Source organism: Mercenaria mercenaria, chromosome 2, assembly GCF_021730395.1.
Source record: "Mercenaria mercenaria strain notata chromosome 2, MADL_Memer_1, whole genome shotgun sequence".
Classification (NCBI taxonomy): Eukaryota; Metazoa; Mollusca; class Bivalvia; order Venerida; family Veneridae; genus Mercenaria; species Mercenaria mercenaria.
The window spans coordinates 30,632,291-30,776,469 of NC_069362.1; the positions used below are offsets into that span (position 1 = coordinate 30,632,291).

At 34.2% G+C, this 144,179-nt stretch overlaps 2 protein-coding genes across 7 annotated transcripts; one reads left to right on the forward strand and one right to left on the reverse strand.

Annotated features, from left to right (window-relative positions):
• The first annotated feature begins 2,947 nt into the window (after positions 1 to 2,947).
• LOC123563619 (voltage-dependent calcium channel gamma-5 subunit-like) lies at positions 2,948 to 74,180 on the forward strand. 5 transcript variants are annotated; one of them, XM_053533782.1, is made up of 7 exons: positions 2,948 to 3,117; positions 12,709 to 12,952; positions 23,444 to 23,702; positions 61,523 to 61,552; positions 64,283 to 64,372; positions 68,451 to 68,585; positions 72,292 to 74,180. In XM_053533782.1, exons 3-7 carry the CDS (start codon positions 23,510 to 23,512, stop codon positions 72,591 to 72,593), a joined length of 750 nt encoding a protein of 249 aa, XP_053389757.1. In that variant the 5' UTR covers positions 2,948 to 3,117; positions 12,709 to 12,952; positions 23,444 to 23,509; the 3' UTR covers positions 72,594 to 74,180. The 5 variants fall into 5 exon arrangements, with proteins under 5 accessions (XP_053389757.1, XP_045212439.2, XP_053389769.1 ...); XM_045356504.2 differs by lacking the exon at positions 12,709 to 12,952; XM_053533794.1 differs by lacking the exons at positions 2,948 to 3,117; positions 12,709 to 12,952 and adding an exon at positions 21,439 to 22,300 and having other exon boundaries at positions 23,447 to 23,702.
• LOC123563617 (uncharacterized) lies at positions 4,653 to 17,115 on the reverse strand. 2 transcript variants are annotated; one of them, XM_045356503.2, is made up of 5 exons: positions 16,704 to 17,115; positions 14,741 to 15,942; positions 12,275 to 12,439; positions 10,216 to 10,791; positions 4,653 to 9,789 (listed from the first exon to the last, which is right to left on the reverse strand). In XM_045356503.2, the coding sequence occupies exons 2-5, from the start codon at positions 15,891 to 15,893 to the stop codon at positions 9,605 to 9,607; spliced, it is 2,079 nt and encodes a 692-aa protein (XP_045212438.2). In that variant the 5' UTR covers positions 15,894 to 15,942; positions 16,704 to 17,115; the 3' UTR covers positions 4,653 to 9,604. The 2 variants fall into 2 exon arrangements, with proteins under 2 accessions (XP_045212438.2, XP_045212436.2); XM_045356501.2 differs by having other exon boundaries at positions 14,741 to 15,958.
• Positions 74,181 to 144,179: the final 69,999 nt, after the last annotated feature.

Consider the following 144,179-nt stretch of genomic DNA (forward strand, 5'->3'; position numbering starts at 1 on the left):
TGGTCGAGGCGATGAGGAAAATTCTATATTTGAAATTTAGAGGCCCCACCAACTCTGCGGTTGAACAAAGTACATTCATCTTAGTGCGTCAGCTAGTTCGATTACACATTCAGCTCTTGTAAAGGACGCATTTCATTGTTGAAGATATAACTGTTAACATAATGAATGTTCATTAAAGTAAAAACGTATGATATTCATAAATGTCAATGTAAAGGATTGTGGTATAACAAGCATGCTGATGGTTCGCAGACGATAATAAATACAGTAAATGACACTTACAATATGTATATTAATTAACGGTGGTATCAAAATGTCAATCATTTACTGGATCTAGCGTGCATTAAAGGACCGGTACAAAATTTCTAGATGAATTTTGTTGAGTTCAAACTTTTTGTACCTAACTTCAAAAGTAATTATTCTTTTACGGTGTATTTTTAAATTGTGGGGAAATTATATCTTAAAAGTAAATATGACACAACGAAATTATCATAAAGTTTGTGCCTTTGTCTACATGTATGTTAAATGAGTTACCTTGACAAAATCAACATGTCATTCTTTTACACATTTACTATAATTGACTGTATTCTTAAATAAACGCTTGTCTTTATTTACCCTTAAAGTTTAGAACACGTACATAGTTTTGTTTACACATCTGTGTCAGACCACTTAATATGTATACGGATTGATACGTGATTTATATGTATTAAGAATAATTATGCAGGATATAATAGAGTTTACAATCCTCTGTAACGTCTTTTATTTCATAATACCTTTTTATTTCACGTATACTATATCGTAGATGAAGGTATTATATCTAAAAGTGGTCATTTATTTGTTTTACAATATTAGCATTGTCAATTTCGACACTACTTAAGAGCAAACTGCATTTCCCCTAGTAAACGGTTCAAATCATGATTCACAGAACACAAATGCCCATTTTGTCCTCGCAGGGGAATGATGAATGTTCAGTTTTCACGAACTGCATAACAGGAATGCAAAAGCAAAACTACTACATCAATAAATGAATGACTAGACTGTAGATATTAAAGATGATTTTACTTAAGGAATTTTTTATGCATTTAGACTAGTATAAATACCCCGGGGATTTCCTGCAAATCCGTAAATAGCACTTTAATCGCACAAGCCAATCTTGGGTGATTTCCCTGGAGTCCCAGTGAGACTTTTTTTTTCGTCTATACACCCTTTATATAAGTTATACCTATATATTTTACAGGATCGGAAGTTTAACGTAAGTGTCAGATTATCGATCTTTACAACATCTGGATAGAACAGCAAAAATCAAACTCAAACACGTTGAATTATTCGCTTTCTGATAAAAATACATTTCCTGATTATTCTGCCGTGACGTTTCAAGTTTGATATCCACCGGTAAAACTAAATGAACTACAGCATAATGTTTATTTTAAAAAATGTCGATTTTAAAAGATTAGATTCGACCACGCATTTTTCATAAATGACGTCAGATCGCGAGAAGTGGTACACTTGACATTATTGCACTAATGCTGTTTATAAGACAAAAAAAAAAACAAACAACGTTTTATTAATCTATACAAAACACAAACAGAACGTAAATATTGATTTATAAAGGCATAAAACGTCTAGCTGTCGCACAAAGGCAAGGTCACAAACGTACTGATTTAGATAAGATTCAGCCGTTGTTATACAAGGGACGTTTTAAAGTTATAGGTACGTGATTATACAGAGCCCCAAGTATTAAGTTTTGAGGTTGACATTTTCAACAAAGAAAGCTAGACATAGAAGAAGAAGAATAATAATTGGTTAATTCACAAATTAAGGACTTGTGCCATTATGGTTCCTAGTCCACAAATCTGTTATAGTGTAACTGACATAATTGCACGTACCTTAACGTGATGCCACAGAACTGTCTACTACACACCTCACAAGAACTGACATTTTCATATCTTTTGCATACTATTATACATATACAGTTAACTGGCGTAGTGGTAAGGTGTCCGACTTCTACGCACGTTACCACGGGTTCGAAATCACCTTAATCATTTTTAATGTAATGTAATGTTATCGATACCTGTTTTATCTTTACATTATTTTTATGTATCATATTTCATGAATTTTAATTGTTTCCTCTTGTAGTATATATTTTCTGGAAACGCTGGTGACAAGTAAATTGTCTTTTTATCTAAGACACTTAAAACAGTTTTTACTACGGGTAAGTATGATAACTTCTTAAAAAGTTAGAAGTGGGAAGTTTGCATATAAAGTTTGGCGGGGTGGGGGTGTGGATATGGCTAGATGTAAGACTCGAACACACAGCCCTGATATTAGCTGCTAAACGCTTTGTCCAGATGCAACAGTATATCAATTAAGAACTATACATGTAATAGTTATATCGTTATTTATGTTCGGACACCGGAAATTAATATACGGAATATTCACGAGTGCCAGGTCAATACTTACGGACAATACATACAATAGAACATCCACTGTACGACACAACAAAATCAAGGGCTACGAGTTATATCAACATTTATATATAGTTCTTTCCATATCACCAAGAAGTTGTGGCTACTTGAGCTCGTTCGGCACGCTTTGCTATAAGCTACTTGGTCACTTGAAATGGTACATCAGACAAAAGTTTCACCTTAATGTGTGTAGCTTTGTAATATTTTCTGTAAATAGTGGATGCGATGTAGGTCAAATTTGTACACCACTCTGAACCGAAGAAATAAATTATATAAGTTTTATTTTTCTATTTCATAATTAAATACATTAAGCATCTTTGCGTGTCTAATGTTGTCCTCGTATTTGATTAGCAATATAGCTTGTTATACAACCAGCTCGAACCTATTGATACCATTTATGGTAATGTTATCGTTATTTATATCCGGATTAGCATTATTGTTTTGTAAAGTGTGCTTGTCAATTAGGCGTGTAGATGCTACTGCGTTGTTGATTGTATTGTTTTAGAAGATCAAAACGTTTTGAATATCATTGATGGAGTTCTTGGTTTCAATTGTGGACCCACGGATTCTAGTTTTTAAAAAAAATGCTGTAGTGTCTTTTTTATAAAACCCACTTTTTCTCCATCTATTGGATATATCAAGTACTTGGAACACGGTAGGAAATTTCTTGCTGAACTACAGTAGGTATTTAACTTCACACAAAAGTAACTGATTTTGCTGCTTGCGCTAAAACTATTTTATTAAAGAAATGTTAACTAACATTTACTTAAGTCATATTGGTGCTTGACTTGCATTCAACCGCCTGTATTGCTTTTTTTTCAAAAAAGCAAAACATTGGTTTTAAGTGCTTGGGGCGTGAACGGCGTTGCACATTTTTAATCCCCCGCCGTGGCGGAGGGATTATAGGAATGGTCTGCGTCCGTCCTTCCGTCCGTCCTTCCGTCTTTCCGTCCTTCCGTCCGTAACAAAATCGTGTCCGGTCCATATCTCCTAAACCCCTTGAAGGATTTTCATGAAACTTGGGTCAAATGATCACCTCATCAAGACAATGTGCAGAACCCATGAGTCAGCCTTGTTGGTTCAAGGTCAAGGTCACAACTCAAGGTCAAAGGTTTGAGCCTGCCATTTTGTGTCCGCTCTATATCTCCTAAACCCCTTGAAGGAATTTTATAAAACTTGAGTCAAATGATCACTTCATCAAGACAATGTGCAAAATCTATGAGTCAACCATGCCGGCTCAAGGTCAAGGTCACAACTCAAGGTCAAAGGTTTGAGCCTTCCATTTTGTGTCTGCTCTATATCTCTTAAAGACCTTGAAGGAATTTTATAAAACTTGGGTCAAATGATCACCTCATCAAGACGATGTGCAGAACTCATGAGTCAGTCATGCCGGCTCAAGGTCAAGGTCACAACTTAGGGTCAAAGGTTTGAACCTTCCATTTTGTGTCCGCTCTATATCTCCTAAACCCCTTGAAGGATTTTCATCAAACTTGGGTCAAACGATCACCTCATCAAGGCGATGTGCAGAACTTATGAGTCAGCCATGTCGGCTCAAGGTCAAGGTCACAACTGAAGGTCAATGGTTTGAGCCTTCCATTTCGTGTCCGCTCTATATCTCCTAAACCCCTTGAAGGAATTTTATAAAACTTGGGTCAAATGATTACCTCATCAAAACGATGTGCAGAAATTATGAGTCAACCATGCCAGCTCAAGGTCAAGATCACAACTAAGGGTCGAAGGTTTGAGCCTTCCATTTGGTGTCCACTCTGTATCTCCTTAACCCCTTGAAGGATTTTCATCAAACTTGGGTCAAATGATCACCTCGTCAAGAACTCATGAGTCAGCCATGTCAACTCAAGGTCAAGTCACAACTGAAGGTCAAAGGTTTCAGCTCTGTATCTCCTAAACCCCTTGAAGGATTTTCATGAAACTTTGGCCAAATGATCACCTCATCAAGACGTTGTGCAGAATTCATGAGTCAGCCATGTCATTTCAAGGTCAAGGTCACAGCTAAAATCATAGGTTTTACCCTTTCACTATCCATAGCAGTGGCGGGGGATTTAGCTGTCTTTCAGACTGCCTTGTATTAACTGTCATGGACAAGTTCGATCAATTTGTGTCTGTTGCTAATTTGATTGGTTGTGTTTTGTGCTTCTAAAGGATCGTCTTATAAGGAACACAAAATGCATGTATGATTACTTCAGTTTTATTTTCAGACAAGTATATTAAAGTCTGTACTGCATTAATACTGATAAAGATATTGTTTCTTTTAGGAATATAGAATACAAAATTCTAAAATAAACTGCCGTTCCATACAAACATTAAAAATGAATTGGAACGGTATTAGTTTTCCGCACTGTAATAATTATTAAGTTAAATGCCGGTTGCGTCAATTCACCCGTCAACCAAAGAAAAATGTCCAGATCAAAGTAGGATAAACAACAGCAACAATATATAAAAAGAATACAAATGCACTTCAAACTCCACAACTATATATCAAAGACTGGATGTAAAAGGAAAGACAGACAAAAGTTAGGTGCACGTTAGTAACAAAAATCATGAAATTAAGGTTTAACAGAGTCTACCTACCATCAAACGTGGTCAAACTGACATTCGATCAGCTTTTATTATATATAATAATTAGATTCGGCCTTTATGTCAGTAGGAAGGCGTTTATTTCTATTTTTGATGTGATACAGATGCCGAAATATACAATCTACTTTTTTGCGTTTAGCATCTAAGCTTTATCATTTGGAAAATAAACATGGCGAAAATTTGATGTTGACGTTTTATGAGCACGTTATCAAGTATTGCTGAGAGTCTTCCATTTCTCATTATATTGTGTGACTAACTAAGAATAAATATGTTGAACATAACACTGACACTGTAAGGGTAATTTATCAAACTATATCAACTACATTTTACTACACCAACAAGTAGACATATCTGAATCGCTTTGGCAACGGTTAATAATTATGTCTAATTACATTTCGAATATTGGGAGATTTTTAAACTGCATTCTACCATAATAGCCTTTCTTCCAAATAGAACCTCTGGCGCAGTTTTATTTGCAATGCGGCGTTCCATCGAGAAACTCTTTAACCAATTAAATCTACCTTAAAAAGTTAAATTCGAAATCAATACACCAAATGTTCACAAAAAATGTAAAGATGCGAGAGTAAAAAAATAAAATTATATCTCCAGTCATAACTATTTTTTGTATTAAACAACATAATATAAATTAATACCTTTACAAAACTAGAAGATGTTTTTGTAGAAAAGCGCACGTCTCCCCAAATGCATAGTATAATAGGCAAGAAGTCAATAGGGAACAGGAGCAAATGTCCAAAGAGACATTGATGGTTGTCTGCAATACAAATCATCTACTCGGCATGTCCAATCATCCATAAAGGTTTCAACATACTGGGCCTAGTGGTTCTCAAGTTATTGATCGGAAAGAATCTTCCATGTTCAGGCCCCTGTGACATTGATCTTTGTTCAAGTGACCCCGAAATTAATAGTGGCCTTCTATACTGTACGTTCTATCATGTTATGGCGTTTGAAGATCCGGGTCAAATGATTCTCAAGTTATTGATTAGAACTGTTTCCATTTTCTGATCAGAAACGGTCCACCATGTTCGGGCCCCTGTGACCTTGACCTTTGATCGTGTTACCTAAAAATAATTGGGTCATCTACATTGTAAGCCCTATCACCAAATGAAGGTTAAAGGTTCTAGGTCAAATGTTTCTCCAATTAGTGACCAGAAATAAAGTATGACAGGCAGATAGCCCCTATGACATTGACCTTTGATGGAGTGACCCCAAAAATAGGGGCCATTTGCTCTGTAAGTCCTATCACCCTATTAAGTTTGAAGGTTCTGGGTCAAATGGTTTTCATGTTATTGATCAGAAATGGATGTCCATTTTTTGGTCCCTGTGACCTTAACCTTTAATAGAGTGACCCCAAAATCATTAGAGGGCATTTACTCTGCAAGTCCAATCATCCTATGAATTTCAACCATCTGGGTCAAGTGGTTCTCAAGTTATTGATTGCAAATGGTTCTCCTAATTCATGCCCTTGTGACTATGACCTTTAATAGAGTGACCCCAAAATCAATAGGGATCATCTACTTTATGAGCCCTACCATCCTATGAGGTTTGAATGTTCTAGGTCAAATGGTTCACTAGTTGGACGGACGGACGGACTGACAGACTGTTTCGACGGGTGGACAAACGGACAGGGCAAAAGCAATATTTCTCCCAAGTGGTGGGGGGAGACATAAATATTTCTTCTAGTTGCTACGTTTTTTACTGTCGGCAAAACTTATATCAGCTATTAGTCCTGTGTCCAGTAATAAACGATGCATAAGTATGCTTTTTATTTACTACCACTTTGTATTGCTCTGTTTGTTGTAACTAGATAACAACAAACCTATTCTTAGAAGGTAAACTGTACGTGCGTCCGGTTCTAATCACACTTAATCAATATTATTTGACATTTTGAACTTTTCATATATTATGTTGGAGATTTATATAATGAACTAAACACGTACACACGCACGCACGAACGCACACTCGCACGAACGCAAGCGCGCATTCACAGAGAGTGAACAAACAGACAAGCAGTAAAAACACACACACACAGGGGCACCTCCCAGGGACGGCCGGCGGCCAAAAATATGGTGGGCACCTAGCCTCACTGACAGTAGAGTGGACGTAAATGCAAGGGGCGATGGATTTCGCAGTCAGGACAGGAATATCCCTCCAGTGAAAATTATACATTGTTTAAGCGCTACTTGAAAATAAATAACAAGTGTAAATCTTTGGACGTTAATGTTTCAGACAAATACAATAATTGATTTAAATCAACACCTTTGAAATGAGTTTATCGGTAAAATAAAGGCAAAATTGGATACAAATTCATAAAACTATTTGGAAGATGAACACCTGTAGCAGCGTGCTTCCCAGGAATAAAGTTTTTCTTTCTTCTAGAGTTTTGATACTAATTATTCACAGCCCCGAATTTGTTTCGTAGAAAGCAAAGACAATTGTGACAATAAAATTCAACGAAGTTACTGTTTATACGCCCCAATTATAAGCACCATCGCGATACGCGCCATAGTGGCACTCTGAATACGAATACGACACAAAACTGACGTCGTCAAGGAGTGTAACTGTCTTCAATATCGTGTTAAAATCATACTAACATATTTCAAAAGGTTACAGTAATTTTCTCTTTAATGAAACAATCCTTTGTCGTACAGTTGTGCCCTTGTAATATAATTTCTTCGCCTATGAATCCCAAACAATGATTTTTGTTCAAAGACAAATCACTATTCAACATATATTACTTCTCGAATAATCAGGGGTCCTGTTAAAGATACATTTATCATCACATTTTGTTTGTCTGCTCCGAGTGGCAATGAACATTTTAATTACTTTAATTGTTGCATTACGTTTTGTTTGGTTTACATTACAGTGACTGAAATTTCGTGATTTAATATACGGTAGCATAAACGTAAAACATTAATAATATACTCGTCATGGTAACGGCTTTATAATTTATTTCAAAAGATATTATAAAAAAAAGTAATCATGATAACCTGAAATATTTTCTTGTTGAACTGACGGTGTTTGTTATTATAATAAATCATACTTGCTTTTTTGTTTTGTGATTTTGGTTTGGCTTAGGGGAATTGAAAGTTTGATAGATGTTAAGCTTATAAATGTTGCTTATATTAATTAATACGTTTTGAATATAACTATTGATAGCCTTTCATTAGAGTACTATTTCATTGATTCTTTATTGTTAACACTCTTAGTTGAAATTTTCCGATCATTAACTGTTACCACTGTTTTGTTTTGACTATCTGTATTGTAACATTAAACGTTGTTCCTTATTTTGATCGGCATACCGGCGAAGTTGTGTGTTATTTTAATGTCGCTAGGTGAGATATAATTAACGTGTTCATGGCGTTATATTCCAGTGAAGCAGTACTGTAAAGTCATTGTTATAAGTAGACACATGCACACACACGCGCGCACACACACACGCACACACTCACACACACACTAATTACGATAAGATAGTGCTACGTTTTAATTCTAATTAAGTAATTTCTTTACATGCAGATAATTACATTGGAAATTATACAATGATTAATAATACTGATTTATATATATGGGTAATTTTCATGCTGATTTACAGTTATATAAAGGATATTTGTTTGTTTTAGTGTAAGATCGAAATATATTTCACCGAGTGAACACTATACTGCAATGCAATATTTTCACGAGTGGCGCAGCAACGAGTGAAAATGTAAATTATGGTGTTCACGAGTGAAATATATTTCAATCTTACACTGAAACAAACACATTTTCTATTTATTTTATACATTTTTAATGGTTTTAACAAAATTATATCCAGTTTGTCTGTTCGCGCAACGTCACGTGCATCGCATCGTGACGTCATAATATCGTGACGTCAGAATATCTTTGTAGGAAAAATGTAAATAGTTCTATTATGTTTCATGATTTCTTTTACATTTATTTATAACAGAATGTAAATCTTTATGATCCTGTTATTTTTTTTTACATTTATACCTTTACTGAAGAATTTTTGCAAAGAATTTTCTTTCATCTATAATCCATATTATTTCGCATTCAAGTGTAATTCCGTACCAGTGAAAAATAAAAATGATATTTTCACTGTTTGAAACAGTGAAAATATCAATTTTATTACACCGATAAATTTCAGTATTTCACTGAGGAGCATAACATAAATGTCTACTTTATACATAGATAAATTTTGAACATAATAACTAATGAGCATATGGGTATTAATATGATAATGTTGTCAGTATGATACATCTTGTAAGTAAACTTTACAACTGACATAAAAAAAAATGTTTGCAAGGTTTGATAAGAAGTAAACAATTACATCTCTCACAGTAATAATAAGAACATGATTAACTGATATTGTGTAGGCAAATCTAATAACAAATTGAAACAATATCCCTATAAGTATATAATTTTTCAATACTGAGGTAATAAGCATATTGTTATTTGGTAAATAATAAATCAATCACATGCACAGTTTTTGTGACATTTTCAGAGCAATTAGCGATGATGTCTTAATGTTATCACTGACTCAATATACTGTTGATCATTGCGCATGTGTTGCAACATGATGTTAGTGGATACCTATTGCAAAAATATAATGGATCTTCATTTATTCTGTGTATGTTGTCTTTGACAAGATAATCACACGGAACACTCCTAGAACCAATCCAGATTCCAATGTCGACACATCGTCTTCTAACGACTCCTGAAACAGTAGAAAACTATGATAAGCAAAGGCATACATTCAATAGGTACATGCAAGTTTGACAATCAAACAGGAAAACGTGTTCAAATTTTGTGAAGGTGGTATGAGTACCAAGCATGCAGCAGACTTTAATGTAGACATGTTATAGCCTCTTAAAATGAAACATTATTTAACTTTACCTATGGCATGATCGAGAATCTTTGTGAACAATATCCCAATAAAAATCAAGTTTAGATTAACTTGTCACAGACATTTCATTTAAGAATGTGTTTCAGGACCTAAAAGGTTTCATTAAAATTAGGAAAGAATAATAATCTGTAAAGTCTTGTATTCATATTCAAGAAAAACACGCAGAAAAGTTAACCAGAGCGTTTTAATGACAAATACAATTGAATTTATTCTTGACGAAAGCAGTTATTGACTTGCCTTTTTGTCTCGTTGTCGTTTGTTTCATTGTCGGTTTAGTCGTTGATGGCTGTGATGTGTCCGGCGGCATTGGCGTTGTTTTTCCAGTTGTTGAAACAAGTTTATATGCTTCTGCTGACAGTTCTGGCTCCATTGATGCTGAATTATTATTTGCAATTTGTTCTGTGACGAGATGAGTATTTGCGTTCTCTGCTGGTGTTTTATCTGGGTGAATGGTAGCGAATGTACCAACGCTCTGGTAGGTTTTTTGCCGGGGGTGAATTTCTTGTGTAAGGTTTGGCAGTATATGTATCTGCGCTGTCAAGGTCGGCTCAGTTTGAATATGTTTACTTTGCTTTAGCATGTAATCGTTGTAAGGCAATTGTGTTGTTTGTGTTCCGCTGACTGGTGTCTCTGTTGTTTGGAACTGATTTTTTGTAAGAGAATCTTGAACAGCTGAGGACGTTGTAATAACAATTCGTTCTTTAGTAACTTTATCCTCTCCCGTAGTACGTATATCAATTGCCGATAAGGGTTTTTCTGCTGTGGTTGGTTTTTGGACTTCTCTGATCACTGTCAAGATGGGATAGCTGAGCACTGGCAAAAACATAAAAGTCATGATTTAGACGTTGAAAAGAAAGAAACAAATATGAATCTTCGTTTTTATTTTATGAAAAGTAAAATGTGTGTTACTTTACTGTAGGAAAAGATAAACTTTAATCAAGAGAACAGAATATTTACTTAAAACATATATTCGAAAATATTGTTTACTGAGGACTATACTTTTTGTTTTGATATTTTAAAAGACATTAAATTGTAAACTGAAGGCAATTTTGTCAAGATAAAATATTATTATATCTGTCACAAAAATATAAAGTTTCAATATTAAATATCCTACCAAGATGCAATACAATTTTGCAAGTATTATTGTTAAATGCTGGGTATAGCATAAACGTTACAAATTTGTTTAACTATTTCAGTAATCTACATGTTAGTAATGAAACGGTTATTTCTGAACTTTTTTCAGTAAAAGTTTAAGCAAGTAAATGTAAGATTTTATAATCATGGTTAGTAAGAATGTATATGAAATGTATAAGAATTGGCCACCTGTCGATGACATTTAAATACAATTTTTGGATAATAATTTGTCATTTTTTACTTTTTCATACTCACTTTATATCACCATTTATTGACCCGATTGATCTGTTCCCGTCAGTCCTTGACATTGGCATAGTAACTACTGTTTGATCCACCTATATTCCGTAACACGCTTTTTATTTCTCTTTCAATATTCACACTATAAGACAATACTACTCATCCTATCATTACTCAAAAGAACCACAAGGGTGATAATAGTACCTTTTTAATTTTCGTGTTTGTGTCTGTTGTCAAAAAATAAGAATAAAAGTTATTTTCCATTCTAATTTTCAGTCAATTTGGAAAAGAAAGATGTTTAAGTAAGAATATACACAACATATAATATTAAGTTTGAAAAATACAAGTTTTCATAGGCCAAGATTATACATAAGGGAAAAGACTGTTGTTACCATACAACTGACCTTATTAAAGCATATTTAAAATTATATCTGTAGCTTACTAGCGTTTATTTACGGAAAAAGCCTGTTACGGATTTTTTAATCAAACAATAATTAGCTAGGTGGTTGTAATTTTACACGATAAACGCTAAGGGCAATAAAAAAAGTAAGTAACATACTTTGTGTTTTGTGTATAACTATTAATGACACTTTACATGGTCAGACTAAGCCGTGTTTTAAATGTAATACTGCGACACACTCTTTAGTTGCGGGAGGTTTTGCCGAAAATAAACAATTAAGACTTTCACGACGTCTAATAATGTCAAAAAACCCTTTTATGGCTTTTAAATTGGATTTAATGTCTTTTCTGGAATCTGAAACAATAATGGGAGACAATTTCTTCCTGATCGAGCAAAGCACTACACAACTACTTGAGGTACTGGTGTTAGTAGGCATATGATACAAAAAGCCTGTTCACATAGTATTTTGTGACAGTTATAATATGTAAATTAATTAGATATGATGTCCAAATGTCAATCATTTACCGGATCCACGGTTAATTCCCTCGCACGTCTCACAACACGATGTAAGTGGATATCTATTGCAAAAAAATAACTGATTTTTGTTCAGTCCGTATTTATTATCTGTCACCAGATAATCACATGGTACGCTTGTATTAACGACCCAAATTCCAACGTCGATGCATATTTCTGAAATACAAAAAAAAAAAGAAACTAAAGAGGAAACGTTCGACAATTATCAGAAAGGAAATGGGATGATTATTTTACTGTAGGCAGTTAGTTCATTGCTTGGTAATATAGTAAAACCGGATAAGCAAACAAATACAGGTCTACGTCGGCATGCCTATTATACTCCAAACATATAAAGGATCAAATGAATCCTTTTTAATGTTGAAAAGTTCATGCTAGAGTTGGTAAGAAATAAATAACGTTTGTTTTATTTTTTCTCTTTTGTATAGCGTAACACCGACATAATTTATATCGTATGGCGAATTTTAAAGAATAGAAGCCCGTATTTGCCTCTCCGGGCATAACTGTGCGTCTCTGTAGGACCACCTAACTTCTGTAAGCAATCTGGATGGCTTCCTCAAGAGAAGAATTCTACGCTCCAATGGAATTTTCAAACTCACACCGGTGAAGGGCAAGTAATCTGTAGTCATAGACTTTATATCAAGGTTTGAGGACGATAACATCATAACTATTGTAAGTATTGCCGACAGCCTTACATAATATTAGTAAATATTAATGTAAATCCAGATTCTATTACCCTTAAAAATATTCAACAAGCAAAATAGCTTAATAGACAAACTGGATATTGTTCTTTTAGAAATTAGCGTGAACCCTCAAAAAGTAATGACAAATTTAACCAAATGTAGCGTTAGGCCAAACAAACGCTTACAAAATATACCGTAAAACAGATACAATTAAAATGTGTGTTACAATCATAATACAATGGAATTTGTCAAACAATTACCATGAATTTAGTGCAAATTTATAAATCAATTTACAAGTTAAAGTGTACACAAAGGAATATTATTCCAAATATAATGTTACACTTCCTATGTATACATTAACTTTAATTGCAATGTTATTAAATTCTACACACTTATCTATTTGTTAAGCATTCTCGAACAATTGTTCTATCCTATACAGGTTTCGTTTATACTATCTGTTTCTTAACAGGAAATAATGAACATAACTGTCAGAATACCCGTTATGTGTTATTCCCAAATAAAACGTAGACAGGGTAATGTAACTTTTCCATCGATATAGCGACTGTTCAATTTCAACGACAGAACGGGTTGCCAGGTGTTTAAGGATGAACATATGGACTCTAAAATGAAACATATTTCACAAGAAGGTAGATGAGCTAACTGACAATACAGGGCACAGTAATGTCTACATATGCCAATGATACCGACACACAGCATAACTTCCTGCTTCAATTTGCAATCATTGGATCTGCATTAATATACAATCAATGACAAGAATTCAACCTTATGTCACAATAAAGATATTTTATTACTGAAACATATTAAAGCAGATTTATATAAGCGCCCTTTTCATGACAACACGTTCAACGGCGCTTTATACAACGCAGCTACTCGGGACATAATAAGCAGTTCCTAGTTCAATAAGTTACAGCATTATAAAGCGAAACTGGAAGATACTTAAAATGGAGATCTAAAACGACTTACAGATATAAAATGTGTCGTGTTCATCTTAATTTAGTGCAGTAAAGTAGGCGATAGATAAACTGCACAAGTCTTATGCCATACATTGACGTTTTATGTCTTATTTTGCATAAAACTTGACAGATGTTACATCTTCCAATGAATATGTAGAGTCACATTATCTTTGTAATATTGATCATCATTAATATAAGAAAATGTAAAAAAATATGTATGTTTAGGGGCGTTAGTAATTGGTTATTTCAAAACGACCGTTACGTCATAAATGGATACAGTGCGAGATAAAATATTGTAGCAATATGGAATGAAACTTTGAAATATCTACCAATAACAAAAAAATGGTGATTAGGAATCATTTTGTGCACTTTGCAAACAAATGTGAGCCTTTGATTTTCCCTGCAGAAAACGCAATTTTCTAGTAATCTTTGCCGTAGCAGGGTCTTTCTTTTCAAAGAAGATTAATTGACTTTTTAATTGGCATGCCTTTATATATCGATATATGAACATGCACAAATATGTTGGTGACTGCAAAACATGCGAAATGAACACGAAGTGGCCTTGAACTGTGGGGAAAGGCGTAAAATCTTATCTACCTAATAGTAACTGACATAGGGAATTATGCGTGCATGCCAATAAACAAGGTCATAATCTAAACTTTGAATTGTTGTTTGATGCCGAGCTATCAGTACGTACACTGTATGTCATTATTTTCTATTAGTATGAAACTAGCACAAACGAATGACGTAATGCCATATAAAACAAATTTCTGTTTAAGTGTTGTTGATTATAATGTACTTGCCTTTTGTTGTTTGAGTTTGCGGTGTAGTTGTAGTTTGTTTGTATGTCCCTGGTGACACTGTTGTATTTGTTATTGGTTTTGTTGTTACTGATGCTGCTGCTTCTGTTGCAATCGTTTCGTGATTTGTTGTTGATTTTGTTGCTATTTCAGCTGCTGCTTGTGCTGCAATCGTTTGAGTTTGCGTTGTAGTTGGTTTGTATGTTCCTGGTAACACTGTTGTATTTGTTATTGTTTTTGTCGCTACTGCTGCTGCTGCTTCCCCTGCGATTGTTTCGTGAGGTGAAGACATATTTAAATTTACTAGTAGTGGTGCTGGTTCCACCGAGGGTATGTTTTCATATGGGATGTGTTCATTTATTACATATGTTGTTGCAGAGTGCTTAGCAGATACTGCAGCTGACTTTGTTTTGTTTGTCCGTGAGACATTTGGAGGAATAGTAAAGAACTGTTCCACAGTCTGGCCGGTATTTGGACGAGGTTGAACTGTTCGTGTGATATTTGAAAGTAACCGCGTTTTCGTTGTCGACAGTGGAAAATCTTGACTATGTACCGCTCCGGAGTCTAGGCCATGCAGCAATGGTATTGTAGGAGTGGTCAATGGTTTGTCCGTTGTACTCATTTGCTTCTTAAATAACGAATATGGAACTGTGAAGAATGTGATGACAGCGGTTTTTTTTCGAGTGGCTTCATATACTCCATTGGTAAGATTGTCTGCCGTATGTGATGGTATATCTGTTGTTGTTGTTTTGTAAACATCATTCTTTACTTTATAGTTGAAACTTTCTACAGCTACTGGTATTTCCGTTGTCGTGACTGTGTGGAAGTTATTGGATACCTTGTAGTCGTTGCTTTCGACAGACGGTTGAACAGCACTCTTTGATTCTTTGTAGACGATATTGAAATTTTTGTAGCGCGTTTCTGCTGAAATTGCTGGAATACTGGTCGTAGTAGCCTTGTAAATGTCATTAAATACTCCGTAGTTGAATAGTTCTGTAGTTGCTGGTAAACTGGCCGTCGTGACTTTATACACACCGTTGATGACTCTGTATTTGTGTCTCTCCAGAACTGTACATGTTATGCAGCATCTTGTTGCTGAGTATTCTGTGCAGTAAAATTTTGGATTAAGATGCAGGCCGTGTCTGCTTGGATACATAAGGTAATCACAACTGATACTGTCACCGTTAATCCAGATATACACATCTCTACAACCAAAGAAACCTAGAAATAAAATCAAAACACTACTGTCTTCGTTTTCTGTTCTAATCATGTATGATTTAGTATCATTTTGTTGGAAGTGTTTACAATACATATGTATTTTATCTAATGGATTAGAGGGATCGGTATACAAAGTAAGAAAGACCTCTGGTAACAGGTTCATTTTAACATGGTGTAAACATTGTTAACACCTCCTCTTAATTGTACAAATGTGTCATATGATTTCAGAAAGATATTTATATGAACGAAATGAAAATAGTCCAGAATCCAAAATAGAGAAGACTCCAGGTCTACAATATTCCCCGCCATTTTGCTATATATCACATTAAACTACGACTTTTCCATCAATAGCAGTATTGTGTTATATCTAAATTATGAGTAAACATTTTGTTCTGTAACATGCACTTACATTGTCAAACTAAACGATTCGTGCACTAAAGCAGAACGAATAATTAGCATATGTACAAATAATATGTCTTATGATAAAAATAATAAACTAATGCGGTTTCTTATATTTTGCCAAAAAACTTATGAACCATTTGCAATTATAAACAAAACTTGCCAGCGGCAATGTCATGGTCACCTAAAACTCTTAACAGAAGAGTACTTATGGACAAAAGGTACATTTTGTGAAAAGATGACAATACTAAATTGACTCCCAGTCTTCTTATCGTAAAATCATTTAACCCGTTTACTTTTTGCTTTATTAATTTTGTTTGTCATGCAGATCTTCTAATATCTTACGCACCAGAAAATGGATAGCAGTTATATTCCTTGTGCATGTTAAATAACACGAGCAACAAATAACATAGCCATTTAAATGCCATCTCCATAATTATCCGCTTCTTCTTGTCGTTTATTTAATCGAATTCTTTGATCGCATTAATCCGTATTTCCTTGTGTTTCATATAGCCGAATTATTTAAACACGTTAGTCCCCTCGCATGAATTATATACAAATGAAATTGATTTAACAATACATCATTTCTGCCAATATAATATATTCCTTCTTTCATTTAAATCAATTGGTAATCTATACAATATTAATTATGCAAATATCCATAATTAAGTCATAGTTTTATGTTATTTCAAGCCACAAATGGTGTCGACTAGAACAGTTATGTTTATAATGTCGTGATGTGTATGTAAGACATACAAATGACGGAGATAGAAATATCCTCGGGCATGATCTATTTGACAACTGTTTTTTGCGGAACACTATTTTCATCTTCGTTTAATATCATATTGAGCTGATTGTTACAGAATTCACTGAAATTAAAGATTCATGAAAATGTATACATTTAACATAATTAAAACCTGAAGAATGAAATAATATCATAATTATGTTAACAAATGTTACAGTTCAACCTAGGCAGTCACGAACACTCTCGATTTACATTGCGGACCCAGACACAAGACTTTATTTTCTTAAATTATCCAAAAAAATGTTTATTATCTGGTTGCATTATCAGATGCAGCTATTTAGGTCTTTAAAATAATATCGTTAGTATATACACAAATAGGGAATCGACCACCACCATCCCCATTGAGCGAGGCTTGAACAAAGTTTAGAAAGTTAAAAGTTGAAGTTTTGTATCTATTTCATATAGAGTGCAACTGTGTCGTGAAACACATTCCTTTCTTAGTGCCTTTGTTTATAAATGATATTAAAGCGCCTTTGAACATATCTCGTAACATGAATTATATATGATACCAGGAGTAAAGTACGGAGATGTAAATGACGAAAAAAGTGCATTTTAGCGGTGGATAGGGATAATAATTTCCGTCTAAATAAATTGCTACATTACGTCTGTAAAATTTATTAGCTGTGTTTTCTCTAATTTTTTAATTCCACAGGTCTATGGAGTATTAAGTTTAGAAGAACATAAAACATCTTTCTCTAGTTGTAGATGCAGTTCTGTGGTAACTGTTTTTGGAGGTAATGAGGCACTGCTTAGTTACCGGCAAACAATTACCTGAGAGCCGAATATTCACGTCTGCATTCATAATCATTGGTAGATTAGCTTTCTTGCATACCATATTTCGCAAAATCCAGAGTAGATAAAAGAAAAAGAAATACTTCCTATGTAAAACTCTTTCTTATAAAAGCGTATTGAAATAGAACGCAGGAAATTTACGTCAGTAAACAGAAATGACGTCACCCCGTTTCAAAGTCGCACAACAACGAAGGTCTAGATTAGTTTTATCATTTCTAATGTAACGTTTGTTGTTGTTTGTTTTTTTGGTTTTTTTTTTGTTTTTTTTTTGTTTTTTGTTTTCGGTTCTGTGGTTATGCACAAAGTAAACGGAAAGCCAGTCTGGCAGAGCCTGGTAACCAATACACATGAAGCGGATATTCCAATCTGCATCTAAAACCAGTGACATATCATAATAAGAAGGGACATTTGAACTTCCTACTGAATTAAAAGGGTTATTGTTAAAATCAAAGTACGTTTACAAAATCGTTCTTGATAAATATTTAAGTTTGATAGTAGCAAATAAGTTTTTCCATGTGCTTGCTTTTGATAAAAATAAAACATTATTCAAGACAAAAGCTTGTGTATACCCTATTTATTATGCCATCTGCATTTGCAAATGCTTATACACTTTATAGAATTAAAACTACCTATCTATATAGTAGAATGAGTTCAAAATTTATTTACCTTTGTGACGTTTATTTAAAGTTAAACTTAAAGCGGGCTATCCATGTCCTTGTTGTTTCCGTAATTTCGATCAATTTTTACACATGGAAATAGGTATTTGACTGGATTCGTATAGACATTTGACGGATTCGTTTGATTTCTTTTAAATATATCATTTTTATTTTTGGATATTTAACACACAGGGCTTAGTTAATAGATATTTTATTGTGCATTTATACATATATATGCATACATCACATTTATAGAAGCATTCAAACACATACATACATTCCAGCGGGTTGTATCAAACGTTATTTCAAAATTATATGAGGCCCTCCCCGGCACAGACTAACTATAAGTAGCTTAAAATTTGAAGACTATACAAAGAAAAGAATTTATAATCATTTTGTTAGATAACAAATTAAACTACAAAACAGTACGAAAGAAACGATAATAAAGAAATAAACAAAGAGACACAATAAACACTGAGCTGTTCTAATTATGAATTTGCCTCTTTTTTAAGTCAGAATTTACATTTAGCAAACAATATCTAATTTAAAGAATTGTTTTACCTACTAAATCAGTACAACTAAGAACAACAGACAAAATTATAATATTTGAGGACGGGAAAAAGCTAAAGTGAAATATGAAGAATATGTTAGATATTGTAATTGTATACAATCAATGAAAGCTTTGTTGCCCTATCCTGTTTTATTGCTAATTCAAATGATGGGGACATTTCTCTAAAACGAATAGTTTAGGTACACAGATATTAAATCGTAATAAATATAAATCAAGGCGTTCTAAAGTTGAAACAATACGGGCTGATACAAGCTTTATGTAATAAACATTGTATTCAAATGACATTTGCGGAAAATAATTGAATCATGAAAATAATTGAGCTAGGAATGGATGCTTGTCTATCCGTTAAAAAACGAGTACTGCAAGAATGCTATCTCTTTATTTTGCTATTCCACAGGCGGGTCAAGAAATATCATATCAATTTCTAGCATGTGAAAAAATATAGCAGATAAAGGCATTGAAATGATGTACGTTAGACAATTATAAAGATATAAAGTCAGGTACATTTCTATATTGCATTAGTAACTCTGATTTAGTTTTGACACATTGTATTTCGTTGTAAAATACTGTAGTACAATAAGATTAATTATAATAGAAGACAGTCTTACAGAATTTTTTTGGGGTTTAGTTGTTCTTGAAAATAATGCCAAGACATGGTTTTGCTTTCTTCAATCAGTGCGATAAAGTTATTAATAACTTGGAAGTGTCATCCAGTAACAACCTTTCTGAGGTTAAAGCCTGAAGGCATGGACTTCACTTCGTGAACATAGCCAACGGTTCTGATCAGTTTGGACCCGTTAGATATACCCGTGTTAGAGTCTGAACTGTTCAACTGTTTATTTGCTTTGTCTTTTTTGAACATAACACAGCAATAAAGAATATTTAGATTAGACTTATTCTTACTGATAGCATGTGAACACGACATTAATTATAAGTTCCTAAAATACAGAAATTATGAAAACGTTTTGAAACAATAATAAATACTTGACTGTTGGCAAAAAATAGATGTGATATTTATGCTGTCATATTTTTGTATAACGGTGTTTTTGTTGTATTTTCCTGTTGATTAAAATGTCATATTTTTACGCCTAACTCCGGAAAAGTTTTTTTGTAATATCTAATAAACAACTAATAAATTTTCCTTTGTTTTTAAATACATTGCACTGATTGAGATGGGTTATATTTGACATTTTCGATTTATTGTAATCAGTTTTTATAAAGTATGTTTTTACGTTCGCATTGTAAAGATGTGACGCTTTAAGTGTTTTAAGCCCATTAATTTCTGAAGTACAACCATTTTTGACAATGTCACATAATAATCTAATAAGTATGTGACAACAATCGTCTGTCATGTCACAACTTTAATACGAATTTTGACAATTAACGCATCTGGGATTTTAATTGTTAAACTAAACGTCAAACGTCAAAAAATAATGCTATGTAATACTAAATTAGTGTATTTATTTAAAGGATTTTTATTGGTTCGTTGAAGATTACGTATATTTGTAAATGTCACTGTTTTAAACAGTGGGATTTTCATTTTATGATATTGACTGCTACGGAAAGACACTTTAACGCGAAAGAATATGAACTTTAAATAATGGGAATTTATGTCAATAATATTGTTCGTTAAAGATAAAGAAGAGTAAAAATAAATACATATAAGACCATCTGGATATGACCCAAATCGTTTCAAAAATGTAAACGAAAGCTAAATATTTAAAATAATTATTTAACTTTTTTCCAATATTATTATTGCGACGTAATATTTCCCACATGCTTTTGTTTAATTACGGGTTAAACTGGTATCATGTAGAAAAACAATCATTAAAAAAGTGTGTTTGTTTATCAAATAAGATGGAAATATTTATCTCTTGTTCACAACTGATGATAAAGTTTCGCTCGTGGCTGCGCCACTGGGGAAAATATTGCGCCCGATGTTCATTCGGTGATATGTTACATTGAACGAAACAAGTATGTTCTTCAAAGTCCACAAGCAGTGACACAATTTATTGTATACATTGTTCTATTGATTTATATTAATTTCTGGAATATGAGTAGTATCACAGCACACTAATAATGAACTGACGCTTTTAAGTGAAATGTGGACGAGAAACACATCAACAAATCATATACTGCGCTGCAATTAATGAGGTCACACTGCGGTCAATGCAGGACAAATATTACAATAAACAACCATTAGCCCCAATATCACTATAATATGTTTTACTGTTTAGTTTGAATACATGCTATACATTTACAGCACAACCCATAAATCATTGGCCAATATCGAATTAGCCAGCGGCACACACATTTAGTTTTTCCCTGGAAAACAGACATCAGCGGCATAACATCGATTGTTTCTGTTGTTTGATTATATAAAAAAAAGTTACATTACCATGTGAAACAAACAAGGGAATCTAATCGTCCCATACAACGCCAGACAAAATAATAACAAAATAGATTCATTTCTACTAGTTATTCCAGAAGCTGAGAGTGCAATGCACACGGTGATTGATACAGAGCTGGTAAGAGGGATCCAATATTACGAAGCATCAGCTTCCAAGATACTATAACCATATTGATTCCCAGGCAAATGTGACAGGCACATTTTCACTTCATCCTCCAGTCAATGAATATTTCATGCTGGAAACGCATAATACAGTTCCATTAAAATGATTTAAACTTCATTACTGTGGCTATAAAAAAATGGGAAAACCTAAAACTCGGGAAGAGCTCTTGCCACATTTAGTACAATTAGTTTAGATATAATCTCGATATCGGCATTATCATAGAAACATAATCGCTACGACCGCTCGATTCAGATGGAGTTGGATTTAAAACATTGTGATTTTGCATGGAAAGTTCCTGGATAGAGTGTCATGTCAGCATTTATACCATTGTCTGTGTATATCTCAATTTAGAGTGAAATGTGAATTTTCATTGATTCATGTAACATGTCTTTAGCATACTTCTGGCGTTTTAGAAGAGGCTTATATTCTACGATTTGAAAATATTTTAGCACTTTTGCGGAGCTTGGAATTGAAATAAAATATTTCTGAATTTTGTGAAACTGCAAATAGTTCAATGAACGTAAACTCTTTCTTTATGAAGGAATTGTGGTAAGAAAACATTTTTCAATTTGTCATATGTATAAAAAGGTACACATGTATTTCGTTTTGTGAAATCAATGCCTTTGCATAACATTTTGTTTCAATGTTATGTAGCAATAACACAACGCAAATTACTCTATTCTACGGTTCTATATTTTACGTGTATTTTTATATAAGACAGTCTTACACAGTACCTTTTTACAAAACTGTACAGCCAACGGTATGTCCCCTTTACTCTGTATTAGAATTAGCAGGATTTCAAGAACTAAAAACAGTGAAACTTTGTTAACAATTGTATACAGTGGCAACTAAAATCTTCATGTGTTATAAGATGAATATTCACAACGTTTGTTCACAACGTTTGATAATTAAACCTATCCAAATATTCATTCTTCTAAGGGAGATTTTTTCAATAGAATATTACATGTATTGTCCTTAAACGACCTAAGTTATACTTGTTATAGTTTTGAATGTTCTAGCTGTTTTAAATGTTACAAACAACCATTTTCAAACATTTTAAGGTTAATTCCTTACTTAGTCATAACTTCTTTTCGTGAAACAGCCTAGTGGCCTAACCCACAATAAAACAAACTTAAAGAAATCAACATATCTCTTTGGACATTCTTCAAAACTCCCCAAATAGTGGGATATTTGTTTGAGAAGAAACTCTCTCATAAGAATATCATATGTAACTTTTTATTACTCAGTACGCTCATGGACAATGTAATAACAATTTTCTACAGAAAATGTCAATATTAAGAAGGTTTCATTAATCTAGCCAGTAGTCCCACTGGACTCGTTTATCTTATCTGAAAAGCCTTCTAACTGTACAAATTGTTTCTTTCATGATGATAACAGAGTTTCTTGTAGTCAAAAGTCAATAATATATAATTGTAGTTTGAAATAAAAGAACCCATAGAACGAATTATTGGTCAGAGGAACTTCTTAGGTGAACAGTGGACATTATGTGACCAGAGCGAATAATCCATATAGTTCAATAGTACACATGTTAAAAAAGCTTCTCCAAATATCTTTGAAATAACTTTATTTATTTGTTAAATGCTTAATAACATTTTCGTATGTTTTCAAACATATAAGAAAAATAGCTGTATTTTCATTGGTTTTTTTTTTTATTATTTTTATTTTTTATAGCAGATGGATTTCTTAAGAAGTACTGCGACTGTAATTTAGGCGATAGGAATTATATACGGACGAAAGATGGTTTTTACACCGCGTGGTCTTATGGTAACGTCAGTTGTTGTTGGAGCTGTTGCTGTAGCGACGTTAGCGTTGTCAGTGGCAACGGATGCCTGGTTATTTACAACAGAAACCATGGAACACCCGGAAAATAAGACTGTTAATATGGTAATAAAAGCTCAAATGGGTCTGTGGAAAGTTTGCCTAAACACAGGTACGTCAACACAAACCTTTATAGCAGTACATAAGTTTGTTATTACAATATTTGTTACTCTATGCTTGCCATTTTATTCTAGGTTAGATATATTATTTCGGCAGATTGATTAAATTGGTTCAGTTGAAGTAATTTATTGCCCTGATTTGATATGTAGAAATGCACATATCATTAAAGTTGCAAGAAAACTGTGAAATCATTATTTTTCCTGGGTTCGCCTTTTCGTGTATCACGTGGTTGTGCCAATCCACGGAATTAAATCCCAATGATCATGCATCTAAAAATAAATATTGGAATCAAAGAATACACAGCTCAATGAAATCATCGTTTCGATAAAAACGACCAAATGGCATACCCACGAAATTAAATGATTTCACAGTCAAAATACAAATAAGCCACCGACAAACAACAGCAAATGCTTTTTATTCGAGTCAAAACTGAAATTAAGCTTACAGTTTAATTAATTATCGAGGCTTTATCACAAATAAAGCGGGCTGAAAATAGATTATTTTCATGCTGCAAATATTGAAGCACATCATTGTACAAAAGCAGTCTCACGAGAATGTTCCGTGTCGAACATAAAGCTAACCAAAATACTAAATTTCAACCGCTAAATAAGTAAGCTTAATTAGATCCGCTAGGTGAAAATAGTGTCAGTCTAAATATGCAAAAAAGTATGAAATTAATGAATTTAAAACTATATTTCGAATGGAGTACAAGGTTTAGATTTATAATTGATTTGATGAATAAATCATAACATCCATTAAGATACTTTTTGTTAGTTGTATAATCTTCAATTTGCGTAACAACCACTTCTAAATTGATCAAAACTCATTTGTTTTGCAAGGTATCATTTCTGTTTAAGAAAACTTTTTATCTTTAAGATTCTCAGTTGCATAGGTGACCAAACAAGATTAGTTCCTGGAAAGTAATTGACGCATAAGACAGATTTTTTCCATGTGCTTATGCATCCGTGGTCTGCTTCCATTATAATTTAGACATTTACTCCCAGCACAACAGACATATGACCAGTCGTTCTGTCTGTCTATCTCATTTCCTCGAGTAAACACAATGTCTCAGACATGCACAGTCTATCATTTAGCACGGCATCACGCCTTAGGGCAGTCTGTATACAAATAATGGCGTGCGAACTGGGGCTACATTTTTGTGATTTCCGTTGCATTCAGAAAGAAAGTGTAACTTCGATAGAAATATTTGCAAGAAAATGCCACAAGATTCCAGATAAGTTCATGTGGAGATGACTATACTATATCTGTTTACAAGCATGCACATTTGTCAGATTTTTAAATGGAAACTTAAATCAATAGACGAAATATGAAGTTGTTGTGGCGCCGACTGTTATTGCGGATTTAACGCATTTTTCTTTTAGTTTAGTAAAATACTGCAATTCGTATAAATTTATCAAATTTGATCAAATTTGATTTTATGACAATTGAATGCGTTCTTTAAGAGTTTCTTTAAACGTCGGATAAAATAGACGGCGAAAGATTGCAGTCGGCTTTGATATTTTCTATGAAGTATGTGCCAGTCCAAAATATTCCATATTAATCTTTATTACAAGCTAAACTCAGTTCAGACGCCTCCATCCACCTGATGGTCAAAATAAAGAATTTTAAGGGACAAAAATTGAAATGGAGCATGGTATAGAATAAACATTTAATGTTGTCTCGATCAAAGATGTATGTTTTGATTGGAATTGTGCTTCTCAGAGGTCAACCGGGATTCTCTGGTTTGTCTCGAGGACAGATTTTCATTAATTATTCTGTTAAACCGTTAGCGTTTGATATATTCCCCACAGCAAGTCCCGGTTTCAGAAAATATATGATTAAGACCAATTGTCTCAGTAGCAAAATGAGCAGCTGCAATTTGTTTTTCTTTTCTTTTTCCCTTATTTTAGTTTTTGTTTTCTTTTTTATTCTTGTTTCTGTTTATTTGAGATCGACTTGCTGCATACGTTTGAAATTTTCTGCTGCAAAGTTATACACGAGAATTACATGGAGCGTTTGTAATGATTTCTGTTGTTACTGATCAGTTTGACAGATGTAACTGTTACTACATGGTCTATTACTGCAATTTGTCGTTAATACACCGTCAGATACAAACTATACGGAGGATTACATTCAGCCATGTCCGTCCTCTGATCTGTCAATCCGTCCATCGTGTCCGCGCCATATCTTTTAAACCGAAAATGTTTTCGTAAAACAAGCAGTTGTTATCCCCATCACGATCACGTACAGAGCTCACAACCCAGGTCAATGGGTCCAAGATAAAAGTCACATTTGGAAGTCAAAGGTATAATAACAGCACTTCGTGTCCGCTTCAAATTGTCAAATCGCTGGGAAGATCATTAACTGTTTACCTAACCAAGACGACATGCAGAGAGCACTACACAGGGCGCTAGGTCTAAGGTCAAGGTTACACTTAGAGGTCGAAGGTCACATAGCTTGAAGTCGATGTCCACCCCATATCTTCTAAACCACTAGAATGAATTTCACAAATAATCACTAGTCGTTAATAGCCCAAGATTAAGGTCGCATTTAGCAGTCTCGGATCAAATAACTTAAAATTGTATCGCTCCGTAAAAATCTTCTCAACCACTGGGAGTTTTACATAAGACCCGTATTGTACAATTTATTTGACCTGTCAAAATTTGTTCCCGTCTTTCATTATATTCTGTTCACGGATATATAAGATTAATATGAAAGCCAGAAACATGTTTTGACAGGTCAATTAAATAGAACAATATCAACTGATAACCTCGTCTACATGACTTGCAGTGTGTACAACCCTGTTCTCTAGGGTCAAAGTTCAAGGTCGAACTTCTTTTCACAAGATTTTAAAAGCGGCGTCAGGGGTATTAATAGCCGTGTAAGTAATAGCTCTAGTTTATGTTGGATGTTTAAAGTAAAAGGAGTTTACACTTTTTATTTTGTTGAATTATGTTATGAAATCACTCTTATGTGAGTACTTTTCATCTGGGCCATGGTTTGACATATAGATAGAAATTCTTTATATCATTCAATACAAAGAGGATATTATCTACAAAGTGAACAAATGTATACATCAGGATGAGACAATTTCATTAACATTATGCATGGGTTTATATATATATATATATATATATATATATATATAATTATGTATATTGTTAAAGAGTGTAAAAACAACAAAAGTATTATTTAAGCATAAATCATGTCTTATAAAAATATGTCATTTTCTACAAATAAATGATTACTGTAGTATACATAATTACATAATGTTTTATAAAAGAGTATTAAATATCTTATCAACACGTATATTGTAGCAATGCCGCATAAAATTAGCTTAATTCAGTTTAATTCAATCCAGTCCAATCGCATGTGCATGAAGCAAGAAAGATATTAAACGAAAAATTACAACGTTATTAAGGCGGTTCTGCACGTACGGATCGAACTTTTTGCTACAATGTAGAATTAGATTAAACTTTGATTTGTTTTCAAAACTTCAGAATATACCTAGAAAATAAAGCAAATAAAAAAGATGGGGCCTTGTGCTTGATATTGCTAGGCTGATTTGAAAATTCTGGACCTCACGCATTTTGTTATTATGGGAGTCTATGGGAAAATCGTAACTTTCATAACGTTTTCGCAAATACAATGTAGAATTTTTTTCTACTATGTAGATTTTAATGAAACTTCTCACAATTGTAAACAAACATATGGCCTATAAATTGGTGAAAAAAATGTACAGGTCCTTTTGCTTTTTTCGAGATATTTGACCATGATTAAAGTGAACCGCACATTTCACGCTAATTTCAAGTATTTAGTGTCAGACATATTTTAGCTTTAGATAGATAGTACCAATGCCAATGCAATAAATTTACTCACAGGTTGCCATTTATTCTTTAAATGATTTTTATTTACGCACGCCGAATCCAGGCCTTATTCTACGTTATCCGTATAAATGACGTAACGCCATTACTTCCGGATTATCAAACGTGCAGAACTACCTTAAAATCGTCTCATTTTCGTGTCTGCAACCTACAAAGTCAGTAATGTATTATGGTGTTAAAACATTAAAGTCATATACTGAAATGAGGAATGATATTTCATATTGCTTCAGTGTTGGGGTAAAGAAAAATTCAAAGGCTTGTTGAAACATATAGATGTGTCAAATAATTTTATTTAGTTAGAACAATACTTTAATAAATCTACCATTCCTTTACTTCCTCAGTGCATTTACTAAAGTTTTAAACAACACATTGTTTTCCAATGAAATTTCCACTTTCAGTATATTAGTTTTTGTTTTTTTCTTTGGGTTGTTTTTTTTTTTTTTTTATTTTTATTGTAGTGGGGAGGCGTGTGTTTTGATGCAGAAGTATTCAGGATTTTTGTATTTGCCAGAAATAGATCTCTTTTCGAATTGAAGAAGTTATTTAATATTTTCATCATATCTTGAACAAAAACCAAATTAAAGCGCCAGACCAGTTGATTAGATTTATTACAAATTTTGCATTATGACGTTTATAACTGAAAGAGAAATGGAGTCTCTCATTTCACACAAACACGTTATATTATTATTATTATTATTATTATTATTATTATTATTATCATAACAATATACTGAACAATCCTCTTTTTCGTAACCTTAAAGAGTTAACTAAAATTGAAATGGATATTTAAGTAAGATGTTTTGTAATTAAGCGCAGAGGATATTTGAGCCGCGCCATGAGAAAACCAACATAGTGCATTTGCGACCAGCATGGATCCGGACCAGCCTGCGCATCCGCGCAGTCTGGTCAGGATCCATGCTGTTCGCTTTCAAAGCCTATTGTAATTAGAGAAACCGTTAGCGAACAGCATGGATCCTGACCAGACTGCGTGGATGCGCAGGCTGTTCTGGATCCATGCTGGTCGCAAATGCACTATATTGGTTTTCTCATGTCGCGGCTCATTTGTTTATTTCAGTGTAAGCTTGAAATATCTATCACGTGCATTATTTTCACAGTGGCATAGTCACGAGTGAAAATGTAAGATATGGTGTTTATGAGTAAAAGATGCTTTTATCTTAAACAAACAAATTTTCTTTTTATTTTATGGTTTGACTACATGTACCCATTCATAGTTTCTTACCAGTGAAAACAATACATTTCGCTCTAATATTATGGTAACTCACTAAAAACGTTTTATGATATTTTTTCAGATAACTGTATTTACATAGCTAAATGCAATTCTTCTTGCGTTTTCAAAATAAGGCATATTTAACTTTATAACCAAATTTGTAATACAACTTTAGAAATTAACGTCGCTGTCATAATATGAGTAAGTTACATATCTGTAACAAATGAAAAATTGCAAAAAGCTGACATAACAGATTAAGCCAATGTTTATAGTCTGTAGAGGCCTCAGAAATTGCTGATATATTTTATCTTTGCCGACATTTTCAGCTCAGCGAAATTAGGCTTTTACTGGGGATGGTATAAACCCAGGAAAATGTAACACTGATTGTAACATTGGTGAGCTTTATGGGGGAAAAAGATTATCTGGAATCCTGTTAAATGATAACATTACATAGTTTGAAGGAAATACATATATTTCAAAAGGATCTACTTTAGGGTACTGCTATCAAAATGGATTTTAACATATGATGCAATACAATTAGAGCATGAGGGACCAATAGATCTTGCGAACCTATAACCCAGGGCAAATGTTGTAGATCATATCTTTCGATTCGCATCTAGCGAAATGAAATTTCACATACGTTACCGTTAATTGTAATCAATAAATTGATGACTACGGGAACTGTATTTTGTGAAAACGCAATGCTGAAATTTTTGCTAAATAACATACCGTAAATATATTAGTTATCATTTCACTAACCTTGACTTTATTGTATCAAAGTATTTTATGCATAAAATGGCGACATATATTGCTGAATCATTAAAAAATATAGATAAATAGCCAATATTGCAAATATATAGTGCTGCAAAAAAACTGACTGCATTTAAAAGAGTTTGTATAATTTATACTAAATTCCCCGATATATTCGATCACAGCGTTGTATTTCAAATATAATGCGTATTATTCAATACCTTTGGAATACAGTCTGTAACCTACTGAAACATAGTATTACATACTGTGTGCATACGGAGACATGCTGCTACAGATAGCTTATGTCACCATTATAATTAAACAATACACTAGATTTGTTATATCGAGCGTTCAAATAAATTTTTGCAGTCAACCATTTAACCATATAAACATCAGCATAAACATTTTTAAACACATATTATACTATTATTCTAATAGACGTTTTAACATTGTCTTGGTTAAATTCACTAAACACTAAATATGCACAATTTCTAAAACTATTAGAACAGAATCACTCAAAGATGATTATTTTACAAGCGGTCCCGAGATTCTGTTTTGTGTCTCGAATGAATAACATCAAAAAGCATTACGGAATAAATAAGTTCGCTTGGTGACATTTGCTTTTGGAAATTGAAACAAATGCATTTTGCGCACATCGAATGAGATGACGTTAAACGTGAACAAAACTGCATAAAACAATAGCATATCAACAATTAATTGAACAGGCTTTGAATTCATTTTCCACAAATGTATTTCATTAAACACGAACAGAAGTACAGTCAAACTTCGTTAACTCGTTCTCGGATAATTCGTACACCACCCGTCTCTCGAAATCGTCGTCAGGTCCCGGAAAATCCTTGTATAATATTTTGTTCGATAACTGGAACAAGCGATCACCCGAACAAATTTTGCTTGGCCCGTCGAGTTGGAACTGACGAATTTCGACTGTATAACAAAACCAAATTACAAAATCTTATTATAACTACTTTGCGACATTCCAACATAACTCAACAAAACTCTCGAAATCGTCGTCAGGTCCCGGAAAATCCTTGTATAATATTTTGTTCGATAACTGGAACAAGCGATCACCCGAACAAATTTGGCTGGGCCTGCGAGTTGGAATTGACGAATTTCGACTGTATAACAAAACCAAATAACAAAAACTTATTATAACTACTTTGCGACATTCCAACATAACTCAACAAAACTTCAGCATTACATTACTGAATGTTTTTATGTGTAACTACCTAGTTTTTAAAGTATCTAACACGTTCATAAACTATTTAAGCTAGTAAAGATTTATACGTTTGAGGTTTGATTGGAAGATCAAAGGACCGTTTCAAGAAGCATCACAACCGAGGCGGCAGCTGACATGTTACTGTTAAAATAAATGTCGAGTAAGCCGTTATATCCTGTTTACTATATGAGCCGTGCCATGAGAAAACCAACATAGTGGGTATGCGACCAGCATGGATCCAGACCAGCCTGCGCATCCGCGCAGTCTGGTCAGGCTCCATGCTGTTCGCTTTTAAAGCCTATTGGAATTGGAGAAACTATTAGCGAACAGCATGGAGCCTGACCAGACTGCGCGGATGCGCAGGCTGGTCTGGATCCATGCTGGTCGCATACCCACTATGTTGGTTTTCCCATGGCACGGCTCAATTATCATTACTACTTCTTTTAATATACTAGTCCTAGGTGTACCATGCACTAGTCTGCCACTGCACATATTGTTTTTGAGGACATTCCTTTGTTGACGTTCCATATAAAACAGCCAAACACATCGCTTCTGTTTTACCTATCCAGTATTAAAATGTCGGAAGAGAATCAGTTGTCAGCCATATTCTCAGAATTGCATAAGATATTTAGTAGTGCTGTTGGATATTCACTGATAGCGTTGATGAATTAAACAAAGACCAACTCTTCTGAAAAAAAAGTATTCTACGTATTCCCCTGTTTAATTAGGGCTTTGCTTAAACACCTTAGCACAGACACCTTTTTAAGAGAACACTTTCGAAAGAAAATGATTGAATACGTAATAGGTGTTTAATAACAATTAGATACAGAAGAAAGGAAATAATTCATTGGAGAGTAAAATATTAATTCTACATTATTTTCATGTTATTCAAAAGAATAAGCATCTGAACTCAACATACTACAGTGTAATACTTAACCTCCTCCCACATGGAATTACCACTTGTATGCAAATCATGTTAATAAAAACTTGTATCACAGTCGAAACAATTAACATGTATTAAATTTAATAAATGCGAAGATGCACCGGAAACTCAGAACGCAACTAAGAAAACCTATATAACAGTCAATTAAATATTTGTGATAAGCTTGATTTGATATCATACTTCTTCTGACTGAAGCTTCTTGGGGGGCATGTTTCAGAGTCCTGTCTGTATAATTATTCCGCGAAGAATCGAACATACATAATTGTATGTGATTGCTGATCTCTCTAGAATTGCTTCTGATGAAGAATCGAACATACATAACTGTATGTGATTGCTGATCTCTCTAGAATTGCGTCTGATGATTTGTTAGTGAAGATAACACTTTTAGCATGAAGATTTTATCTGAAATGGAAAAACATTAAGGCATCATTCATAATTCACATATTACGTAAATTTTGACTTCAGTCGCTATGGTTCCAGCCTTACAACAATCTAAATAAAAACTTAAATTACTACAATTTCCACACAGAGATCAATATAGCGCTGGGTTTTGAGTATCTCGTTGACAGTCTGTTAAAAGCACGATGTCATTGGTAATGCTAATTGGACCAGGAAAACTAATTCGTTTGTTTTATTGACAGTAAACACACATCTGTTTCTTGAGCTGTCAAGCTGATACTGTTGGAAAGGGAAACATAATTACCGTGGTAATCAGTATGTCAGGTTTGGTAAGATGCAGACATTGATTTTTTCATCTAGATAAGTTTCCATGGAGCACATACTTTAGATCTCGATAAACAGGGAAGTATACTTGGATGGTGATCGTATTGCATTCAATGCCATGGCAACTGTCCCTTTTCTTTTTCTGGATTTCAACCCCGAGCCAATCTCCATCAAAGAAAACAGAATATGAAACGCATCAGTTTTATTATATCACTTAGCATATATCAGATTTTGTACAAGTCATAAAAAACCAGGACCGATTCCTAATGTATTTGTTTTACTGTAATGTTGTAAAAATAATCCATTACACTTCGATGCTAAAAAGAGATATAAGCAATATATATTATCTGGCCAACATACATGGAATTTCAAGATATTTCCTTGTTTTCACATCTAGAGAATATTTTGATCATTACTGTTTATATACCGACATTTGTATACTGCCTAGAAGGAAGATATTTTAGAAAAGGATAGCAAATTTGCACGTGGGTTAATCATTATATAGACACAATAACATTCTTAAGTTCCAATAACTTAAGCGAAATTTATTTCGTTAAAGGCATATGTCATTACCTCCATTTCTTCAGATCACTTGTCGCTCATCGATGTTGGTTCAAGCATCACTCGGGGCGTTGAATTCTTCATGTGAGGAAATCATCCAGCTGGCTTACGGAAGGTCGGTGGTTCTACCCAGTTATTTTTTTTGATGAAATAATGCACGGAGGGGCACCTGGGGTCTTCCTCTACCATTAAAGCTGGAAAGTTGTCATATGACCTATAAATGTGTCATTGCGACGTTAATCCCAACAGAAAAAAAATAAAATGACCTCCCTTTCAAAGGAATACTCATGAGAGTCACAAATATTTCCTTTTTGGTCCCAGCGTTATCTTTCGTCACATATTTTTTTATAATTCCCAAATTATATCTTGGCTAAAAAGCCAACAAAATTCCTTTCTTAAACAACCGTTTCATTATTAGTTTTAAATAGCTTTGCCACAGTTATAACTCTATCAATAAGGTTAGATTTATTCGCATCTGTTTAATTTTTTTCTAAGTTAAATATAATCTGTTTAAGTCTGTCTCGATTTTCATGATGGTAGATATGAGAAATTCAGAATCATCCACTAGTTTCTTTGGATTTGACCCATAAGGCCTTCCGAATATTCCATTCGATAATTGGCAGACACGTGCAGACCAAAGGGAACAGACCTTCGGTTTCAATTACATTTGTACCTCAATAGTAAAAATGTCTATTTATGGTCCAAAATCAGCTTATTTTCCACCGGGTAGCTTATCTTTTACCCGGTTACAAAGCCTACACATTTCGACGTCATGAAACTGGATATTTACATGGAATGCGTCATTAAAAAACTTCTTTCAGAAATAATTCCAAGGCAGAATGAAACTTCGGTCTAAACAAGTCGATTTTACTACGTTTCCTGGTTTAAATTGGGTTGTGGTAAACCGAAAAGGCTAATAATCAGGTTTATCCAGCTCGAAAGGGATAAATGTTAACCTTTTTTCCATTCCGGTTCAGTTAGTAAAACTTTACACAGATGCAGAAACGAAGCATCCCTGAAAACAACACTATAACATTGAATGCTTGTCAATAAAACTCTTGAAGTATAAAACGCTACAGAGCAAAATATTACTATACTCGGTTTTGTTGGGCCTGTGAATAAATGGTCACCCTCCACACCTCTAGCACTGGCTTACTCGGAACTCTTTGATATATTCATAATTATATAAACTCTATGATTCCAGACAAGACGAACAGTTCAAAATTGCCGTTATGTTTCAGAATGTTTTATGACATTAACGTACTGTAGATTGATTTATTATTAACCGATATTTTGGTAAGCAGCCTCATTCGTATAATATTCACTTGTGATTGTGAATTATTTTGCATGCTAGCAAATGTTGTGGGAAATTAGTTGTATGCAACGCGTCATGGGAATGTGTTTTCTTAGATCTCTATAGGTTTGTCAAATTCCCGTTCTCAATATAAACTGCTACAAAGGAGAATTTCTGATATTTGGTACACATAAATAAATGGAAATCAGACTAAAAGTAATTATTGCTAATATATAAAAGGATAGTATTGGTGTTTATGCCATTAATCGTGCGTTGTCACATATGTAGTCTTTTAAAGAATACTTCCAGTGTACTGCACTATTTTGTTTACTCATAAATTCCCATGTGAAAGCATCACTATTTTGTTTACTCATAAATTCACACGTGAATGCTGTATCTCTCATGAGCAGCCATTACTTGCAATAACAAAGCGTAGTTTAAGAGTTTTAAACCGCATGGATGTTATAACGCATGTGTTTCGTGTTATAACATCTGAATAATCCCGAGTGATTTGTTGGTTCAACAACAAATATTTTAATACAAAATCGTGTCAAAAGCTAAATTTAATGAATGGTATGTATAGTGACCCCGATGGTTGACCTTTGTATTATAATACATAATTAGATACAACCTATTATTGAAAAGGAGTGTACGTTAATCTCTTCAGCTCTTTGCATAAATAAATTTAAAATTGACGGCAACCCTAGGCACCCCATATTTCTACAATGAAATAATCGATATGAATAATCAGCCTAAGGTCAACCATCGCGGTCAAGTTGCGACTACTGTATATTAGAAGTAGTTCCTATAATGCGTTACAGGGCCGTTGTATCTTCACGTTTTGACAGGGAACTCGCATAGTTAACAGCACGTGACATTCTTGTCAACACATATTTACTCTTCTGTTAAATTACCCATTTAAAGCGAAATTATTGGTGGTTTAATGCTAGGATAGTGGTAAATCTTTTTGCATATCTGTTCGGACATCTTCAAGTGTGTGCACCATTTTCTACGGCGGTATCCCACTTTTTATTCATTTATTTTGTCTACACTTTTGTTGTTACATTCTGTCTCCCTCCCACGATACAATGAAAAAATATTTTAATAAACGTAGTTGAGATATCATAGAATTTGACGTAAAACAAACATGAAAATCTTGGTGTTTTTCGGTAGACAGACGAACAACCACCAGAAAGATCTGAATTTAACGAAGGATGAAAAGTGTTACAATAAAGTGGTTATTACAATTTTCACGAAACTGATTCTCTCTAGCTGCTGTTTCCTAGCCAATATATTCAGTATAAAGACTAGATATGTGTCAATAGGACACGTGTGCCCCCACTTCCTGTCACTGTGCATGGTCATGATATATGCCAAACAAACTTTCATGCACTTTTATGTGTATTTTTCAAGGCCAATAACTCTTGTCTGGCTGAGTGACATCCCAACGGACGGATGGACAGACTGGCGGACATGGGCAATTCTGCCCTCCAAGCCCCACCCTCCACCCCCACACACATCCCCCTCTAAATTCGTTTTATGGGATGCGCAAATGTACAAACTGCAGCTACGTCTACATTCATTTTATGAGTTTCCGATGATATGCGTTTCCATTGATTGCAACATTTAGAAAATTACTTTGATTTTCCTGTTTAAGGCGATGATTTCTGTTGCAAATTCAAATTAAAGGGAACATTTAGAATGGTTTCAAATGCACGACAACACAGAATTGACATGTCAGGCATGCGTTGAGCTCCGCGGATCATTTTAATGTTATGTTTGACAAATTTATCTCTCCAACTTAATTGCATCTCATGTCTATTTATTAACTTTAATACCTCACGTTTTAAATTTTAAAGACGGTAAATGTAATTATCAAAACACTACAGACAGGGCGCAACACTATATCCTGTAAATTTGAGATTTAATGGGAAAAATAAAAGGACGTTAAAAGAAACATCGTGAAGAAGGCCTTAATGATTATGACATTGTCATTATTAAAAGTAATAAAATAGCATGAAACAAACGGAGTGTGCGTTATGTCATGTTAACTATTTTATCTTCATTCTTACTATAACATGATGTATTTTGCACTAGTTTGTGACTTACAGTGAGCTAGTGTTAAAATTCCTTTGTTGGTGATCGAAGTAACACCAAAGTTGCTTTATCTCTCTAGCATTATGACGTCGGGCGAGAATGATTTTTCAGTCATTTTATTCAGTTAAAATCTAGACAAAGATCTTATAAAAGCATAAAAAATGCAACCAAGTAAAATAAAAGCAGGTTCGATTTGACTGAATCATCTCAATACAGACACTGAATGTGCAGTATTACTTACAGTCCGCCTGAAAACTGCTGCTATGAAGGTTATTAAAATCTATATAAAATCCTATGATAAGCTTTTGCTAGACGTTATAAAATAGTTTAGAACATTATGAATGTGAACAATGAAAACCGAGCAAAATAAACAAGGAAGTATGACAAAATGACCATCCAGGACATATCAAATTTCATTATTGTCAGTGTGAATTATATTTTGCCGTGATCAAATCTTTGAATATGCAGTTTGTTTGCTTTTTCTAATTATGACGTAATGTTGATTTAACAGTCCTAATTACCAAAGTTCTGTTAATATCACTGTGCAATAATGTCCAAGTATAACGTTAGACGCTAGCCAAAGTAATCATGATCCATGTCATAAAGTACTGGTCTTTATAATATTTAAACTTGAAAGTCTTAAACAGACAGAAAAGTTGTTCATTTTCACATATAAGCATAAAAATAAAAAGTTTTCAGTGAGATCAGCAAATACCAAAATATGTAAATGCAGTTTTAAAAACGAAATTGTATTTACGAACATTTACCTTTCAATACTAAAACAGTTATTTACAAAAGAATCTTATCTAACTAATGGATCTTATTTTATTTTATTCATTTTTATAACTATCTAATTATAGTTAAATACAAAAACATGTTGATTGCAATTCCAAAAGACGCTGAAAATCACGGATACGAAAAGTAAATACTAAAAGTTCATTATGACCATATGCCTTTTTCTTTAGTCTGAACAAGTTCATAAGTAGTCAAAATGTGTTAGTTTCAGAAAAAAACTACATTTTAATTGACGTTAACTATTGTCATACTAATTATTCTTACCCGACATTTTCTTCATTCGTTTTGCAGAAATGCGTAAATAGCAAGACAATTTTACCCGAAGAAAATATAACACATTATAAACAGGAAGACTTTAAGTAAAACTAATGTATAATAATTTACGATTCCAATCACCATCGTGAACTGAGCGTGTTTTTCGTGTTCAGATTGGAAAAGAATCTTAATTTACGATTCCAATAATTCATCATGAACTGAGAGTGTTTTTTCGTGTTCAGATTGGAATTTGCCAACGGTAATACTGTTCGGAAAAATTATATAATGTCTATCTGCAGACGATTTAAGAGAGAGTATAAATTTTCATTCCGGGGTATTTCTAGTCAAATATTAAGGCCAGCAACGACCTATACCAGTTGTAAGTTTTATTCAAGGATATTTACTTTCTCTGGCCCTTCCTATTTTAGGACACATGGTGATAAAAAGTACATGTTGCACAATGGGGTTTTTTAGATTATATGTTTGTGTTGTTTTGCATTTTGCATGTCTAAGATAATGTTTATCTCAAGCAGTATGTTTTCTAATAACCCTGGATTAACAACGAAAGTATGTGGTTTCTTTCTGACGGGTTTAATAATCGTCTATAATGGATTCCATTCAGAATTCATGTATCTTATCTTATTTGACATAGATGTTTATTGTTCCTCTTCATATAATTGCAAATAATTTACCCGCAAAATGTTTTTTGTTGTTTTGTATTTTTTGTTTGTACTTTTTAGGTAGAAATATACAAACAAGTTATCTGCACTTTATGAAACGAAATAATCATATGTTATAAATAATTAAGTTATTAGAGATCTGCTGAATGGTATATTGAGAAAAGTCATGGATATTTATGTAGATAATAGAACAACGATATGAAGCCGGTACATAGAAACGCGTTTGCCGTTTCCGAAGTGGTGTGTTCAAAGGCGGTGCCTCACTGTGTTCCTAAGTTTGTTCGGAGTGCCTTGGTAGTCTGATTGTTTTACTTTTCTATGTTTTATGTGTATATATTTTTCGTTTACACATACCTACGTAGATACAATGTACCTACTTACATACCTGCCTACCAAAATACCTACATACATATACACATCACTTCTGCACGTTGTTGTTTAGGAAGAACGTACCTTTTCGTGTTGAATGTTTGTTCTGTGTTTCATCTACCCTTGATCTCATTCAAAGACAATCTGTGGTACAAAACATTTCATTATTTTAAATGCATAGTTGGCTATATCTTGAAAAGTGGCATCGTTCTCGATTTCATGGTAATTCCAAGAGTTCACAAATACATCTTACATTTCACATCAACTGCTCAGATGTTTGCTAAAATTTACAGCAAAATTACTAGTATTACATCATTAAAATCTAAAGGTTTTAAAAAAAAATTTTTTTTTCTTAAAATGTTTCTTCTCGGAAGACTGTTGTTGTATTTTTTATCCTTGTTCTGTGACTGCAGTCTATGAACGTGATTATTCCTGCTGCACTTCAGTCCTTGTCTGTTTGCTAGCGCTGTATAGCTAATACAAATAGATTTTAGCAATTAAACTATGCTAGATTTATGCAACTGGAACATTTGTAACTTTTTTGTGTAGCATTTTTTATCATTTCAAACTGTATGTAATTGTTGATCTTTCTGAAAATCTGTCAGATGATTTTGCAAATCAAATGTAGGGAAGTCTTACAATTTAGGCAGGTTTTACAAGGGAGAGTGATGACAATATGAATCGTTTATTTCATCTGTAATTTTGTGCTATATATCTCATACATAAAGTAAGGCTAGCAAGGCGGAAAGGTTAATGTTTCCCAAGGTAAGGCCTAAACCAAAACTGATCGGGAAATGACACTGTTATTTTCTGGTTATCCATTTGGTTACCTTTAAATCAAAGATTAGCTTTTAAACAGTCTTAATCAATTTTAGTATGTAATGCTTTTTAATTTCATTGTTACACCGAGTTGAGTTTCAAAATTATATATATAAATATAAGCTGCAAACTGTATGTCACTGTGACAATACAATCGGAAATATTAAAGTGTAATTCTGTCACAAGTCCACATAGTTTGTTTCATTTCCGAAATAGTTTCGTTAATGTAGTTGTAAAATCATTCTTAGAATATTGCTATTTCTGTTAGACTTTTGTCGCTGTTTTTAGTAAGTCAGCAAAAAATTAATAAGTTTTCAGTTTAGAATTTTCTGTAAAACAGCTGTTGGGAAATATAAATTATTCCATTTTGTTCACATGGAACAAAAACTTTATGCTGTGTTGGAACTATATAAGGAAAATTAAAACTTACAACGGTTTTCTCCAGTGCTGGGGAAATGAGGCATGATGAACATTTCATATTCCCTCATGAATAAACTCAATCAAACCGAGTGTGTTTAAATTGTGTTTAGTGACATTCTATGCTCTTATAGATTTTATTCCCTTCTATATGACAAAAAATGAAATAGCAATTTTGAATGTAATTAAACGTGCATTTTATTACAACCATTAAGCAAAAAGTGATAAAAAGGGCTTATTCTTTGTCGCACCTGAACGTTAGTCATCTAAACACAAATATGATATATTCATCTGTATATTTAAAAATTAGTTATCTAAACAAAAATATAAAATATTGATGCATTCATCCGTAGGATGAATATACATGCAGTGGTATCTCTTGTGTGTAGTTTGCTTTTTTAAGACATAAGAATGGCAAACGCATTGCTTAGAAGAACGAGGAGGTACGTACACCTGTCACAATACTTTCCCGTCTGCACATTCTGCACGCTCATTAATACAAACTGGTATAAATATTAATTTGCATAGGTTTAATGAGAAAGAAATTGAGACAAATATCATACGTGATTAAAATATACATTTTCGGATTTAAATAACTTACCATGTCATTCTTGAATTAATGAAATATCATAAACTGTAAGAATATACATTTTCATATTCAATATTTACATTCTTTCTGCTTCTAAGCGTTCCATAATTGCATTTTCGTGGTGTGCTAATTAGTTACTTTCTCATGCAAAAACATATAAATGACGTTTTGTCTCTCTTGCATGTCTTGAGTGGGTCTTACTAATTAAGCAAGCATTCGAACCATACATCATTCATATTAATGTTTATACAAGGCACGATGTATATATAACAGTATGTGATTGTTGGTCAGACTAGACATCTGATGATTTGGTTAATTAAGATAACATTATTAGCACGTATACATTTGTAGATATTGTCTAGAATGGAATGTCATTAATTCAAATATTACATGAATGTTAAGTTGTTTAAATCTTACTACCATTTCAAAAACGTTCCTTTTAAATAATCCCTTTGACAGTAGTCTGATGAAAATAGGATGATAATGTTTATCATAATTGGACCTGGAAAGCTATTTTGTTTGTTTTATTGACAGTAAACATACGTGTTTCTTAACCAGTCAGTGTGATACTGTGGGAAAGGGAAACATAATTACAAGAGTGATTATACCAAGATAACCAGGGTTTAGTAAGACGCAGACATTGATCTTTCTTTTAAATGTTTCCGTGAAGTACTTCTGATCTCGGTACTTGGGCAATACTCGTAGTACAGTCAATATTCATTACTAGTTGTTTTCGCCTAACCAGTCTATATTACAGACAGGATGTTTTATGAAACGTATCGTTTTTTTGTGTGTGTGTTTTCTTTTTTATTATTATTTTTTCATCGTTTAGCTTATATCCGAAGTTGTGATAGAAAAACAAGAAACAGATCTTTACTGTATTTGTTAATTTTGTCGTTGCGTCGCACTTATGGTTTACAGGGCCATGAAATACTCAATATCCTTATTTCTGATAACTTAAGCGCAGTTTTTGTCGTTATAGACATGAGTCAGGAACAAAACATACTCCATTTAAAAGCAATACTCACGAGAGTGATATGAAATGAAATTTAAGTTTTTTAGTCCCTTATCATACCTGTCATCACATAAAGTTTGTTCAAAATCAAGATACAATTCACAAAACATCTTTGATATAAAGATTATAATTGAGCCGTGCCATGGGAAACCCAACATAGTGGGTATGCGACCAGCATGGATCCAGACCAGCCTGCGCATCCGCGCAGTCTGGTCAGGATCCATGCTGTTCGCTAACAGTTTCTCCAATTCCAATAGGCTTTGAAAGCGAACAGCATGGATCCTGACCAGACTGCGCGGATGCGCAGGCTGGTCTGGATCCATGCTGGTCGCCAACCCACTATGTTGGTTTTCTCATGGCACGGCTCATATATCTTCGTAGTCGTTTCGAAAGTATTTTTACAAGTTTGTCGCAGTTATAACACTCACTTACAATGAGGGAGCATAAGAATGTTAGTTGATTGTCAGGGTTTTTTTTTTTTTGTTTTTTTTTTTGGGGGGGGGATCAATTAAAGGTAGTTCGTACATAGCCATTTCGATTTGCACGATCAAAGATATACTAAATAAAGAAGTGGCACGAGAGCACACCTATTTCTCCTCGGTTGACAATAAGGAAGTGATTAAGCGGAAAATATTTCCTCTGTTTGATGTTGAATAATGATGACATTTTAAATGAAAGACTTGCAATAAATAGCATAATTGAATAGAGGAGGTATGAAATAGTAGGTACATGTACAATTTGACAGAATGAGAATGTTGTAATATGTATATCATGACTTTTCGGTAGGGCCAGTTTTGCATGTTTGAGGCTATTTAGAGACAATTCTTCAATCAGTTAAAGATGTTGGAAAAAGGAGCTGGTCAACCCCCATTATTTTTATTTATTTATTTTTTTTTTTTTTTTTGTTTTGATGGGGGCAGGCAAAATTGCAATATTGTAACGTATCTATAAAGAACATACAGTTGAAACTAAATATATCGAACTGGCTTATCTCAGAATTGCGGCTACCTCGAAGTCCTGTCCCAAAAACACGTGCACAAAATATCATTTTAAGCCGAATTTAGATAATCTCGAAGTAAAATGCGCAATCCCTTTGAATTGGAGATACCGAGTTTCAACTGTATAGTGAAAATAACTATGGTCGCACGATAAGTGTCTTCTTGTTTGGTTCGATTTGGCCTGTTTCTGTTTTCGGAACGCTTTTCAATTTTTCCACTCGATATTTGTCAGACGCTGCAAGGCAACATAGAATAGCCATTATTTCTCATTTACAGGCGTACCTCGACAGAAGTTAAAGAAATATATAAAATCCCAAAACAGATTATTTTTCATTGGGTGCAATGTTTATAACTTGAAGATCATGAAACTGAATATCATCATGTATATCCTGCTTTCTTATTTAGTTCTTAAGCGGAATTAAACTTTCATCTTCCGACCTGTACGAAGGATTGACTACTTTTCTTATATCTAATTCGAGGTGTATTCGACATGTTCGAGTTAGATTTAATCCATTACAATTAAATTTAAAATTAAACGTTCACAAAGATCCAAGAACGAAGCACTCCTTTAAACTAAACATACTGCATAGAATGCTTATCATTAAAGACAACACTAAAAAATAATATAATACTCGGTTCTTTTGGGTCTTTTAAAACAAAGACACTTTAAACAAAGTAACGACATGTACAACTCTTTTCATTCCGTTTGAAATGGTTTGAGTTGAACTAGGTGGTATAGGTATATAATATGAACTCTTTGATTCCAAAGCACGAGAAATGACAAGAAATGCCACAGAACGTTTAAAGAGCTTTTCATTCCGTTAATTTTATGGCAATAACAGACTGTAGATTGGGTGCTTTTCGAGTAAACTTTATCTAGCTATTTGCTATATTCCCAGTGTTAAATATTCGCTTGTGTTTGTGTTTTAAGACATATTCAAAAATATTATGAATTCGCGTTCATGGAATATAAACTAAATGAAAAACGTCGCGAATATTACCCTATCTAATTGCATGAATGTCCAGAAGTTCTAAATGACACCATATGGTTACACAATTACCGAAACCTGTATGTCTTGTGCACAATTGAAAAACAAGCAATCACATTTAATTTAATTAAGGTTGTGTATCTAATAAACAAAACAAAACAAAAAAGAACAACATTGCTTGAAATGCGCATTAAGCAAATCTAAGGAGATGAATTATTTTTACGGTGAAAATGTTGTAGGTAATTAATTGTATGAAGCGTTTTTAGGGAATTTGATTTCCCGTTCTCAGGATAAACTGTCACAAAGGAGAAATTCAGACTTGCGTCATCGTAGATGTTTACTCATAAATTTTCACGTAAACCAAGTATACAAATCCAGTACGAAACGCCATGCTCAATCTCGATCTTTATCCTTGTTTTTCTTGTAACATCAATGTATTCAAATTACACCTACCGGATTAAAGATGTAGCCATCTCAAACTGCATTAATCAATGGTTATAGTCTAAAATGTAGCGGTGATAAATACGGGCCATTGTTACAGGTTGTTTACCTATGAAACCGGTGACGGATTGTCAATCAGGCTTCCAACTCTGCCAATTGCATGCCAATCATTAAAAGGATTCTTATTAATGATGACAGCAAAACAAGGTAGAGCATAATCATAATACAATCTATGGATGCGAAGATTATCTTTCAAAACACTATCTCCTTGCTACTTTACTATTACTTTTTATAGTTTGTTACAGTGCATATCTTCTTGTAGAATTCATGTTCCGCGTAATATTTGCTCACATTACTTCGTCATTAACTTCCGACTTCCCAAATTAACAATGTTGCGAAATCTTAGATGGGACTTGTGCAGACATTTTTTTTTTGTCTTGCGGCCATGACAAAAAAAGAAAGAGAAAACACATACGCAAAACTATGATAGCGAGATATCATTCTGTTTCCTTTTTTACTTTTCTGCTGATATCTCGAAACCACGAGGTAACCATTTTTTGTACTTTTCATTCCATGTGGCCTTGTTCTGTTTTCATTTTACATCTTGTAAAAGTAAATGTTTACCTCTTGGCAAGAGATATCGCTTTTATCTTATGGCCAAGCGATAGCTTTTTGCCGTTTTATACTTGGATATGTCGTGGAATAAAACACGCGAAACCCACTCTTTGCCTTCCTGTATAACGCTGTGTAAACGCTATAAAACACTTAAAATGGTCGTCTTCATGATCCCAATCGAACTGTTATATTCCATTTAATAATTATTTAGAATTCTTAAAGCGCTATGAAAGGAGATGGATGATTTAAATAAATACTACATAAAAGTGATATTTTAATCAAGCCAATGGACATCTGTCGAAAAAAATGGACAATATTAACGTTTACAGCGTAACGTTTTTATATCATATAAATGATTTCCTGTATTCACACCTTATCACAGCCAGTAGATAGAAGTTAAATGAAGATGCTACATACAGTCATCTGTAAAGTTTATCTTTTTTAGTAAACCCCACGTTTTGTTTCTTAATTTCTGATCCTTAAAATTAACTGGCATTGTCACGTGATAATTGCATTACAATAAAGGTCATTGCTTGTGTTTTGTTTCACGTTATTCTTGTAGACATGTTTTATGTATTTGTAAGTTTTTAAAAAACGTTTTAGGTACTGAGGGTGCTTTCCCTCCCATCGTCTGTTCTCAATTACATTTTAGTGTAGATAATTACATTATTGTATAAATGAAATACAGACAACAATCTCATTTCTTCCTAATTTGTCTAGCCTGTGTTATATTTATGCGGGGGCTCTGTGTTCTGATTAAGGTCAATGAATTGGAATCACTTGCCCCTCACACGTGGGCTTGGAACATCGCTTGGTGTATAAAAGTCTTTCTTGAGAGGAAGCTTTTCAGCTGGCTTACGGAAGGTCGGTGGTTTTACACAGGTGTCCACCGGTAATAAAATCATTTTTTTGAAAAGCTCTCGGGGTCTGCCTTCTTCATCAAAAGCTAGAATATCATAATGTGATCTTTAATTTGTCGTTAAAAATTAAACCTAACAAAAACAAACAAAACACAAGTTTGAAATACGGCTTTGAAAAACTATTTGGTATGCAATGCTAATAATATCGTTGATAAATGTCATTCTCTCCTACTCTCCTGTTTAAGTTTGGGAAGACAGACGAAAATACCAAATATCTGTAGCGTCATGAAGTTAAACTAGTAATATTGTATAACTGTTTAGAAAAAAAAATCATACTACCTAAGAAAGATTGGCAGAAATTTTATCTTACAGGCTATGTGACCAGAACTTCATCGCCTGTGCATAAAATATTGTATTTTGTATTGTTTGTTACGAAAAATATTTGGCGAACCTAGAATATTTCTCAGGCCCCCAAAAGGGTAACCCCATTTATTTTCAAACAAAATTACATGTACGTATTAATGATATCAATTTTTAGTTATCATATATTACATTTAGTCTATGAAGGATAACATAACACATCAACAGTAGGGGGGCCTCCGTGGCCGAGTGGTTAATTTCGCTGACTTCAAATCACTTGCCCCTCATCGATTTGGGTTCGAGCCTCACTCGGGGCGTTGAATTCTTCATGTGAGGAAGCCATCCAGCTGGCTTACGGAAGGTCGGTGGTTCTACCCAGGTGCCCGCTTATGATGAAATAATGCACGGAGGGGCACCTGGGGTCTTCCTCCACCATTAAAGCTGGAAAGTCGCCATATGACCTATCATGTGTCGGTGTGACGTTAAATCAAAAAAAAGAAAGAAAAAAAAACAAACATCAACAGTAGTGAATCTATTCGTCTATTGTCAACAATTAATATATGGGAAATAACGCAGTTTGCTAACATGTCAATACCATAGACATGTACATGATTTTCAGTTTTCAAAATATAAACAGTACAAATGTCACATATATCCTATATAAGTATGAAATTTAGGCAAGAAAACTAAAACAAGTCTTGCAAAAAACCGAAAGGCAAAAAAAAAAAAACGAAATTCGAAATCGATTTCTTAAACTGGCTTTATTTTTTCACATTTCTATTTTGTTTATTTCTTTAAAACACTATTTTATAATTAACTTTAGTCTATAATATAATTCTTTACCTGATGTAGTTCGAAAAGGTACGAGTAATAGAGCTTTGTTTACGAAGAGAAAAAAAGCACATCAAAACGGTCTTACATATGCAATAAGTAATTAGCCGTTTATCACAGTCTGACATTGCCAATGGAAAATCAATAAAACGCTCATTTTTGAGAGTCTGTTACGGGCCACATTTCAAAAGGTCGATGTAAATTGTAATGTTAAATGGACCCGTAATTCTATTACATTTATTTTATTGACGGTGAGGCATATTTGCTGCTCAGTTCTGAACATGACATGGAAGACATTACAAGGGATACTATGCCTGTCATTTTACAAGGAGTTTCTGTTTATGTTGTATATAATGAGTGCCGAGATAAACATTTATTTAATACAGCCATATATAACGTCAAACTTTCAATGTACAAAAGTATGTACTATTAATGATTCATTGAAATTTAAAAATGATTGTTTTCATGGTCAGATTAGAAGAGACGTCAACCGACAAATAGCTCATGACTAACAAATTTTCAACAAAACATTAAATAGCTAGCATGATAATTTGAAACTACTACAAGCAGTTTCATAACAGAAGCAAAGCATCTTGGTTGTTGTGTGGTAGGCCCCTCTGGCACGCTTGATTAAGTAAAGAATTGCTCTTTAATTTCGATATGATAACAGAAAAACACATAATTCTGCATGTAAAAATGAAATTAAACTTGCACAACATATGCTGTGTTCTTTCTGCACCTATGTTGTACCTGTTTGTTACTTCTATATTATTATTATTACATTCGTTTGTGTCAATGTGTACAATAGTCATGTACTTAGGAGATAATTACATGTATACATTAGATCGTGCCCCTATTTTCACGTGGTGCAGTGTATGGGTGGCTGATTGCTTGAATGTAAGTCTTTTTAACTAACATGTTTGCTATTTTATTTCATTGTTTATTAGAACATGTAAACATGTTGAATAGCTCGCCCCAGTTCATTAAAAGCGACAAATTAACACTGGATTCTAATGTGAGTATTGTCAATTTAGTTACATTATACATTTATTTTAATTTGGAGAACTGCGAACATGTAATCATATTGAAGGTGATATATCGTCATCTGTTTTGTGTTTGAATATATCTAAAAGGCATATAATACAACCAAAACAATAATGTCTGACACTGTTTGACTGAAGTATACTGAAATGTGCAAAATCTATCACACCCCATAGCATTGGCTACAGTTGGACTGTTTCATAAAGGTATTGACTCCATGTTCCAAAAGGTGAAATATAACAACATTCAGTCCATGTACAGGGATACCTTTTACGGAACATAAATTCTGAAGTTGTGGTAGTAAATATAATTAGTTAGAAGATCCTTTGGTAGCATTGAACGCTACCAAAATTTAAAAAAAATAGCAGCCTCTGTTTGATTGTGTTTGTTCATGAGAGATGATGAAATATGCAATACTCCTTACTAGATTAAGCAGAACTGTTTCTTCATTCACATTAACTACAAAATTTCCATTAATATTCTGACATAGATTTCTTTTATTACGACTTTTGGTGTTATAGAAAATATTTTTTTATTTGGACAAGTTGGATGAAACAGAATTATAAAATGTATTTTGCTAGTAACTGTATATATATTGCTCTTGTATTAGTGAAGTTTTATATCATGTATGCTTTTCTAGAAAACAAAGTACGTACAAAACAAACTATAAATAATACGATGTTATTAATATTTAGTCAATGTTTATTTCTAAACCGTGCGTTGCAATATATGTTTAAACGGAAATATTTCATGCATTCTGAAAGATATAGTTTCCTCAAGTTTAAGAACTACTAATGTTGGAATATTTAGTTCATAGCTGATAGTCGCGTTCGAGACATCATCTGACTATTATTTCACAATGTTTTGTATGATTGCGTGCATGTCACATTAAACATTATTTCTGTGCACCACATTTTTAAGTGATGAAATTAAATACCTCCCGCTGGCACATTAGCTGTCTGTGTAGATTTTCGATTAATTTTCGCAAAAAAGGTTACAATATAAAAAGCAAAGCAACCAGATTAAAATACTAATTAACTTATCTACTATTCTCTGAAAACAAATCACTTCAGAGAAAAAAATGCATGAAACATGTATCCTACAAAAGTGCTAAAATTATTTTGATTGATGTTATAAGAAAGGTTCTGCTACTTTGTATTGCGAGATTTAAGCAAATGTTTTGTTTGTTGTGTTACCTATTTAGACTCCTAAAATCTCCACCAGTCGGGTGACTGCTATTATAAACTGCGTAGATATTTTACTTCATTTTAATGTCGAAATTAATATTTGATTTTTAAGTATAATTATAGAAATCTGAAGTCACTTCTGCTACAAGGTTTATCAAAACCTACAGTTGTGGAGACGATATTTACAATGAGGTAAGGTACTGTACCATGGACATGTTCCAAGTGTTTTTCGGAATATTATTACAGGTTTTAATGAAGGAGGATATGATCTGATTATGTTGAGTCACACTGCATGTTTGGTATTAGCCCTTTTGCAGTCCCTCTTTACACTTGGACGCTGCGCTTTCTTCTTAGAATGTGTCTAAATTACATGAAAGGCTGTACTAAAATCCTACTGGGACTGAGCTGTTATGATCTGTTGTATATAATTTAACGGAACAAAACGTTGCTGTGCATCGTTGTATCGCAATGACAACCCTTTTTGTTTATTAATGCTGATAAACCGCGCTTTGTTTAAAGGAAATCTATAAAGAAAATAATCGTTTCATTCATTTATATCAAGTTTGTTTTTCATTTGTTGAGTATGTCATAGTAGGGTGCCTCCGTGGCCGAGTGGTTAAGGTCGCTGACTTCAAATCACTAGCCCCTCATCGATGTGGGTTCGAGCCTGGTTCGAGCCTCACTCGGGGCGTTGAATTCTTCATGTGAGGAAGCCATCCAGCTGGCTTACGGAAGGTCGATGGTTCTACCCAGGAGCCCGCTCGTGGTGAAATAATGCACGGAGGGGCACCTGGGGTCTTCCTCCACCATTAAAGCTGGAAAGTCGCCATATGACCTATCATGTAACGGTGCGACGTTAAATCCAACAAAAAAAACAACAACAACAAATGTCATAGTAGGAAAAGATTAAATTACTGGTATAGGGTTTGGATAGATGGAGGTACGTTACCGCTTCGATCGTGATAATCGTAGCTGCCCCTAAAACCCAGCCAAAGAATGTTTCAAAGTAACAAAGACACTAAATGAAAACCTCAAAATACTCATGCGTAAATATATATGAACTATATACACATGTCCTCATTTCCTTAGAAGAACGCAGATCAAAAGGAAAATTCTAACACGATAGGATTCATTTTCCTAGTAAACAAAGAAGGCTGGAAATTGTGTTATTATACAACAATTCATTTTTATGACGTCACAATTATTACGTTATAGCGTTAAACGGCATAGCGGCGCGCTTGAAAAAAAAACAAGGCAAATATCTAATGGTTTCGTCGAGGATGTACTTTCAAAGCCTTGGTAACGTGTTGGAATCAAAATATTATATCTCATTTAGTGATTTGCCCTTGCATTAAATAGTTGTTTGTCGTTCAGATGCATATAATCATTTGGGCTGCGCCTTCTTGATATAATTCCTTCGCATCTAAAATCCAAACAATGATTATTCAGCGACAAAACACACAATAAGATAAATTATATCTTAAATAACATTAAGTGCCCGACGACGCAAGTCTGAAGACAAGTATGACAACATAATTTGTTAAACCAAGTGGGCTTTGAAAACCTATCATCGATTCTTCCACCTGTTCCATTAAAAGACACAATCCAAGAGGAATACAAAAGTTCAAATGTATTAGGGCTGAACACCAAACATGCGGTATGTATCAAAATAGTCAGGACATATCCTCTTTTATTATTTGTTTTACAAAATACAAGTGAAAACAATACCCAGACCCAATTAAATACGTAGTTTGTGGTCATCCTCTCCGCAAAAGTAATGTTTTGATATATCTTGCTGTGGAAGTAATTGAAATTATGTTTATTAAACGAAATATAAAATATGAAGACTTCGTTAATTCTAAATATCAAAGAAAGATTTTAGATCTTTTATTTATTTGTTTGGATTTTATTTCGTAGATTGGCGCAACCGAGAAACCCATGGGAACATACAATACACTAAAATAAGCGATTACATATTATTTAAGTACAACTTTAATTTAGTAAGTGTAGTAGTTTTCCATTTTTTCTATTTTATTATAAAGTGTGTCAACTCGGCACATACTCCAAAATAAACTCTTTTATGTCTATGCTTTCCTCAAGAATCAATACAGCCCTCTCGATGCTGATTGTCTCTGTGGCATACAGTCTGTCAGAATCTCGGCGCTAATTGCGCTAAATAGACTCGGAAAGCAATTCTGTTTGTTTTATTGATAGGAAATTACATTCATTTCTTAAACCGTCAAGGAAAAAATTACATATAATAATTATAATTATTTCTCTAAGTACAATCATTATACAGTTGTTTTAAATATCACGTTTTGTTGATGCTTAGTAATATTACCATTAAACCCTTATAACCGTATTTAAGTATTACATTGTGGTGATAGTTTTCAAGAATCATTTGAGATTTTTTCTCTCTTCTTTTTGACCAAGAAACAATATTCATTAAAAATGCGCAGATGGCAAAATTGTAAGATGACAAATAACGTGCTTAAAATTGTCACGTGGATACATTAATATAAGATTCTGGCTTATTATCTGTATATACAAAATATGCTAAAACATGTCACAAAGGGTAAATAACACCATTTCCTGGTATTTCCGTTTTTAATGTAAATAGCCACAGACTCTGGTAAATACATAATTCAGCGTGAAATGAATTAAATATCTACTTAAGACAAACAGAAGAATGTATGAATAATGTAGACCTCTGCAAATCCATTTTGCGGGACGAAAGAATTTTGCAGTGCAAATAGCAAAGATAACTAAAAGAAAATATCAATGTATTTTTTTATTCTGTCTCTTATTCATACATATAGAACAGACAAACCGAGTGGATGGAAATGACAAGTGATCAAGTGTTCATTACAAAGACAAGAAATGAAATGTCTCTGGAGCCTCTGTTTATTTCCTCAATCCAACGTACATTACCGAGGATCCCCGTTCAATAGCATAGCAGATGATACAAGCATAAATTCTGTAGAATGCTAACAACGTTTGGCGAATGCCCGAAGATTACGTTTTTGAGAAAATTTAAGGGACGACACATGTTACATTTAGAATAAAACTATGCATAACATTATAACATGTGGCAGCCTGAGACTCCCTAAAGGGATATGTATTGTCTTAATTTAGTTAATATAGTGGTAATTCATTGCATTAAAGTCATTGCTTGTGTTTGGGTCTTTATTTTCGTCTATTTAACCATATGTGATTAGGTAACAGCAATGTCTCGAATAAGTTCTTCTGTTTTCTTCTTCACTGTATGTCTGTCAAAACTGTCTTAACAAGGAGCTGTGTTTCAAAACCCTAAATCATGCCCGAAGTGTATGACCAAAAATTTAATTTTATGAGGTTTTAATGTAAAGGTGAATGACATACGAAGCTCAGGGTCAGCTAAATATAGGTCAGTTTGTAGGTCTTGCAAAAGGATGTGTTGAGTGCAATAATGAACTAAATTTGGTCATTAATGTGTGCTGTAGGTTATTAAGGTTCGAAGGTGAAGGTCATATGAGGATCAAATTCATTTATATATAGGTCAGTTTGTAGGTCATGCCACAAGAATTGTTGAGTGTGAATATGAACTGAATCGGGTCATTAATGGGGGCTGTAGGCAGTCGGAAGCAGGTCAAGGTCATCAATATATATATATATCAGTTTGTATGTCTTCATTCAATATTTGTTTAGTGTAATTATGAACTAAACTAGGTCATTTCTGTGGGTTGTATAACCCAACGTGTTGTTTATTACGCTTCTGATTTGAATTGATAGTTGTTATGATTTAATCCAAAGTTATTCTATTATTGGACAGTTTGTAAGTCTACCAAATTAGTGTTTTAGAATGAGAATTGACAGTTTTCATCATTTTCATAAATCTCTTTCTCGGGTCAGATGAATCTGTTTTTAACCCGTAGACTATTGAATTATGTATTTTTTTTATTTATATTAGATGTTTGTCTTCAATTTTAATGAAAAATTCTATTATTGGTAAAAATTTCACCCATTTCATTTACAGGGAATTCTAGCGTACGCTTTTAAGAAATGAACTTTACAGGTTTTCATAACAAATCTTTAATAAAGTTATCTCACCCTTTCTCGCGTATTCAGCAACTTGCAAATGTGTTATTTTACACTGTAGAAAACATATTACAAGGTGAGGAATTAATGATATGTTTGTTTTATAATTGATATACTAGTATGTGTTATTTTACTAATGTGTTATACATCGAAATAATATACTTTAAAACTGATAGGGACTCAAGATGTGTGTTAAGGGACCGATGACAAGTGACATTGAATTCTAGTTTGCCATTTGGACATGGATACTTGGTGCAAGAATAATGATTTATGTTGAACTAGTGTTGTAGTTATAATTTCAAGCAATACTGATATATAATTTGCTCATACACTGTCAGGCCAATTATGAAGGTCAGTTAAATTCCTTATGTTGCTTGATGGAATCATTTGAAGTCCCACCTGAGTTATCACTTATTAGAAAATAAATTAACAAACAACTGAGAAAACAAGTGTCTTTAATCTTCAGATGAAAACTACACTCATTTCAAACTCAAATTGATTGGTCTCCGGCAAGGCAGCACCATATTAACATGATTACCAGAATGTTTAGTCGGAATGACCTTTCTTATCCTACATGTTAGGTCTGATTGTTTTACCATAAAATGATAGTCGAATGAGACCCATTTTTGGAAAATGTTGTGACTATCTGTTTAGAAATGTTTAACTAATATTCGCTTATTTTCATTCGAAAAACTCGAGCCTTTATAAATAAAACAGAAAGACGGTGAAAAAATGAACTTTAGGCGAAATGTTCAAAACGTAATTGATAATAGAGATGCACTACACTCAGCAATGAAAACATTGCGGGGAATTACCATTGTTGTTTATTTTTACAGGCATTATGGTTCTTATATTATGTTGATTTCCTCTCCGGATAATATATTGAAAACCTAGGTTCATGTATAATGAACATCCTTTCTGTGCCCCATTTACACTAAAAAAAATAATTAAATATCATTATGTTTCAATTTAATTATTTGTTACCGACAAATGTAATGTACCAAAAAAATAAAAATTAAGCTTCTTTTAATTGCCTAAAAACACTACATATTAAATGAGATTGGGAAATTAAGCATTTTATATTCGTCTCAAATTACATCTCATGTATCATTTCATATTCTCATGTATACAGTATAATTTATGTTGAATGTCAATCAGAATTATGTGCATGAATGTCAATACCACTAGCGACTTGGGTTATTTTGGCGGTTGCAAATGATATGGCGAAACAAAAGTCAATTTATCATATTGTCTTTCAGTTTATTTGGTAGTTTATCTGAACTTTTCTTCTTATACGAAATAAAGCGTGTATTTGACCATATGATTGGTGGATCAATATGTTATGATTGACCTTGACTTTACGATGTCTAGTGTACATCTTGGTAGTTAAAAATACGATCAAGTTGATGCTAGTTGCAGAAGGAAAGGTGTATCATATTGCAGGGAAAGGAAAATGTGTTCTTATGTTGAGGAACATTTAATGGTATTTTTCGAGAAATTTATTACTGAAATATTTATACATTTATATAAAATAAAACACTGTTTCATACGTTGAGCAAGATACCATGTAGGTATTGGCAATTAATCTTAAATCATAAAAGATAAATTCAGATTGGAGATATTGGAATATTCCAATGACTATTGCGTGTTATTTGTAATTAGAGATTGTTGATTTTCCATTATGACATTAAACACCTCATACTGTTTTATAAGCTCCACGTTAACACCTCTGATAAGAAGAAAAATAGCATATCGTCTAAGCAGATAAGAATCATAAGCTTGATGATTTAATCATTAGTCTCCCTGCACTACCAGCTTTAAATACAATTTTTGTCTGTATGACATTGTTGACACATCCATGAGGCAGCTATACTCTGCTGTTTTGTAAAGGATAAATATGTGTCTTTGAAAACCAATGTTTAATGAGGCGAATTTTTCTGAAAGCAACAAGTCTTGCATATCAGAAGGATGTCTGATTTTTCAACACGTTATCAAATTAAACCTGCATGACGTGAAATTTATTCCAAAATTCTTTCTTCTGAATTCAAAATTAAAGAGTAAGGTACACTTCGGCTGCGTATTGTTTTGCTAGGTGGAATCAATATATTACTCGTTAATACAGACCCACAACGACCGTAAAGTTGTTTTTGTCGTCCTATGATACTTGGCGCGTACATTTAAAGTCCCACCTTGATTTTTGTTAACAATTAAAATTAATAAACATGGACATTTGAGCGGGAGGAGGTGTAACCAGACAGGAATTCCTTAATTGAATATTTCTTTTCCTACTATTTATCTTTAAGCGTGATATACGTGTATTTGTTCCCCTTTAACACAGTGGGATACATATCTGAGAAAAATTTTAAGTAATAACTTTGGACACGCCGTCTTCTTTGCATTAAAAATACATCATTAAAATATTTATTTTCCAACAAGTTATATACGCGTAGTGTAAAACTTGAATAATTTACACAAGAAACACAAACTTAGATATTTTTTTATTCCGGGAAGCGTGTTTCATTTTAAAAGAATTAATAGCGCTATTAGAAAACAAAAAGAAAATAAATAATAGTAGAACAATAATTTTATATTTGATTTTATTTTACACGTATGTTTAATTTGAGCTGTTGTTTGTCCAGAGGTTATTCTTTTCTGAACTATGACATAACAGAAATATATCTATATGAAGAATTGCTGTTGAAATATATTGATTGGTGTATCTTCCTATTTTGACTTGAAACTATGCATTTACTTTTGCATTTACCTCAGCTTAATTCTGTAGAACCAATTCCTATTAGACATATTTTGCTATGAATTTGCAAACTATATACGACTTAAATGGCACATTTTCACTTTGTCTCACTATGTTGAAACTATTACATGGACATTACTTCTTTAAGATTGTCGCGTAGTATGTAAGCTTGATACAGGTATAAGAGATTGAATATCTATATTTGACTCATAGGAAAAGTATTGTCTCAATATCACTAAACAAGAAGTCCAAAACTTTACAAAGCGAATTAATAGCAGAATCGGTTTGGCAGAGTTTTTAAGACTTCTTTAAACGTACACTGGCTCCATGGTGCCAAAAAAAAAAACAACAAAAAAATGATAGTTGAAACATTTATCTTGTTTTTAGTATTAAATGATGATTGCACATTTAAAGATCTTGATTTGGCAACTTGTTAAGCTAGAAACAAAGACAAAATTCAAGTAGAAAGAATCACAATTTAGAGACCACAGTCACGGCAAAGTACAAAAAGGCCAAATATTGAGTTGTATTTATTGTGTTTTTTGCAAAAACAGACAATGTAAAACAATAAGGAACTTGAGGACAAAACAGACAGATATAGAAATAGTGAGGTTCCGCATCTTTACGACCATAAAACACTACTGGGGAATTTAATTTGGTTAATTACGCACAAAATACCAAACCAGTCTCCGTTCCCTATAAATATTTAGTAATAAATTTACGCATGCGTACAAACGCTGCTATAGGGTGCCGTTATGGAGAGGACGTATTTTTTTTAATGTGGCAGTTCCCAATGTAGTCTGGCTACCGACTAGATAATCTTCTTTTTATAATCATTTCTCTTATATATTCTGGCTCTGATTATCTCCAGTGTTTTAAGAAGAAATGGGATATAATTATATAAAATTTGAATAGCCTCAGGAATTATCTCCTGTGAACAAAACACCGTTTCTGAACACAGACTATTCCCACTGCTGTGCTGTGTGCTTTAAAGTTTCCGGTGTCTCTTATTATACAATATTCAATAACTTATATTCTTTCAAATTTAAAGTTGATGGAGCCGCCAATCTTGGATTAGGCTGGATGCAGTAGGGTGTGCGGGTTTTTTCATTACTTTATGCTTCCTTTCTATGTACAGGTACTCTGATTCTGATGAATAGGCTCTTGCATTCTCCCCGGCCGATAGCACTGCACTACCATAACAGTAATAATTCTTTAATATCTGTGCATGTCTGAAATGGAAACTTGTTTCTACGCAGCATTAACAAACCTACAAATTACGAGTTCATATCGTTTAGGACTGACTGTAATTACATATAGAAACAAGTGATTGTCAGACTATCTAGCCCTTTGACATAAAACACATCACATTTGTTTGGATGAATCAATATCTCGCTTCCTTATAAAGACCAGACGATAAATACAAGATGCAAGAAACTTTGTTTCAAGTCTGTTTGTACAAGAAACATCAAGTGTGAGCTATTTTCGACAAAATAGTTTCGGCGATACATCACCTTATCCCACGACTGTCTTTGTGAATTCTCACAGGGTTTCTGACTTACTATGTTGGGATAATACACGTTTTTTATGTATTGACGTCAGCAGAAGCCCGCGTGAATATTGGTCGTCTCCACAAATATATCCGAAGGGCTTCTGCAGACTGTGATACAAAAAGCAAACGTGTATTGTCGATATTCTTGCATAAAAACATAACACAAAGACTAAATGTGTTGTTTTCAAATGTGATGACTTACGATTTCGATACAATTTTAAATTACCATTATTTTTGCTCTTGGAAACGGTAAACATGTTCTAAATATACATAACCGGACCCCCACAAATCAAACAACACTACTAAAAGCATGTATTGAAGAAGGTTTTTAAACGATTTTCCCATTTCTCGTTATAACAACATGACATTACCCATAATTTTGCATGTCATTTAAAAATTCGGTAAATAAGAACACAATTTCAAGGATTATAGACACAAAGTATTTCATCGAAATTAGCACAATAATTTCGGGGTAATTAATCCCATATCTGGCTCGATTGTAAGACAAATATGTTATGCTATAGTAATGTATGATTACAGAAACAGCTATATAGCACACAAATGAAAATTATTTTGTTTCGGAAAATAGAGCGTAAGGACTAAAGGCGATATAATTTGCTTGCAAATCAATATGCTACGTGTTAATACAGACCATTACCGACTTTAAATTTGATCAATGTCTCCAGAAGCTCTTTTGAACCTTTGTTTAAATCCCTTTTGGTTTAATACTGTGGTGAAATTGTAAGCATAGCAACGTCTTTTACCCTCAGACACGCACTACAGAATAGAGACTTCATTTCCTTTGTATTGATCATAGCGCGCGCTGGCTGTGCATTTGTTTGTCAAGACATTCTAAATCGCCTGCATGTGTCGAACTCGTTAATAATGGCTTATCCCCGTCGAAAAGAAACTTCACCTACTGATGATTGACTTAAATGTGGCAGTAAAAAGGGGGCAAAGATGATATACACCGCTGTTCCGTGTCGGGCTTGAAATTAAGTTTTGCAGAGAGAAATTTAAATTATTTTAAAGAGGCAAAATACAAATATATGTATAGGCACTAGGTGTTATATCAGAACTTATATCAAACTAGTGTTTACTCATAAGACGAAACAAGCTTTTAGAAGCCATTCACAGACGCGGAGTAGCAAATTATCATTGTTATCCCGAGCCATCAAACTATCCTAAAACCGAAGGGTTAATAATAACAACAGTATAATACATAATAATAACAAGTATTTCTGGGCTTGATATTTTTGTAAAAGTACGTTTTACATTAATACACTGATTACAAATCATATGTCTTTTGCCTGTTCTGGAAGATATTGGTAATAGACAAGACATACTTTAGCACCAGTTTATTGACAGTGTTTGGTTGTCGTAAAATCGTTAGTATTGTTGACATCTTATATCATTAATTGCATTTAAATGTATAAAAATGTATTATACTGTGAAACTGAATCACCTTTGTCTCTAAAACTATCATAAAATGAAAAAATTAAAACATAATTACTTAGTACTGCATACTTATCAAAAGAAACAAGGACAAATATCAAAAACAAATTCTTCAACTAGTCCAATACTTCAATACATTTTGTATGTGTATGACCAAAATATTTTTCTCTGTTATTGCAATACAAACTTTATTTTTATTTTGGTTAACCTATTATTATATACTTGAACACTTAACATATAAAAAACACATTGTCATTTAGCCTATCTCACTAAAGCTTAAAATTTTAAAACACACCAAGTATGCATAACACTAGAGGAAATCAACATGAATAATTTTGTTCATGTAGTTCATGTAGAATAGAAGCAAGAATTTCCTAAGATGCTATGCGTTGTCGCTTCTTTGGCCCATTTGAAATTTGTTTTCCCCTTTGGAAATGTTCAGACAATACAAGCTCTTTCCCTATCCCTTGATTTATCAAGTAAATCAGCAATTCTGATTGAAAAAAAAAATGTCAAGACAGTATCAGCCGATTTATTGACTCTAAATAATTAGAGATAACACCGTTAAAGAAAGAACAGACATAGACTGTTTATTACTGTGCTAGTAATTACAATACCCTTATATGATTAATAACAGAAACGGTGATCTTCCCATATCCTCATTGGAAATCTATTTGATTATAGATCTTCCCTTGCGTGTAATTTATAGCTGTAAATGTTTTGTTCAATTTAAAAATACAACAGCAGAACTCGATTCTAAATAGTGTTCTTTGCGAACATCAAAGTAAGTTTGAAATGTATTTTATTCTATAAGCTTGCCTGTTTGGTCACTGGAGAACTCAAAAATGGTTCTTGTTTAAAATGTTGATGTTTGTATTTGTACTTTTGACTGCCTTTCTTGCTTGTTTTTGATATGTACATTTTTCTTTCCTTACATTACTTCTTCGTTCTCAAAATGTTGTTGTTAAAACAAAGTCGCTCATCGCAAATATCTTTGGCAAAGGCAACATGTAAAATATGTTTAACCATGTTAACACTCATTAATTCTACTTTGCGAACACAATAGAAGGAAAATTAGTTCAAATACAGTTCTTCTTCTTATTATTATCATTATTATCATACCAGATTTATATAGCGCCTTTTCATGATAAACACGTTCAAAGGCGCTTTACATATAGCAAACGCAGCCACATAGGGCTCGAAATTCATCCTCTGCTAGTACAGACACAGAGCGATCTGACCAGAGGGACAGAGTGAGATAAAGCCCCCAGAACAGATAGAGAGAAATCATTTTTAGATACAGACTTGTCCGGCTAACTTAGTCTAGCTCTTTGCGAATAGACAGTCTGGTTCTTTAACGTGTCCAGTGTATAGCACCGATACACGCGAATCCGTCTTACCTGGGAAGAACCAGTACAGGCCTCTAAGTTAGGTGGGAGACACTTAAGAGCATCTCAGAAATTTCCAGTGTCTGGACCGGGATTCGAACCCCGGACCTCCGGATTGACAGTCAAGCGTGTTACCACTAGACCATTTAATAGTATCTACATATTGATCACAAATTTACTGTTGAAATGACATTACCTATCATGGATTAATACGTCTTAGGCTTTCATTATTCTTGCATTACTGTACTGTGAATGAAGATAAAAAGTCACAAAGCAAATCAATATTAGTAGAACTGTAAACGTTTTCAGAGTGAAAGTGAGGCCTCGACTTAAGTTCTCCTTTCATAACTATCTGAGCATATTTCATTAAATCCATAAACTGGCCTATTGCATTGGCAATTGCATCAGCTTTATAGACCAGATGCTTAATTAAACAGTTGTATAAAGATACTGTGTCATCACAAAGTTTATTTGAAGTTTAGACTGAAGTTCTTTTGTATTTGAATCAATTATAAATCAAGCCGGAAACAAGTTAGAGGTCATCAAACTGATATGATAGCATGGTATGCGCTAAATTAATTTAAATAATCAAATTATAAGTCAGTTTGCTCAGACATGTTTCCCTTTATGGTTTTTCTACTGCAAAAAAGGCGACATAAGTGTTATTATATTTAACACAACCAATGTATAATTTGTTAATATAAAGTTGGCGATATGAGGAACAAATGGCAAAACTAATTTTTGTTTACGACCTCATTTGCTTCTTCGAGTCACAACAAGATGAAATATCAATATATCTCACCTTTTTATGTTGTTTAAAAGTACATTTACATTCATTAAATGTAAATGTTTATCTTATTTTGTCACTTACTGTACCAAACAGGACCAGCCTCAAACACGGTGCATATCCATATCGGCGGACTCTTTGCGAAATCTGCTATATCGGCGGTTTCTTTGCGTCGGCACCGGCTATTCTTTGCTATAAACAATGTCCCAGGTCGGTAAAGGAGTCGAAAAATCGACATATTTATGCTGAAAGTTTGCCTGATAATTTCTATTTGCATGGTATTAATATTAACCAAAAGAGAAAATATAAAACTAGAATTAGTGGCATATTTGATGTATAATTTAATTTCGATCCATTTATAACCATACTTTTTCCGTGATGTTTTTTTAGAAATCATACAGTATTTTGGTTCTTAGACTGTCGTTATGGTTATTCTGTGTTGTTGAGCTGCTTGTAATATAATAAACGCCAATAACAACAATTTGCCAGGTGTAATGAACTAGTCAGCTTAGATTGCGGGTTTAGAAATGACATAACAAAATGTTTTGCTTTTTTCTTTTATAACTTGAACATGGTCTGAAAATGTTCAAGATGTTTTTAATTTTCAATTTTGGAATCTTGTGAAATTCTTCCATTTACTTATAAGTAATTTAGTGACGATTACCAATTATGCATGGTTTATACTTTCATATTTACATAGTTATTATACACATAAATATTAAATAAAGATAAATATGTAGTGTATAAAATATATTTAGAAATATGATTTTTTTGAAATGTTGTCTTTTATTACATAGCATTTTTTCCCTGTTTTTCATTAAAGATTTCAGCAAAACACCTCCAGTGAAAATTGGTAAGATAGTAAATGCATGCCTCCTCTTGACATATCTTCAGTTCTATCAGTGAAGCGATATCATGTAATGTATGTTCCCCCAGAGAAAAAGAAAATATCTGCCGAGTTTTCTCATTAAAATCTATAAAGTAGTTGTACATTTATTTCATATTTCATATATAATTCATTATCAGAACATTCAATGGTGAAATAAGATTTCAATCCCAAACTTGGCAGACTATTCTAGTTCTATTCATCTTTTCAGTTCTAACACCTGCTAATAGAGATACAAATTGTACTATGTAAAAATGCTAAGGCTTTGAATAGTGCTTTATATCTAGGACCTATTCGTGTTCCTTTGCTCAAGTAGTCAATATATTAATTTGAAGGACTGTCACGTACTCTTTCATTTGGAGGCATTTAATATACTCTGAGACATCTCAGACATCAAGTAATGGAAGCGATTTTAATTTCAGTTATGCCTTTACTTTTGAAAAGTCTTTGAACTTTGATAAATTGATTTGCGGTAATTTGTAATAGTATAATTATGTATTAGAAAAAAAATATGGTTACAGGGAAAACAGTATATGTATTGTACTTTATTTTTGGTCTCTCGAATGAATCAATCTACAAAATTGAAAACGACACGTTATATGCTCAGTATATTACCTGCCTCCTATGTATTGTTAAGTACCAAATGAATATAGATACTCTGATTAGGTTGCTTTATTCAGCAAACCCAAACTGTCATAGCTAGTACCTTTGTCCACTTATACTCGTTCTAACCTCTCTCAGTCTCTAACAACACATCTGCAATTAGTGTACTGATCGTTTGCTGTCTATTTCATTTTGTGTTAACATATCTACTTGAACCGTTTCTACATGTCTGTTATTAAGCTACGTCCATACTCCAAGTCCAAAGCCGTTTCTGAGACTTTGTTTGTAAATTCTCATTGTTTATAAATTATTATATTTTAATAAACATCGTAATCTGACAAGAATTCATTTTCGCCCCGTTTACTGCACCAGACGCATACTGTATAATGTTCTTACGAGTTTTATAGAGAATGTCTTGAAATAGACAGCAAAGCGCGCAATGGAATAGTACCAGAGTAAATATTCGTTTACGTAGTTCTCGTTTTCTTTGTGATAATTGAATAATTTGGAATTCAAACAAAATAAACATTTCTCCAATATAGATGTAATGTACAACGGACTTATAAGAAGTATTTATGATTATGTACATACTTTTTCCACTTTCCTCAACACCCGACTCCTTTCTCTATGCTTTTCCGTTTTTTATGCCCCCGAAGGGAGTCATATAGTTTTTGAACCGTCTGTCCGTCTGTCAGTCTGTCGGTCTGTCCGCAATTTTCGTGTCCGGTCCATATCTTTGTCATCCATGGATGAATTTTCAAATAACTTGGCATGAATGTGTACCAAAGTAAGACGACGTGTCGCGCGCAAGACCCAGGTCCGTAGCTCAAAGATCAAGGTCACACTTAGACGTTAAAGGTCATATTTCATGATAGTGCATTGATGGGCGTGTCCGGTCCATATCTTTGTCATCCATGGATGGATTTTCAAATAACTTGGCATGAATGTGTACCACAGTAAGACGACCTGTCGCGCGCAAGACCCAGGTCCGTAGCTCAAAAGTTAAGATCACACGTAGACGTTAAAGGTCATTTATCATGATAGTGCATTGATGGGCGTGTCCGGTCCATATCTTTGTCATTCATGCATGGATTTTAAAATTATTGGGCATGAATGTGTACCACAGTAAGACGACGTGCCGCGCGCAAGACCCAGGTCTGTAGCTCAAATGTCAAGGTCACACTTAGACGTTAAAGGTCATATTTCATGATAGTGCATTGATGGCGTGTCCGGTCCATATCTTTGTCATTCATGCATGGATTTTAAAATAACTACGCATGAATATGTGGCACAATAAGACGGCGTGTCGCGTGCAAGACCTAGGTCCGTAGGTCAAAGGTCCTAAACTCTAACATCGGCCATAACTATTCATTCAAAGTGCCATCGGGGGCATGTGTCATCCTATGGGGACAGCTCTTGTTGTATCTTGCATATATAACTAAAATAATTATAATTAAAATGTACTCGTTGCAACTCGTCTGATATATCTTTCAAATAAATACTTTGCGACGCATGACTCTCTGGCTGTGTTTCGGCCATGAAATCTACGCTACTCTTGTTTTGTCGTCCGTTAGTTAAAAAGTTTTCATTTTTCATTTTTTTTATCAGAAAGTTTCATATCTAATTGTTACGATTAATTTCAATATAATAATTAAATATTTTTATTTTGTAAGCTGGTACTATTCCAATAATTCTATTTATGCATTCGTTGACATATTCATTTTGTGACCTGTACATGTAGTGCTGATTCACAACTCCTTTTCATTCTCCCAAATCATAGCTCTTCAATTCTTTAAAACAATGAAATCAAAGATTGCCGAATATCTGAATATTAACAATTTATGTGTGTTTATACGGTTTTTCTTTTCGAATATTGGGATTTAAAAAAAAAACACACAACAACAACAACAAAAAACAGTCCACGTTTTTAAAAAAAAAAACGGTTCAATAATTCTAAAAGAGAAACTAGTATCAAATAGAAAGTTAATACAATTATATTGAATAATAAATCTCTTGAAAAGAATAGTAATTTATGTCATTTATTTCATGCAACTCCAAAGTATTAATATTGAAAATAACTAAATATATTTTCAGGTGGTGGACAAAAACTTTGTGAATCTTACGATGCTGTTCACACAGACACAGAAAGGGTTGAGTCACAGCAAACATCTTTTGCAATCATGCGTAAGTATATATTTTTGTTTACGAAAACATTGAAAATTACAAAAAATAATGATATTAATACACTTTATACGACGAGGTTTACATATTCAACTTTAAAACATATTTCACATTATGGTCCTAAACACTTAAACATAAAATACAGAGGTTGTAATAATTGGTGAAGTTTTTAGATGAAAAATATGAGTACAAACAACGCACCTGTGAGTATGTTAATCCTTAGTGGTATGCAAATAACTTCTAAAAGGCATGTTTATATAGAATGTATTATCAAGGCAATATCAGACACTACGTGTTAAAGTTATTTTTTTATCTTAACTGAGTATATGATAATATGAATATCAGTTACTTCAAACAACATCTTCGAAAAAAATCCGTGAACAGATCGTGTGGAAGCACATAATGTAACCAAGCAATATAACAGCGGACTCGGTTTGATTGATTCTATTCATGAGAGGTAATGACATGTGCAACACCCCTCGCGCCCACAAGTACCGGATTCAGTGAAATTCTATGACAGTAAAACTGAATGTTCTTCATAGTCCCAAAGGACTAGAAAATATAACAACGCTGAGTCCACGTACGGGGAGACTTTTTACAGACGCCACATTGCACCTAAAGACTGCTTTTATGATAGTTAATATATCTGTGAAAAGATCCTTTGGAAGCAACATAATTGCAAACTCGGTGGTTTGATTGAAGTCTGTTCATGTGAGGTAATGAAATGTGTAACACCCCTATGGCTAATGCGGCATTCTATTACAGTGAAAGTTTTCTTACAATATCTTTTATATATATGACTCGGTAAATATCAACTAAGACCATATTGTTTGTTTTAAAATATTGGCAGCTTTGTTCAAATGTGAAAAATCATACTTAAAATACGATATCTTATGTATGTAAGACATAATGTATGTATTAATGACTAAATAACATGACAAGACAACAAAAATAGCTGCCGCCTGACAGTAAAACTATGCTTAACTATATCTGTTTCCTTTGTAATATAGTGTCAAAATTTTTACTACCGGTATATTACTATTCCCAGCTTGAAGGTTTTAATCCTCTGCCATTCAAGTTAAACATTCACCAACATCTCCCCAATCCTCCCCTCTCCCCCACTAAATCTAATCTTATCTACAGGTTATCAGTGAGTATATAATGACCATGAATTTTAAATTAATTTGCACAGTTTCGACTGACAAATGAAGAGATACATTTAGTAATTAAATTGTAAGAAATATTTTACTTCCTGTGATGTATAGTAATAATAAAGATATATTTATCATATTATACCAGATTTACATAGCACCCTTTTCATATGATTAACACGTTCAAGGACACTTTACTTAGGGCATAGGCAGCCACTCAGGGAGCCAAAATTGATCCTCTGCTAGAACAGACACAGTGCGATCTGACCAGAGACATCTCAGAAATTTCCAGTGCCTAGACCTGGCCACCAAAAAAATGATGATGATGATAATAATGAAAATAAAATAAACAAAAAAAAAATTAAATTATAATAATAACTGAATTCATGTTTAATACATGTATATTTCATATAAATGAACATGAAAGAAAGTCAAAAAAATGTATTTTTGTCTGTGCTATACACTAAAAGGCACTGACAGAACTTACAGAAATATAAAAATTTCCCAGATTTTTAAAGCAAGCGTTGCATTTTAGTATAACTCTTTTTATTTTTGATATCCAACAGCAAATTCTGGACATGTATCGAGACAAGACGTGGCCTTTAAAGCAATTTAATATTGGAGAAAAAACTGGTAATCTCTAACTACAATTCTCTCCCAAAATGCGTTATATCATACTTCGCAAAACAGGAAAGATTTTCCGTCAGCCTATCCGTTCGTTAGTTATCTAGTTATCTGCAAGTGTCTGGATAATAATTTAGCAAATATAATTCTAAAGAAATTTGAGCCAAACTTCGATTCAATGTAAATTACAACAGGATCCCGGTCAATTTTTCTATCGGCAAAAATATGCCCCTTAGCTGGAGAATTAAATGAATTATGTAAACTGTTATATTGTTTTATTTGTATACATTAAAGCCTGTATTTATCTACCAATTCTAATCATAATTCTATACTACGTGTATGACTTTAAGCTCATGTTTGATTATGAATAACATCGGAGTAATAGTTCAAAAGTGATGACCCTAGATATATCGAAAATGCCGAATTTCCTTCTAGCTCAAAATCGAGTCCTACATTTTAACTGACCTTTATCATATGTACAGAGAAAGTCCTTACACCAAATTGTCGTTCAAGATTATATGCAAAATTGGAGTATGTGGTCTAGAGTTATAGATACATGATTTATCAAAAAGAGCAAACACTCTAACACATTGACGTCTTCACAAGTCCTGGTGATATTGAAACAGATTGTTTATACGCGTACGATCCAAGTCACATTTATTTAGGCACATGTCAAAGTTTTCTTGAAATATGTGTCCTTGATTTATAAAATCTGCACATTCGCTGTGAACACAGTAGTTCCTTCATTCTAAACCTTTTGCATTTTCGCATTGATACGACAGGTTTAATGCGACTTACGTGTCCTTAAGGAAGGGTCAGTTTACTTACTGATCCGTTACATATTTGTAAACGGCACGGCGTCATTTTTGTTTTGATTTTTAAGGCTCCTTAAGCCTAACCTGATACATAATTTTCCAGTTATTGTGTGTATTTTCTTCTTGTCTTGATATGAGAGCCAATTGTTAAGTATTCTCGGTAATGTCGTTCTGAAATAAAAGAATCAATAAAAAGTACCAAATTATATTTGATATTGTATTAATTTGAGTAAAACGTTTGAAAATTCAAATATAAGATTTTACTTTCTTATATATTTACAGCTTATACAGGTCATATGTCTGATTTACTTTCTAATCATCTACCGACCATGCATGTATATTGAAACCATACTGTGAAATTGACTGGCCTATTCTGTCCCAATGATGTCAGTATTACTTTAGACCACTATCTAGAGATTTTAACATAATTATATGAAGAGTTTTATGAAAAGAATGGGATAAATACACGTTTTGTGTAGTTAACGTTTGCAGAAGCCCGAAAGATATGTTGGTGACAGACCGAAGGTCGAGGTTACCAATATATATCAAGCGGGATTTTGCAGACGTTAATACACAAAACAAACGTTTGTTGTCGTTATCCTTGCATAAAAATGACAGAGAGACTAAATGTATTGTTTTCATAGGTGACATCTTTACATGACTGGTATAAAGTTACCACTCGTGTTGTTTGTGCAAAAAGTCAATATGTTTTTACACAACAGCAGTCTTTAAGTGCCGTGTTGCGACTGTTAAAGGTCTCATCTTACTTGGACTCTGTGTTGTTATATTTTCTGGCACTTTAAAATTGAGCACATTTATTTTTACCATGATAGAATTCCGCTTAATTCCGTAACCTCTCATTAACAGATTTAATCAACCATATCCGCTATTGTGTTGCTTGGTTGCGTTTTATGCTTCCAAAGGATTTTTTCAAAGATTTTATTACATATCCTTAACTGGGTACATAATCCAACAACACTACGAAAAGCATATATTAATGCTTTTAAGCGATTATTCTTATTTCTCATCATGAAATTAAGCATTTTTTCGGTAAACAGGTACTATATTTCAAGAATAATTATTTTACATTCGAATTATTTTCAGTACGAACTGTTTTCTTTCGTGTTGACATGAGTCGTAGATTTATATGAATTCTGGGAGATATTAAATGAAAACTTACCAACTGATACTTTCCAAAACTGTTAACATTATTCTTAAAATAAAGAATCGCATAAGTTATGTGAGATTTAATATATTCCTACTTTTTAATACCGCCTATTTCGGAAGAGAGTAATTAGTGCCGCAAATTTTTTACCCAAAACCCCGCATTTCAAAAGTTAAAATCATGTATTAACAGGGCGTGAATTGCCTTGTTACTACACGCTTTTTCTTCCGTTAACTCATGTCTGGATTCAGTGATTACGTATTTTTCATGCAAGAATTACATTTTTGAACACTTTCATAATACTTTTTGGGCATTTCTGACTGCAGGCGCCACGCGAGTAGCGGCTATGTTCCCAGTGGTGGCTTTGGTAATGATAACGATAGCCGTGATCCTTGGAATAATTGGCAACATCAGGCGTGACATCAAGACACTTTTGGCTGCTGTAATATCCATTCTTGGAGGTAATTTCCTGAAATTAATAAGTGCTTTTGTGTAATCGACAGCGATGAGATATCTCAATTAATTCGTAGTCTCTTTGAGGATTTCAGTGAAAGTAATCAATATATTATTGATAAGCTTCCTCGGCAAGGATGTCGTTATTATAAAATACGTCAATAGTATGCTTATTTTTACTATCAAAATTCAAATTTGGTTTTAAGATTTAACTAAAATTAAAAACGCTTCTTCGTGAAGATATATCAAAACCCGTTTTATGGTGATGTTGTTTACAAACTTCGTTAATTTTTGGGTCATTGTATTTGCTAAAGTTCTTACGCGTTTTGTTAAAAGAGGATACATTCCTACTGTTTTGAGATACATCGCATGTTTAGTGATCAGTCCTTTTACATTTGAACGCTACGCTTCCGTCTTTGGTTGTGTCTTACGGAATAGGCAGATGACTATATGATAAGTGGTCCTTAAATCCTACCAGGACATAGATATTGTGTTAACAGTCATCTGGCCTGTTTCGTCGGGCCCTTAAGGGGGTTTCCCTTGTGCTCTGTCTTTTTCAAAGTCATCCAGTACTTGATATTTTGCTTTTTTAGGGTTGCTTTTTATATACATTTACAAAAGCATGCTTATGTGCTACAGAACCTTTCTTCTGTTGTCATAGCGTGTGTTAGCGATACACCTTCTGGGGATAATTTTATTTACACTGTTCTATGACTTATCTTGTCGAAACATGTTGGGGGTAAGAGTACATCTAAGGGCACCATTTATTGGTTTAAGTTCCTCAGTGGTTGTTTTGTCTCTGTCCGTTCCAAGGCGGTATCACACTGTGTTCCTTTATTTGTTGGGTTTGTCCTCGTATCTGATTTTTATGTGTGTTTGTGTTTGTCATGCGCACGTCAGCGTGCTAAAATTTGCGGATTGGGAAGGTTGCCGTTTTTGAACGTAGCTTAGGACATCCGCATGCATTCAATATGGTTATAGCGATTGTTTTTGAGTTGCCACATTAATTACGATGATAGATTTTAATGTTCAGCTTATTAAATACGAGTGTTGCATTGGCATTCGCAAATACACATTATGGCTCCCACATATAGTGTGGGAGATATATTGATTTAGTGGCCTGTCAATCTAGTTGTCTGTCACAAAGCTTGTTCACGCAACTCCTTTGACACCACTAGACGAATTTACAGCAAACTTCACAAGATTTATCATTGCCAAGCCTTGTTGTGCATATCGTCAGAATTTTCCAAATTAATGATTTTCAGCAGATTTATCAAATTTTATTATGTTTCGACCACTTCTCTTATATCATTTGGAAGATTTCCACTAAATCTTACAGGTGTGATCAGTGTCAAGCTTCATTATGCACAGTTTTTGGCATTTAGCGTTTCATGTTAATGGCCAGTGATTTATCAGATTTTACAATGTTTTGGCCGCTTCCCTTAATTATTGGGCGGATTTCCAACATACCTCAAAAAATGTTCAGTGTCAAGCCTCATATTGAATGTTGTCCGGATGTTCCAGTTCACTGATCTTCAATGGAGTTATGACCCTTGATTTGTTGTATTTCATCTTGTGCGGGCAACTCCAAAAGTGACCATTGCCGAACCTGTTTTGGGTATGTTCCGTTTTGGTATTTTCAGCAGGGTTTTGGGCCTGTGATACGTCAAATTTTATAATGTTTTAGCCACATCTGTTGTATGAAAGGGCGGATCTCTACCAAATCTTACAGTAGTGATCAGTACAAAGTCATATTATGCAAGTTCCGGTTTATTGATTTTCAGCGAAGTTATTGCGTTTTATTTTTCAAATGATATATTTTTGCAACTTTGGACAGATATCCACTAAACAATACAAGAGTTATGGCCCTTTATTTGTTATATTTTACAAGGCTGTATACAATTAGGTTGAATTCTACCTATACCACTGGTTGAATTCCACCAAACTTCACAGGAGTTACTGCTGCAGTGGTGTATATCATTGAAATGTTATAGTTCGGTGATTTTCTCTAGAGTTATGGTCCTTCATTTGTGCCATTTTACTATTTCTAAAAGGTACGTGGTGGGAGACTTAGGCATTGAGTATATACGTTTTTGGTTCTTAAGGTTTGCTTTTTATATAATTATACAGAAGCATTTTGGTGTTTTATATAACATGTCCTTTGTTTCCATTGAGTGTGTAATCTTGGCAGTGATTACTTTTATCTACACTGTCCTGTGACTTTGGAACATGGTGGCGGTAATATTGAGGTTGGGTGCGCATCATAAACCGGTTTAAGCTCCGCAGTGGTGTTTTTGCCACTTACCGTTCCAAGGCTGTGCCTCTCAGTGTTCCTTTATTTGTTTGTTTGGTTCTCGTGTGTTTGCTTTGCATGTGAGTCAGTGTGTTGGCAGTGTCATCTGCATTTTACGAGTTTCGTTTTTGGGAGGCTTTGTTTTTTGGAACGTGGCAATCCCTGTCTGATATTTATCCTTGTCTACCTTTAATAAGTGAATAATTTAATACCAGTTTAATGAAATCGTAAGCTTATAATACTAGAGTTTCACTTAGCTGATGCTAGTTAGGGCGTAAAGGATGTTGTCCTTTTTATACGCACGAAGGGACGTATTATGTTACGGTCCCGGTGTCCGTCCTATAGCAATTTCGTGTCCGCTCTGTAACTCTTGAACCCCTTGAAGGATTTCAAAGAAACATGACACAAATGTTCAATACACCAAGACGACGTGCAGAGCGCATGTTTTGGATGTGTCATTTCAAGGTCAATGTCACACTTAGGGGTCAAAGGTCATATGAGTGCGTTTCCTGTCCGCTCTGTAACTCTTGAACTGCTTGAAAGATTTCAAAGAAACCTTGGCATAAATGATCACCATACTGAGACAACGTGCAGAGTGCTTGTTTCGAATGACTAGCTTCAAGGTCAAGGTCACACTTAGGAGTGAAAGGTCATATGAGTGTGTTTCTTGTCCGCTTCGTAACTCTTGAACTGCTTGAATGATTTCAAAGAAACTTGGCACAAATGTTCACCACACTGAGGTGACGTGCAGAGCGCATGTTTTGGATGACTCGCTTCAAGATCAAGGTCACACTTAGGGGTCAAAGGTCATATATGACTTTGCTTTGTGTAAATTGCTCTGCATTGCAGTGCTCTTGTTTTTTATTTGACAGATCCCTTTTTGTTCTCTTACAATATTTTTTTTGAATTACTTCCCTTTTTTGTTACTATAAATAGCCTATTTTGAAACTTTTTTATTATTGGCCGTAGGAAAAAACCGAGACCACTTTTCTGTGGTACAACACGGATGGTAAATCCAATTTTTAGATGTATTTTGATATAACTTTACCTGGTAAGATTTTTCTGTGGACTAAGAATTGTTTTTTCTTGGGGGGGGATTTCTTCTTTTTTGTTGTTCCTGTCCTTTGGGCTTAAACAGTCAAGTTCTTTAAATTTTTCCTCCATCCTCTGATGTAACCCTTCGGGCGTATATTGCGCCGCTTGGCGGCGCTCTTGTTTACTCTCATGAACTGACTCCATACTATTATTATGCTTTCAGAGAATCTTCATATGGATTTACTTATAACCCTGAGAACGGTTGTTGCTAATTATTTCAACAGCTTTGGCATCAAGTGCAAAAGAAAAGAAATAGTTTTTAATCAAAGTATTTGACAAGAAGTAAGTAATGAAGGTAATGCTATATTTAAGTCCTACTTTTTCAGGTCTGACATTAGCTGTAGGTATCATATTTTATATTTCTGCCATTAACGACGAAGTCGGTCATAGAACCAAAGGGAAGGAAGGTAAACAATTTGAATACGAATATGGTTGGTCGTTTTTCTTCGCTGGAATGGCATTTATGATAGCAGAAGGAACAGCCGTCGTGTTTGTTACACAATTTATGCAAAGGAACGCTACCACTGACGACATGGTTAGGATTATTCCAGGTCTTGAAGACAAACTGGAAAGTACAGATAAAGATGAAAATGATGACGGTGCAACGAACCCAACAATTGTTATGTAAAAAGTGAAAGGGAATTTCCTATAACTTTACTGTTATTATTAAAAGCGTTGAATTTGCATTTTCTACAATCTGTGCAATTTATTTGCAAACAGTGAAAGTGTTTACTACAAATTCTTTTACAGTCACGTTAACAGTGCAAGAGTATTTGCTCATTTACTGTATTATACAAGTATTATATAAACCATTTTCAATGAATGACGTCGTGTGTTCGTTAATCTGTGCGCACTACAGCAATGAATGAAAACCTTGCGATCAGTCGTTTGACAACGGACGCATTTTTAAAAAGCCTTGACCGTATTATGGGTCACATTTTAATACGACACAGCGGATGGGCTACCAGATATGATTAAAAATGGAAGACAAACATAGCACATTAATGTTGCAGAGAGGTTAGGAATTAAAACCTATTTAATGTTCGTTGTTACTCCGAACATAGCACTTTTCTTGTCGGTATGTACGACAGCCTTTGCAAAACAGTTTAACTACATCAGCATTTAGTAGTTCGACATATAAAATGATCTTCTCATTGTTATAAAACTTATAAAACAAGACCATTAACATAAAAGTTAAATCTGTTTAAAGTAAACATACCGATTGGTCGGGCATGATGTTACATTCGTCATGAGAATTTTTGTGCATGTATTGTATAATTGTACTTTTTACATTGTAAGCATTGGTTCCGATACTTAAGACAATTGCAGTTAGTATTTGAAGAGTTTCGGGCACTTCGGAAGTGAGCCGATAATTGCCTAATGGATGAGACAAATGTGATTATATTATTTCATTGTTATGTCTTAATTTTTACTTTCAACGTATTGTCTTGTTTATTCAATTTCCAGCATCGGCTGGTGACCATTTATGGTCGTTAAAACGACATGTGTACATAGCTTACAAACCTGTTTATACACTTGTGTTATATTCGAAGTTGTGACATGAAGTTCACTATTCTTGTGATATGATGTTTTGATCTTAAGCAAATCCCTTCGTTCATTTATCAGCTTGTTACAATATAATTGGTATAATAACTCATGCAACTGGCTCGCAGAATCAAAAACAACATTTCTTATGTCCTTTATCGTTAGTATCCGTGTTAATGAAACATATCTGGTATATCTTCAGCTGGTATTTGCAAAGAAATTTGGTTAATACGGATTATTAAAAAAAAAAAAATAATGTAGATCTAAACTTTGTATACATTTTACCGCCTTTTTTACGCGACGTTGTTTAACGACGTCACGTCCGTTGTTTTTATTGTTATTCTTCCCTGAGGAAGGCTTAACGCCGAAACGTTGGAAGTTAATAATTATCTATGAACAAACGCTACACGTGTTGTTGTTGATTTTTCTTATTTGTTAATTACGGATTATTAAAGAATACTGCACAATCGTAAAATGCAGTTTGGACATACAAGTCACCATGTTTCATTTTGCCACAATTAGTGTATCATATTAACAACTTCTGATTATTTATAACAGATATTTGCATGATTCAATTGCATTGTAATTTATCTACCACAATTTGATGCACTTAATACATTTTGTGTTACATTGTTTTTTTTAACAAATAAAACTGTTTCTTTTATTGTTATATAGACTTTCTTCAAATCCTCCTTTACCATATAATAATATACCACTAATACAGTCTCTCGGACTAAATTTGTTCGAGTTACCGGAAGTTCAAACCATCAAAGATAATATGTTTTATAGAGATTTTGCCGGGACCTGACGATGAGTTCGAGCGAAGGGTTGCGCTCGAACTATCCGACTTCGAGTAAACGAAGCTTGACTGTAGCTTGAAAATACGAGCTAAATACAAAATTGAAGATGGTTCATTCAAAATTAATATCTTTCTAGAGCAAATCAATTACACAACAAATGCAAAGTTCTCTAAAATATAAATAGGGACTAGATTCTTATATATATCAAAGATGATGTTAAAATAAATCAACAACTTCAAAGGGACTAATGTCCAAGAAGATGTTAATACTTTCAGCCATTGGAAATTATTTACTTTTGCTGCGTCCTTTGGAACAGTTGACATATGATATTACTTCCAGTTACAATTATGTCTTCAGTTCTTTGCTAAACCATGCTGATTAGCAGATACTACATGTTCGTACACATTATGTTACCCGTATATTTCAATGCAGAATAAAAACGCCGACCGTATTGCAAAGGGTATCAAATGTTGTATAATATCAACGTTCATGTAATCACTTAACAGAAGCATTCTAATTAATTTGTAGGTATTGTTACTTATAAAGTATGCTTCCTTTCCTTGTTGGCACAGTCAACATACTACAAAACTGTGTATCGAGAGGTCGCAAGTTTGATCCCTGCTCCAGGACACTGTTTCTGTGTGATAATTTGACAGAAGGAAATATGACTTAGTATTTTTTCCGTTTCGTATTCCAAACGGGCTTTGTAAATAGAACGAAATGAATTTGCAGCAATTAGATGCAAAACAAATAGTCTTTAGGTTGCTCGCATTGAAAAGAACGGATAATTTTGCTCAGCAGATATTACTGTGAAAAAGTTCAGATCAGAACAACAGTATACCGTCGAATAAAGTAAATTTGATTACTTGCTGTTTAATAATGATATAATAATAATAAAATAGGGTTATTATAACAGTAGCTTGATCTGGGATGCAGTATTCGGCTCGAGTGGATTTTGCAAGATCGGATCTCACGAGGCGCGCAAGCGCCGAGTGTGATCCGACATTGCAAAATCCACGAGAGCCGAGTACAAAGTCCCAGATCTAGCTACTGTTATAATGACCCTTTTATTATATACATTTACCATTTTGATTCTTGTTTTGTTCTTGAACGAAATCTTCAATGTTTATCGATATTAAATGGAACTTAGTGAAGTTTTTATGTGCGCTATTTATAGAAATGTGTCGGATCATGCATATTAATGAAAATAGTCCGGCAGCATACAATACGGAAGGTGCAATACGGAATTTAAAAGGTACAATACGGAATTTTTGTCTGTCTGTTCATATTTGATTGTGAAATACAAGCCGATTTTTTACAGAATTTATATAGGTATATAATAAAGACATTTATTTAACGAGGCAGCATACTTGCCGAAGCAATCTTCCGTATGGGCCTCTACAACTACTACAACAACTGTTTGAAGTTATTCAAAAATGTTTTTTTCGTTTGACTGCTAGTCTACCGTTAGATAAGTTAAAATTGATTTATAAATGGTAACGCGTTTCAAACAATCTGCTTAAATTAAGTAAAGGAGAAAAGCCGAGCTGTCTTTTATGTGGGAGAAAGGACAAATAGAGGCGCAACGCACCGAAATGTGTCCATTCTTCTACATTATTGACAGATTTAATCACAGCCATTTCTCTTACTTAAATACGGTAGTCATCAAACAGTCAAGATTTGTATGATTACAAAGGATTAGTTTAACAAAGATGGTATACTATAAAAGCATTTATGTTATTATAACACAATTCTCACACGAATAAATTTTAAAAGCGTTCCATGGTGACAACCTCATTACAAATCATCACTTTCAGTTAAACATCGCATTTTATGTTGTATTTCTTATTTATGAAGTTTTGAATTTTATAGGTTACTGTATCCGCATCGCTCAATGCACACTATTCTTACTATACTTGTCAATTATCTAAAAACTGTCCATTCTTAAAGTATCTATTATTTTAAGAATGGACAGTTTCAGGTTAATAGTAGATAGTTAAAGTAAAATGATCCTATGTTTAGGGCGGTGTCGGTGCAACATAAACTATATAATGGATAAAAAGAAAAAAACATTGCGTCATATATGTGTTTATCATTAGTCATTATAAACACTCTCAATCAATTTTATAAAAACTATTGATAAAATTTAGACTTGTATCATTTTAATATGCCTTTATTCACTTTTCAACATTTAGTTGTAACAAAACAAAAAGATGGTGACATTAAAAGTTAGATATTGGTTAAATGCAAGAGGATTGTAAATTTTCTGCATTATTTAAAAAGCGTTGCAACGGTTTACTACCTTCTGCACAATAGTTTTGGTTATTTATAAGAATATCTTGCAAAAATCATTTGTCAATAAGTTTGTTCCACTAGTCACTTTTAGAATACTGTACTAGCTCACTTTTTAAGGATTCTTTAGAGAAATCATTTTGCGCCTGAAAGTGTGGATTAATCCCTTTGAACTATAACTGTGGTTATTTTAGCATTTGGAAGAAAAAATAAAACAAATACTAAGCGATTTATCATTATTATTTAATATTATTTATATAGTAAACATTAGGGGTATCAAGTAATGCTAACTTATAACTTAGATATAAGCTTGGAGATTTATGGCCACTTCAGGTTTGGACAGGGAGTGCCAGAGCAACTGTCCAAACGCAGTCGGCCGAGAGAAGAACCAGCGAGTCTAGTAGAATAGCGAGTGCCAATCGAAGAACCTGCAATAATATGACAGGGAATGCTGAAGCAACGGTCTGAACCTGCAGTAGTTAAAAATGGCAAAACCTGTTGCGAATAAGGCAAGCTATTATTGTAATCCACGGGCAAACACGCAACTTGACTTGAAACCAGTCAAGTCAAACACTTGGCAAGTGCAACGGTAAACTAAGCAAGTTGGGGTTGCCAGATCACTTGATCACTTTGGCAAAACCTAGAAACGCAAACAGAATTGCAGTTGTAGTTGTAGATAAAAAATATATCTAAACACGATTAAAATTACGCTGTGTATAATTACTATAAATACACCAGTCGTAAATGCCCCTAAATCGACGGGAATGAGGCCAGGGCCTCAACATTGGTATAGAAGAAAATACGACAGGCAGGTACAATACAAGACCAAATAATGAAATAATTTTGTGTATAAGCAGTTATGTTTTATGGCTAGCGCGATTCATGGCTTTGCCGATCCTATTCTGTCGTTCATTTCGTGCGATTCATGGATTTGCCGATCCTATTCTGTCGTTCATTTCGCATGAACACCGGAAAAAATAGTTTCATTTGTTGATTATCCCAAAAAATTCTTAAAAGACATAATTGCAAATTTAATTTTCCTAGCAGTCTTACCAGTAGTAGTCACGCAAAAGTGTACACATTTACAACTAAGCAAACCTCAGTAACGGAAAATTTGATCCAAAGCGCTTAAACCTTTAATACGTATATAATATATGTATATGAATTAAGTTTTCTAATCAGTGCATCTCAATAAAGTATAGGTAAAACTTAGCCAAAATCATGATGAAAGCAAATATGGGAACTAAACATTGAAACGAAATTTGGTTACGATGCATTTATATTTTGAATATTTACATTCGCCCTATTCTTTTCCATTGAAACTTTGACGTTCATTTCGTATGAACAGCAAAAGGCAAGGCGCGAACGTTACGTCATCGTTGCTTTGTGATAACCGACCGCTGTCTTGACGACGTCCGCGTATAGTCAGGGAGAACGTTCCTTAAATGACGTCGCAGTTGCTCCGTCTGGTGAACAGAATAGCCGGGAAGCTGATTTTAATGTTAAATGCTAGAGATTATATGCAATTCATAATGTTATATAGTTTACAAATGGAAAGGAAATATAATGTATATATAAGAAATGAAACTATTTTTTTCGGTGTACATGCGAAATGAACGACTGCGATTCATTTTTAATTTGCCGATCCGATTCTGTCGTTCATTTCGCATAAACACCGAAAAAAAAAACATTTCATTTCTTAAAAATATAAAAAGTGATTAAAAAGAGTCATCATTATTCGTATTGATCGGTCAAAATATTTCAATGTCCCGTGTTACTTTTGCATACGTCTGTAATTCTGCCTAAGGCAGTTCTGCACGTTTGGATCTATCTTTTTCTACAATGTAGAATTTGCTTAAACTCTGATTTTTCAAAACTTCAAAATATACTTAGAAAATTAAGTAAATAAAAAAGATAGGGTCATGTGCTTGGTTTTTTTCTAACCTAATTTGAAAAATTTGGACCTCATGCAAATTTTCATTATGGGAGTCTATGGGAAAACCACAACTTTCATAACGTTTTCGCGAAAAGAAATTTTTCTACAATGTAGATTTTGGTGAAACTTTTCACCTTTGTATATACACATATGGCCTATAACATTGCGAAATAACATGTATAGGTCCGTGCGTTTATTTTGGAAATATTTGACCAAGAAATCGAACTTGACATTCCACACCAACTTCAAGACAATATTTTGAATAATTTAACGCGTCATATGTTTAAATATCATATATTGACTTTAGACTTGTAATGCCATTGTAATAATTTTACTCACACGTTGCCATTTATTTAACAAATAATCAAGGCCTTCGCGTTGTTTATCGTCTAATCTACCACGGTTTAGAGTTCAGATGCGTAGGAATTGAACTACGAGGGCGTTAGCCCGAGTAGTAAAATACTGAAGCATCTGAACGATGAACCGTGGTAAATTAGACGATAAACCACAAGAAGGCCTTGATTGTTTTCATTCTGACATGGACGTTGATATATTTCAATAAATATTATGCTGGAATTCATTTACGCGAGGAGTAATGTATCGGACGTCAGGCAGCTACATGACGTCAAAATTGACGTCATAATGCTCTCTTACCGGCCCGCGCGTCAACCGTTGTTTATCGCAGGATATATTGCGTTTGATTTTCTTCTTTGTTAAACTGGAAATCAATGCAAGTCATGCTAGAATCATAAAATTATTTTCACTTTCGTACGCCGAATCCAGGCGTTATTCTACATTTTCCGGATAAATGACGTTACGCCATCACTTCCGGTTTATCAAACATGCGGAACTACCCCGAGGCGGGAAATTGCACACATATCGCCAGATTTGCTTGAAAATACATTAACAACGGAAGACGGAATGGATGAAAATTTATATTTAGAGAATGTTTCCCACGCGCGACAAAATCTGCAAGTACTGCTTTTGGTAACATATTTGACATCTAAAAGAATTATCATTCGTTCATTTTTTTTTTCTTTTTGAGAATATACACTTTTTGTCATGTTTTGAAATATGGTGTCTTTTTAACAAACCTGTTTTATTTATTTCTGTTATCCGGAAAATGGGTTGTCCATTCAAAATTAATGTAGAACTCTACCCTAAAAGAAAACAACCTCATATTTATCTATTCTGAAAAATTGCTTTTGTTTTATTTAAAAAATGGTGAGTTATATTTAAGATATATTTAGATAAGAACACTACACTTATTATAACATGATCTGATTTTGATAACAATTTGTACCAAATATGAACGACCGAGATATTGTCACTATAACAGACCCACTACAACTTTTCTGACAATCTATAAATACTGGTATAATACAGTTACGGATTGACAATTCAGTCCCTCCCTGTATTATTGTGATCAAATTTGTCTGCAATTATATTTATACATTCTCTTTTCAGTATAGTTTTAAAAACAAAATAATCGCTATTTTACGCTGTAGAAATAGAGTGTGGTTTAATTTAGTAATATGTTTAGACATAACACATCACGGATTCTGTGGCGTGTCATTAAACGTAATCTTTTTTTCTAAGTCAGCGCCCCAGTTAATAAGGGAAATAACACAGAACCGTAATATCAGATGTTATGCCCATTGCATGCTTTGATTCCGGCTACTTATCATTACACCAGTTGCAGTGATGGTATATACCAATAACTCCTGTCTTGGTCCCCGTACTTTCTGTAAAAAAATGAACGTCCTCATTATGTACACAGTTTCTCACTTGTTTTGAAAAGTTGTTCGTAAACCGCACAATGCTATGCTAAATATCGGTCACTCATGGATGCACGGGTTTATCGAGTAGGTTTTTTTTTTTTTTTTTTTTTTTTTTTTTTTTTCGTGCGAATCACTGCACGTTCACAACTTTACAAGCGCATACAATTAACCTTTTATACACCGAAATTGTACACCAGAGAGCGTATCCTTAAAGATTTAGAAAATATCATTAGAGTGTAAAAATATATATGTACTGTAGTGTAAATATATAATATTATGTACTGTGTTGGAGAAAATATCCTCCAAATTGTAGCCCAATGGTTTTATTCACTCTCACTCAATGCTTAGATACTTATCATTTTCGTATGCATGCAAATATATTGTATTATAAAAGAAGATGAGCTGTTTATGCTTAATTCGAATAAAAAAAAAATGTATGTTCTGTTCTGTTCTGTCCTCATTTGTGACCCATAAGTGGTTATGAAAAAACGAAATCCCGTTATAACTTTGAAATGTCTCGTATACGAAGAAATGACTTAGCCAAACCAGAAGTGGAATTTTCCCATCGACGAATAAACGGTCTGCCGACTACGACAGCCCGGTAACAACAATTCAAGGAGTCAATGAGGAATTGCATATCTTTCAATTTTGTTTTTGGTTTTGATAGTAAATCTTTTTAAATTCCACAGAGGAATTCTAATACCCATTTCATTAGAATTCAGTTCTAAGCCTAAAATACAAAAGCCTTGGTCGGGCCTACGGTTATGACTGTGTCTAGAGAACCTTAAACTCAGATATTCTTGACTGAAAATAATCTTAATGCTAATGCGCAAGTATATTTCTTTATTTATTTTTCAATAAATTGGTCTTTCCACGTTTAGTCTCGATTTAGCCAAAAGTTCTTAAAAAAACCTAGCAAATCTTTCGAAATTGATGTAGTTTATAAGGAAGTGTCTTATGAAAGGAAAATTTATCATTAAAGCGAAAGCCTAATTAATCAAAATCTGACAAATTAAGTTAGGGAAAGGTGGATCTTTCAATGGACCCGATACCTTGCCGGTTTCAACTTCAAAATGTTTTTTTAATAATATCGGTGTTCAGTTTTGTTGATTTAAAGTTATAAAAATCCAAAGTCTTTCGAGGACGAAACTCGTTTTGGTCGTAAATGTAAAAACATTTCTAGGAATGATACAGGATTTGGAGAAAATGTTTAAGTAGATACATCAAAATTGCATGGTTCTGGCGAAATATGTATATTTTTCTGACTGTCCCCGAGAGCGAAAATAAAGACGGGCGCGAAAGGCCTGATTCGTTGGTAATCTATTAACCGTTGGCGTATTATATGGTTGATTTTTTACCAATTTACCATCGGATGCGTGCCGCCGTATATTTTACAAAGATGTACAGACCTACAGTTTGATCATTTGCATTTAGACTGGTTGAAGTTAATGCATTTGTAGTAGTAAGGTACTGTCGACCTAGACCTATTCCGCACAAAAACGCAGCACCACCAGATCAAAAGGAAGACACTAGTGCTTAACGGAGGAGTTATCATAGGTTATCCAAGCACATCCCCGTTGACGGGCGGCACACTCCCTTATTGAAAAAAATGTATTGTAGAAGTTCGTAAACTTTGTCAGAATGAGTGAACAAGTAAATAGATCTGGGCCCGTATTCATAAAGAATCTTAGATAGAAATATATCTTAGAAGTCAACATTTTCTAAGTTTTTCTCATTTTTGGCTTAAAATGTGTCTTAGAAACACTTTTGCCTAAGAATTGTACTAAGAACAAAATTTGGCTTAGAATTTATCTTAAGTAGGCGATTTTTCTCTTAAAATTTAAGACAGGTGGCCATTTATCTTAACTTTTAAGAATTATCTTAGAAAAGTAAAAATAGAATGGACGCCAATGACCGCAATTAACAGTTTTTCATGAATTGCATATTTACTGTATAGACTTATTAGAATATTAAGCTTAATTTAACTTGTGACAGGCTTTCCTAATTTCTTATTAAATATAGACATAGAAATGAAACTAAGAAAAAATTATTCTTATACTTTTTTCGCTAAGATTTTTCTAAGTCGTTTTATGAACAAGAACTTAAGAATATCTCTTAACTAAGTCTAAAAAATTAAGATAAGAAATATCTTAGAGGTGATTCTAAGATTCTTTATGAATACGGGCCCAGGATGCATGTACTATAAACGCGTCGGTTCATCTCTCAATGGAACCGACTTTTTCCTTGCACTTTCTTGGAATCTCAGAACACTACCGGTAGAAAACTCAGCTGATAATGTACAGCACCATTTCATGAGTAAGAGAGCTTTATTATTGAATTAACCTGTGCAAATAGTGGCGAGATCATCTCACGCTAAACGCATGTCCGGTGGTGTAAATAAACTGCTTAAGTAGAATGAAAGACTGGGAAAAAAAGGACATACACACTCTGGGCAGTACTTTCAACCCCGGAACTTAAGCAACCAGAACATAAACTTGGATGTGAACTTTCCAAAGGAAGAATACCCGAATCCTAATAACAGTTTCCAAAAACAATAATAGACTTACCCGCATCCGGTTATAATAGGATATTACTCGCTCCGTCAAGGTCCTCATTCGAGCGTTTCTGTCCCTAAGGTGAGTCCGACTGACAGCGTGAATCAACTAGTATTGTACTATTTTTTTTACCTGTCACAGCTTGTTCCCGGCTTTCATTATATTTTGTTCATACCTCTGTATGATTAACATGAAAGCCAGAAACATGTTTTGACAATTCAAATAAATAGTACAATAAATGACAATAGCAGCATCATCATTGGCAGGATTAATGTTGGTATGATTTACGTTATTCGCCCGCCTAGCATTGGCATTTCGACCGACAGCGCCTTGCAGCCTTGGTCCAAGAGCAGCACAAGTCCTCCTCCGTAGTTTTTGGCAGCGAGTAAAACTTTAGTTTTCAGCAGAGCAGCCTTTATCTCCGGTGTTGAATCGAGAAAGAGAAATTGACACGGACTTTTTCTGCTTATATACCTAAGTTGAACTGATACCCGGCTGAATGATAAGATGCAGACAGGAAACCATGCATAACGGACGGTGATACCCGAAGGTCATCTATTGCTTAGTGATTGTAATGTAACTGACTAGCAACGGTGTTTACAGCTTTTCTTGCAAAATAAAATAAATTATTTGCAGGAGAAAATAATTTCTATTATTTACTTGAGAGTTTTACAGGTGTATATCGCCGTTTTCTTAAATTGTCACATCTCTATTTTTAAGTTAAAGAAAATGGCACTGAAGCCGTTGAAAAACGCGCTGTGACTTATTCTTGCTTACAAATGACAGAAATTACGTTACCATTGAAACACGAGTACCGCCACATGTATGTCTATGGCATATATCAGAAAAAAAATAATTATATTACTAAGATATCAAGACAGAAACCAAAATAATCTGATCCGCAGTTTCCTTTCTTTTTCAATTTGAAACTCCTTTAGAAGTGTACATGTATGTACTACAAAGCTGGATGAAATTTTATTTGAATGGACAGAAATAAACAAACATGAGGTTTAGCTGATGAAACATGAAATTAACTGAATTATTACGGTTCAATAAATGTGAATCTACCGTTGTGACTAGCATACTACATATGATGTGATACCATGTTAATTGAATGTGTGCGTATGCACTTTGCTTTAAAGAGAATTGACTCCAAAATATTCAAGATACCTCAGACTTGTATCGATGATAATTTGACTTTCCATGTATTGTGCTATGAGGATGTCAAAGCCATCAAATGTTATTTTATCAGCACTCTTTAGATTCTGTTTCATGTCCCAAATGGATTACATGCAAATCGATGAAATGATTCAGTTTGCTGTGCAACATTTGGAATGTCCGGGAAATAAAAGCATCTATTTCGTTCACTCCGAATGTAATGTGTATGCACACAAATGTGATAATGGTTTAAGGTAGTACTGCATATTTTGATTATTTTTTCTACAATGTGGAATTCGATTAAACCCTGATTTTTCAAAACTTCAAAATATATACTTTGAAAGTACAGCAAATAAAAAGGATAGGGTCGTGTGCTTGATTTTTCGCTAGACCGATCTGAAAAAAAGTTCATAATGGGAGTTTATAGGAAAATCACAATTTCGATAACATTTTCGCGGATAGATTTTTTCTAAAATGTGATTTTATTTTAATTATTTTAATGAAACTTCTCACAGTCGTAAATACAGATATATGGCCTATAATGTGTTGAAATAAAAGGTATAGGTCCGTGTGCTTGTTTTTGAGTAATTATCTGACCATTTAACTTTTAAAAGACAGTAACGTTGACGTTATTATAAATTATCTCATGTGCTGCAACTTATTCATAAAATGTTTTTCATTCCATGACTTTTCTACGATATCTAGATAAATGATGCTACGTCATAACTTCCGGTATATCAAACATGCAGAACTACCTTAAAGATAAGTCAACTCTTTTGGGATACCATAATCTGTCTAACTGAATTTTTCCTTCAACATTTTGTGTAATTTAGAAAGTTATCCAACTGTTGATCTACGTTCTCTTTTGAAATAGATCTGATGCGAAAAAATAATCAAATAAACATGGATAGACTTATTAATTTAGCGTGAAAGTATTTTGCAATGAAATACTAAATTTACGTCAATTTTATTTTATATAAAATGTACATTATCTGTCAGAGCTCTACACATAGATAGAAAGCTAAATAAGGGATACCTTCTTAAACTATCAGTCACAAATAGTAAATCAGTTCTTCCAAAACCACACACTTGTTTAAAACGAGACTTGCCTTGATGTATCATATATGTTTAAGAAAGAACATCACACAGGACAGTTTTAGGTACTATATTTACATGGATTGCGTAAGAAACAGAAGATAAAAGTACCACTTGAGGTACTTGAAGTACTGCTGCTCGATGATATATTTTCTGCTTCTTCGGGACCACACAGTACATTCAGTTTAAAAACTTTAATAGAATTCCGCTAAGTCGTTGCTCTAGGGCATAAGACGTACTGCAAATTTCATTGCCTCTCATGAACATACTCAACCAAACTGAGTCTGATATTATTTTGCTCGGTTCCATTCTATTCGTCCAATATCGTTGCGGTATAGCTTCAAGTCACAAAAATTTGTTACAACTATATTTTCTTAACCATGTTTAATTAATATGGCATTACAAATAAAGTTAATCCTTATTTGAATTGTTATTGTGCCATTTATAAATGCAGAGTGATTTTAAAACGGGTTACATATTTTAGACATATTCGATATATATCAAAAACTGTTAAAAGTGCTCAAAAATGATAATTAAGAGATTTATTATTTGAGCCACACCATGAGGAAACCAACATAGTGGCTTTGCGACCAGCATGGATCCAGACCATCCTGCGCATCCGCGCAATCTGGTCAGGATACATGCTGTTCACTAACGGTTTTCTAATTGCAATAGCCTTTGAAAGCGAACAGCATGGATCCTGACCAGACTGCGCGGATGTGGAATATTAAAACTGTTTAATAACCATACTAAAAGTAAATAATGACCATATATCTTTAAATACGGACAGCTGCTAATGACTATTTGCTTACGAATGCCTCCAAAACGTTATCAAATTTCTTCAAATGTATTATTAAAGTGCTTTTGCAATATTTATTGAACATGTCCAGGGAAGACTTAAATATGCAGAAAAGGAAATAAACACAACGAAGATGTCACAGGTATTGAAAAAGCTCGTGTTAAAAATAATAAATCATTAAACAAACAACATCGTTAGACTTATAATACCTTTGGCATGATAATCATCTATTCCAAATTTGATAGACATTAATATTGGCACTCGGTAAAGACAATGTTATTCGGAATAGTTTACTTTTCTGTGTTGCAGACGATTTATAAGAAAACCCATTATTATATCCGATTGTAATATTTGCGGTCGATCCTGATCAAAAGTAGATATTTTGCATACAAAATATGTCCAGCAACGAATCGGTCGTTCAGAAATTATTATTATACCAGATTGATATAGCGCCCTTTCCATGACAGACACATTCAAAGGCGCTTTACCTATAAGTCTGAAATGACTTTACGCTCATATATTTTCAATTCTACAGTCTCTCACGTACTTCCACACGACATGTAGTGTCACTGTAATACTATGTTATGCAAAGGATTATCATTATAATATTTTCTGTCTGTATTATATTTGTGTACATATCTCAGATAGCTTTTCAGCCTAATTTGACGCTTTCTGTGAAAATGAATTCATATAGGCACAACAGTTGTGGCGGGTTATGAGTATTGTCTTTCAGCAGGATTCCGTACATAATTCCTGTATCCTATTTTTCAAATGTGTCTGTTGTCTCTCTGTTTCTGCAAAAACAATATTTCTCGTCTTAATAAAGACTTTCCCAGACTTTATTTATGTGATCGGTTTACGATCAGGCATGTGTATATATTGTTTTCAGGAAAAAAATTGTCGGAAAACTTTCTACAACTTAAAAAACGAAAAGACTAGTGCTGTAATAGTTATCTAAATATATAAGGCACGAATTTAAAAAGGGTATAGATGAATGGTACATTCGCAAAAGTCTTGCATAATTCTGTAATTTGGACAAACGTAACACGATCTATAGACGCTATATAGAAAAATTCTTACTATTATTGTCCTTTAAAGCTAAATAAGAACAATCAGTTGCATTTCAAAATATTGTTATGTTCCATTTGTAAATCATGGGCGGATCTAACGGGGATGTCAGGATCCCCCCCCCCCCTCCCCCCAGAATTTTCAAAGTTAATGGTTAATGGTGAAAACTTTTAAAGCTGCACTCTCACAGTTGAACAAACAGTACAAAAATCATATTATAACGTACTGCGGCTGCGGGCTCCGTGAATCCAAACAATACTTGCTGTGTATAATACTATTGCAAAATCAATTCAAGAATAAAAAAAAGAAATCGCCGCACTCTCACAGTTGAACAAACAGTACAAAACGTGCTGCGGCACCGAGAATCCAAACATAACTTGCTAACTTGCTGTGTATCATAGATTCAATTCAAGGACAAATGAACTCGTCTAGAACGGTACACCCCAGGCCTTATATCTAACATAAAGTAAATAAAAATAAATAAGTAAAAGGTTCTAAAAGTGGCAAACATCCACACCGAAAATGGCAATACATGATTTATATTATATTTTTATAACCCTTTAGAAGTCGGTGAGTCATTGGCAGGGGGCTTAAACTTAAGTCAAGGCCAATAATGATTTTTTCATTCTTCTTCTTCCGTATCGAGATGTAGATACACTACCTCATTTTTAATGTCTTTGCAAAACCAAATGCTTCTTTCAATACTTTGCAAATTGACAGCGTTTTTTCTTTCTTTTCCATGTGAAAATAAAAATAATTTTATCTTTCAAGTCGTTTAATGTGTAATATCTATATCCGTTTGTTTTTTTCTTTTTTTTTTTTTTTTTTTTTTTTTGTTGTTGTTTTTTCTTGTTTATATCTATATTTAGATATTCATGGTTGTTATTTTTATTATTTGTATTGTTTTTGTGATTTTAGAAAGTTCTACGAAAAGGACTTTGAAAGTATATACATGAAAAGAGTGCTTTATAAATGCGTTATCATAATTATAGTTATAATGATAATAACAAAAACAACTACAACAACAACAACACTAAAATTATTACGAAAACAGCAAATAATAGAAACAATACTAAATTAATTAAATTGACCTAGTATCTCATGCAAACTATGCCTTTTTTACCTCTAGGCATGGAAATCAGACTTAATTACTGCAACGGTCAGCAGTTTGAAAATACGTAAAAATCAAATCAGTTAATGCCATATGGGAGAGTATGACAATTTTTGTGATGAAATATGTCAACAATCAGATGATTTTTTGAAAACCTTCAAAATTTCACAAGGTAAAATATGTTGAGAAAGCTACTGCTGAAAAGAGACCCAATCTCCGTTACCCATATACATGTCTATCAAAGTATAGGACAAATATCTAGAAATATGAGAAAATAAAAGAAATCAATTTCAGGAGGGCTATTAGATGCATGACTGTGTTATCCTAGATAGCATGTACATACATTAGATAACTTACTTTTCCATTCCATTGATATAAAATAGACAGGTTAAGGGCTGATAAACGGTATTCACTCAACAATTTCACTCTATAAACATACTGTTTCTCTCGTGTAAAGAGCGCTTAGGGTAAGTCTCTATTAAACAGCAATATCTTTTTGAATAAACTTACAAACAACAGCAGTGCAGCAAGGGTAAGTCAGTATCCATGACCCTTTGCCGTGGTCAAACGGATAACTATATCATTATTGTGAACAGTATTGTATATAACCCGCATGTTTATTTGACTTTAATCGGAAACATTAGGTCAACTGAAAGTGTTCATGCTGGCTCTAACATACCATTCCACAATAAAGGCAAGTCAGACAAAAAACACTTTCTAACTGTACTATAAAGTAAGCATTAAATCAGAAAAGGCAGTCACTCAGTTGAAGTGTAACGTTAATTTCTCAACTTTAATACCCATGGAAAAACAATTGCTGTGGATCCTTGTCCAAGATAAGAAAATATTAATTAGTGCTGATAGGTGCAAAATATGTCCGCTCAGATGCCATGTAACATTTCGTGTGATCAGTTTTAGGTCATGTGACATTTACTACTAAATACCGATGACGTAAGTGATATCTGGTGTGTGTTTTCTTCGTTCTTTATTCCACATAGAGCATGAACCTACCATAGAGCAACACAACTAACGTTGAAAGTAACGTGAGGACATTTATATGAAAAATCACGTCACAAAATATATATTGTTATGTTGCAAAGTCGCATCCCGAATAGTATGCTAAGTCATGATAAATATATGTAATACAGACATGACAAAGATAGGAATGGCTTGCCAAAAAGTAATTACCATTATTGCAATGCAATTATCATACAGCGATGTAAGTTAATATTTAGGACCAGACATAAAATCCTTAGGGATTTCAGATTGATGGATTTGCAGATGAGGTATGTAGTTTTATCTATGACAATGTGTTGGATAATATATTGTTAATAGAAAGAGGCATATTCTAATTTGCTATGTTCATATTTGTGTTAACGTCGTTATTGTAATATGACGTTTGCAGAAATGCTTGGGAATGTACATCATTTCAACAAGAAAACTGGAAACATTCCAAACTAATTTTATTATTAATTAGTCTTACAGGTCTACAGACTCGTGAAATGTTGTTTATGTTAATCAAAGAAATTGTATTTATATAAATTGAAACTTGACACATACATCATAAGTGACGAAGCCGCACATTTTCGACTTAGAACAACATGAAATGTCATTAGAAGAATTAATGAAATGGCATTAATTCTAAGTAGTCCCATTTTTCTATCAGATATTTTGTTCTGCTATTTATTATGCGTACATCTATCACACCACAAGATGTACCTCGGCTCGTCTCTATAAATGATGCTAGTAAGAATGTAAATTGTTTGGCGATTTAATAGTTTGTCAACTGACGTTTTGTTCCTCATGTGTCTCAAGATTGAAGGGGTTTTAGAATATGTAAGTAATTTTTCAAACTATAAATCATTTATTGTTAATGTTCTTATTTTATACTTGTCGAAAGTTTATATGCATCTTGTAATTCGTCAACACTGCTGGGTGCCTATCTCATTCAGTCTACACAGATTTTCCTTTTAATGCTTCCTCTGTGTTTTACTTCATCAATAATTCTAATACCTCATTTGCAAGAAAGAATTAGGTATAACATTAAAGTTAAGAAAAACAAAACCAGCCAATCCAGTAGATGACTTGTTATTGTATATCTGTTTAATTAATCTCAATCCCTTCACAGAATTTTACTCAACAGTTTGGTCACTTTAATTGGTCAACAGTTTGGTCACTTTAACTGGTCAACAGTTTGGTTACATTAATTGCTCAGTGATAATTACTTTAAAAAAGAAACCAAAAAAAATCACATCAACACGGTGGTAAACGCGCAATTCAATTCCCGCTGGGAATACGCTAAAAATGGGTTGCGCGACATCCGGTGCTGGTGTTGCGCATCAATATATACAAAATCGAGGTAGATGGGTTAATTATGTTAATAATAACTCATTTACGAGTGCATTCGAAAAATGCAAAATGGTGTTCGACACAAAATGAATAAGGATCATATGTGTTAAATATGAACTTACCAATTTAAGAATCAGCTCTGTTATCACGAAAACTCTGCTGGCTCGAACTATCAAAAAGGTATGGACTCATGAAAAATAACAATTTTCTAATTCGTGTGCCTACTTTCTTGAATTGTGGCGCTTCTAATGGTCAAACATGTGTAATATAGTCATCAATATTACATGTACTTGAATAAAATGTTGCTTTTTGGGAGAAAACTGGCAAAAAATACCGGGAATTGGGTTACGCCCCGGGAATGGTGTTGCTGATATACATTATATAGTCAAATAGTCCTTTTTTAAATCCCAATGGTTTTTATAATGTCCTAGTTTCCTTCTTTCATGATTTTTATTTATTTCCTTTTTTGGCAAGAAAACTCGATTGTAGCCAGTGTCCTTAGCAGTTTGCGACCAACGCAAGGCTGAAAGTATACATAAAGATCATCCGTTGGAATTTTTGTAACGCAGACACTGTGCATGTGGAGGTTTAAAATACATGTAACATCTGACATGAGATGGTCTTAATCGACGCAGAGTAGGAAACACGATGTTGGCTTTTGTGTTTATTGCCGTTCTTAACTGCGTTTTAGTTATGTTTAGGTGTGCAGTTAACCAGATATTCAGTACCCGTAGTAACCTGTTTTCCATAAGTGCCAACTTTTTCACATGAATCAGAAGTGAAGGACAAATGACTTCAGACACGATGTCTCTCATCACAGCGGAGACCATACGCCTCACGCTAGGATCGCACTCATAACATTGCGATACGTAGATCTGCTCTCTCCCTGATTATAGCTATTACTTATACGTGCGACCTGTGTAGAAACATTTCAGCAGGAAGACATCTTAATTCTTACTCCGACAGAAGAGTGTCCAGTAATGCAAGTTCACTAGCAGCGCTCTTTTAACCACGAAATACTAGATTTGTGTAAAAGTAGTCAACATTTGGTCAATGTTAGTCCAGAATTGCAGCGTAGCCCTTTTGTCTCCTAATTATCATATAATTATGCAAATGATATAGACAATGATTATAACGCGGTTTAAAATATAGTACTTATGCATGTTTTCCTCATAACTATATTTCCATTATAATTATACTAACATTTCTAAGGACCCTGTACCAGTGGCATGTACAATGATACAAAACGGGTGTTTCATTATCTCTGATAAAGTCCAAACCATGGTCTCGTTCTTCTCGAAATAATTCAGACAATTATTTCCATTGAAATAATACAGTTATGAGGACCTATGTAGGCGCATACTTGTTGTGTATTCACATACGTGACAAAAAAGTTTTACATTATGATATATACGAGCAACTCCATTCCCGGGGCGCAACCCAGTTCCCGATGATTTTTTTGTCAGTAATGCCTCATAAGCTGTATTTGTAGCAAACAAATGTAATGTTTTCTACTGTATTTACAGTTGCTTTATCGTTAGAATCGAAAGATGTCCTCAGATAAGGTATATAAAGTCAGAAACTGGTATTTTTGTTGATTTCATACTTTTTTTACACTTTTTTTGATAATGGAGCCGAATCATAAATTACAAACCAGATATTTCACACATATGATGTATTATCATATTTGTGTGTGTCAAACAGCATTTTGCGTTTTACAGGAAAATTTATTTTTGTGTCATATTGAGCAGAATCATAACTCCAAATACCTCAATTTCGTCTATTTTTACGTGCAACACCATAGCCAAAACTAAAATTTTGACCCACTTATAATTATATATATAAAGTTTTAAGTATTACATATTGACGAGGACATTACTGAAAACCAGAAGGAGTCATATTGGGCGCAGTAACTAAACAAGGACAACATCAATTCAGTCAGACAAACTATCTCACCTCCGTAACTCTATTATGGGGAAAATCAAGTTCTGTATCACTTTTCCACGGAGAAAATAGTCATAAAAATATATATTTCTTGAATCTGAGTCAGATTTGTCATGTCTCTTTCGCCAAACTTTCATGTATGAAATTTGAATGTCGCACTGGAATTTACGAACACGTTATCTCTTCCGTAACGGACACATTTAAAGGGGACATATTCATTGTTTTACGTTCAATTCAAATTGGAAAGGCAGAGAAAACACATTCTAACACTGTAAAACCTAATCACATGCACATCATGTATTAGAATTATTTTTTGCATATATTTATGAACTTACCTCATTTACTTGAAATACTGTTCCGTCAATAATTTTAAAATTACACTTAAACGTCTTTGCAGATTAGCCTCTGCTTCCTTCGAGTGACACATGTGAAAAACTTTTTTGTGTTTTTCGCATTTCAGTAGGCAGTTAGAACCGCTAAGATGTTATGTTACGGAAGGGATAAGTTACGGAAGAGATAAAATTATTTGAATATTTGATAACCCTTCGATACCTTGATGGCATGTACTGAAAACAAGCCTTCATACTGATGCATTCAAGGTATATGATACAGACATAGAGGGAAAACACCATTGTTATCACGAATATTAGAAGAAGTCCCCGTTACGGAGGAGAAATTTTATATCGCGACAAAATATAGATCAATTGGAAACGATTATAACAGAAATATTTACTCATCAGAAAGTAACTAGGGAGTTATTTTAATAAAGTAGAATGATTTGACGACAGGTTGTATCACTTTTGTCACATCTATACCTGTTTCAAAATACTATGTAAATATATTAGTTCATGTTACGGTAGGTGAGTACTGTTTGGGGCGACAGTAATATGTTTTACCGGGATGAATGCATTTTGTGCTTATACTATTGAAAATGTCCTTCCGCAGTTACAATGAACACTCTTTCAAAATACTGCTTGTAGGTTTGGTGCACAGATGTACTCCTGTGCTATTAACAGAGTTATTATTTGGTTCAGTATACTTGGCGACATAGCAGAAATGAGCAGAATGCTTATATTTTACATCCTACTGCACATAGAAAGTAGAAAAATAGATCGACTGAAGGTATAAAAATACAAGTCATATACCATTGCTAATGTAAGAACCTCTTTTTCAATGTAATTTATTCATCATGTGCTTGTAATAGATGAACAAGAATGCAGGCGACAAGGAATTTTCTAAAGTGGGTCAATTTTTTGGTTTTGACTGCACCAGCACCGGACGTTGCGTAACCCATTTTAAGCGTATTTCCACCGGGCACTGGGTTGCGCGTTTACCACCCGTGATCAATGAATGCCCTTGGGAAAATTATTACATTATCTGTATTGAAATTCGTCAACAGACAGACAGACGGATACTTTCTTCCCCCAAAGTGTGTATAATACAACATGACGAAAGCCATAATTTGTTCCGATAGCTATCATTGTAATATGTAATATATAATATATGTAATAATTTATAGGTGTACATAATAGTTAAACTACGGAAAGGTCAAAGCCGCAGATTTTCACAAGGTTTTTACAAGGCTACTACTTGAAAGAGAAATATCTCTGCTGCTTATATGTCTCAAAGCTGCAATGAATGTCTACAATTATGTGAAAATAATGTAACGAGGACTGTCAGATGAATGCCTGCTATCCCTTTTTACTCTTCAATAACGTAACGCATGTCTTTTTGTTTTGATCATATATCTGCATCTAAAAGTAACATATGCAACGTTTATACTTTTTTTAGGGAAGTGTGGTAGGCGGGTGCCTCCGTGGCCGAAGTGGTTGAAGTCGCTAGTTTGAGTCACTTGCAGTTCATAGAAGTGGCCTCGCTCGGGGAGTGACGAAATGATGCACGGAGGAGCACCTGGGTTCTTCATACACCATCAAAAACTTGGAAGTCGCCATATGACATATAGTTGTGTCTCTGTGTCGTTAAATCTAACAGAAAAAATAATACGTTTTTTCCTCAATATTCTGAAATATATATTTAAAACAGCATTTCTCAATGCATTTGTTATTCTTTCTACACATGGGTTTGAGATTTATGTTGACTTAGGTAACTCGTCATAATCAATACCGTGGTAAGTTCTCAATGTTAGCTAGTGTATATTGAGGGCTTTGTCTGCAATAAAGTGGTATAAAGGATACAAAACAATACTCTTTAATAATACATAAATCTGAACTTGAGTCACAGTTGTTCAGACTAGATGAAGGTGTGTTAGTCATGAGCACGTGCACGTGCTTTGAGTTGCGGTTTAGGTAGACTGTGTTTCTGGAGCGTGACTTTCCTTATACAATATTTATCCTCGTTTGGTAATGAATAACGACCATGTCTTTCGAAATCAGTAGAAAACAATGATAATGATAGGCTTGGGAAGTCTCTATCACACTATTTAAATTAAAATGCTAAAAGGACATGGACAGCTTTTTCGTTAGTTTTATTAACAGTAAAATATATTATTTCTAAATCTGTAAAGCTGGTACTAAAACGGGAAACGTAATTACAGTTTAAAGGCAGACATTGAACTTTAAATGTTTTTGGTCTAAAACAATAAGTAGGTAATTGAGGGAAATGTAATAACAGGAGTAACTATTTCCGCATATGTAGTCTTTTCTTAAGAAGCAGCAAGCAGACATTGACCTTTAAATGTTTCAGATCCCAAACAATATGTAGGTAACTGAGTCGCAATAAATACCATAACTTTTGTCCCATTTTCTAGTTATGTACACAGACTGTTTAAAATGCAATATCGACTGTCTAGAAATTCAAACTTCAGCAAACATGGTACTTAAAGACATTTTGGTTTTAAAGGGTATATTGGAACAATCTTACGGTCGGTTGGCCGGTTGGTAGGTCTTTTGCAAAACAAAAAATGTTGCGGGAACTACTTCTATATCTTAAAGGCATTGAAATGAAGCTTAAATTGCATGATCACAATAAGGTGTAGATGTACATGAAGTATTATAGGTGTTTTGTAAGAATTGTAGAGTGATACACACTTGGACAAAGTATGTAAATTTGCATTATTGGTTTATACGTTTGTGGCGCGAACTGATTCCACGGTTTTTTTAAGGATTTCAATAAAATTTCATGCACTAGAGTACTATAAAGTATAGATGTGTGTGGTATGTTGTGTAAGGGTCAGTTTCACTAGTACATGGGTTTGTGGCACAAACTACTACCACATAATTTTAAGCATTTCCGAAAAATATCATACACCTGATCACCATTTAGGACATGTGTGTGCGTGACATCGCTTTCTTCAGGGTTGTTTCAAGTATAGGTTAAAGGCGAAATATATAACATAAATCATTCGATAGAAATATTATACAGAAAAGTAGGATTGTATGTGTGTCTTCTGTGCACATGGTTATATTTTCTGGACATTTAGGGTCATGGAGTACATTCAGTTTTATTAAAATGGAATTCTAATAAAAGCTTGAATTATCAAGGTAAAGCTTGAATAGTCGATAAAAGACCCCTTTCCCCTGCAATTGAAACTTATATCCATTCGAGCCCATGGCAGTTGTAAACATCAAATCTAGGCCGATACATCTTGAAATGTGCTAATTATGGAAAGCACCTTACACTGAACAATGGGCGGGATATGAGCCGCGTCAGGAAATCCATCTCGAATTGCTGGCGTTTTCGTCAAGCCGCTAACAACCGCAACACTGTCTTCATTTCTGCTAGCAATTGTTGTGAGGAATATGAAAGCTGTATTTTGTGCAAAGGCTTTTGCTCCGAGGAAGTTACTGTTGTCTTTATAGTGTTACTATTTCTCTTATTATGTTCAAAATTACAAGGTTACTGAGTATACATATTTCGAGTGCAATGTAATTTTTGTTCTGTCACCGCAGCGTACTTTTATAGTTTCTAACATCTATAATTAAAGATTTGATTTCTCTTTTACGTGTACATTCATCGTCAAAAGGCTCAAGTTCATCACAATCAAAATAAGAATGAATCAAATATTTCGTTTGATTTATTTATAATCACTGATAATTGAAGTATTTGCTTCTACAAAAACTCTTTAACCTTGAGCCCGCTGGCGGCAAGTTATTCTGCCTTTGCGACCAGTGCAGACCAAGATCAGCCTGAACTTCCGTGCAATCTGATCATGGTCAGCACTGTTCGCCATTCAGTCAGTATATTTTGGTAAGCACCCCTTTTGATAGTTAATGGTACTGACCAAATTGAAAGATGGACAAGTTAATTATAGAAATTTAGCAGGGTAAGGGTTAAGTTTTGGGTAAAAAAATCACAATAATAGAATTTGTTCAAACTTTGTATATGAACAAGGTGTCATGTTAGAAACAGAATAATGAAAAATATCGCAGGTCACCATGCTTCTTCATCTGCCCTTGAATATGCAAATTGGAAGAAAAATCCGGTTTTAAGGGCAGACAACTAATAAAACAAGCACGTTGACCTATGATTGTTTTTGCATTTTTCTGTTTCTAACAAGAAACTGTGTTCATAAACAAAGTTTGAACAAATTCTAGTATTGTGAAATTTTACTAAAATGTATTGTTAATTTATTATAATACTTGGATAAAAGATTATTACGTACACTTGTCCTACACTTCGCAATATTCCTTAAAACAGTTTCACTGTCTTTGAGAGTGATCTGACGTCACTATTTTGATATATCTCTGTAACTGAAATGTTAATTTATGTTTCCTTTTCCAATATAATATTATCAATGCCACGATTGACTTGTCAGTCACTAATGGAACCTTTCTTCATATGCCAGTGCTAATGGAACCCTTCTTCACATGTCAGTTTTTCTTATGTCAGCTTTGTTTCTTCTCTCAGCACATTATTTCTGCTCAGAATATAATGAAGTAACAAAGTAGTAGATGATACTCATTTAGACATTATGTGAAACCAACTATGAAATAGTTTAGTGAATACAGTACCGAAGAAAATGATATGCTTTTCTTGAAAAAAACAACATTTTTATCAAAAGAGATTAATAGGTATCGGAGGAGGCAAATCCAACACACAAAAAATTCTACAAAGAGTTTGATTTGTTACTTACTACAAAAAGTGATAATCACAACGTGTACTAAACTGAAGCAAAACTTGATACAAATCCTTACTTGTGCTGTACACAAATAGTACTGTTTATATAGCTTAGCGCATTAGTTAAATTGATCCCTCCCAACCTTAATAAAAAATTTGTGCAAATGGCGGTAAATCATCTTTACCTCTATAATAAGTACACTTAATGATGGCCATTGAAGTGGAAACTATAAAAGATACCTGGAAGAATGCTCTAAAATCTTTATAACATTTTTGTATGTTACAAGCTGTTTCCATGGTAATCACATTCTTCGGTTCAAAATGTTTTATTCATGACTCATTTTAAGAACTCTTTAGGCATCTGTTTGGGAAATGGTAGCAAAGTGCCTTTAAGTAGATATGTATTGTAAAATTTGCAAATGTATATTTAGCTTGAATGTGAACATTACATAAAAGTGATTTAATAATATTTTGCCTTTAAGTAAATATTTTATAAACGTGATATTGTAATTTTGTCATAACACTTTAAAAGTTATTGATAGACAACATTAATATAACTGAACTGTATTCTTTATGCGTCGTATTTGATGCAAACAATTACATATTTCTTTTGAAAACATATTCTCACTGCCGCAATTTAATATGAAACATCGAGGATATGAGCCGCGCCATGAGAAAACCAACATAGTGGGTTTGCGACCAGCATGGATCCAGACCAGCCTGCGCATCCGCGCAGTCTGGTCAGGATCAATGCTGTTCGCTTTCAACGCCTATTGGAATTAGAGAAACTGTTAGCGAACAGCATGGATTCTGGATGCGCAGGCTGTTCTGGATCCATGCTGGTCGCAAACCCACTATGTTGGTTTTCTCATGGCACGGCTCATATGGTTTTTAAGAGTTGGCCCTAAACATTAACGGCACGTTACAACCGAATGTAATTTGCCCTTACACAAGCAACGAGATCCGAGTAAAAAGTCTCAGATCTAGCGACTGGTGTTATATACCTCCATCTATTCGTTTGTTGTTTCCCTTTTTTAGACCAATGAACATCCAAGGTTTATCGACGTTAAAGGCTTTTGCTTGTGTGCGCTATGCATAATACTGTGTCAGGTTATGAATATTAATGAATTAAAGGAGTCTAATATGCATGTACAATACAGAATTTACTGTGCAATAGGAAAATTATTTTCTACATGTTCGTATGTAGCTGTGAAAGACAAACTGTTTTTCACAGGCTTTATTCAGATATTTAGTAAAATTGATAATCAGTTTTTATGACTTGTAATAACCTGACAAATTGCTATGTGTAAACAATCATGCAAATATGAACAGTTTACTCATACACTGTTTATAGGACCAAGGAAGATTTCTTTTAATATTGTTATGATATTTTCTTGATTTTTCTGTTATTTCTTAATCTTTCAAAAGATGTCTTAAGTCTGCAAATTTTTTCTTCTATGTAGCTTGCTTCCTTTCGGGTTTTTCCTTTCAGTTAAAAACTTGAAAACTTAAGATTAATAAACAGCTGATAGATTTTTTAATATTTTTATTCTTTTGATACCTGACTTGTTTGTATAGTTCATTTTATAACAAATCATTTAAAAAAAGTACTGAACACAAATGAAACAATTATACTCTCTAAAGATGCAAACTCTCATACTAGCATGTTTATTTACATTTTCATATCCAAATTTGCATGACTGTTTAATTAAAACCAACATACATATAAATGACATAAGGTATTTACAAACCTGAAAAATAAATTAACTCATAAAGTTTTAATAGTCATGCATATTTTAATAAACAAACGCATTTTGTGTTCTTCTTCAAGTTAAATAACCTTCATTGTTATGTTTTTGTTCAAGTGCTGGCCATGTATATTTAAATTTTCTGGCATGCCACTGCCAAAATCACAAATGAATGTTTGACGTTCAAGCTCAGAATGATAGTTTTTTACGTTTTTCTTCTAGTTTGTTATATTGCATGCTAACGGAAAATCATGCAAAACTTTATTTGCAAATGAAAACTTCTGTTTTCAAGCGTCCATATATCTTCTTTTAAAGACAAAAATAATCAATTATCTGACTCCACAAAATGACACTGCTGTTGTAAACCCCAACTGGGAATATAAAATATATCATTTTACTCACCAAATAAGACCCCAATAAAGAATAATTGAGTAACGTCATATTGCAAAGGTCTATAAAACTCAAAAAAGTCATGCTTTTCATCATTCATAAACGGTATTTATTACAATTGTACACGGAGCGCGTGTGAATAATCTGACAAACCAAGGTAACTAGTTAGTGAATGAGGTAATTAAATTTTCTAATAATAGTCCAGGACATTTTAAATACCGGAGCGATAATACTAAACTTAATATGCTAAGATGGTGGTATGCACGGAGCTAATGTAAAAGTAAAAGTAAAAATTTGTTGCACTAAATACGTGAAACACAACCAGATACAAACATCGTAAAGAAGGTCAACTGCAAATAGAAACACTGCTGGAATGATTTAATGCACAAGTTGCTTCAAATATCAATCAACAAGGGTACTTTCATTATATGAAATATAATAAAGATGCAGACATGGTAGGTAATATGGGGAAGGCATAAAAATGAGGGAAAAACAAGCAAGATGAAGAGAAGAAATACTGTCAACATACAAGAAAATATGCACGTCATATGTAACGAAGTGGACAAAATCATTTTGCAGATAAGTGTCTTGTTTCCAATATATTTATTGTTTATTCTGAAAAGAAATATGTTGGTAATAGTGAATAGTCTCGTAGTCTGGCTGTCTTTTAATAACATTTCTTCGGTCAGAAAGAAACAAACACTTATTTCAACAAGCTTTACCTAAGGTGCATATTCGTCATTTCTTTCAAAATACCTGTTTAAATAATCTACGGTGATAGGCAAGTGTGAACTTTTTTTGTTGTATACATTTTATCAGCATAGTTTTGAGTCAATGTGTAGAAGAACACCTTCTTAGAGCAGTGCTAGAGTGAAACTATTCAATACAAAATTACGTAAGAAAACATTTAAGGCTTTTCATTTATCAATTCTAATTATAGTATTAGCACAGTCTAGTTCTATTTTCACTTAGAAATCAATACTACGCTCAATTTAGTGACGAAGATTTTATGAGAAGCGCTATGTGCGTTATAATGTTAAATGGACCCGTAGTACTATTCCTTCTATTTTGCTGACGTAAACACATTTGCTACTTTATTTCAAAATAACCGTCATTTTGCATGGAGATTTTTAGTATGGAAAATGCTGTACGAGGAAACAGTTAAATGTTAATTAACAGTTTCATAGATATCGACATAAAATGATTATGATCATAGTCCAACTGACCTGGGAGACAAATATTAGAAAAACCGTTTAGGTAAAACTGCGCGTACGGGTAACTATCTCTTAGGTATACTGTTGTATGTCAATAACTCTTCATCAACTCAATCGTTTTAATTGCGGGCCACTTCAGACACAACGATATACATGCATGTACTGTGTTTCTACTCCGAAATCATATTTACGCCGAGATCATTTATGACAGTATTTGGTGGTCAATGGTGTCAAAAGCTGCAGACATAAGTGGCACGAGGGCAGAATCCTTTAATAAACAAAAATTACAACCATATAAAAAATGTATGCATCCATATAGATTAATGAAAATAAATGCGTTCAGTATGTGGAAATTATAGTACAAAAGTATGTATAAATTAGTGAATCGCTGTAATTTATTTGATAAAGCTCTACATGTACATCGATTTATGCGGGTTTACTTCACGGCTTTAAGTTGTTTTCATAAACATGATACCGAAAATGTTACTTTCAGGAGGATATGGAATGTCGAATGGTGTTGGAAGTAAAACGTATGGTTGATTAGGGCTCCGATTAAGTTTGTTGGGTTTAGCAGTTTAAAACAACTTTGAGTTACTGTGTATGTTTTCACTGCTTGTAATTACTCGTATCGATACATGAAATGCTTTTCACATCTGGCTAAATGATGGTCTGCTCAGTATCTTTTAACAACCGGAATTCTGATTCCTATTATTTGAGTATTTACGCAGACACGGCAGATTGCCATGAAGTATCCTGTGTTTACCTCGAATTTGTTTCAACACAAGAACCGCGGATTCTAATAATGGTCCTCTGTATGAGCACAGTTTTCAATGTATACTAACACTGAGTAGTCTGGTCAGATATCTGTGTTGTAAGTATCACCAATAAATTCATCGTTATAAGTGTGTACTTCTTTTCTTAATTTTTAATATACCTTATTTTAAACGAAGTGAAGATGAATACGTTTTTGTATTGTGTTAGTTTCATAATGCTGATGCTTTCTTCTGACAAACGTGTTATAAAAAAATTGATTTTTTTCTTACAATAAAGGAGTTGATCTTCATCTTTATTCAGACATATAAATATTCTGTTTTCAAGCGTTCATAGTTTCCGTTTGTTTAAACACAAACTATTTTGTTAGTTTCATACATTCTGTAAGGGCAGAATAAAGAATAATTACAGTTTCATGCAAGTTAGCTAAGGTAGGTGATTGGAGATAAACACACCAAATACCTACTGTTTATTGTCTCACAGTCAAGATTATTGTCAATACGGACGAACACGAATTGGTTCACCTCTACAGCTTTTAAAAAAACTGCTATTCCATCTGCCTGTATTTTATGTAGATATTTAATATATGTGTTGTCTTCTATCAATTTGTTCCAAATTATGTCTCTAAAAACGCTATATACAATGTACAGACTCGAACCAAAAACACAAGGAAAACAGAAAATTAGAGTACATGGTTTCACTATATTCATTTCCTTCTTTGGGTTTTTTGATAGGCTCGGTGTCCATTCAATATCTATGTGAGAGATTAACGCTTAAGCCGGTACTAAGGGCATGAGAGATGTTGCTCTTTCCATTACCCCACAGGAACTGACTCAGGCAGACAAGTTCTACAATCTTTTTGCTTTGTTGCATTCTGCTCTTCCTAAGCTGCTTCTTTAAGATCGTATTGCAATACGAAACTGTGCTCTAACACAGTGTGTCCAATTTACCGATATATATAATGATTTCTTGCATTCGAGATATTTTACTACACACTCGACAAAAGCGGCATTGCTGTCTCATACTTGTCTGCAATATCCAATTAAAATCTAGATCTTCTTATTTCTCAACGCTGACATTTAGTACCTCTTGGTGATTTACAAGCTGTCGGAGAGCAGTTTTTTCATGAGGATAAGGTAAGAGGATAATTATACACTCCAAAGAGCTGTGAAATGCGGCTCTTACACTGGTTTATTCAAAGCATTAAAAACCTATCTTGGAAAAATGAAGAAATTATATGATCGTAACCTGGCATACAGTAAAACAAAATGCTTTTAAGGATTTTCCCAAAGTCTTGAAAAAAATGAGTTTTTTTAAAGAATTTCGCTAAAGTCTGAGCTAAAACATGTGTAACTAGAACATCACTAAAGTGATCAGACAAACGAAACATGAAGTAAAACGAAATATTTGAGGTAATAAACGGATGAAATTGCAAGCTGGAATTTGTGCGAAGTATTTATCAAAATAATAATTACGATGTACTACGATTAAGACTGCATTAAACCAAACACACGAATCGATGAAAATTAGGTACACAACACTAACGATCTAACAAATATTCAAATTTCAGATAATACATAATTCGTATACAGACAGACAGTATTACATATGATGGCTGGCTGATTTCTGTCATTTTGTTCTGGCGTGTTTGCACGTTTGAATAGCGCCAATATGCCAACCTACCAAACCGACAAACTAGCGCGCCAATAAGACAACTACGGTATTTATCATATGTTATGATCAAAATGGCATTTATCATTTCCGTATTTCCGTAACAGAAATGCACGCGATGGGAAACCTTCTTCGGGAAAGGTTTTAAAATTGTAATTGGTCTGTATGTTATTGTTAAAGCTTACTTGTCATGTTGACAGAGAAAAAATGTCATTCACACCTGTTGAACAGAAAGCGTTTCTTTACTTCAATTTACAGTTTTTTACGTGGTTTTGTTTAACTGCTTTTAGCTTGTTCAAGATGAAAAAACGAATAGTTTCCAAATATAGAAGATTGTAAAATATTACTTATTATGCTAAAATAGCAAAACACACGTATTACTTAATACGTGGTCACGTATTTGTTATCACAAAGAACATGTTTAGCATTTTACGTGCGCACGTGTGAGCTATTGCATACGCACGTAACAACTAATACGTCAGAAAATAGTATAAAATATCTATGTATTATTATAGCTGTGTACCGCTGTCAAGACAAACTGAAGTATGATTTGCCGTTTTGATAAGAATACCAAGTTTAAGAATAAAAAGTGTTTTTCGATTTATGTTTTCATGTAAGGAAGTTTTCAACTGAAATTGATATGTTATTTATGATACAGGCAAATAATGTCGGTTAATTCGATTCCTTACGCGCTGTGATGATTACCTTTAAAGTCCCAGTTGGGTTATTATTAAAAGTTTTTAAAAATATATTTTAGCACAGCCATTTGAGCATAGGATCGGCAAATTAAACATGAATCGCTAGCGCGATTCATGGATTTGCCGATCCTATTCTGTCTTTCATTTCGCATGAACACCGAAAAAAAAAATTTCATTTCTTAATTACATATTTTATCACTTTTTTCCTTATACTAACGAGATAAAAGTAGACGTTAGCAATTGAGCATGTGTCATAAATATTTTTTCACACTGGGGACATTTCTTCATCAAAATTACCCAACGTTATTCCACATACTATCGTGTAATGCATCAGTGATGAAACACTTAATACTGATGTATGTGTCGTATCTAGTAGACTCTGCGTTGATGGTTTAAATGCTTTCCCTGATAAATTAAAGACATAAATCAGAATATCGTCTAAGCAGATTAGAAGCATATGCGCCTGATGTTTGAGGACGAGCTTATATCCTCTTATATTCCTTTCTGAAATATTGAATTATCATCTCTGTTAACGTATAAATGATTAGTAATATGAAAAAGTTATTTCTGTGTGTTACGTTCTAGCTTGCTGTGTTTCCGTATTAAGGTGGTAGGTTCCCTTGTTACAAGGGTAAATTCAAATAAGTTGAACCGCAGCAATTTTTTGTATTTCGTGTAATATAATGTTTTAACTGCTACAATCTCAATTCCGTTTATCTCTGTCCCTTCGAGTACATTTTTATCTAGGTTTGAAGTACATGACCCTCCAAAGGTATTTTATATTGAAAGAAGAAGGAAAATACGGATATTTAACACTTTTAGTGTAGTTTGGTTTCATCAATATCCGTAGAAGTCTGCATAATCAATAATTTTACTAGTATGCGCGTTAGCTTTCTAATATAAGCTTAAAATGTATATGTCGCGGGGCTCGTGTTTCCATGGTAACGCATTTTCCGTCATTTTTAAACAACTATGTATGTAAACGGGTTTGTCCATGGCTTCTGTGCAATTCTGTTAATGACCAACATGGAATATTTGGGTAATATAATCTAATTTAGCAAAATATCAAGCACTTTACATGGTACCCTATTTTTCTTAAAGTTTAAAGTAACTATGGCAACAGAGATGATTAAAATAGCTTATATCTTGCTTTTTATCGTTATTTCTTATAAAAATATTAAATAAAATGATCTTTCTTGTTAATGTAGCTTTAAAACATAAGTAATATTTTCGTGTTATTTGCATTTATTTAAACAAATTTCACAGTTTAAAATACTTACAGCAGTTCCCCTCGTGTGACATTTTTATGGAAAAGATCGTTCTGCATGCTGCTATTATTCTCACGGATATTGTTGAAATGCAAATAAAAAGCCGAAGCTTCCTTAAATAGACCAGTGTCAACGCTTTTGAATTTTACATTTAGATATAGAGGTCACGGGCTTTGTTTCCATGATAACATCAATTTAATTCAAGAAACCACAATTTTCTACTGGAATTTGAACAATTTAGAGCTTAGTTTTAGTATATAAGTAACAAATTATCAACGAAAACTGGAAAGTAGGTATTAAAAATCAAACTGCCCATATTTATTTGAAAATGGCCGTAAGTAACCTTTCACCCAGCTATATTCCCAATAACATCAGTTACCATCATCCATTTTCTTACATTCTGCATAACATTTCAATATAACTACATAAAAGAAGAAAAATATTGATCATTATTCAGAGCAAAAGACTCATAAAAAATATTTCAGCAAATAATGGCTGTTTAAAACTAGTTCGAATAAAGAAAATGCACAGAATTACGTAATTTCAAAACAAAAGCTATTAATTTTGCGCGGTAACTGACACGTAACGTCATGACGTCAATGACGTTATTTTAAGACAACAATGTCTTGAAGCGTTTCTGCGGCAATTTATTCATTATTTCTGCATTATTAATCCATTAAGCATCAGATCGGAGGCAGGTTCATGATATTTTTTCAGAAGAATAGATATACAAACACATTTAGTTTGCCGTAAACGTCGTCGTCGTAGATCGTCACGTTAGCTTCCGGTTGGACATGCGCACAAACAAATATTAAGGTAACCTACCTCCTTAATTAAATAACTATACGCATTACGATGGCAAATAATGCTTATCAGAGTACTTTGGTATTCACGTTGAAGCTGTCTTCTTTTGCACTACCAGCTTTAAATGAAATGGGTATTTGTATTTGTATCTGTGACGCAGTGTTGGCACAAACATAAAATAACGCTAAGATTGTTGGCATACTCTACTGCTTTGTAAACACTAAGAATGTGTCTAGCTGCAACAAGTCTGTCTCCTTAACATCTTCTGTAAATATTGAAAATAACAGATGATTGTTTCATTGATTTTAAACAGGAAACCTCTTTATGACAGAACCTATTTATGACATGACACTTTTTCCGATCCTCTCACTATGACACATTGCAGTTTTTTAGAATATTCGATATGTTTGGAAATGTTAAAACACTGCTATGTTCAATACTGCTGATAGAGAGCGATTTAGCTCAAATGTTTTCTAGAACAGCACAGCTAAACACTATACTAAATCGATTACAAAAGGGGCACAAGCACTATTCAGTTCTCACAAATACTGTATGTTAAAAGTAGTTTTATTACGACTATGCTTCACTATTTATAAAGTGTGTTTCAATCATTTAATACAAATACGTTTACTGCAAAAGTTTTTGCCGTCTTAGGCTTGAAACTGTTTGTCTCTGAAAAAGCAATGAGACTCGTTCAGTGGTTGTAGGTGTAGATGGGAATATCCGACCTCTAGGGTAACTTGTTTCGCGTGAACTGTTTCCATAGAGCCGCCGGAGATACACATCCGTACCTACAACCATTGATAGAATCTTTTTCTTCCATACCATATTCAACAAATATAGTAAAAGTAACATTAAACAAATAATTTAGTTATAGCGCTTTTCACAGTAGCGTATTCACTAAGTTTACTTAATCATCTGCAACTCCCAAGGAACTTCTCTTTCCAAAGCAAACTAACATTTTTTATGTTTCTGTTGCATTTCGAAGTTAAGTAGAAAGCTAAATTATCCAGTATTTAATGTTTTTGTAGTATCTATAGGAATAATAAGTTAGCAATAACGAAGTGTTGAGACTGTTTTTTTACAAAACAATGATTGAAATTACGATAAAGTTTAAAGTGACCTTGAAGCATACTATCGCAGAAAATATAAAAGTTGTTTTTAATAAGAAACTTTTAAAAGAACAACTCTATATGTTCACGGCTGAAATGTATCTCTGCTGGAAAATTTCGAGGTTTCCATATTGGTTTGAAAAAGAATACTAGAGCTATAATACATCTGGGATTTATGACTTTAAACTTTTCACTTTGTTCATTTTAACTGGATACTAATTTCCTGATTTTTGCATAATATTTTTATTTTGCTCTTTTTGAGAATTAAATTTTCTTTTCCAATATATTAGCATGTAAATGATTACTGAAAGGAACCTGAATTTTTTTTAAAAAATGCGTTTTATATATAATATGTTTGGCACTGAATATTATAGAGAAGACTTTGATTTTTCTAATACTGGGTATCACTACTGGGTGCATGATATTGCTAGTGGCAAGAACGCATACTCGTTTTAAGAGACTGAAAATAAAACATCTAGAATATTCTATATTATTCTGATTAAATATTCTATTATTATGTTATTCTGCTCGGCAACTCTTGGTCGTTTAATAAGCGTTCAAAAAATTGCTGAAGATTGGTGTGTATCGATCAATACAGAGAAATCGTCCACCACACTATTCTCCCTGTCGTCAAAGCAGAGGGCGGGTAAAATCAAGATGGGAAATACTTCGCTGATTGAAGCAGACGAGGCAAAATACCTCGGAGTGACCTTTGACAAACGGCTAACCTGGAAGCCCCACATTAGTCAAGCAGAAGGGAAGGCCCGTAGGAAGCTTGCCATTTTGTGCAAACTTGCTGGAACAACATGGGGAGCAAATGAGCAAATACTAAAACAGTATATCAGGGAACAGTGAGACCCCATTTAGAGTATAGCTCAACTGCCTGGTCCACTACTGCCAAAACTAACCAACAGGCTTTAGACAAGGTCCAGAACCAAACATTGCGGATCATGACAGGTGCTACAATGTCTACACCAATCTCCTTCATGGAGAAGCTAACAGGCACACAGCCGTTACAAGACAGAAGACATGCAAAGGTTCTGCTTCAAGCAGAGGTTCAGGTCTTTTCAAGACCATCCCATGAAAGCCAAGCTAGATGGCTACACAAAGAATCGGCTCAAACGTAGCAGCTTCGTACATGAGGCAAAGAAACTCAACCGAGATTTCAAAACTGAGCTGAGCATACCAACGACTCCCCTAGGTAGTGAATACATTATAAACCCACTAGCGAATGATCTGTCCTCAGTAACTGTGAGACTTGCTGTTCCTCTTCTTGACCGCGGGAAGCAAGAGGATGAAGGCATTCGGAAGAGCCCCACACTTGCTATGATCAATGAAGACTATCCTCCGGAATCATGGACTCATGTCTATACAGACGGATCAGCCACATGCGCCGTCAAAGATGGAGGAGAGGAGTTTTCATTCAATACCCATCTGGCAAAAGAGAAACACTACATGCAGCCACAGGAAAACACTGCAGCAATTACAAGGCAGAGACTGAAGCACTCATGAAGACCGTCTCAATGGTTGAAGACTCGACAGAAGAAAGCTCCTCAGTCGTCTTTCATTACAGATGCACTGTCTGTCATGGAAGCTCTGATCAACAATAAAGCTCCACAGCTAGGCAGGAGAATGCAGAGCCTGAGTATAACCTGCAAAGTAGCACTTCAGTGGATTCCATCCCATTGTGGACTTGCAGGCAATGAAGAGGCATACAAACTGGCTAAGCTAGGAGCTCAGTCAGAACAACCAACAGAACCTGTGAGTTACAAGGAAAAAGTCACCATTATCAAGGCACTAACGAGACCAAGGATGGAGGAAGATGCTTTTCATCTCCTTGATCGGTCTGAACAAGTGATGATGGTCAGGCTCCGCTCAGGGCACAACAATCTCAATGTTCACATGTACAAGAAATACAGACTGACATCATCGCAAACTTGCCCATGTGGTGAAGAAGATCAGACTGCGGAGCATATACTTCAAAGATGTAAAAGGCATAACCAGGCGCGAGCTGCGACTTGGCCGATAGATACCTCAATCCACCAGAAATTGTATGGAGGCATTGAGGATCTGCGGCAAACTACAAGTTTCATCGAGGCTACTAGTCTGACAGTGTAGTCGCGAACGATAAGAAGAAGAAGATGATTCTGTTTAAATATTCTATTATTATGTTATTCTGCTCGGCAACTCTTGGTCTTTTAATAATCGTTCAAAAAATTGCTTATGAATAATGTTTTAATTATCAAAATTTTAAAGTATATTTAAAATTTTACTCCATAATCGCTATTATTAAATAATATATTATTAAAGAACTGTACTCCTGCAATCGCGGCAAGCTGAAAGTACATATTGATTCTTCATACAGACTAATAACGTTTCTGTCGGCTTATGACATTTGGTTGTCCATTTTAAGCCCCGGTTGTATTATTGCTACAATAAGTTGATTTTCCATGAATAGTGGAGAATAAAGTTGTGTATATGTTTTCTATTGGTTTGTTTCTGATCGTTTTAAGAAATTGTTCAGCGACATAAAATCGAAAAATATTTTAAGTAATAAAATCCTAACCTTTATTTCGCCCCATTTAAGTAATAAATGAATGACGTAAATAACTATTTCTGCTGCCATGTCACAACTACAATACGGATAACATTCCTTTAACTTTTAACATTACATCAAATTTCTGTTAATTGATTCACATCCGCTTAAACCAACAGTTTGATGGATCCTTTAAAAATTCTCATTTGCCAGATTACAAAATTTTCATTTGCCAGATTACAAAATTTTCATTTTCTTGTAATTAATGAGAAGATGAACATAAAAGCTTACATTGTATTAGAATCTGTAAAATCTGTAAAAATTTGTTAGAATCAAGTCGCAAAATTCTTGAATGAATCGTTTGTCTTTAGCTATGTTTTCATGTTTAATAAATAATATGCTCCAACATATTGATATATTATGATATGATAGTTATGTATGTTATGTAGTAAACAACTGAAAAAATTTGTCAACTAATATATAGATTAAATCAGTACCATTTGCTTGCAAATCAATATACGGTTCATACAGACTAGTAATGACGTTAAATTTGATTAATGTCAGCAAAAGCTCTTTCGTGCCTATGATTGCAGTTCCTGTTGGATTATTAGCAAAATATTAGCATAGACAGATGTGAACACAACGATGTCTACTGTTCTCAGACAAAATCTATATAATGAAATATTTCTAACCTTTTCTATTGATTTAAGCGTCGGCATTGTATTTGGTTGTTTACTCCTTAAACGAATTTTCTGCTTAATCTGCAACTGACAGACATATAATGTCACAAAACGTTTCTTTAAATGAGCTGCACCATGAGAAAACCAACAAAGTGCATTTGCGAACAGTATGGATCCAGACCAGCCTGCGCATCCGCGCAGTCTGGTCAAGATCCATGCTGTTCGCTAACAGTTTCTCTAATTGTAATAGGCTTTTTTAGGCTTCGAAAGCGAAAGCATGGATCCTGACCAGACTGCGCGCAGTCTGATCTAGATTCATGTTGGTCGCAAATGCACTATGTTGGTTTTCTCATGGTGCGGCTCAAATGATCAAGATTTATGATGTAACCGTTTCTTTTTATTGTCCTGTTGTTTATACTTCAATTATCACAATATGTAATGATTTTATGAATTGTACATGTATTAGATTAGTATCTAAATGTTGTATTTTCTGTCCAAGACAACTAGGTGCTTGCCTTTATTCAGTGGCTTTTGATAGCTCTTTGTCAAAGAGAAGTTTCTACTATATGCACATAACGACCCTATAAATTACGCCTGACATAACCTTGTTGATTTAACCCAAGCACCTACGGATGATTGAACTGTTAAAATAAGCTTTGGGTATTCATTGTTGATATGTGAAATTAAAGCTATGTAGGAAGTATAAACGGCAGAACGGTTTATTTTCCAGTATTGGTGAAATTTGTTTGTAGTGAAACTATATTCTTATATCTTATTCGTGAGAACTTTATCATAATTTGACACAGTCAATTTTTCCTACATCTTATTGTTTTCGTTTTACAATCGTGGGTAGATAATGGATCAAAACTGATGGAATCAGTCAATAAAGACTCAGGAATACTCTGTCGCTAAAGTGTTTTTCTTCTTTTTTGGGAGATATTTCCCTTGATATTCCCTGTAATGTAATGTAGAAAATTGTTGTTGTGAGGGTCTTTATGTCATCTTATAACCTTTTTTTTCTCTTTCGCAAAACATGTAAAGATGGTTGTTACTTAAAACGCTGCTTTTGTACTTTAGTCATTTGACATTATTTCCTCTTGATCTGGATAAGTCTTATCAGCGATGCATATTTTCTCACTCCAATTATAGCTGGCAAAACAAAGGTGAAACTGTTGATAATGTTTAAGTCTATTTACATACATCACTACTGTTTTGTTAACAAAGTAAGTAAATAGAGTTCAAATGCACATCTAAAGTATTTATCTAATTAGATTTACAGACTAACTGTTGATTAATAACATTAACTTTCCCAGAGAAAACGGCCTTTATTTTTCCTTATATCTGGGATTTTAGATAGAAGATATACAGGTCAGGCACTGCTATTTATTTCTCCATACGCTTCCATTGTAATAAATGACTCTGCCGCCTACCCAAAAATCGACAGATGACCATTTACATCTGATTCTTTCAATAAAGTTACATGTCAGTCGTCAGACACACAAAAAAATAATGATTTTATATAGGCTTAATCGATCCAATTTTTCCCAAGTCCTCTTCAAACACACCTACCCCCATTGTTGAATGAAATTTAGTGGCAAACTGCCCACTGACACCTACTATGCTAATATGTCAATTTGAAAATAACTGTAACAGCCAGTCACTTGTAAAATATTCCAAAATTCAAAGAAAACATTGTTTTGTATGATTTTAACAATTTTTTCATGATTGTAAACAATACCTTTTTATCCAACCAGCTAATGTCTCATTGAATCTTACGGTTTTCCCTACACCGGACACTGTCTTTCAATACCATTATCTGACATATAACTACGCACATCACTATCTTTCAAGTTCACAGCGGGAAAGAGAGGTCACATGCAGGGGCGATTCACATGTACAAGAAATACAGACTGACATCATCGCAAACTTGCCCATGTGGTGAAGAAGATCAGACTGCGGAGCATATACTTCAAAGATGTAAAATGCATAACCAGGCGCGAGCTGCGACTTGGCCGATAGATACCTCAATCCACCAGAAATTGTATGGAGGCATTGAGGATCTGCGGCAAACTACAAGTTTCATCGAGGCTACTAGTCTGACAGTGTAGTCGCGAACGATAAGAAGAAGAAGATGATTCTGTTTAAATATTCTATTATTATGTTATTCTGCTCGGCAACTCTTGGTCTTTTAATAATCGTTCAAAAAATTGCTTATGAATAATGTTTTAATTATCAAAATTTTAAAGTATATTTAAAATTTTACTCCATAATCGCTATTATTAAATAATATATTATTAAAGAACTGTAGTCCTGCAATCGCGGCAAGCTGAAAGTACATATTGATTCTTCATACAGACTAATAACGTTTCTGTCGGCTTATGACATTTGGTTGTCCATTTTAAGCCCCGGTTGTATTATTGCTACAATAAGTTGATTTTCCATGAATAGTGGAGAATAAAGTTGTGTATATGTTTTCTATTGGTTTGTTTCTGATCGTTTTAAGAAATTGTTCAGCGACATAAACAGCGTTGTAACTGGTGTCAGGTGTCAGTTTTTGGAAATCATATTACAGGTCAAAGTTCTGTAAAATCACATATTTTCGCGTGGGTAAATGATTGCTATATTCAAAATTAAAATAGATCCTCAAGGTGGATTATACTTGCGATGTATTATAATCGTATGAAACATATAACGCTTTTTCGTGCAAAGCAAAGCACCACTTTTGCGAGTACCTATTTTTGCGAATAGGGTAGATAGATAGATTCTCTATTCTTGACCAGCATAAACTGGTTCTAACGCGCTAAAATTTGGTCAGTTTTTCTTCATTATTTTTCCTAAATTTGTTCATGTTCCAGCACACTGACCATGCAAATTTGAAGTAATACCACATGTAAAGTATGTAAAATCACAAGTATCACTTTTGTTAAAATACGACATCAATTTTTGAATAATGTATAATGAAAGTCTAACATGCTCTCAGGCATAATATTACTTTGTGCTTATCCATAATTTGGTTTTTTACAACGGAAATATAGCATCATCCCTATAGATTAAAGGTTTTGCTAAGATTACTTAAAGTACTGACTGCATTTATCGCCTCGCCCATCCTTTTAACAGTGGTAAAAATTAACGACTAGACCTCACGATAGAATATTTATGTCATAAAATCTGATGGTACGGAAATGGATTCATATATAATGGAAACCAGATCATCAAATCGATTCAATTGTAGCATGGTACACGCGATGCGTACCCTGTCAAACTCTATGCAATTTTGTTCCGAACAAGTTTCCCTTGATTATTTCTCTAAAAACCATAAGCACATCAAATATAATTGAATTTGGTACAGTCAATATTTCATTTGTTCATACAAATGTGGCGCTATAAGGAATTGCTGACAAAGATAACTTCAACTTCTATTTGAAACACCGGGACTCTGTGTTGTCATGGTTTCGGATAAATATGTCTGGTTTTAGTTTGGGTCAATACAAGATAAAAAATCTTTATATCTCACCAAAATGAGTTCTTTCACACTTACCTAATTTACATTTCTTTTCGCAGCTTATAGTGTCTAACTTAATTAATTCTAAAGTAATCAATACGCAATGTTTAGTTTGTTTGCTATCTAGAATAGTGCGAATTGAAAATAACTAAGGTCTTTAATGAAAATCTTCATAAATTAGTGCTATTAATTGTATCAAATGGTCTACTGATGCGTCTAGTGTGGTGCCCTGTGTGTTGTGTGCTTGTCACCTTCCGCTTTTAGCCTCTGCCGCTGGCTAGCCCTTAGGGCAAAAAGGAAGCCGAGTGCGTAAGTCTTCACTGCCAGTACATAGCCTCTCTGTAGACAAGCCCTATGCAGTGCCTTCTCGTGGCGACGCATGGATACTGAGAACCCTGCGGCCTCAGGCAGAACTGTATAGGACTCGGAGGAGGTTTGCCCCCAGACATGCGGCATGCAAGGCCCAACGGTGCGTGGGTATGTCCTGCTGCCCATGAACAGATTCCCTGTGATTCCAGGGTAGGTCTTTTGGCTGGAATCTAAGGGAGAAGTAACCCCGACATAAAACCTAGACAGATGAAAACAGATGTACCGGGCTAGTTGGCGCTTTCTAACAAACCATGATACAATGCACTTACACCATGACTACACAATCATCTAGTTTTAGTTGTGATAGCGCTGGTTCTTTGAGATCCTTCCAGGCAGAATCAGTGCCGGGCTCTGAGCCTCGACAGAGTCCACCTCCCATCGCCTTAGAGCCGAGATAGAAATCTACTGGCCACACAGGAACAAAAATGATGCCAATGCAACCTTTCAAGTTTATGCATTGGAATGCAGAAGGATTCCTCAATAAAAATGATTTTAGAGAACATCTTGTTTGATAAGGATATTCAGGTATGCTGCATCCAAGAGACTCACCATAGCCAGGACAATCAAAGTTAGAGGCTACCAGTGCTTCCGATGTGACAGGTTGGGTAGGAGCAAGGGAGGTATCCCGACACTGGGTAGAGATAACATAGCAGCAACGCAGATCACAGTGCACATGGATGACTCCGAGTATCAGGTGTTACGCCTACAACTTAGAGATGTGGAGTTAAATGTTGTCAACCTCTACTCCCCGAATGACAAACCTCTATTCCTTGACACGATCTCAGTGCAGGACTCAAACTTCCTAGTCGTTGGCCACATAGACATGCTTGGAGAAGAGGTCTTGGCAAGATGATTACAACTTGTTGCTGATCAACAACCCTGACGATCAGGACACTTTCTATTCCAGACGTTGGCACACTACTTCCTCTCCTGAACTTGGTTTCTGCACTGAAGACATCCACAAGAATATTGCAAGAGAAATAGGCCACATCTAGGCGGTAGCGATCACCATCCAGTTCACCTCATCTTGCAGTATAGGACCATACGGGAACCAAACTTATCTCGTTGGATAAGGCAAGGACATCAACAAAGTCACAAAGGACTTCAATACAGACCTACTCCAGGCAGCCAAAAATGTATTCCTAGAGGTTCCATGAGAGATTTCAAGCCATACTGGAACAAGGATCTAGAGGGCCTTTAGGAGGAGTTGTCTGAAGCCAGGCGAGAGGCTGAAACAAAATCGTCCCAAACCAACAACATAAAACTCCAAAATGCAAGGGCCAAGTTTCTGAGAGCCAAGATCCCGGCCAAAAGAGAGAGCTGGAAAGAAAAAACTGCCTCACTCAATTTAGAAAGAGACAGTACAAAACTCTGGAAACTTACACGGCAACTGAATGATGTTGATGCGAAAGAGGCACTACATCTGCAGAAGAAAATGATTCTCTGCTGACTGGAAAACAGTCTGCAAATAAAGTTGCTGAGAACTACGAGAAAGTAAGCAACATCACAGTCAACAGGGGACAGCAAAGAGAAGTCAGAAGGGAGGCAAGAGAGACAAGATCCAAAAAGTCCAAGGAAGAAGTGATGGAGGCAAGCATCACACTATATGAACTACTTACAGCACTGAAGAAGCTCAAGGCCAAGAAATTATCAGGACCAGACCACATCACCAATGATATGCTGACCCATATGGGAATTTTTGCTACGAAAACTCTTCTAGATGTCTTCAACCTGTGCTGGACGGAGGGAAAACTTCCACAGATTTGGAGGGAGGCAATCATGGCACCTATCCTAAAACGTGGACAGGAGAAAAAGAAATTAGCCAGCTATCACCCAATAAAAACAAGGAAGAATATCCAACAGGGAAAGCCGCTATAAATCTCACCAGCAAAGCGGGGAAGACCATGGAAAGCATCATAAACCAACGCATGAAGTGGTACATTTTGTACTTGGAAGCTAATAATATCTTGGTCCACCAACAGGCTGGCTTCAGGTCATTCCGGTCAACAGAGAATGAAACAACTTACCTTGCACAAGAAATTGAAAATGCCTTTCAGGCAAAGAAGGATATTCTAATAACATGGGTAGACCTTCAGAGAGCATTTGACAAGGTATGGGTGGATGGTCTTCTGGTGAAACTACAGAGGAACGGTGTTGGAGGCACCACGTACAGATGGATAAAGTCCTATGTCTTCATCCGAAGGGCTAGAGTGTGTGGCAGGAAAGGCCGTACCGGCGACAGTAACCATCAGAACAAATCAACACCCTTTACAATATTTACAAATTTATTTACAAAAGATGATTATTAACAATGAATAGATATGAAAGAAAAAAAAACTGATTATAAGAAAGAAAAAAAAAAGAAAGTTCAGTATCTCTAGATACAAAAGTTCTTAAATTCCATTCTAATCTGACGTGACACAGTTCTTTAATTCAATTGTGAACTTTAAGTAGCACAAACAACACAGATTTCTAAATTCAGTCCCTTTAAACCGTGAATACGTTGATTCCGTGTTGGCTCCCTATGGTGGTAGGTGATTGCATCCCTGAGCTGACTTCAGAGGATAACAAAAATCATCGTCTTTGCGGTTTACGGCACAACCATGGGACGAAAGCTCTGCGCTGGGAATATCACATCCAGGCGAGTGAAGACAAGTGAACCTCGGGCATTGTACTTCCGGGTTATGACATCACCAGGAAAAATCGTCTGGCGGAAGAAGCTAAAATATATAACATATGGTAAGCACCATAGCAAAACAAAAAAGTCAGGGCATAAAACTGCTCCTTTGGGTACACCATACCTCCGTAGGCTCCCATAAATAATACGTGCTACTTATACAAAACATATGTGCTACTAAGTTCATACGTCACATGATTAAAGTACGTCACTTATTACTTCCATTATTACAAAGATTACTTACTTAAAAGACTAAAGTTAAAGTATGAAAAAGATATGAAAAGTATATGATGAAACATTATAGATACGGACATGATAAACTGCAGCTATTATTTACAACTACAAATTAACAAAATTCAATATAAATCAAACGTTATATCATAGTTGGCATCCATATAATATCTAATGCCATACATTACAACGGACATTAATTAGATGAGCTATAGACTGGCACACAATTACAAATTACAATAATATATTACATACATGGTGCTAGACTTGCCATATAGATTTATACATAACAATACAATGCAGTAATGGCGTTCCATAATTAACAAAATGTTTGACATAAGTTTTTGAAACAGTGCTTTACAATTATCACGATACAAATTTCAGTATAAATCTAACATCTTATATAAATGAAACATTTTAGATTCCTCTTTCGAAATAATTTACAAAAGTCTGAAAAATTTCATAAATCATCCTGACATACCGAAACTAGCCAAAATCATATGCCGAAAAGTAAATGTTACAGAATTCTGTAGAATGAACAAAAATTTACCAAATAAAAATCGTAATGCAAAAATCATACAAAAATCTAACAAATAAATTTCTTACCTCGATCGAGCATAAATTTCTAGCAAGAAAATAATTCAGACATAGATTCGTCTATAATGTCGGAAGGTGGTGTGCGCAAGGCATATCTAGCCCAGTCTATTTAAAGGATAATGTCGCGCCAAATACTAAATTTCATGGGATTCACGGCTAAGCCGTGGACTCCGACTATTTGTGTTTCCACGGGATTCACGATATAGCCGGGGAATCTAACTACTTTGGCGCGGATTTAAATTGACAATTTGAGGCCCATTATAGTGGTTTTGGGGATAAAAACATAAATTATTGAAGTTTATAAAATATCAACTTTCTTATTACTGAACAGAATTTAATGAAATTTACATGGAAATTTAAGTTATGAAATACAGAAAAACATGAGAGGTATTTTATGCGTGAAATCTGACATTTACCTCAATAACTCAACAATTTACAAAAAGATGATGCAATACCTGCATTTATACTGCAGATACAATAAGGCCCGTATGTCAATTTGTGACACACGTCCCCCCTTAAAAAGAAAATTTATAATTTTCTTAATTGAAAGCAAAATGACATACTGAAAATAGCAAACACAAAAGAAAACACACACTGTCACTATCTGTACACCATATAATATAGCCACCTGCCTACACTCTACTCAAATAATCTGCGCCTACATTTTCTCTACCAGGAATTGCTCTAATACTGATCCTATATGGCTGTAATGCCAATGCCCATCTCATCAGCCTGGAATTGCTAAGTTTCGCTTTATTCAAATAAGTGAGCGGCTGATGATCTGTCTCTAATACAAAGTCTTTACCGAACAAATACCGGTGAAACTTAGCTACTGCCCATACTACCGCTAAACACTCCTTCTCTATCACTGAGTACTTTTGCTCCCTAGGTAGCAATTTCCTACTAGCATACGCTACAGGTAATTTCTCTCCATCACTTTCCTGAAGCAATACTGAGCCTAAACCTAAATCTGAAGCATCTACTCTCAATATAAAAGTCTGATCTAAATCTGGCAACTTCAAAATAGGCGGACCCATTAAGCTAGCCTTCAAAGTCTGGAAAGCCTTTTCTTGACTTTCACCCCACTCTACAAGATTTGGCTGACCCTTTTTCGTCAAATCTGTGAGCGGAACTGCAATGGCGGCAAAATTTGGGATAAACTTTCTGTAAAATCCAACTACACCTAAGAATGAACGTATTGCCTTCTTGGTTTTCGGTCTTTCGGCATCCTGTATAGCCTGTACCTTACTAGACATTTTCGAATTAAGTCTACGTGGACTGTGAACATCTAAGACGATCGATTTTTCAAGGGGACCGTCTCAACATGATAATTTCAATTTATTCCAGTAATGATGGTAAGGTCTGGCTTATTATGTTACCGCACAGGATAAGATTTGGATTTGTCTGTCCGTCTGTCTGTTCGCCAGAGAGGTGTTTTGTTATGCATATCGCAAAAAGTATTTGATCTAGCGTCATAACACTTTCCCGAAAGGTTCTTCAATATTATAAGTTGCGCGTCTGCGACAAAGTTGAAAAGATGAGCTTATCTGTTCGCAATGTATCCGTATTTCATCGTCGTCGTCGTCCGAAATGAAAATAAATCTTAACTGGGTTAACTGGGATCAAAATGTAGGTCAGCAGGTAAAACATTGTGAAAACTGTAGAAAACGTAATATCTTGCGTCTCCATTCCTTTGTTGTTATTATACGCCCGAAGGAACGTATTTTGGTGTTCGTCTGACCGTCTGTCTGTCTGTGTGTCCGTCTTAGGGGTCAAAAGTCATATAACTTTGTTTCGAGTGCGATGTGTAACTCTTAAACTGCTTGAAGGATTAAAAAAATCTTAGCACAAATGTTTACCACATTGAGACGACGTGCAGAGCACATAGCTCGCTTCAAGGTAAAGGTCACACTTAGAGGTTAAAGGTCACATGACTTTGTTTTGTGTTTATGTTGCTTTGCATTGCGGTGCTCTTGTTTTTATTTGGCAGACTCGTTTTTTTTTTGTTCACTTACAATATTTTTATTGAATTACTTCCTTTTATGTTACTAGAAATAGGTTATTTTGTAACTTTTTTATTATTAGCCGTAGGTAAAACCGAGACCACTTTTCTTTGGTACAACATGGATGGTACCTACAAAGTTAAGGTGTATTTTGACACATCTGTACCTGTTAATAATTTTAGTGGACTAAGAGTTTTTCGGGGAATTTATTCCCTTTGATGTCATTTTCTTTAGGTCTTCAACAGAAAAATTCTTTAAATTTTGCTCCCATCCTCTTATATTTGACTTTATGAAAACCTTTGGGGGCCTCCGTGGCCGAGTGGTTAAGGTTGCTGACTTCAAATCACTTGCCCCTCATCGATGTGGGTTCGAGCCTCACTCTGGGCGTTGAATTCTTCATGTGAGGAAGCCATCCAGCTGGCTTACGGAAGGTCGGTGGTTCTACCCAGGTGCCCGCTCGTGATGAAATAATGCACGGAGGGGCACCTGGGGTCTTCCTCCACCATTAAAACTGGAAAGTCGCCATATGACCTATCATGTGTCGGTGTGACGTTAAATAAACAAAAATATCAAAAACTTTTACCAAAAATTCTAAGTTAAAAAGGGACATAACTCTGTCAAAATTCAAATCACAATTATGAGGATTGTTTTTCCTGGTGTAGACTTCGCTAGTAAATAACTATTTTAAGTTTCAAGTTAATAACTTTGATTGTAACAGAGATATTTGATTTTATCAAAAACTATAACCAAAAATGCTAAATTAGAAAGGGGCATAATTCTGTAAAAATTCAGTCAGAGCTATGGGGATTGTTCTTCCTTGTGTCGACTTTGATAGTAAATAGGTATTTTAAGTTTCAAGTCAATAGCTTTGACAGCAACAGAGATATTTGACTTTATCAAAAATTTTAACCAACGGAGACGCCGACGCCGACGCCGACGCCGGAGCGAATGCAATAGCTCTACTTTTTCTTCGGGAAGTCGAGCTAAAAACAGGCACATCAAAATTTTATATCACCTACCGCATAGTGATGATATAATAACTCAAACCCTATTGCCGTTATAAACTCTTTTTCATATCGCGCATAATATAATTAAACTGTCTTGAGACGGTCCCCTTGAAAAATTTATCGCCTTAGGTGTCCACAGTCCACGTAGACTTAATCCGTAAATGTCTATTTGGAACTGGTTCAAGGGTCTGAACATCTCCTATCATGTGCCCTAAACATTCTAACTTCTGAAAACCTATAAAACACTTAGTCGATTTTGCTGTTAACTTAGCCTCTCTTAGTCTGGTTAACAACTCAGAAAGTGCTACTACATGTTCAGGCCATGTGATTGTATACACCAGGATATCATCTATGAAGCTATCCGAGTGCCCTAGGTCCTTCAAAACCTTCCGCATCAGTCTACAAAACGTTGCTGGTGCGTTAACTAATCCAAAGGGCATCTTACGGAACTGGAACAAACCTTTCGGGGTTTCAAAAGCAGTCATGGGTTTTGCCTTTTCAGACAAAGGAACCTGCCAGTAACCTTTGCTCAAGTCTAGTTTAGAAAAATACCTATACTTAGATAGCTTTGAAAACATCTCCTCCATGTTTGGCATAGGTTCAGCATCGAAAACCGTCAGTTTGTTGACCTGACGAAAATCTATACAGAACCTTATACTGTTATCTTTTTTCCTTATGAGGACGATAGGGGAGGAAAATGGAGCATTGGATGGTTCGATTACTCCCAACTCCAACATTTTATCTACTTCCTCTTTCACTACTGGCTGCGAATGAAAAGGAATAGGATAACCCTTTACTCTTATCGGATCTGTAGTTGACAACTGAATATCATGTTCAACTAAGTTAGTATTTCCAGGAATATCTGTCAGTACATCTGAGAAATTTTCTAACAAGTCTACTACTTCCTGCTTACATTCTACTGGTAACTCCGGATTTATCTCTACATCTTTGTACGTTTCTGTACCCTGCTTTATAGGACACAAAACTATATCCTTTTCTACTCTACTTGAAAACTCATCACTACTTTCATTCGGATCTAATCTGTCATAATCTCTCTGATCCTCCTCTACAATAGCTGCTCCAACCTTACTTAAAATACCCTTATCTGGTATAGACTTACTATCATCCTTCCTTTCACAGTACTGTTTCAGCATGTTTGCATGAAACGTTTTCAACTTTCCGTCTACATCTATCCTGTAATCTAGTCTATTTACTACCTCTAACTACTACGTAAGGACCCTTCCAATGTAACAAACAACTTATTATGTTTCGTAGGTAACAATACAAGTACCTTACTACCTGCCTTAAACCTCCTATCTCTAGCATTCTATTGTAATACTTCTTGTATCTAGCACTACTTTTTGCTAACTGTTGCTGAGCTATCTTACACGTATCTCCAACTTTTCTTGCAAATCCATAACATACTGGTAAGTGGTTTTAACCTCATCATTCTCGTCTTTACCAGCCATAACTCTCTTAGCACAGTTATCGGTCCGGATTGTTCTACCGTAAAGTAACTCAAAGGGAGAAAATCCCAAACTTTCTTGCGGAACTTCACGGTAAGCAAACAACATAGCATTCAAATACCTATCCCAATCTCTAGGTCTCTCACTACACATACGCTTCAAACATTTGCTTCAAACTACGTTAAACTTCTCTACTAAACCGTTACACATAGGGTGATACGGTGTTGTAGTTAAACTGCCTTAATGACAATAACCTACTTACTTCTGCCATAAGTTCTGACGTAAACTGCGACCACAATCGGTAAGCATTCTCTGGCACTCCTAATCTACTTACATATCTACTAATGCCTCTGCTACTCTCTCAGTTTCAATACTAGGTAGTGCTATGGCTTCCGGATATCTAGTAGCATAATCTACCATAGTCAAAATGTACCTGTTTTTCCTATCAGTCGTAGGTTCGATCGGACCAACGATATCGACAGCAACTCTCTTAAACGGAGTATCAATCAACGGCATTTTTCCTAACGGAACTTTACTTACTCTACCCTTAGCTATAGTACGTTGACAAATACTACATGACTGACAGTACCTCTAACCTCTGCCATTACTCCTGGCCAGTAAAATTCGCCTAATACCTATCACTAGTTTTCCTTATACCTAAATGGCCTGACAGTAACGAGTCATGTGCAACTTTCATTACAGTTTCTCTAAGACATTTAGGTACAATCAACTGTCTACTTTTGTCTAAATTCTGGGCGGTATACTCTCTATATAACAATCTATTCCTAATCTCAAACCTAACTGAACCTTTACCTCTACACTGCTTAATCGTACCTTCCTCAGCCTTCATTCTACACAAATCTAAAGTGCTATCTTTCTGTTGCTTTTCTAAGAACTCCTCTCTAGATACATCTAAAATCTGAGACGGAACTTTAAGCTTTACTTGCTTCTTAACTTTGGCTTGCGCCCTAGTTTCTACTGCTGACGCTAAGCTACTAAACTGAGGTTCTACAGCTCCCTCTACATTACCAATTATAACATCATTGGTAGGATTATCTACAACCAACGCCTCTACTGTACCCTTGAAATACGGACAATCAATATCTATTCTAGCTACATCTAGCCTATGTTCACTCCCATCTATGTACTTACATCTACGGGTTTTCTCTAAAAACTGACTTGCTTCTACTAAGTCCAGTTTCACTATCACACATGTACAACCTGTATCCCGCATAGCGATTACATCCCTACCATTACAAGTACCTGGTTTTGTAGGACATGTACTTACACTAAGCATACCTAACTCCTCTACATCACTTAGTTCTATAATACTATTTCCACTCTCTGACCTACTTGACTTACTCCTATCTCTATCTCTATTTCTTCCTCTACCTCTACTCCTAGATCGGTCACGGCTTCTACCTCTATTTCTATTTTCCTTACTATTTCTATTCTCCCCTTTACTACTTTCCTGTTCCTGCTCTACCTCTAACTCTGCTGCTGCATTGGCACTATTACCGCCGTACTTTCCACTCCTACAGTAATATGAGCTATGCCCTATTCGACCACACTTATTACACTTCAGTACACCAAAGGGTGAAAACCTCTACCTCTATTAGCAACATTGCTACTACCTCTATTACTAGTGCCTACATTACGACTACTAGGATACTGTCTCTGAGGTATTTCATATGGTTTATAGCTCGGTCCTTATTGGTTCGATTCACGACATACTTGGGACCTCCTCGAGTCTTTGCAAACAAATCTGCATCTTCTGCTACATCCTTAGCTTTAACTAACCTCTTACTACTCAAATTCTGGTATAGTTCTCTATTACATACATCTAAAAATTGGTCCCTAAGAATAAAATCTAACAATCCTTCGTACGTTTTCTCTACCTTATCAATCTAAGCCAACCATCTAAATATCTACTTATTCTGGCTAGAAACATCACAAAGGTCTCATTATCCGAGGCCTCTCGTTCTAAACTTTTTCTTATAGCCATCGTCAGTGAGTTCGAACTGACGCAGCAAAGCGGCTTTCAGTTTATCATAATCCTTCCTATCTTCCAACGGAAGCCTATCAAAAAACCTCTTGCCGTACCCTTTAGAAGGAACGGTAAGTTAAGTGACCATATCTCTTTATCCCAATCCTGCGCAACAGCGTACGTTTCGTACACATTCAAGTACGCATCCATGGAATCAATTTTTCATCAAAGGGAGTCATCTTAACCTTTACCTTTTTCTTACTCATCTTTTCTAAGTCTGTCTTAAACTTATGCTCTGTTTCTAATTTCCTATTTTCTGCTTCCTCCTTCTCTGTTTCTAACTTCCTAGCTAAACACTAACTTCTCCTTTTCCATTTCTAACTTATCCGTTCTAACTTACGTCCGTATTCTAACTTATCTAATTCTAACTTACGTTCATACTCTATCTTTTCCTTCTGCAATCTAGCTTCTAACTCTAATATTTCCCTATCTGCTTCTAATCTATCCTTTTCTGCTTCTACTCTTAATCTCTCTGCTTCTAAACTACTTTGTTTTTCATATTCTATCTTTTCTTTCTGCAACCTAGCCTCCAACTCTAATCTATCTTTCTCTGCCTCTGCTCTTAATTTCTCTGCCTCTAATCTATCTTTCTCTGCCTCTAATCTACTATGTCTTTCCTCACGTTCCCTAGCCTGCTCTTCCTTAACAAAGTTACGTAACTCATCTCCTTCATAACCTAACTCCTTTCCTACCTTCGTCAACTCTACTACACTAGTCATGTTTAAATGAGTACACTACGTTAACACTATATAACACTACGCACTACAGCTACTATAACAACCTGAGACACTAAATAAACAATCGTGAGGGAATACTAGACTACACTAGTTTACACTAAAGCTCTACAGTTACCACTGGAGCCAAAACAAAATACTATACTCTACGTATATACTACACCAAACGTCCTCACTAAAATAATAATACACTAAGTTGCGCAACAGTTCTATGTGTCAATCAAGGTTGCATAGGCAACAATCAACAAAGTGCAGTGACAGTAGGCTGCAACAATACCCTAGCCTTATCAAATATGAATCAACTGTAACTGGTGTTAACACTTTAGTGTAACAAAACAAAATAAACCAAAGTGCTTTATCCTAAGATAAAGAATAGGTATAACACAACAGTGTAGCACTAAAACTTAAAAGTAGGTAAAAGTATATGCAAGTAAACAAGCTTGCTAACACACACACAAATAAAAAAAAAAATAATACTGTATCTGGTATGTATACAGCACACTAATACCTAATAGGATCACTGGGAGAAGTAGGGCGACGCACAAGTAAGGTGAGTAGGATAACTCTCTTGTCAAGGGCGGTCACTCTCAGCACAGATATATGATGGCTTAATCATAGAGTGACACCAAAACCCAAAAGAAAATAAAAGGAACGAACTCACCCCAGAATCCAAGTGTCGTAAACAACTGTCTATCAGTCTGTGACCACAAAAGCTGGTTAGCTGAAGCTACGGATCTGTCTTGTCTTGTCTGAGGTAAGACGTCACTCTGAAAAATGAATAAAACTATTATATGTGTAACAATAAAACAAAACAAGAGGAATCTTTACAATTATTGCTGCAGTTAATGGGTGTTAATAATGTTCGAATAGCTACTGTGTCTGGTCGACCAATCCCACTTTGACACCATTGTGGCAGAGAAAGGCCGTACCGGCGACAGTAACCATCAGAACAAATCACACCCTTTACAATATTTACAAATTTTTTTTTTACAAAAGATGATTATTAACAATGAATAGATATGAAAGAAAAAAAACTGATTATAAGAAAAAAAAAAAGAAAGTTCAGTATCTCTAGATACAAAAGTTCTTAAATTCCATTCTAATCTGACGTGACACAGTTCTTTAATTCAATTGTGAACTTTAAGTAGCACAAACAACACAGATTTCTAAATTCAGTCCCTTTAAACCGTGAATACGTTGATTCCGTGTTGGTCCTATGGTGGTAGGTGATTGCATCCCTGAGCTGACTTCAGCGGATAACAAAATCATCGTCTTTGCGGTTTACGGCACAACCATGGGACGAAAGCTCTCGCTGGGAATATCACATCCAGGCGAGTGAAGACAAGTGAACCTCGGGCATTGTACTTCCGGGTTATGACATCACCAGGAAAAATGTCTGGCGGAAGAAGCTAAATATATAACATATGGTAAGCACCATAGCAAAACAAAAAAGTCAGGGCATAAAACTGCTCCTTTGGGTACACCATACCTCCGTAGGTCCCATAAATAATACGTGCTACTTATACAAAACATATGTGCTACTAAGTTCATACGTCACATGATTAAAGTACGTCACTTATTACTTCCATTATTACAAAGATTACTTACTTAAAAGACTAAAGTTAAAGTATGAAAAAGATATGAAAAGTATATGATGAAACATTATAGATACGGACATGATAAACTGCAGCTATTATTTACAACTACAAATTAACAAAATTCAATATAAATCAAACGTTATATCATAGTTGGCATCCATATAATATCTAATGCCATACATTACAACGGACATTAATTAGATGAGCTATAGACTGGCACACAATTACAAATTACAATAATATATTACATACATGGTGCTAGACTTGCCATATAGATTTATACATAACAATACAATGCAGTAATGGCGTTCCATAATTAACAAAATGTTTGACATAAGTTTTTGAAACAGTGCTTTACAATTATCACGATACAAATTTCAGTATAAATCTAACATCTTATATAAATGAAACATTTTAGATTCCTCTTTCGAAATAATTTACAAAAGTCTGAAAAATTTCATAAATCATCCTGACATACCGAAACTAGCCAAAATCATATGCCGAAAAGTAAATGTTACAGAATTCTGTAGAATGAACAAAAATTACCAAATAAAATCGTAATGCAAAAATCATACAAAAATCTAACAAATAAATTTCTTACCTCGATCGAGCATAAATTTCTAGCAAGAAAAATAATTCAGACATAGATTCGTCTATAATGTCGGAAGGTGGTGTGCGCAAGGCATATCTAGCCCAGTCTATTTAAAGGATAATGTCCCGCCAAATACTAAATTTTCATGGGATTCACGGCTAAGCCGTGGACTCCGACTATTTGTGTTTCCACGGGATTCACGATATAGCCGGGGAATCTAACTACTTTGGCGCGGATTTAAATTGACAATTTGAGGCCCATTATAGTGGTTTTGGGGATAAAAACATAAATTATTGAAGTTTATAAAATATCAACTTTCTTATTACTGAACAGAATTTAATGAAATTTACATGGAAATTTAAGTTATGAAATACAGAAAAACATGAGAGGTATTTTATGCGTGAAATCTGACATTTACCTCAATAACTCAAAAATTTACAAAAAGATGATGCAATACCTGCATTTATACTGCAGATACAATAAGGCCCGTATGTCAATTTGTGACAGAGTGAACCTTGATGGAGCCTCTAGTAAGAAGTTTCTACAGAAACATGGAGTTTCCCAAGGAGGAGTACTCTCTCCTACTATCTTTCTTCCCTTCATCAACGATCTGGTGGCTGCACTTCCAAGAGGAGTCAAAGCTGCTCTCCACGCGGACGATTTGGTGCTTTGGTGCTCAGAATATGCAACAACTGCCAATTACAGGATGCAAGAAGCCACAGACAGGCTTACAGCCTGGGCAGAAGAATGGTGTGTTCAGGTCAACACTGCACAACCCTGTTTTCACTGTCACCAAAGCAGACAGCTGCTGGCAATATTAGGATTTGTAACACTCCACTTGCAGAAGTGGAGGAGGCAACATACCTAGGAATAACGTTTGACAGGCGCCTTACATGGAAGGCACATCTAACCAATGCAGGAAAGAAGGCACAAAAAAAACTTCCCATTCTACGGAAACTTGCTGGTACAAACTGGGGAGCACACGAAAACATACTAAAGGAAAATATACCTTAGGACCATCAGACCCATCCTAGAGTATGGTTCAGCTTGGATAACAGCGGCCAAGACAAATCAGCAGTAGTTAGACAATGTGCAAAATCAGGCCAACAGAATCATCAACGGAGCACTGAAATCAACACCCATTAAGGTCGTGGAAGACATTACTGTCATCCTTCCACTTGCCAAGAGAAGAGAGTCCAAAACCCTAGTACAAACCAGCAAATACCAGTACCTGCCAAACTCGAAGGAAGGGCTTGTTTAAAAAAAAATGTTTAAAAAGAGGCAGCTTTGTGCACGAAGCCATGAAGAAGCTCAACAAAACCTTTGCAGAGCATCTTGGACAACCCACTACTCCTTTCACTGTTCAAGATCTACCAGAACCGCGGAAACATGACCAATCCAACCTGACTATACATTCCACTATTCCTGGTCTTCCCCCTGGAACTTAGATGAAATGGCCAAGCTATCCTTTACACAGGCCATGATCCAAGACACATACACGCCAGAGACATAGACGCAGGTGTACATAGACGGCTCAGCCTCAGCTGCAATAAAAGACTGAGGAGCTGGCATCTTCGTACTTCATACCTCGGGAAGATCAGAGACAAATAGTATTCAACCGGAAGGCACTGTTCCAACTATAGAGCAGAGGTTGAGGCCATCAAACAGTCTATTAAACTCATTAAGAGTCTCCAGAGAGCTGCCCCAACGTGGTTATCTTTACGGATGCTCTGTCAGTTCTCAAAGCACCAAACTTTCATCTCCAGGGTACGTTTCAGCCTATGCAAAACAGGAGTTGTGTCCTTACAATGGATACCTGTACACTGTTGTGTACCTAGAAATGAGAATGCAGACAGATTAGCCAAGCTTAGAGCTACAGATAACCAGCCACAAAATGCCATTACTCACGAGGAGAAGGTGACAATAACCAAAGTACTGACAAAGCCAAGGCCAATCAAGGATGACAACCATCTACTAGACAGATGGGAACAAGTCATCATCTAAAGGCTTCGCACAGGACCTAACAGGTTAAATGCACACTGTGCACAAAACTTAAATTGTCTCCTCCGATGTGCCCCTATGGCTTGAAACAGCAAACTGCTGAGCACATTCTGCAGAGATGTCCACGTCTGGAGAACCAACGGAAAAGTGTGTGGCCAAACAGCTCCCCAATGAGAATCAAAGTGCGCGGCAAGATGGAGGACCTAAAGAAGACGGCATCGTTCATTGTCTAGTCCAACTCGTGACGTAATTGTCATTTCATTTCAGTCTGTTACAACGTCCAACTCAGCCACGTCCAAAACAGGCGTTAATCATTAGTTATTAACAACCGAAGATGTTTCTCATTACAGATCTGATGCAGCCGTTCTGCGCATGCCCGAAAAGTGAATATCAATTGGAGCGCACGGCAAAAATACGCAAATTTTTGCATGTCCGCCCGCATTTAGTGTATAATATGTTTAATATACTGACTAAAGGTGAGGGTTAGTATCAACATATAAACATTTAACTTCAAGATACTTTTCGTTCAGATTGCTTGAATCCGGTATATAACGGAGTCTGTAATATATCACAGGCACACCAGATCTGTTTTAAGTCATAGCCAAGATCCGAACATAAATTCTAAGCTTCACAGTATAAAAAATGAAAGAAATATTTTGATTTGCTGTAGGTGATACATTTATCTCGTGAACAGAAACGTTTATTTGACATGCTCTGCATAAAACCCAAAGAAAAACAGCTATCAAATATATGCATGAACTTACAGCATTTAGCACAGTTTGAAGTCGTGCTCGATTTGTTCACCAAACTTTATTCCAGGTGGCCATGAAGGAACAAGCACATAACAGATATGAATAGATCTCTCACCAGATCTGTTTTGTTTTCAAATGTTGTAATTTAACTTTAGATACTTGTAACTATATAAATAATACTGTGCTAATACACTTAGAATTGGCCTGAGACGTCGTGCTCCCCATTATTTACGGTACATGACGGTGAATGAAATCCGCCAATAGCGACGTAATAAAGCTGTGACGTCCAATGGCGAAAAACAAATCGATAATATAGGTCAGTGGGTGACTTTCTTTGGGTACTGAGAAGTGCTCATGACATGACTTATCACGTATTACACAAAAGCAAGCACAACAATAAATTTGCTATTCAGACATATTTTTCTATTCGCCATTAAATCTTGTGCTAGCAATCATGTCTAAAGGATTGAAATACCTCGTTTACGCCGATTTTAAGCAGTCGTTGCTTGTAACTCTGTGGGCAGACCGTCAGGGGAGGTAACTAGAGTCACGGCTTGGGACTATCAAAGCCATACTTAAATTCTTAACACCATTCCACATAATTCTTTTCGTTATAGACTGTCGTGTGGCATATGCGCCATTTTTAAGAATTTGATAAAAGACTAATCTCTAATGGTAAATTTGAAATTATCAATCCCAATGCTTTTCACAAGCAAAGTGAGCACTTAAATGATCCTGTTTTCTCTGACATTCTAATAACATCGCAAGCTGGTATTAATAATAATATCACGATATCAATATCTCTGAAATCATTGACATAATATATATGTAGTTAAGTTTTAATTTATCGTATAACTCTTGCAACCACAGCTTTAACAGTAATAATTTCAGAAATCCTGTCCAGGCCTTACAGCCGTAAAATCTTTGTAGAGAAAAAATACGATACTTCCTTATTAAGCAACGCACTTTTTTTTGACCGATATAAATTATATGTACTGTTATAACAAATATAGATTAAAGAAATAAACACGTTTGTATGAACATTCTTAAACATCGCAACTGAATTAAATAAACATGGAGATAGAACAGAACGATTCTAAATATTTGTGAAACAATAGAATCTACAGTCTTCATAAAATTTGAGTTTTCTGACAGTATCTCTTTTTCATTATTACTATTTGATTATTCTGATTCACATGCATTAGGGAATATTAATCAAACAATCATTTACGTAAAATATGTGATGTAATTGGTTTTCTGTCCTGTAAAAAGCAAATACGTTTTTCGTTTCTATTCAATCTAGGTACTATCAAGTCGTTATCATATACTAGTACAGAAAAAGTCACATAGTAATGTCAATAAAATTTCACTTTAATTCAAAAATGTTTGCTTGCCAGTCAGACATCAAATACATTTTTGTTCGCACCCAAATTATTTGTAATTGCGTACTTGTTTCTCGTCATGTTATATTTTCTTGTTTTAGGCAGTGAACAGTGAAATGTCAATCAAATTTTATTCTCTCAATGAGTTATCATCCAAAAGGTTTTATAGGACAACTCATTTTTATTTCAATTCATGATAGTTTTGTAAGCGGAAATCATGTGATTCTAACAACTTGATAAAACTAAACTATGGCCAAAACATAATACAACATATTATCATTATCAAAGGTAAAACTATGTTTTGACCGAATGCCTTCAAGTAAGAAATAGATGTTTATGAATATATACCTTAAAATTCCAATTCCTTTTCTTCAAAAAGATGGGGATTAGGAAAAATGATGCAGTCTATGTAGGGCATATGCTCTTTTCCTTAGTTTCAAGTCAATATCAAACACCACAAGGCTTAGCCTGGGAAGCCGTTGATAATGTATGTTTTGTCAGAAGAAATCATTCCTAATATCTATATGTGTATATATTAAAGATCCCACTAAATTTGCTCTAATTAGTATTAATTAGCATTCAGTTTCTGATATTGTTAAGGCCCCGAAATAACCTGATTAACCAACAAGATAATGTTTAAAAATTGTTTTTCTCCCGTCCCACTCTAGAAGGCTATAGTTGGTATAAATAATAAATTGGATTAGTCCTTATTTACTAAAATACCTAACACAATTAATCTGAAAAAAACTAAACAGTATTTAAGTTATTCCTTTTGTAACGTATGGTGTACAATGCATTTTAAAACTGCATATTTGGCACTACCTTGCTTTATTGATATTTTCTCGAAATACGTAAGAGGATTATGTTAATTTAGACAATCACGCTTGTTCAAAATGTTACTACGCTTAAATACAAAGAAATGATTACCGGTTTGGGAGACTCTCTATGACTGTCAGTTAAAAGCACGGTGTCGGTTGAAATGCCAACTGAAGCCCGAAAGCTATTTCGTTTATTTTATTGACAGTAAAAACACAACACATTATTTCTGCTGTCAAGCTGAAGCTAGAATGGGAAATCTAATTACGAGTGTAGCATTTATAGAAGCAGACATTGATCTATCGTTAAATGAAAATTTCATGAATTACATACCGTCTGATCTAAGGAATATGCGGGTAATTTGGTGATTATTTCGTCTCAGTTGAGAATATAGCTTTTCTGTTTTATTTCCAGTTTTCATTCAAAAGTCACAGGACAGAGTAAATAAAAGTTATACCCGCTCACACGATATGTTAACCACAAAAATGTTTCTTGTAAACAGGTTTGGTAGGTATTATTACTTTGGGCTGAAATACTCGACGGAATTACTTGTAATTCCGGAACAGGACAATATTTCAAAATTTGGAAAACAGGGAAATATTGGTCACTCAAAATATGATTATCAAAAATTATGTCTTTACCTAAACTTCTCGTTTTAACAACACTTACAGTTTAAAGGCAAACTAAATCTGATAGAATTAATACGAAGTAGACTGTTGACACCTAGGACGGTCGATATTTCAAGGGACCCATCTTAACACAATTATGGTATGTGTGGTAGGAAATGCATGCCAATGGTTGTGATAATGTCTGGCTTATTATGCCACGAATTTGCAGTGGGGATATATATTTGGTTTTGTTTGTCTGTTAATATACATAATAATTATAGCCAAAAGGTTTGACCTACCGTCATTACAATTTACTGAAATGTTCTTCAACATTAGAACTTATGCTTGTAAGGCAAAATGGTAAAGTGGAGCCCGTTGGTTCACCCAGTGTCCGTCGACGACATCCGACGCAAACAATTTCGCTTTGAAAACTCCAGAGATCACAACTATTTCTAATCGTATGCGACTTGGTCAGAATACAAATGTAGGACGAGTTTGAAACTGGGGCAAAAATAGACTTCTAATTCTCTAAATGGTTAACAAGGTTTAAGAACTAACACAAAAAAAGATTGCATCTTGGTGCTGACCGCTAGGTAGCAAGTAATGCCATATGCAGAACATATTAACAATTTGCGGCATTCATAATGCCAAAGAACTGCAATGGAGATTTTGCGCGACTATAGACTGGTGGTAATATAAATCCACCAAATAACGAGCACATATGGTTCGGAATATTCATTTTAACTTATGATATGTTACACATTTTGTTCTTCAGGCTGAGGAAAAAATGGAAATTATCGTTAATGCACTTAAAAATTAAGATGCTGTCATCAGCGAGACTTTCATGAACAGACTCTATCGCACCGGGTGTGCTATTTTTTGCTTGGTTGCGTTTTATGCTTTTAAAGAATTAACTTTCGATCTCAGTAAAATAAAGTGACAAGCACAATACGAACCTTAAGTAAATTAAATAGTGTAAACTCCACAGGTCGCTTAACGCAACAAAAATGAAAATGTTGCTTGTAAACTAGTACTATCATTTTAAATGACGCACCACCCATCAGTTGATTTACTTTATTGTTAGTACACTTGTTAAATTACTTTCTATGACTGTTATGCTTCTCGTTTTATGTAAAATGTTTCTAGAACATGTTAAACCGAAATGGAGACTTACTGAAAAAACATGTAAAATAAATTGTAACTCCTTCATAATCGATTGTCTGTATCGTTTCAGAAAATGGAAATTTTATGACTTTGTCCACATTTAAATTGTAAAAATGTATGTTTTAATCATTTTGATATCATCTGAAATTGATAATCTTTCATCGATGTACACGGGAAGACCCTGGCTCAAGTCTTTAAAAGTAAAGAAATCACAGAACTACATACAACAATTTCCTTGTTTCCTAGTTTTGTATAGTCTGCAGTGCATATAAATCACCACCATTAAGCCTGAAATGCGATTATGAACCATAACAAGGTATTCAACGCCAATAATATCCTTACACGGCTTCCATTGTAAATCACGTTCTTTCTTTACTCTAAAAATATGTTGAGTTCCTACCACATTTTGGAATGAAAACAAGAACAAATAATTAAGCAGAAAAAGTATATGGAAATATCGAACCAGAAAAGTCTTAAATTAAATGTGAGGACAAATTAATTTTCTTCATTTCACAGTCATAGTAAAGCATTGATTCTACTTTAGCGTGAAAAATAAAAGACCTAACATGAACTCTTCGTTTAATTCTGAGACTCCACAAGCCTTGCCACAGGCTTTGATAAAACTCTAATTAAATGTCATCATTTCTTTCAAAATGCTTGTCTTGTTTGAGTGTATACACGTTATCAGCATATTACTGTCATTTAAGGTACTTCCGCAAATTGAAATTAGAAATTCATGTGAAAAATCAGAATCCTCGAAACAGCTTTCGAAATGCAAGGACACAAAAAATGTATGATAAAACTTGAAAAGATATATCTGTAGGTAAACTTGCGAGTATGAAAGTTACGTTGAACCCTATATCCACAGTGCTTTGGAAGAAAATGAGTGAACATTTTTGGTGCAAAATTTTAGTATCGTATGCATCCTAAATTGCTATAAAATATTTATTTTCAAATCAAAGAAATGCCAAAATAGTGCACACGAGCGCTATTTTCTCAAGAAAAGATCGTTAAACATTCTAATGCGCAAAACACGTGCACAGTTTTTCTAAAATATTTCGCCGCCATGTTTATTTCAAGAAATAAAATATATGATTGTTCTTTTACCTCAGATTTCCTTACTGAAATATATATGCCTCCTTATCAATGGTTAGAGATATCCATTTAGTATAGTTTTGCACTGTCTGATCTCCTTAATTTGTTACCGATCCTTTACATTTAAAGAATAAACGTAATGTGTAATGATAGTTTTTCGCTTTACACACCTCTTTTGGACAAGAAAGCCGTTTCACTTAAAATTTGTAAGCATCCGCTGACAAAATATTGATGAAAGATCGGGACTTTTTCTAAAAACAAGTTCGATTTCAATCATTTTCAAAAACTGGAAATATTACACATTGTGTTGAATTTATAAATAAAACAAAAATCCTCCAAATAAGCCATTTAAGAACTTTTCCGGGAACTTTACGTTTCAGCCGAACAACGCATTTCAAGATGACACAAAACTGATTTCTCTTTGTAAACAATGTCGAAGTTCACCTGAGGAACATTGCTGGAAAAGTAAAAGTGCTTACTTGTTTCAGTTTTACGTCCTGTATAAAAGAATCAACTTTCAACTTTAAATGCATATATGTTCTATGATTATTCCAATATAAAAAACCGTCCGATCTTTTCCGTGAGAAATAAAACGAAGCAAATTTAACTATTTGTTTACACTTCAACCATGTGAAATAAAGGCATGTACTACCACGAGACTCCCGTGCATTTTGAACCTCGTGGTGAATAAACTGAATTTACTTTAAAGTATGGTGTCTCAGCTGAGCCAGTTATTTGTTAATTTCAGAGAACATACAATAAAGAAGTGTTTATGAGATTATGCATATGTTCGAATATTTACTAGTTTACTTTATATTAACGATGATAGAAAACAAGTTTGCACTCGGCAAATAGCAAGTCTATTATTTTCAGGTGTATACTGAACACTGATCCCAATGATCGTAATTTTCAGATAAAGAACTCGTTATCCTTGGTTTTGTAGACAGTCTTAGTACTGGACCGCTGCTTCCGCTGTCAACACCGCAGTGACCACTATTGTATAGTCAGTGTCCATTTCTATGCCGGAATTTCAATACACATTTATTGTAGGGATAATACACGCTTTTTTGTGTGTGTAGTAACGTCTGCAGAAGCCCGCGGGATTGTTTGTGACCGAGACCGAAGGTCGCTATTCTTGCATAAAAATATATTTCACGACGATTTATGTATTGTTTTCGTATGTGATGACTTGACGATTCCGGTACATTTTTACTTACCATTCCAGTTGTTCTCGGAAACGGTAAACATGTTTTAAATATCCGTATCCAGGGCTCAGAAATAAACATCACTATCAAAAGCACATCCTGAAGGTTTTTAAGCGATTTTTTTATCTCTCATTATTACAATATAAAATTACCGATAATTTTTCATATCAGTTCACAATTTGGTGGACTCGATCACAACTTCAAGAATAATAACTTTACATTCGAGTTATATTGGAGTACGGATGAGTACGAACGTAGTGTCATGTTTCCAAGCTGTTTATATAATTTCTTCAGGAAATTAGATAAAAACATACTGAATGATGCATATCAAAATCATAAATATAATACCTAAAAACAAAGAATCGTACAGGTAAACACGCAATTCTTTAAAATTCACGGTTGTCTACAAAATCTGAATTGACGCAGAGTTAAAATGGGAGTTTAGCGTATTCGTTAGTTACTCAACTTACTGATACAGTAAATCATTCTATGGTTTAGATTGCATATTTAATGCTTCAAGCAGAGGTTTTTATGAAAGAAAAAAGACGTAGATACTAGATGTCAATCTGCGCAGAATTACATATACGTCCCTGGGAAAGCATTTTTAAAAATAAAAATCGGGTATTAACAGCACGTGAATTGCCTTGTTTGCACACGATTTTTCTCCCGTTAATACATGGGCGGATCCCGTGAAAAAAGTAGTTTTTATGCAAGAATATCTGTTTAAATCTATGAAAGTGTGACAAATCATCAGGTTATCTACAATTGTATACAAATTATAATACCTCCTAACATATTTTGTTGCACATTTTTTTCTGCGATTTATTACATGCTGCATAAATTCTCATATTGTATAAAAAGTTGAAAGATCAAAATTGGCAAGTTTACCACGCATGAAACCTGTAAGGAATCATTATACACATCGAACTTGTCCCCGACCAGTATGCGGAAATACTGTCGCCAAATATTTTAAGATTGTCTAAAATATTTGCATATATCGTGATAACGCAAATATTTCGATTGTTTTTATAACTTATAAATATACAATCACGTATGTGTGAGAAAGTTACGTTAAGTAATTTCGGTAGTCAGCGCAGGAAGTGCCGAAAATTCCATTTCCACCAAATTTTCCGTGAGATAAGCAGCGCGTTAGTACATAAAGTCCACAATAGTAAATTAAAATTTTCTTATACTTGCACTATCCTTGAAAAGAATTTTGGATCGCTGCAAATCTTGTACACATTAAGTTTGAGACTTCTCTTACAATTTTAGGCAGTTTGGTACACCATACATAGAAAAATCATTGTCCGCACATTGCACTACTTTTATGTATGCTGAAAATAGCAATATGTACAGATTTATTTTTGTTTTAATACATGAGGTGGTCAGATTTGAAAACAGATTTTGTACTAAGTTTAGTTCTATTCGGTTAGACAGTTCTCCTATGCACTAATTGATACTTTGAACTAACTTTTGCCATTCATGAATTTTTAATAAAGTATTTTGAAAGGATTTATAAATCTAACCAAAAATTTGGAAAAATACAGGTAAAATATCTTCTTTCTTTATTTCCAAATTTTATTATTACTTTTTATACAGCTACTTTTACTTCAGATCTTACAAACTGAGCTGTTTTTGTACTCTGGAACAGCTGCATTTGAAAGCCTTTGTTCACAATATTTTCACACCTCAAATGAAAGTCACTTTAAATTCAAGATGGCGGAAGTACCTTAACGGACAAAATTCGAAGAGGTACCGGTATGATTTTGAAAGGTGAAGAATATTTTGCCAAAATGATATACATAAATATTTGTTAATTAGTTTGTGTCTATGGCCTTGTGTCATTTCTACTAGATAATCAAAAACAGCACTCAGTCTGTAGAGTCTGTGACAACAGTATGTTAAAACAGCGCTCAGTCTGTAGAGTCTGTGACAACAGTATGTTAAAATTCTGATATTATGCGCAGTGCTTAATGGAGCCAGAATGCTATTCCATTCATATTAATGACGGTAAAGCACATTTCCAACTTAGTTGTCAAGATGACACGGAAATCATTAATATGATTACAAAAGTAACTACATGTATAGTGTATATATAAAAAGCATCTCACAAGAAGGACTTTTCATGTAGCACATAGCATGTTCTAGGAAGAAGACAGACTTTGGCATAAATGTTTTGTATATAATTTTATCATAATCTTATCATACAAATAGTGTGATATAGCACATCTGGTAAGATTTACGACGAAAGATTTGCGAAGAGGAAGAAATCACAACAGGTATATATATTTTTGATAACTATAAATGATGTTTTTATTTTGTTTGTCGGCTGTGCTTTTTAAATATAGCGCTTATCGTTGTTTAATCAATAAATTTGCGTGAAACATTTACACGCCCCAAAGTCACTCCAAAGTCACTGACCAGTACAACTTTAATTAGAATCTTGCCTTTATGTTTACAAGTACATTTTCGTAACTCATACAACACAATAATACAATATATAGTCTGTCTTTATGCAATCCTATCTTTGTTAAAGAATTATTATTTCTCTATTTCGATTTGACAATAGAACGGCGGAAGTTATAATAAACACATTTTGCTGGTGGTGAAAATGAAAGTGATATACTGATAATCCTCACCATCTGCTTGTTTTCAATATGTAAACTTCCCTAAGAATTAGAAACAGAGTATCTCGCACCAGTCCTTAAAAGCGACAAATTAAGATGTCAGTTGTTCCATTTATAGTTGTAATACTTTATTCTGTAAAAATGCAATCATATTGTACGAGATATATTTTCAACTTTCATTGCCTATTTTTGAATATACCTTTATCTTTTCAATTCTCAGTCAATGGTATGAAATATAATAACCCAAAATGAAAGGTTTTTTATCAAATTGACTGAACGAAAATAAACAAATATAGTAATTGTCTTAAATCAAAACAGAGAAAATAGATGCCCACTTGAAGACTTGAAGGAAAAACAGTTTAAATATGGATGTATATATGTAATGGATCTACCCAATTTATTCCATTTATACGTGGCATATTAACGTTTCAGTAGCCGGAATTAGGTTTTGTTAGATATGTTATCCGGATAAATAATGCAACGTCATGTCTTCCGATTTACCGAACATTTAAGCTACCTCATTTGGATTCTCATTTATGAGATGAACATTTACAAAAAGGAAAAGATGTAAAGGAAAAAGCCACGTTCTTAAAACGTTCTCTTGATAATGGAACTCCGTGAATATCATTGAAGTTGCGACAAACAGCTAGACTTCAATTACATCGATAAATAGATCAGGAAAGTTTATATTAATTTGTTTTATTGACAGGTAAACACATCCGACAGAATAGCGAAATGTTATCTATTAATTACTTATAACAAAATATGTGTTTTTTTTTCAAAGACTGTTTAATTATATTCCGACGCATCGGTAAGTAGAATTCACAGTATTGTTAAAAACTGTCATAGGTGCATACTTACACGGTCAGCGAACACTATCTAACAATAAATAAATCATGGACGCGGTACGTGAAAAAATCCTTTGTACCCCCGTACCATTTAGAAAAAGTTGAACTAGAATATTTTAACCAATAAAGCCACAGAATAAACAAAATAAATACTGCGTCCTAGGTTTACAGCTTTTTGCCTATTTGATATTTTGTCTATCTCTGGCGCAGTCTTGAAGCGTTGCGTGGCGACAGTAAAAGTCTCCCCGTTCTTGGATTCAGTATTGTTATGTTTCCTTGTCCCTTGGGTCATGTAGACTATATCTATGTAATAGACTTCGCTTTTAAAAGCCGGTTCTAGGGGGCGTGAGAGGTGTTGCACTTTACGTTGTCTTTCATAAACAGACTCAGTCAAACAGAATCTGCTATTATTTGTGCTTAGTTGTATTCTTTACTTCTGAAGAATCTTCTTACAGATTTTATCATATGCGTGGCCATGTACGTTAGGCAACATTGCTGACAAGTTCGTCACAGAAAAATATTTATTGACATACTTCACTGCTTTCATAAAGGCACTGAACTCCAGGCTAAAATGATCTTCTTTAAAATTGAAATTTAGCTATATTACGAACATAAGAATATGAATTTTTGTTTCTAAACTATCCTAAAAATGCCAAATCAAGAAAAAAAGATGCACGAATTGGGAATTGAACCCTGGTTGCCGCAGCAATAAAAACTTTCATGCTGTCTTTACCAATACACCACAAAGGAATATGTATTTAACGACAGTTAAATATAGACATTTATAATGAAAGCAGTGTACCTAGAGTAAAGCGTTACAAAAGCTTTTCAATTTTCAGAGTAAAATTAGCAAAATCCACTAATTATCATGTTATTCCTTAACATAAAGTCTATCAGTATTTAAGTTTCAAAGCTTTCTTAAGAAGTATAGCATTAATGTTCTGATACCTAAAACGTTTCTTTCTTCTTTTCTTTGTTGTCGTACCATCTGGAGGCTAGTGCCTTTAACACTTAGAAGAATTGTCTCTCATTATTTGATATTTGCAATTGCCAGCGACCGTCTTTGTTTCTTATCAAACCAATACTTGATTCAAAACTTATGTACTTATTCTATTGCTCTTATTGTGTTATGTACATTTATTTATCTCCTCCAAAGAAATTATTTAGCGAAAGCCAGACATACACCTATGGGAAATGTTAAGTGTGATAATTATAGAAACTCTCTCCCTTCCCATCTGAAATTTGCCAAATAGATAATTGATTTTTACATGACAAGTTGGACACCTATTTAGGATGTTCTCCGTTCTTACCAGGTGACTAAATCTATTTGATTTTTTTATTTTCATTGTAATCTAAATAAAGATGATAAAATTTGTAGGAAGATCCTTTGGAATTAAAGGACGGACCCAAGAAAACATTTAACAGACTCGATGTGACTGAGTCTGCTAATAAAAGTCATACAACTTAACAAAACAACATAATACTTTTCAGTATTGTATGCAATAAGCAAATGTTTGTGTGTTTGTTTGTTTTGGGTTTAACGCCGTTTTTCAACAGTATTTCAGTCATGTAACGGCAGCAGTTAACCTATCACGTGTTCCTGGATTCTGTACCAATACAAACCTGTTCTCCGCAAGTAACTGCAAACTTCCCCGAATGAATTATCAGAGGTGGAGGACGAATGATTTCAGACACAATGTTTTTTATCAAATCGTCACGGAGAACATAAGCCCCGCCCGGGGATCGAACTCGCGATCCGTAGATCAACGCTTTCTTTACTGATCTAAGCGGGCGGGCCATAAACACATGTAAACGGAAATAGTATTCATTACATTAATGAGCAATGGTCTTATTTACATCCTGCTACATGTTCTTACCTTGTTGTACAGTTTATCTTGTATGGAGCAGAGACTCTTACCATGTTGAGTCGCCTCATTGGTTAACTGGTTAAGGTCGCTGACTTCAAATTACTTGCCCCTCACCAATGTGGGTTCTAGCCTCTCTTGGGATGTATAATTCTTCATGTAAGGATGTCACCCATCTGGCTTATGGAAGGTTGGTGGTTCTACCCAGGTGCCGGCCCGTAATGAAATAATGCCCGGAGGGGCACCTGGGGACTTCCTCGACCATGAAAGGTAGGAAGTCGCCATATGATCTATAATTGTGTCAGTGTGACGTTAAACTTAGCAAACTTATCATGTTGGTTTTAATAAAATAGATCCTTTCTAAATCAACCTTACTGATGGGGGATTTCTAGAAGTATATAAGGATGAATACATGTAGGCTTTCGCTTTATTTGAATTAGCATTGTTAAATGATGTCTCATGTTCTACTTTTACTCAGCATTTTATAAGAAATTTACCACACGAGTTCCGGCCGCTCTAAAATAATACTTTAGTCAACCAATAAATAAAACCTCCATGTCTTTCAATCTCTACCAGAAAGTTGTTTCTATTCACCGTAGATATTAAATACAAAGTGATGCCATGGCATTGGGAAATTAAATTATCTGGCTTATTGTCATAAAATATATCAAGGCTATTATTTCGCAAAATCAATATCAAGACCAAATATGCAAGGATCTGTTAACATAACCTATGAGCAATTCAACCTATATATTGAATTTAGTTAAATTCTGCACATTGCTTTCTCGTTTACGACAACGGAGACCATACTACATTTATCATATAATTGTACTCTGGGTATAAACGAATGTTCTATGTTCACCTCTGCGTCTAAGTAGTATTATATATATATATATATATATATATATATATATATATATATATATATATATATATATATATATATATATATATTATGAGTTCTGCTCAGCCCTGGTCCCGAGGTCGTTGTAGCATTCATTTCCACTTATAGCTAAGTTCCAATTCTTCATAAAATTTGAAAAATCTAGACAGACCGGACAAAAGTACCAAACTTTGCACAGAGGTAGTTTGGACCAATACAAGACTTTTGGCTGTAAGGGCCAAGGTCACAGCTCTTTGGAATTCTATTTTTAGAACATTCAAAATGGCCACCATTGAAACAGATAGCTATTTTAGTAAAAGTTAGTTTTTATCTTATTCTTGATACATATTTATGTGTAAACTGATTCATACTTACTCTTAGAGTTAAAGTGATACATTTGCAGGAAGTGATGTCAATTTTCACGTCTGTCTGTCTGTCTGTAAATCTGCCTGTCTGTACGTCAAAAATGCCGTTTATAAACAGTATACTTGTGGTTATAACTATAAGATGAGCCCCGTAATGTGCAGCTTGACTTTAATTATGTATTGGTGCAGCTGAAAAAAAGTGTTTCACCAACTTTTAGGTGAAGCATGTTATTATTTGTTCCGTCCGTCTGTCCGTCCGTCCGTCGCAAAATTCATATAATATTATCTCAGAACAGCTGTTTTGGCTAAATCTGAGGTTTTTTTTAAAGATTTTTGAAATTATCTTTTTCTATGAATTGTTAAATGCCTATTGCTTTTTGTAATATTCAAGTGACTGTTCCTGAAATACCCTGTTAAAATGCAAAAAAAAATGTATAGAAACGATTTGTTTTAACTGCTTAAAGGGCTATTATGGCTTTGTTTATTTAAAATAAATGTGACTGCCGCATGTGCTGTTATGAACATAAAATATATTAATAACTTGTTAAATCTTATTTTTGATACTTTATTAATGACATATTTTTCAAAGGTATTTAAAGTATGATTCACAAAGTATAAAGTAATACTGAGTCCATTATTTTTTATTACCTTTCTTTTATGTAAAAGGATAAATACATGTGCAGTACTGAAAGAAGTGCTTTTCCAATCACGTATTAATTATGCATGTTTTCTTTGTTTTTGAGAGTTGCTGTATCGGATTTTAACATTATGGAATTTTAACACAGTGAAGTTCACTTAAATAGGCGTGACAAAATATCCTACTGAAAAGTACTTTAGGCATGTTGAACAAGTGTTAAAGATGGTTTAGGAAAACATTTTCTTAATCTCTATTCAAAATCATGTTTGATACATGTACCTATTTCTTAATGTCTTGTATAGAGAGCACCATTTGCTACATGTACCTGTATTATCTATAACAAATGTGTTACCTTATGGCAAAGTTTTTAATGCATATTAGGTGTTATTTCAAGGTTAGAGAGTTCGGTGTAAGGTCATTTCAGAGCATTATTAACTGCAAGTTGCTTTATTAATCAATGTAATGATGATTATTGTATAACAGCTTATGTATTTTACTTGTTGAGAAAGAATACTGTGCTTATAAATGAATTATGTATAGATCAATCATTAATTCAAGTAGGCCTATATCTGAAGTAAATTAGCTAATTGCCCGAACAATGCCATTTTAAGCCAGTGTGATGAAAACATACTAAATTAACATTGAAGATAAAGGGAAAATAGTTTCTTCCATTTCTTTTATTGCTGATGCAGATTGTGTATGCTGCTTTCAATCTATTAAGACATGTTGTTGTCGTTTAAGA

Bases quoted from the DNA above. Each gene is read 5' to 3' on its own strand.
- LOC123563619 (XM_053533782.1), top strand. From the start codon at position 23,510: ATGGTTTTTACACCGCGTGGTCTTATGGTAACGTCAGTTGTTGTTGGA. The intron at 23,703-61,522 runs GTACGTCAACAC...TTTTCATTAAAG, and splicing joins GAAAGTTTGCCTAAACACAG to ATTTCAGCAAAACACCTCCA. The intron at 61,553-64,282 runs GTAAGATAGTAA...ATATATTTTCAG, and splicing joins AACACCTCCAGTGAAAATTG to GTGGTGGACAAAAACTTTGT.
- LOC123563617 (XM_045356501.2), bottom strand. From the start codon at position 16,788: ATGGAGATGGCATTTAAATGGCTATGTTATTTGTTGCTCGTGTTATTT. The intron at 10,792-12,274 runs GTAAATGATTGA...TGTTTTTGCCAG, and splicing joins GGGAATTAACCGTGGATCCG to TGCTCAGCTATCCCATCTTG. The intron at 9,790-10,215 runs GCAAGTCAATAA...CTACTGTTTCAG, and splicing joins AACGACAACGAGACAAAAAG to GAGTCGTTAGAAGACGATGT.